The sequence below is a fragment of the Castor canadensis genome, chromosome 14 (genome assembly GCF_047511655.1).
Source record: "Castor canadensis chromosome 14, mCasCan1.hap1v2, whole genome shotgun sequence".
Classification (NCBI taxonomy): domain Eukaryota; kingdom Metazoa; phylum Chordata; class Mammalia; order Rodentia; family Castoridae; genus Castor; species Castor canadensis.
The window spans coordinates 93,361,238-93,505,416 of NC_133399.1; the positions used below are offsets into that span (position 1 = coordinate 93,361,238).

A 144,179-nucleotide genomic window follows, 5' to 3' on the forward strand; every position below is an offset into this window, starting at 1 on the left:
TGACTCTCATGGAATATAAAGGAAATTATTGGTTAACAGACTCCTGAATGGTCAAATATACAAGCATGTTATGTGAAAACCCACATATCTGGCTAGAAGTTGTTAAGATTCTAAACCCATCCACCCTATTACTGGTTGAGTCAGGCCCACTGGAGCATAACTGTTTAGAGATTATGGATGAAGTGTTCTCCTGCTGGCCAAACTTGACTGACCAGACTATCAGTCATTCGAATGTTGAGTACCTTACAGATGGCAGCTGCTTTGTCTAAGAAGGCACACATTTTGCCGGCTATGCAGTAGTGATTCTGGATGGTGTCCTTGAAGCGTGACCACTGCCAGTTAGGACTTCTGCACAAAAGGCTGAGCTTGTTGCTCTCATGCATGCACTCCAGCTTGCTGCAGGAATGTGAGTAAATATCTACACAGACTCCAAATATACCTTCACTACTATTCATTTCCACGGACCCCTATATAAGGAAAGGGGCTTATTAACTTGGGAGGAAAAAGTGGTAAGTATGGACAGGAAATTATGGAACTACCAGAAGCTTTATGGGCCCCTAAGCGAGTACTAGTCTTGCACTGCTGAGGGCACAAGAAGGGGTAGATGACAGCTGTTTGGGGAAACCAAAAGGCTGACAGGGAAGCCAAGCAAGCAGCCCTCACAGTAGGACAAATCTCAGCCTCACTGATAGCTGCCTTGTTCCTGTGCCCATTATCTGAATCAGACCTACAGTATACTGCACAAAAACAGGCTTGGTTTGAGAGTGAAAGAGGAAATTTTCTACTGGACTGATGGTGGAAGTTTACTGATGGCTGCACTGCCATACTTGAGTCACTGGCTCCTACATTTGTCAAGCAGTACCATGAAGGGACTCACTCAGGGTGAACAGCTCTTGAGCGCACTGTGGCCCAGAATTCTTATGTCACAGTTTTCCAACATAAGTAAGACCATACGTGAGAGATGCAATATATGTGCCAGAAACAATCCCTGACAAGGGCCAAGAGCACCACCAAAGGTGCAAAGAGTTAGAGGACGCCTTTTGGAAACCTGATTATGGACTTCACTGAGATGCCATGGGACAGAGGATATAAATATTTGCTGGTGTTCGTCTGCACCTTCTCAGGATAGGTGGAAAACTTCCCCACTTGGACTGAGGAAGACTGGGAAGTGGCCAGATGCCTGTTAAAAGAAATCATCCCTTGATTCGGAATACCTGTGACTATTGGGTCAGACCAGGGGCTGGCCTTTGTGGCTGAGGTGGTAGAATTGATGGCTAAGGGGTTAGGAATAACTTGTAAGCTTTATACAGCCTACCATCCCCAGAGTTCAGGGAAAGTAGAAGGTATCAACAGGATGCTAAAATTACAATTGGGAAAATTATTCCAGGAGACCCACCTACAATGGGATCAACTGCTGCCCATAGCCTTGCTCAGGATTAGGTCAAGCCGCTCCAAATGGACTGGTCTCTTCCCTTTTGAAATTCCTTTTGGGTGTCCACTCCCTTTAGTCAAGGGCTTATAAGGGTCCTCAAGGAAATAGGTGAGCTCACCCTAAGACAGCATATACAGGACCTTGGGTTGACTCTCAACAACCAATGATTGGGTAAGAGAGAGACTCCCTGTTAGCTTGACAACTCCCATGCACCTTTGTAAACCAGGGGATGCCGTTTGGATAAAGGAATGGAATGTTCAATTGCTAAAGCCCTACTGAAGGGCCCTTTCGTTGTTGTCTTGTTCACTTCCACTGCAGTGAAAGTGGCAGAGATCATCCCCTGGATCCACCACAGCTGAGTGAAGCCAGCATCCCTAGAATGGGAGTGCATCCATGACCCAGCCTCACCATGCAAGAGTGCCCTCCTCAGACAGAACCCTGCTTCCCAGGAGGCAACAGGAGACCACAGACGATGAGACGTCATCCCTGCTCTAGTCATTCCGGAAGCTGACTAGTATGTGCATAGCAAAAGCTTGTGGAATCCGCCTATCTCACTTTTGAGGATGAGTTCATTCCATGTATTCTTCTTGCAAATCTTGGTCAGCTCTTTATTTGGGGACCTCCAGGCTTTGGACTGTGACTTATGTATGCACCACCTGAGGGGAGAGTACTGCTACCAAAACTCTGATTTGCCATACTTACTATTCCTGTGCAGGCTTCATTGATGGGGCATGTACCCACAACCATACTTCCAACTCAGTGTGCTTTCATGATGGTCAGTGTATCTGTTTTAGCCCCATCTATCACCCTTAGGAGCAATGGGTAGAGGTCCAAAGCTTCACCAGCACCAGGAAACTCATTAACTGCACCTGGGTTAATAACCCTAACAAAACTGTGTCCATATACTTTGATGTGTGTGCCGCAATAGCTGAAAACACCAGGCCTTGGGGCAACTGTGGGGGGTTAGCCTGGGAAAGAACCTATAAGTTAGATGATGAGTACATATGCCCAGAAGATGATCATGGGACATCTGGTGTGTGAACTATGAACAGCTCTACTGCTTTTATTGGGGTTATGAAAGGTGGGCAACTTGACTTAAAGGGGAGGTCCATATCTCACATGGAACTGCTGCTCTTTTACAAAAAGGGGAAGCCATCCCCATCTGTACTCTTGGTATCTGGAACCCTGTAAATTTCACTATTTTCAACCTCAATGAAACAGGCTGGGACATTGGGAAAAAGTTTGGCATTTTAATCAGTGGAGAGGGAACAAATCCCAGTACTTTGCTGCATTTTCAACTCATTACAATCACTTATGAGAGCTCCTCATACCAGGCCTTTCACTCTTCTTATGAGGAGATGCAAAGTGAGTTTCCCATCTTAGTTAAAACCAAAAACCTGTTCCTCTCACTAGTTGAGTCTGTAGCACAACTTTGAATGTGACTTCCTGTTATGTTTGTGGGGGAACAAATATGGGAGACCATTGGCCATGGGAGGCAAAAGAGCTAAACCCCCAAGAGTCCTTTGATGAAACCACTCTCCCTAGCCTCGGGAGATCGTCTGTCTCCTAAAAACCTCTATTATTGGGAATTACTGTATCTCCCTCTGAAGGGCCAATTCTCCACCCCAGTAGGGGACTTGGTCTGTTTGGGACAAAAGTTTGACAATGACGCTACTCAGGAGACTTAGTGGTTGGGGGCTCCCAATCACATGGAGCCCAACCTCATCCTCTGGCTAAATTCCCTAAGCTTGCCATAGCCTGGGCTAATCTAACTGTGGGCATAGAGTAGCAGGCACCTAAGGGCTATAATGGATCTGTGGGGAATGAGCTTACACAATCCTTCCCAATGACTGGTTCAGATCCAGTGTGATGGGCACCATGTGGCCTTGCTTCCTCTTGCTCCCCTTCAGACAAGGGGAAAAAGGAATCTCCATATATGAGGAAAGGATAAGCAGAAAAAACAGAGCTACCCTACAAATAGGGGACTGGAAGGATGATGAATGGCCTCCAGAGCAGATCATTCTGCTACATCACACCCCAGTCTATATGTTCAACTGCATCATTTGGCTTCAGTCAGTGGTTGAGATTATACTAATGAAATAGCTAAATCTCTGAACATGTTAGTCAAACAACAAACTAAAATATGTAATGCCATCGACCAAAACCATTTGGCTTTGAATTATTTGCTAGCCTTGAAGGGTGGAGTATGTGGAAAGTTCAATCTGAGTGACTGCTGTATACAGATTGATGATGAAGAAAAGGTAATTGAAGAGATTACTGATAAGATGAAGACACATGCCCATGTCCCTGTACAGACCTGGAAGGGATGGAATCCCAATAACCTATTTAGGGGCTGGTTCTCAACCCTCAGAGGATTCAAGACCTTAATAGGGGCAATGTTCCTTGTCTTAGGAGCAACCTTGTTATTATACTGCCTAATCCCCTTGGTACTGCAGACTTTCAGAACCATTGTGGAAGCGACTATAGAAAGAAAGACAGCTGCTCATGTTATGCTGGTATGGAAACATAAACACTTACATCAAGATGATGCTCTTTTATCCAAAAGTGGGTCCAAGAATCAACGGGGGAATGTGGTAGAAAGGAAGGTGGGGGAAGGGAGTTGATGAATGCTACAGTGAAACAAAAGACAAACTAGAGTTAGGGAAAGTTACCTAGAGAAAAGAGAAAGGTCACTTTATTCCAGAGGTTAGAGCAATCAATGTGATGACATGTGATTTATGTATGGGACAAGCTGTACCTCCCCCTTCCATTCTGTAACCTGCACTAAATGGTATATAAGGAAAGCCCCCTTTGTTCTCAGGGCTCAGCCTTTGGACAGGAGTCTGCTGAGTTGCTGCTGGCTTGCTCAATAAACTTGCTTCCTGAAAGCTTTGGTGCTCTCTCAGTCTTTCAGTCTGTCTGAGCCCTCCTGCAACAAAGAGATTGAATATATCAATGAAGAATATCCAAAACTGTGGCAAAATTTAAAGTAGAATCAATAACTAAGAACTAGAATGATAGGGAAGAATTGCCAGATGATAGTTGACAGCAACTGGCTGGATGTATTGTATGACTGATTAGCTTACAGTACCAGGTTTCTTCTTGGTCTTTTGGTTTTTGGTTTATTTCCACAAATGCTGAATGTTCTGAGTAGGAAGGGTGAGTTAGAAAGATGCAAAGCCTGTCTTTTCTTCCTGTGTTCAAGGGCATGAGAGATTCAGTGTCAGGAAAGCTCTGACTGAGAAGTTGTGATCTGAAGAAAGAAATGAATTTCATGTAAATGAGGAGGTAGAAGGAGAAGGCTGGTGTTAGAAAACCAAGTTCTTCTATTTCCTTAGAAATATGTGAATTGAGATTTGAAGTTCTGAAAAGTTCAGATACCTTTACATTAGCAAAAATAAGATTGCCTTAAAAGCATTCCCAGATCACCATCTTAAACATTAATGCACTTAACCTGAAGCTTTAGTTCTGGAAATCCATTTCCAGTATAAAGTAACTGATATGCATAGATCAATTATGTTTACTTTGTTAAAATGACTTATGACAGTCACTTCCAACCTCCAATAAAATGTGATGAATAATCAAATAAACACCTTAGGGGAGACCATACACTTTCTTTTTGAAATATTTATGAAAGCTCTTTTGTCTAATAAAGATTAAGAAACACTTCACCAGGACTATTCCTTGCTCCTCATTTCCTGTGTGAGCATGCATACACATATAGACATATGGGGTTGGGGGATGAGAGGGAAAGAAGGAAAGAGAGAGAGACAGAGAAAAAGAAGAGCTCACCTAACAGAAAATCTTGAAAACAGTGCTCATTAAATTATGGAATAGCTTCATAAATTATATCAGTCATTTCCTTTCCTAACACATTCCAATTTGAATTGTAACACTATTTGTGGGTATTATCTTCTCCAAGACACGTCTTGAATTTTAAATAAACTTTTTGTATATTTATTTACTTAAGATACTGTTTATCACTGAAAATTTTTTGTCATATTTTCTGATTTTTATAAATTTCTTCTACAGGATGAAAATAAATACACATTGATTCTAAGATGGGCTATTGCCTCCTCTAGCTTTTTTTTTTGTTTTTATAATCCAGTGAGTTTCATTATAGCTAGAGTGATGGCTAAGATAATATATTTTAGAGCTACATGAACTCTCAGGGCTGACATTTACTATCAAAGGAATTTGCTCAATTTTTGTGACCACATGGAAGTTCAGTTTCCTTATCTGTAAAATGAAGATTATAATACATACCACCTTTTTGAGGATTAATTGTAATGACCATAAAAACAGCCTAGAACTGTAGGTGAAATATACAATACACTCAATAAGAGCTCTTACAAGCTATATTTTTTCACGTAATTTTATAATGGGAATTATTCTTCTTTTAGTTGAATGAATGTTTTAATTTTCTTAAATATGGTTTCATCTCAATAATTGCTTCCTAATTGTTCAAGTCAAAATATTCATTACAATATGTAGTTATTTATATCTACATTGGATCCAGTTGCTGGCATGGTTTCCAGAAGTTTTATAGAAAAAACTCTATGACAGCTATCAGAATTAATCAGTTCAATCTTAATCCAGAGTCATAACAGTGCTATATAACAAATATAAAAGAGAAAGTGTATTCAATATTTAACATTTCATTGGGTAACATTTAATATTTTAACCATGAAAAGACAGTTGTCTGAGATATAAGCATATATTCTGGTAACAAAATTTGTAAACGATAATTTCAAATAATGAAAAACAGCCTAAATTAAAAAAAATACAAACCTTTGGATTTGCCTTTTCTAGTGTCCTTTGGAGCTGATGCCTTTCACTTCAAGTTCAGATGTCAGTGAAATTTTTCTGACTGCTGGTTTATCCCAATTAGTAGTCCACATAGAGAAAAACTGGATATTCTTAACTATTGGAGAAAATATTTTATAGTAAAATGTTCATATCTTTGAATGATGATGGCAGATTTAGATTTTAAAAATAGAATAGTAAGAATGCTTGCTATTGTCATAAATAATTCAGTCTGCATATGAATACTTTAAAATAAATAAATCTGAAATTCAAAATAAAATACATCCAAAAATTTTACAATCCAAAACTTTGATACTTTGGTCTATAAACAATATGCCTTTTTTGCATATCAGTATATGCTAAATAAAATGGAACCACTTGAATTTTGTATTCAACATTTACTTTTCCTTTGAATTTTGCTATATCAATATTTTGTTAATTTGGTTTATGATTGATAAAGATGAAGTTAAAATACTAACTTCTACCTTTTAAATTATCGAGGTTAAAATACAATAGTTTATTTAAAATAAACTATCATAAAATATATAAAATAAAGATTGTTATATATAGGTTTTGCTATCAGTATATTTTCTTCACTTGTTGCCATAAATTTAATTTTTACATTATTAATGACCAAATTGACAATTATTTTGATTTAGCAATTTTTAAATGGTAACTGTTTTTAACTTGAAAATTCTCTGGAAACACTTATATACCATTATTTGTCCACTCAGAACTTCCGAGCTGCCAATCATGGTAGTACATATCTGTAATCCCAGTAGGAGGACGTTAGTTAGAGAACAGCCCAGAACAAAAACATGACACCTGTTCTGAAAAATGAATAAAGTAAAAAAGGGTCAGGGTGGGGCTCAAGTGGTGGAATGTCTACCTAGAGAGCTCAAAGCCCTGAGTTCAAATCCCTTTACTGCCAACATAAAAAATAAAGACAAAAACTGTGCACTTATAAAATAACATATGATATTCAAAAATTATTTAATGAAATAAGTAGCAGAATTAACACCATGGTTTAATGTTATCTTGTGTTGGATGGTCTGCTCTTACATTGGCTTCTGTTTTCAGAACCCCTTTTATCACTTCATAAGGACACTCAGCATTTCCAAACCCAACCTTCTTACACCATGTTACAAGTTCTTTCATATAAATTTCCTTCTTTTTAAAAATTCTTTTCATTACCATTGTTGTGCTGGGTGGGGGGTACATTGTGGCATTTACAAAAGTTCTTATAACATGTCAAATCTATCATATTTGATCTCAATCCCTTCTCCATTCTCATTTACATTCCCTCCTCCCATTTTTGGAACAGTTACAACAGGTCTCATTTTTCCATTTATATACATGTGTCCACAGTATTTGCACTACATTCACCCTCCCATGTGCTGTCCCCACCTACTCCCTCTCCCATTGATACCAACCTCCCCAGTCAAGACCTGTTCTGACCTCCTATTCTCCAATTTTATAAAAGAAAGGAAAAAATGACATTTTTGCTTGTTTAATATAACTACACAGGGAGTTACCTTGTGACATTTCCATGTATATATGTATTATAACCCAAATTGGCTCATCTCCTCTATTTTTCTTCTTTCTACCTTAGTATCCTTCTTATGGTGGTTTCAACAGGTTTAAAAATTCTATATTCATTCTTGTATAGAGACTACATCAACCATATTCACCTTAAATTCCTTCTTCTAACCTCCGCCTCTCCTGTGTGACCTCCTCTTAGCATGACCTGTTTTTCATAATATTGCTGTATTTGCATTAGATCTATATTCCACATTTGAGAGAAAATATGCAACTTTTGGCCTTCTGAACCTGGCTAACTTCACTTAAGTTGATGTTCTCCAGTTCTATCCATTTACATGCAATGACAACATTTCATTCTTTGTGGTTGAATAAAATTCCATTTTGTATAAATATCACATTTTCTAGATCCATTCATCAGTAGTTGGGCATCTTGGCTGTTTCCATAGCTTAGCTATTGTGAATAATGCTGCAAGAAATATAGGTGTGCAGGTGCTTTTATTGTGACCTGACTTACATTCCTTTGGGTATAACCCTAGGATTGGAGTTGCTGAATCATATGGCAGGCCTACTATTAGTTTTTTGAGGAGCCTCCATACTGCTTTCCATAGTGGTTACTAATTTACATTCCCACCAAAGATTGTTTTTTCCTGCATCCTTGCCAGCATTTGTTGTTGTTTGTGTTCTTAATGGTAGCTATTATTTCTTAAATACTGTCTAAATGACTTGCTATTTCCAAACCCAACTTGACCACAAGCAGGCTGTGCTACTCATATCACCACCTCACTCAGCAATAACAAACTTACACACATCCATTGTTGCCCATGATTTTTCCAGGAATTTAGGTACGGATAATTTGAATATGGAAATGTGATATGGTTGAGAAGAAACAAGAGAGATAGTGCTTGGCCTCAAAGTAATCTTTAGGATGTGAAGGACCTTTAACAAATGTTTCTGTGCTTTCCCTTATTATGCAGAAAATTAATCAAATATGCATTACAAAATTTATAAGTCAGTTTAACTGTATGTGACTTAATGATCAGTATTTAGAATAGTGAAACAGTGCAACTTATGAACTCATGTATTCCACATTCTGTGACGTTCTTTTCTACAAAGAATGAAACTCAGCTCTTTTGTTCAAGTTCAGGAACCATATCTTTCTCTTGTTAATCTGCAATGTGTCCTTCCCAGCTAATTTCATATCTCTCAGTACAGAACAAGGCAGCAATGCAGTTATTATTCATAATGCCATAGCATCGTATTATACTGAAACAAAATAGATTTTCTTGATTTTAGTTCCTTAATACCATAAATTTGATGCTGGTTCTGTAATTATAAACAGCACTGCATCATCAGTCACTCCAGGAAAGAAAACTGGCTCTGAATGACTTTCTCAGAGGTTGTTATTTACTTGGTTGATGATCACCAATGCAAATATCACCCAGTATTTGAAGAAAACTTTGAAAAACTATTGATTTTCTTATTAAATTTACCATTCAGGATTGAATAGTATAATTGTACAGTGACATTTCTTCCAATTAAGTTATCATCTGGTCTTTTTAAGCCACAATCAATGCTAAACTAATGTAGTGATTATTCTAATTCAAATAACTATTACTGGAAATGTTTTCTTTTTTCACAATAAATTTTTTTTCTACTTAGGTTAAAGAAATGGACTGAAGAGACATGTTTTTCTAAGAGACAGTATCTTCGATGACTTTTGATAGTCTTAGAGATTCCTTTATGACAAATACAAGGGAGATAACTTAGTCAGGATGGGCCAGGAAATTGTTAGAGATCATTTCCTTCTTTCATTTCCTTGATTTTGTGCCAAGGTTTGGAAAGAGAATTGTATAAAAATATTGACATTTTTCAGATTCTGAGTCACTAGTCTTAAGTTAGGACCATTGGATTCCACTTTAATTTTCTCAAAGAACACATTTCCTGAGTTCTGGGCAAATTTACTCCGCAAATGTTACATAATTTCCACTAATTTTCTAAATAAAGTTACATTTATAATTTATGTTCTTTCTGAAGTGTTCACAACCTTACCAGTACTCAGCTGTGGATCATTCTTAAATACTATGCACGTCACAGGAATTCAATAAATATTCTTACTATCAAAGAATAATAGGGAAAACTTAAAGTTCAATAGAACATTGATTCTGTCTATTTTTATATTAGTATATCCTTATTTGAAGGACTAACACATAGTAAGCAGCACTTAATAAAACTTGTGGAAGGAACGGAAGAAGGAAGACATGGAGTGAATAAAGGAATGGAAGAATTGACTAGGACTCTATTGAAACTTTTGTGTAATTATAATGAACTTTCTATGAGGTTCATTGTTATGGTGTGTTTCTCTGTGGATTTGATTATGCTTCCTGTGCCTATCTGTATGGAGTATGTGTAAGAAGGGTCACATATAGGTTTTATAAAGGATGATTTGTAGATAATGACTTTGGCTGTAATAATGAGAGGTAATGTGCAATATACCCCTTGTGAAGTCTGGTGACAGGAATTAAATTAACTCATGTCACTATTGTGAAGCAAGGTTAACTTGAACTGAGCTGTATCACATTCCTGCATCCACTTAATAATGGCCCTGCCACTGGATGGTTAGGAGATAAATTAACTGAACTGTGATATAAGAAAGCTTGTAATCAAGCCAAAAGCTGAGACAACCCATATGATATTAATATTCCAATAAACCCATTTTGGATCTAGGTAAGAAATAATCTTGAATTATGCTTTGTAAAAATGATCATTGTATAAGCAGTTTGATGATTAAAGCTTATCAGTGGAAATTACCTCATTCAGGCTTAAAATGCTTTATGCTGATCCCAACCAGTCAGGGTATACTTTTTTAGGAAGAATAAAGTTTGGGAAAATATGTAATTCAGGTTAGATGAATTTTTGCTTGTTTTGGCTGGGTTTTCACCTATAAAATACTTAATATCACTCTTTTAAATTTATTGGTGACATTTTAAGAAACAATGCTTCTTTTTTTAGGCATGGTTAGGTCAAAAGGAAACTCTTTTCCAGAACATAAATAAAACTCAGGAAAATGTGCTGCAGTTGTTAATTTTTTTCCTGACAAACTGTGTAGCAGTTTGATTGAATTTCTTACCCTTTTACATGATTACATTTTAAAATTCAGTGGAAGAATTTGAGCCTCCTTTCCAAACAAAGATTACTAAGGTAACTGGATTCAGAGAGGAAGGGGATGGGGCAGATACATGCACACAGGGATTGCTGATGAGGAGGAAAAGCAGAGTATCATAATCCAAAGTAATGTTAATGACATAGGCCAATGTCAAACATTTACTAATGATTTATTAATTCCACGAATGTTAATTCAAGTTCTAATTACCATATGTCATGCTAGTCATTAAAAACTGAAAACATGGACAATACAGTCCCTTTTTTTGAGGAAGCCTACTGTCTTATAGGAAAGAAAGCATGTAAACAAAATAAAGAACAAAAGTATTGCTATAAATATCAAAAAAGGGATAGTTTCAAAAAGAGCACAGAGAAGACGATACTTACTCTCGCTGGTAGAGGATAGAGAAGACTTCTAAGAGGAAAGGATTCTGAGCTCAATGTAATATTGAAGAGAAAATGAGCAGAAGTACAAGATGGATGAATGTCATTATAAGCAAAGAAAAACAAACTTTATGAAAATGTGGACATGTGGATGAAGTGAAAAATGCAATTATTAATATTCAAGCTATCTAAGTAAGAGGTCCAGATGGGAGAAAAAAATCAAAAAGATATCCAGGACCATGACAGGCCATGCTAAGATGCTTAGAATGGTCTCCTGAAGAAACAAGAGCCACCAAAGGGGTTCTAAAACGGTTCATGAAATGAAAGTCACTTTTAGCACAGCGTGGAAGTTGAATTGGGAAGGAGACTGGAATGAACTCAGAGGTGAGTTAGAACTTAAGAGTCTACACAGTAAAGTCCTAGGGTGCAGAATATTTAAGAAAAGTTTGTCATCTCAAGTTCACTAACAAGTACATAATTCCAAATGATCCCTCGAGAGAAAAATCTTTTCTACTGATTAAGATTTATAAAATATTTTGATCAAATATCAAAATAATCACAAATTAAATGTAAAATTTCACATATCACTCAAATTTCCTTCATCCATATTCCAGAAATTCTGTCTGAAATTCATTTGCCTCGGAAGAGGCATTTTTTTCTCCATAGCCTCTGTTTACTACTGTGTTGTTCAGGATCTTCCTACTTACTAGAATTTTCAATTCCCCATTTGTGACAGGCAGTGTGGAAAACTAGTATTACATAATATTTACTATGTTATTCAATCTTTATTGTAGTCATTAAAAACATAAAGAGTCCAAAGTTACATTGGCTAGAAAATACCAGTAACTAAGACAGGAAGTGCTTACACTGAAATTTCAGGCAAGCTTACCTTCTTCCTCTGTCAAGAATCAGGGCACAAACCTACTTGTATATTCTTTTACAATTATATTATGATGTTCAAAGCAAAACTTCATATAATTTAAATTAGTCCAAATGTTCACTAGTAAAAAGAACATGGCGGGATCTAGCTTCTGCTCCTTGACTTCAAAATACAACTCAACATCATCTGTAGAGTAGATGTCTGGTAGATCTTGAATACATGTAGCAAATTCATAACAATTCATACACTGATGATCTTAGAAGATCACTGTCCTTACTGATATATTATTCACTACTATCAGCAATTGTTTGCTCAAACAGATTCTTTGGTTGTTAGTCTATTATAGTTAGACAAGCATAAAGATTTAATAATGTGTTTTGATATCTAAGTACAACAAAGTTCATAAAATTGCTAATTTTTGTTGTCTTAGTGTTTTAATAAAATGTCTTGCATTTATGACCTTTCCCATGTGAACTCTTTCCCAAATGGTCCTTTGAAAAATCAGTAGCTCTTCCGTATGGGGGATTGGAAATCTGCCACAAAGTCTGAATATATTATTTACCTAGTTTTATTATAACCATCTTTTTCTTGGTTTGTTCTCTGTACTACGATGTGAACATTCAAAGTGAGTACTATGGATACTTTTTCTTTGCCAACAACACCTTGTTGAGTATTTCCCATAGAAAGCATCAAGAAATATTTCCTGAATGAACATATGAATACACTGTATTCATACTTCCAAAAATTATTGGATTGTCACTTGCCTATATATCAAGAAACAAATAGTCTAAAAAGTTACTAATTCTCTGAATCACAAAATAAAATTATTGTAATGTGTTTCACGTGGAAATGCTCAAGTTTTCTGCACAGGGAAATATTTACTAAAAGACATCTATCTCATATATTACATATGATATGAATTAAAAAATAATAGACTACAATGTCATATCATGACTCAAGAATGAGACTTGTGAATAATTGGTTCCTTAAAAAAGAACAGCTGTTATAGCCTAAAGAGAAAACAGACAAGAAACTCATCTTACTATCAGAATGCCTTGGTTTAGTATTCATCACACTAATTGTTGACCCCAGCATGGTTGGAGAGGCTTCAGTAAACAAGAGATGAATACTGAAGTTAAGTCAAAAGATTAAATTGTTTTCTTTGAATTCTGAAATTTTGTTTGTTTTCTTGTTGTGGAGGAAATTGAACCAAGGGCCTTGTACATCCTAGGTAAGTGTTCTACCACTGATCTACATGTCTAGCCTAGAATTCTCATTTTTAAAACTTAAACCTATTGGATAAGATAATAATTGGAAAGTTATATAATCAAATAATAAAGGTACTAGATTGTACCTGTACTTACTTCTTAATCATAAACTGGGATAATGGAACATACCTGAAGCTTTAAAAGATGTGGCTTTTACTCTACATTGAAAAGGGTTTATAATTAGATTGAGAAAAGCTCATAGAGCCAACAAAATTCTGGATTATAGACCAAAAATAAGTCTTTGCCAGATGTTTGTGGATTATTGTGTCAGCCTCTGAAATAAGTAAAGTTATATTTATATAATGATACATTTTTAATGTTTTGAGGAAGAGCGTTTCGCTCAGCCTGTTTCCATAGCATCATTTTGTGACACTGTATGAGTTGGAACAAGACAGCATAAGACAGTCCCGGGTTTTATCAGTATAGAACACCTTATATTTTTTATGGCAGTGTCCTGGAAAAAATAGCTCATAAGTTATGGTTCATTTGAACTTTGGATGCACTAGAGGTGAACAATCATGCTCTTTGTTCAGCACTCTGCAAAGAAAACGCCACTTTCAATTTCTGAGATGTGTGCATCCACAAACACAATGTCACCACACTCATCTTGCCATTCAAAGTAATTTTTCATCTTTTGCAGAGTAATGAAAGGTGACAGGTTAAGAAGATCACAAGACTGACAACATACAGCTGGTGCTCATTTCAACAATGATTCTCTTCTTTGGATTAATGTTGGTGTACAAGGTGGCTGTGACTACTCTAAATTCTACACGAGAAGTGTTCATTACTCCTATAAACCTTGTGACTCATAATATCCAATCTAAGTTAGAAAAACATTTCCATTATTACAAAAGTTGAAATGTGGACAAATAAGGAGAAAAAGCATTTTAGAAAAAACAAAACCCACTACTAATTGCATTGCTTCCTAGAAATGTGAACACAAATAAAGAAGTCAAAATCACACAAACAGCAGAATACACAAAAAAGGGACAATGCAAATATAATATAAAATCATCAGGTTTCCATAAAACTAAAGACAAGGAAACTGGAAGCTTTGGTTGACACTATGGTTTTTATAAGAAGAATAACTCAAGAATGGTATAGAGATGCAAAAAACAAATCTTTTTTTTTTTTTGTTTTATTTTATTGTGCTGGGTAGGGATACATTGTGGCATTTACAAAGGTTCTTATAATATATTAAATATATCATACTTGATTTCACCACCTTCATCATTCTTTTATGCCCCCTTCTTTCCACTTGAGAAATAGTTTCAATAGGTATCTTTTTTTCCATTTACATTCATGTGTACACAGTATTTGCACTGCATTCACCTTCTTGCATTTCTTGATTAAAGGAAAAATGGCTTTTGGACTGAGAAACTACCATCCTCCAAAATCAGTCCTTTCTATGCATTGTTGTACAGTCATAGCATAATCTGTTAGATATACCTTGACAGTGATTACTTTTCTGCATAGATTTAAGAAGAGATTCCAAAATATCAAGGACCCTAAGATGGCTATGTACTGACTTGAGTAAGGCAATGCTGCTTTTGCAAAGCATACTGTACAAGAATGAGGCTGGTAAAAAAGTACCATTTTGGTTGAGTTATTTGCATATTCACGTGAAGAAAATATTGACCTGTGAGTCTGGGTGAATTCTTCCTCCAGATAAGCTTATGTAGTAATCTATCTCTGTTTGGTTCTCACAGTGCTCTGTGCATTTTTTAATATACCATTTATCACAATATTTTATTATTATTCTTTTAAAACTAAATTCACATAAAATATTAATCAACAAAAAGCACACATATATGGAATAACCACTATATTCATGTATTTAAATTATTTCTCTCATGTTAAGGTAGTGAGAATTATGTTGCATTTATCTTTCTAGCACTTAGCATAATTATTGGTGAATGGTTATTGACAATTAATAAGTAATAATTGAATAAATTCAAGAATATCTTGGATCTACAGTAATTCTTAAATCTCAGTAAAGTTTTAGAAATTGTCATGCTTTGGAATTAGAATGACTTAAATGGGCTCTATAAACTTTTAGATGACCGCACTCTGATTAGTTTGAACTTTCAAAAATAGCATGATATCTTAGAGGTATGCATGAATTTAATGTGTTTCTAAATTTGAGAGTGAAAAACAGGAGAAAAATCAGAGAAAAGATGAAGATAATTTAGTGGAGATAGAAATAAAAACTAATTAAGAGCAATGAAAACCAGTAATTGATCAGGGCATGCCATGATTATAGATAGAGAAAATGGTTACTCTATATATTAATATATACATTCATTCATTCATTGTATGTTCAGTAACTTTCTTGTCCATAATGGGTTGTGTGCTCTGGAGTTGGGAAACATGGAAGCAAGACAGAGTCTGCCTTAGGACTTATGGATTGAATGAATAGAAGGAAAATCCAGTAGGCATGTGTCAAAGCTTGAGTTTGATGGTCATAGGAGACTCTCCTAGGCAAGGAGTGCAGGCAGCACTAATAAAAACACTGGCAAGATCCAGAGGCAAGAGACAATATGAAGGTTGAAAGAATTAAAGTGAATTTATGTTCTCTTTTGCATGGAATGTAAAAAACTCCTTCAGAAAAAAAATACTTTTCAGAAATTTGTGGATATATATATCAAATTACATAAATTAATTTTTACTTCTCTTAGTAAATTCTACCACTTTTTTCTTTCTTCCCCTACCTGTCTCTCTCCATTCATCCCTACCTGCTTCTTCTCTCCTCTCTCCATCCTCCCCCATTCCTTCTCTCTCCCTTCCTTCCATCTTTCCTCTTTCTTGATTGTATTTCACTTTTTCAAACAGTACATGAGTTTTCTTGCATGTGAAGTGATGAGGGTTCATCAGAATTTTAAACCTAAGTCTTAATGACCTGAATGCATGACCTGTTTTATTACATACATATTTTTAACTCAAATGGGAATACATATTCTCGTCTTGAATCTTGTTCTGTATGTTCTGAATAATCTAATCTCTCTCTTAAGCATGTGGCAAAAATGATAAAAACTTTTCTTAATGTAGTAAGACAAAAGGCTAATGTGACAATCCTTGCTTGAGTTGTGGAGACAGTGATGAACCAAATTAGACTGTGTTATCACAGCTCTTGGAGGTATTAAAACAATTCAGCCTGGTTCTCTGGAGTACATAGGTCAAAGTCAGCTGAGATGACCTACAAATTTTTCTGATGGTCTATCTCCAAATGTGCGATGGAATGTGAGTGACTTAGTGCTAGTGTACCTTTAGTCCACCCCACCAATAACTTTGATTCCTTACACCTTTGCTTTCAACATCTGATTTTATGACATATGATAAATAAATAAAAATATTTAGAGACATGAGACCTACTTGCCTTAAAAAATCTTTACTATACTAGCATCTACATTAATAAATACTAATTTATTTTTTGCAGATAATTTTAGAATGATTTAAATATCATAATGATTAGGTGAAAATAATTGATTTCAAAGGTTTGCATTAAGAGGCATGTATTCTAATTTACCAAGTATTAAATCCAGTTCACAGGGTAATTTTCAAAAGCATAAGAGCGTCTTTATGAAATAATTTAATTTTGAAAGGAGCCCAGATACCTCAACATGTTTTCCAATGGAAAGAAGTATAACTGTTCAAGATTTATGCTTGTTCCAGAATGTATAACCTAATAATCATCCTTCTAGAAACATCCTCTAAAGGAAGGTATATAAGATAGGCAGTCCATTAAGGCATTGGAATATCATGCAAACATCTATTTAATTGTGACATGTACACTTTTCACAAATGTCTGAAGTCTTCATCACATTTTTTCAGGGGCACATGAATGCCTAAATGTTTAATAATATTTTTAAGAGTTGAAATTATCTCAAAATCAAAGTGAAACCTCAAGTTGTCTAATGTCAGACACCAGGGCCATGCTTGACAAAAAGTCAGCAAATGTAACATTATTATATTTTTGGTAGGACTAGACTTTGAACTCAGGACTTTACACTTGCTTTGCTACTGCTTGAGCCACACCTATAGTCCATTTTTTCTCTGGTTATTTTGGAGATAGAATCTCATGAACTGTTTTCCCAGGTTTGCCTCAACAGCAATCCTTCCTATCTCAGCCTCTCAACTAGCTAGGATTACAAGTGTGAGGCACTGGTGCCAGGCATTAGAAAGCAATGCTTGCTTTGGCTAACAAGAGTTGTTTGGAGGAAATTGTCTTCTATTTGGTATGTATCATCCTTATCTTCTATTGTGTCATGTAAAGGATCAAAATAAAGTGCCCAGCTTGCTTCCTTCCTTTTCGGGCATTGAGATTTTATCTGAAAGCCTTATACCAGAATCAAGGGTAGCAGTACTAGTGACTTCCTCAGCAGTACTCCTCAGGAATAGATTTGCTTTGAAAGTTTGTATTCATGCTTGGATGCTGCTTCTGCAATGTGAAATAATAGTCCATCAGTTTTTAAAAGTCTTGAGCTTCCAAGAGAATAGCAATTAAAAATGCCCCTTTGTGACTAAAGGATTTTCTGGTGAACTGAAATAGCTGATATCAAACTCCACAAATGACTAATTTCCTACAAAGGGAAGTGAGATTTAAAGAATAGCATTTCTGGGCTGGGGGTATAGCTCAGTGACAGAGCACATAATCAGCATGCATGAAGCCCTGGTTTGAATTATTAGCAATGCAAACAAAAAGTACCCCCAAACAAAACGTCAAATGACCAATGAATGTGTATGTTTCTTATATCATTTTAGCTCAAATTTTGCCTTTATTAGGAACAAATAAAATAGTGAATATAGATTTTTAATTTTAATTTATAAAACTGTTTCTTCAAAATGAATGAATTCCTTATCTAGACAACAGTAGTTTGATAGATGACTCTTGTAAATAATTGAATTATGCCTCTCCTAAAAGATATAATGAAATGCTAACTCAGAATATATGTATTGAGTGCAAATTTCAGAATGTCATTTTATTTGGAACTAGAGTGTTTGCAGCTATAATTAGTTAAAAAAAGACTATCTTAGAATATGGTGGAAATGAAATCCTATGTGCCTGGTATATTTATAAGAAGAGAAGGAAAGACAGAGAGACACCCATACATGGTAGGAGAAGACCCCAGAAAGATGGAGGCAGAGATTAAAGTGTACAGTTGCAACTCAAAGAACTTCATTAAGATATCATGGCAGAAAATCTTGAAATTTATGACTAAAATATGACAAAAGTATGCATGGAGATAGTAGCCAACATAAAAATAACCAGTAAGTAAAAGTTTCAGCATCCAGTATGAATTTCAGCTTGGATGTGAAAATGTGAACATGAAATCGTTGTGTTTTTTATCATATTAATTATGACTTCTAATTACAAATACTTGCAGGAAATTTAAAAAGTAGCATAAAAATATTAAGTCATAAAATCTGCAAAGATGAATCATAAGTATTGTAGAAAGTGTTAAGAAACTAAAAATCTAAGCTACAGTTAACATAACTCTCAGCTTTTTAAAGGATTTGAATGAAGTTCAAAAATTTTCATTAACTACACATCTTAAAACTTATAATTTTCTGCATATGAAACGCACACCTTCCTTTCAGCTATTTCTGACAGGGAGACCAAAAGAACACCACAAACTGAGAGTAGTTTTAGAAAAAGTGCTCTTTATTGTGCCTGACTTTGAAGGAGAGGAAGTAAATTGGGTCATAATCTGTCATCCATCCAGGTGGTTCATCACTGAATAGGTCCTGGAACTTGTAAACCTTTTTTTCTTTCTCTTTTCTCCTTTAAGTATTAAAGATCAAGGTGATTACCACCAGTAAAAACCACTCTCCTACTACAAATATATTATCGATTCACAGTTTCCCCCAAAGTTTTAAGGAGAAGGCAGTAGTGAGACGAAGGTGCCTTTGCTGGTTTGAGTGCCTACCCTGGGACAATTATATGTGTGAGAGGGTATTGACAAAGAGCTCTGAGGCCATGGATGAAATACAGCAGTCAGGGTGAAGAAGCCATTTTTCATTTAATAAACACTTCTGAAAGGCTTGTCGCTGCACACTAAATTTATTGGCATAGCTCAGATAGTTCTATTTTTTTCTAGTTGTGCCTCTATAAAACTTCCTTAATCAGCTGGAATAAGATATGTGACACTAATGCCATAAATCTTATAAAGAGGTCAGTTAAATGATCCTCATTTCAGGGGCACCTGCAGTATTTCTTATAGATATTTTAATGAGTGACACTAGAGGGCTTTATTTGCTTTCCAAATGAAAGGTATAAAATTATTCATTAGCTGAGACTTATTGGTTTTATTTTGTAAAGATTCTAAAATATTAAAAGTAAGATGTTTTAATTTTAAGTACCTCATCTGATATTACATATTGAATGTTGTTTTCAATCCCATATTCCTGTGGCATCTTATTCCTGTGGTTTATTTCCAAGAGAACTGCTCCTGAGAAAGTACTCCTGGAGACTGAAAGGCATTTTATAGGTGGGGTAGACTCTGAGATTAGAGCATTGAGCATTTCTCACCCTTCCAGCTTTATTTACACTGACATCCAATTTCTCTACTTTCAGAAGCATATAAATAATAGGTTGTAGAAATTTTTTCTTTTACCAGTAACAAATAGTTTTGTAATATGTTCCCTCAAGACTCACATTTTTTATTTGCTATTATCTTTTTACTTTAATAAATAGATTATTATAGAGGAGAAATGGGTCCACAGAAATTTATTCCTGACCCAACTGCATGAGATCAGTTTCTTGTAGGTTGGGTTGGTCAACACGGCAGCCTGTGGTCTGTTGTCAGAGAATAATGCTTTAAGGAAGGAAGAAATGTGGGCATGTCATTGAGCAATTTTGATTCTCTTTATTCCACTGTACAAAATGGGGATTGTGTGTTTTTCATCAGGGCAACAGAAAGGAAATATTATATATTATTATATATGTAGTTATATATGTCAGCTTCTGAGGATACAAACATTTAGTTCATCATATAGAATGTTACATTTTTTGCAGTTAAAAATTTTATACAAAATACTACTAATACTATTATTACTAATTCATAATATTAACAATCATACTATAAACTATTACTAATGCACAGTATTGATATTCATAGCAGCAACATTTGCTAAAGCAAATTTTCCTGTGACTTCTAAGGATAATTCAGATTTATTACCAATAACAGGCCTTTGTGAAAGCAGAAAAATATTATAATAGTTTAATTCTCCTCTCTCTAATTCATGTGGCAAAACAACTATACCTTGAACCAGGTTTAAGAGCTGTTTTCTTCTGTAATATAAGGGAGATATTTATTTTTGTGTTTTGTCATTGCAATAAAGCAGAAAGTTCTAGTGATTTTCATAGCTCATCCAACAACCCATCATACATGCATGGATTTTCCACATAAACATGAAAACTTTAAATATATTTAAATATACTTTGTGTATTTTAAGCTCTAAATATGTTTAAAACTTGCAAATGAAAATGATTGTCTCTATCAGAAAATTAAAACTTTCTTTTTAATTACAGTCTTTAAATTATGGTTCTGGATATATAAAGACATCATTGTCCCTGTTTTTAATGAAGATTTTTAGGTAGATCTTAATTATTCAGACCCTAGCTTGTATTGTTTATATTCCCTCAATGCAGAAATTTTGCAAGGTTTTTTTTTTCAAATTATAGTTACAATATTAATTTTCTCCCAAAAGTTTGCTAGTTTGTTGCTCCATTTTTCCTCAAAATAACTATCCTTACGAATAGTTTAAACATTCCTTTAGTAAGTGTTATCATCATTCAACATGGTAATCATACACACTTAAGTAAATTTTAAGAAAATCTTAAATGATTTCTAATGACATGTTTTTAAGAAGGAACACAAAACTTTGAGGGTCAATTTTTAAGTTTTCTTTTGCTCCAAAGGCTCTGTGTGTTTACTAGACAGATGACAATCAAGAAATCTCTATGGAAAAACAGTCATAATTCTTCTAAAATTGGTATAATATTGTTTGTGAAACTGAGATTATTCTAAGATTCTAACCCTAGAGAATAAAATAGTTACAGAATCCATTTATAACTTTCCCTGTTTCCATATTTGAAAATGGAGAAAGGGGGTGTGATTGATGTTAGCCTGCAAGGTGATTTCTAGGGCCACATTTCTCACCATCAGTTCTGTAACAAATGTTACCCACAGAGTCAAGAAATGCCCATTGACCATGACCATTTGGGAAATTTCCTATAACTTTAAGTTTCTGCTGGTTTTATAAAAGGTGGAATTTTCCTGTTTCTGTTCCCAGCAGAGAGCTGACCCTCGTCTCTTTTAGATGTGACTTGTTCACAAGGCACTTGCATTTGGACACCACATTTGTCTCCGTTATTATGGGCATGAAGAATTGTTTCCTCTGGTGGCAGTAAATTGTTTAGGGAAGCTGTAGCTCAGGAGGAGATTTGGTTCTGCACAGCTTCTATCTTGACAAACGATTCCTTTTACCTGGTTTGAGGTGAAGGCAGCCTAGGTTTGCCTGGGGAGTGTTTTTAGTGAGGAGTCACAGGAAAACCAACAGAAGAAGAAAGAGGACAATACTATAAAGAACTGGATTGAAACATTTGTTAGCTAGGACTCTTCCAGTTTTAATGTGCTCACTAATTTTGTCAAAAGCATCAGTGGTGTTCAAAGAGGACATAAGCAGTCAAAAAGCAAGTCTCTCAAGTTGTTGCACAGAGCGAGCACATTTTTGTGAACTGCCAGTTATTTATCCTGAATATATTTATAAGTCTACCTGTCATCTATCTATCATCTATCTATTTATCTATTTATCATCATCATCATAATTTGTATATCATCTATCATCTGTGGATCCATATATAGATAGATTTATAAATCTATACAAAACTGATGAACAATTTTCTTGTTTAAACACTCATAGTCTCTTCTGTCTTTGGTCGATAAGTTTGTCAGGAAACAAGAGAGATTTTTAAGATAATTTAATAAAGGGTCTATTAATAGGAGTGTGACTAAGGCTACTGGAACTGCAAAGGAATATTGAAGTACCCATGAACAATAGCTGGGGCATTCGTTAGCCCTTGGTCTGAACAGACAAGAGGGAACATGCATTACTAGAACACAATGAGAGTCAGAACCCTGACCAAGAATCATTTAAGAAGATCTTTAATCACAGGCGTATAGTCACTGCTGAAACTGCAGGTAAATTTGGGGACTGGGAGCAGAGGAAAAACTACTCTACAGCTCCTCAGTGCTGCACCCCCTTGGCACAAATAAGACAGACACACCGATGAAGAAGCTTGGTGAGGTCAGCTGCAGTGAACCTTCCCTGGCACTGAGCAAGGTAGGGATGTGTGGAAAATGGATCTGAGAGCAACAAGAGAGGGACTGAAAATATCAAGTTCCTGAGTGTAGAGTCTGCATTTTAGATGCACTTGTGACCCATCTCCACCTACATCTCAGAGAAAGATTTAATGTGGTTTGGTAAACAAGTTTTCCTTATCATAAAATTGTATTTGCTGGCAGTCAATAAAGAAATCCAAAGTGACAAAGGAGTTATTCTTCTACTTCTAAAGAAATTTAGAAACGTTTGTTTTCTCTAAATTAAAGTGAACAACTGGAGTCACTGAATGAATTGATTGCCTTGAAGCATTATTTTGCTTTTTTGTGGGATCTTTGATGCTTCAAACGACAGTGAACTTTGGAGGAAATTCTTGGTGAGTGAATTTCTTGTGAATGATTAGGGAATTTCTTGATATTTGAAACACACTTGCCATACCATCCAGCTATCTAGGTATTAAAGACTGTAAGCCCTAGATCTAAATAAGATAACTTTTGAATAACATGATATCTTCATGATAAAATAGTTTATGAGGAATATTTTCCCAAACCCATGCTCTACCCTTAAAAGATGTTTTCCTGAATGCTCAAATATGAGTTATGGTTTTTAAAAAATTAGTATTCCCCTTTGTTGTTCTTAAATTATGGTCTTAATTTGATATATTTATGATATTGTTAATATATGCCCATATTATCAGTAATAGAATAGAAACATATATAATAGGTACCAGATTACATATTAAATAAACTAAAGAAACTTTGAAAAATAAAATGTGTCCTGACTTCAGAAAGTAGCAAGCCCTAAAAACAAACTTTAGAAAGTGATTTTAGCTATCAATAGACAAATTGTGATTTTTCTGTGATATAACATTCCTCTTATTGTCAGTTGTTATAACTGTAGTGAAAGGAACCCAAGTAGAAAGCTTATAATTGAAATCATATGAAACAATGAGAACTAATGCATTTTATTTGTTTTGTTCAAAATGTACTATAGTTAGTTTGGACATTATTGCCCTTTCCTTATGCAGCATAAAATATGGAATGAGATCTTTTCTCTGCATTGGTAAATTGTAAGGTCCTTTTGATTGTAGATCAGTACTTTATACTGCCAGTGCCATGAAATATAGCCAAGAGTTCTTTTAAGGTTACTGCTTTGGCTGGCATCTCTTCCTCTGGCACATCTTCATTCCTTTTTAGTCACACCATTTTCCTTGTCCAACTTTACTGCTTATGTAGCTGAGTATCTCAAATGGCAACTGTGTTATTATTACAGTCAGCTCTTTCTTCTATGAGCCCATTTTTTTTCCTTTTTTTGTGTGAATTTCACTTCCAGGATTATCAATTTTATTTGTTGACATTTCATATTTGTTGCCCAAATTTCCTCTTTAATCTAAATGTCAAAAAAGAATGAATGGTTAAAGAGAATGTGGCATATATACAGAATGGAATACTGTTCAGCCTTTAAAATTCTGTCATTTGTGACAAAATGGATAGAGTTGTAGGACATTATGCCAAGTGACATAACCCAAACACAAAAACAAAAATACTTTAATGCTTTCATTTGTATATGAGAACAAAAACAATCAAATTCACAAAATGGAGTAGAATGGTGGTTACTAAATGATGAGAGGTAAAGAAAATGGAGAGATGATAGTCAATGAATATAAAGCCTCATTTAGAAAGATTGAGGTTTCTAAAATTCAGACAAATTTCAATTATCCATCTTTGAAAATTGTCACATGAGTCAATCACAGGGAGATGAAGAAATTGGACAACTCTGTGAGTCGCTGTCTGAGCATGAACTCAATAACAGGTACAGTGAACAGTCACCTACAGATTTCTATGGAAATGATGCAGTTGGTTGCTGATGAGAATGTGCCTCTGTTATTTATGTAGCAGCTATGGATTGAGTATTTTATGTACTTATAGTTAATACAACATTGGAATTGAAATTTGATCCACATTGCTGGGGAATTCTTTTTATTTAATTGAAGCATATTAATTGAAATTTATGCATATTTGAAATGTTCAAAGTGAGAACTTCCTGTATCAAAGGCTCATGTATTATTTTGCTACCTAGAAAAACTATTGTTAAATTATGTTGTATTCTTTCAACACTTTTGGTGTCTAAATTTCTTTTATGTAGGTTCAATTATCCTGCTTATACAAATTTGAAAGTTTTATTTTCTTTTATTAAAATATTATGGTATAATAGGGAGGTTCTAATTTTTTTAGTGATGGTAATTTTGAAACTCACATATAAAAGTCAGTCATTTCACATTAAATGAAAAGTTTTTAATATAGGGATTTTTTATTTTATTGCTTTTAAATTTATTCATGTGTATATACATTTTTGGGGATACATAAGAGATAGTAATAAAGATATAGCATTTCTGCTAGTTTGAGATAAAGATAACTATACAGAAAGATTCTTAGTGTTGTTTCCATACACAAGTGTATTACAGCCCACATTGGTTCATCTCTACCAGACCTCTTCACTACCTCCTGGTTCCCTTTCCATAGTGGTGTCTGCCAGTTTAAGATTACTATATTTGCTCCTATATAGTGAGGACATTAATCACATTCAAGTTTTAGATTTACTTCCTTTTGCCTATTTCTCCCATGCACATCCTCCCCTTAGTGTTTGACCCATGTCCAATAATATTACTGCATTTGTTTTAGGTATATTCTGTGTATCAGGGACAGCATGCAATTTTTGGCCTTCTGAGCCTGGCTAACTTCACTTAAGATGATGTTCGCCATTTCCATCCATTTACTTGTAAATGACAAAATTTCATTCTTCTTTGTGGATGAATAAAATTCCATTGTGTATAAATACCACATTTTCTTACTCCATTTGTTGGTAGCGGGGCATCTTGGCTGTGGGGCATCTTGGCTGTTTCCATAGCTTGCTTATGGAAACAGAACATGGGTAACACAGAGATCTTCCAGTTATAAGAGAGCCTATTAAATGGAAGAGGAAGGAAAGAGAATAAGAAGGGAGATGAACCAAAAAAAATGAAGATGGAGAGAAAAAAATGATCAGTCACAACGAACTAACCTTTATCTTTTTTCCATTCCAGTTTGAGCAGAAGAAAGTAAAAGAGAAAGGGGAATATTTTAGCATGCGATGCTCCTAGTAAACAAATTTGAACTGCACAGTGCTCTTTTGGCATAGAGTGACCTGATTTCATCTTTAAACCTCATGAAAAAAGCTTGGAAGAAGGGGAAGAAATAAATATTGAAGTCCCCCATAGAAATGACCACATTCCTTCACTTTAAAATCCTTTCTTTAACTCAGTTAGTTTCACTCCCAAATCAGTAGCTAAGCAGAAGTGAAATTATGTCTTTAAAGAAAGAACATTCCTTGTTCTTTAAAAGTTCCCTCATTTCCCATCAGGTAAAGCTTGAATTCATAATATGACAAATGGTGTGCCTGTTTAATGTCCATAGTCTCATTTATTATTCTGCATATCTGGGACTTAGTGTTGCAGACCTTGTGACAAAGTCGCATTTCCCTTATGTGTCATAACATCTTTCATTTCCTGGCTTTTGAAACTATACTCCTTTATTTTTTCTTACTCTTTTGCCTTACTCCTAAATATTCGTCTAGACTCCATTCTTCAGTGAGACGAGTCTGTTTTTGGCTTTAACACTCTCCTCCACACACAGACACAGACACAGTCACACACACACACACACACACACAGAAATGCACACATGCATAGGCACAATTTTATGCATTGACTGATCTGTTATTTCATGTATAAACTTGGATGGGTGATTAACTGCTTATTTTCTTGTTCCTACTAATACATTGTGCATAATTTGGCCTATTGCTTGACCCATGGATACTTTATTTTTCTGAATGAGAGAATCTTTTCATTATTTACATATTTATCAGAAACCTTCCTAAACCTATGTATACTTTTTAGCTTTTCTCAGCATTAAAAATAAACTTTTATTTGCTACCTATGACAAAGTATTTTACACATTTTTTGGTGACGTGAAACTACTCTCAGCACATTTTTGTAGTATACTCTTTTTCCTCCTTTTTAGAATCTGGAACCCATACCATCTTCACTTTATTCAGATTTTTTGGGACTTCATAACATTTAAATATTTTATCAGATAGAAATAGTCTAATTAGTTTATAATATTCAGGATTTTCTCCTAAGTTATAGTGGAAAGCTCAGATTTTTTTTGTGTTAAATTTAGTTTAGGTTATCTAAAAAATATTTCTTATCTACATTGAAATTCACCTGCCACTTTCCATCCCACAGTAAATGTTAAAAGATTCCCCTGTAGTTATCATTATCTGTTTGGCATTTTACTACCTAGAGGAACATATTGCTTTAAAATTTGCTATTTCACTTTTACTCCCATGTCTCTAAATTAATATCTTGAGCTCAAAAATAGAACTACACAACCATCAATTCCATGGAGCTGGTGCCGGTGGCTCAGGTCTTTAATTCTAGGTATTTAGGAGGCAGAGATCGGGAAGATTGCAATTTGAAGCCAGCCTGAGCAAATAGTTTGCAAGACCCTATGTTGAAAAAACTCATCATAAAAAAGGGCTGGCAAAGTGGCTCAAGGTGTAAGCCGTGATTTCTAACCCAAGTATTGCAAAACAACAACAACAAAAAAAACTTATGGAATACATTGCTGAAAGTTAGGTACGGGTGATACAAGATATGTTCTATGGATAACAGTGGTTATCTTAACTAATCAGTAACTAAACACAGATAAAAGTATTTTGATCTAGAATTTTAATAAATATTTTGTATCTGCCTTATATTCTAGCTTATTATATACTTTTGAGTATAGTGATGTCACTGCAAGAGTTTTGATGAGTGCCTGGGAATGTGATACATTTGGTTCTCTTCAAAATTAAATTTATTTAAATTAATGTTCAAAACCAATAAAATATTTATGAGATACTATGTGATATTTTGATACATGTATACATTGCATAAGGTTTAAATCAGGTTACACATATCTGTCTTCTCAAGCATTTAACATTTATTTTGGTTAAAACATTTCAAATCTTTTCTTACAGCTTTTTTGGTGACAGAACATTATTTATATTTTCCCTTCTGTGCAGTGTAATACCATCATTTTCTATCTATAACTAAGTATTCACTGATTAACCTCTCACTATCCCTCCCTTTCCCCAAAAAACCCAATAGCAAAACCCTAAAACTAACCAATTAAAAAATGAATTTTGGAATAAACAGACAATTTTCAAAAGAGGACATCCAAATGGCCATATACAGAAAAATCAAGACCCCAATGAAATGTCACCTCATCCTGGTAAGAATGGCTATCATTAAAAATACTTAAGCTAGAGCCACAATTGAAGGCTCATGCCTGTAATTCCAACACTTAGGATGCTGAGGCAGAGGCATCTTGAGTGAGACCAGCTGGGCTACCACAAAACTCACACTACTTGTGGAATGTAAATTAGTACAGATGTTTTAGAAAACAGTATAAAGGTTTTTCAAAAATTAAAAATAGAGCTACTATAAGATCCTGCAATTTCACTGCTGGGTATAACAGCAAAGGAAACGAAATCTGAATGTTGAAGAGTCTTTGGTACTCCCATATTCATTGTATTATTATTTACAGTAGCCAAGAAATGGAAACAAAGTAAATCATCCATCAACTGACAAATGAACAGATAAAGGAAATGTAGTGAGTATACACAATGAAATACTATTCAGTCATAGAAAAGAATGAAGTTATGTCATTTGTGACAACATGGAGCTAGAGATACTTCATTTTGTTAATTGAAATAAGCCAGGCACAGAAAGACAAGTGCTACATGGTCTCACTCATACTTGAAATCTAAAAATGTTACTGCCATTGAAGTCGAGAGTAGCAGGGATAAAAGCATGTTTGGTTCTGAGTTTAAACTATAGCTTTAATTCTTTTGTTATCACAGACCCAGTTAAATACAAACCTTTCTAGGTTGAGCAACAAACAAGTACAAATGAGTGTGGGATTGTGTGGTGATTTGTTCAGGAAAATATGGAGCAGTTGAAGGCTGGCTCTGTCTCCCCAAGAGTATCAGCTGACATGTTCAGTGATATTCTTAGTGTGTTTCCTTTCTCAGGCCAAAGAAACAATTGCCTTAGTAATTCTCTCACTACAATTTTTTGTTATTATGATATCTAATCTGTTCTCAGAAGTATTATTTGCTAAATGCATCAATTACTCCTTAGTTCTTTTGACAAGGTAAAAGATTAGGATTAACAAATTATATTGTCACAGTTCTACTTTCAAAGAACTAAATGAAAACTGGCATCCTATTTCACAACTTTGCTATAAACAACCTTTTGATATTACTTGAGTAAACTAATTTTAGGTTAATATTTGATATTTTTTTTCTTTCATTCTTTTTTATTTTCTGTTTACCTAGAATCACATTAAGAAATAAAACTCAAAATTGAGATCTTTTTAGCAGCTCCGATTTTCTTTTATTTTCTGGGCTTTAGCATCAATAAAATCAACTTATAGGAAAGTATTTGAATAAAGTAAGTGACTTTTCCTTTGGTTTGAATGCCACATAACTTTCAAATCTGCAGTAACTGCAAAGTTGGTGTGGCTATCTAATTACTCTGATGAAGTGAATCCTACATATTGATTTACCTTGAATCTTTTGAAGTACAAGGTGCTATATAAAATAAATATTGATTTTGTATGAAACTAGTAAATAGAAAATCAGGCTATAGCCCCTCAGTACATAAAACAGAACTGAAAGAGATAGAGAGGACCTAGCTGAGACAACAGCACTGAAATTCATGGCTCCACAGCTTGTCTTAGAAAGACGGATTGTCCTTGAATAGGTTATGCCAACTTATCCATCTGCAAGATGAGAGGTTAACATGTTTCTCCTCTCTTCTATTAAGATTTATTATATTTGAAAAATCATTGTGATCTCTTTGAGGAAAGGAAATAGGTCTAAGTAAGCAGTATTTAAGAATGATAAATAAGTGGGTGAAACTATTTTTATTTCTCTTTTCATCATCATGTAAACTAAGAAAACTTTATCAGGTTTCTAACTTGTGAATCATGGGAAGCAAGGATCATGAGTGAGGTTAGCCTGGCCCAAAAGACCAAAAATAGTATGCTCTCCCTCATATGTGGACATTAGATCAAGGGTAAACACAACAAGGGGAACGGACTTTGATCACATGATAAAGTGAGAGCACACAAGGAAGGTATGAGGATATGTAAAACACCCAAGAAGCTAGACAGTATTTGTTGCCCTCAATGCAGAGAAACTAATGCAGATACTTTAAGGTGACAGAGGCCAATAGGAGAAGGGGACCAGGAACTAGAGAAAAGGTTAGTTTGAGAAGAATTAATTTAGAAGGTAACACACATGTACAGGAAAGCAATGCAAGTCAACTCCTTGTACAGCTATCCTTATCTCAACTAGCAAAACCCCTTGGTCCTTCCTATTATTGCTTATACTCTCTCTTCAACAAAATTAGAGATAAGGACAAAATAGTTTCCACCTGGTAGCGAGGGGGTGGGGGGCAAAGAGAAGGGGTGGGGAGGGTAAAGAAGGGGACAGGAGAAAGGGGGGAGAAATGACCCAAACATTGTATGTGCATATGAATAAAAGAATAAATAAATAAATAAATAAAAAGAGAAAAAAAGGATAATTTAATATGATATAAAAGGCTGAAAGGAATCCTGACATTGACATTTATGATCGCATAAATGGCTTTTCTTTTCAATATGATTTCCCTCAATAGTAAAAATAAGAATAAAATTTCCTCCAATCCTAGCTATTTGGGAAGCTGAGGTTGAGAGGAAGCTGGGCTGGGTTCAAGACCAGTCCAGCCCAAGAAAAAAGTTCTGGAGATTCAGTCTCCAAAATAACCATAGCACAATTGATCAGAGATGTGGTTCACACAGTAGAGTGCCTGCTTTGCAAGTGTGAAGCCCTGAGTTCAAGCCCACTAGTCTCACCCCCCCAAAAAAAATAAAAACTCCTCTGTCTACAATACAAAATTATCAAAATTAAATGAGATGGTCTATGTGAAAGGTGTTTGAGAAATGGTGTCAGTTTTCAATATCAAAATACTGAATCTGATAAAAATTAATGTAGCATATAAAATATATTTTTTTCAAATTTAGACTTTTATGGGTACTTCAAAATGCTTTAGCTAGAAATTTATAATTTGTGGAATAAAACCTCTCTGACTTATAACAATTATCTTGTTATTTTTCTCTGGGTTGGTTTTCTTTCTCTTTGGCAAAAATAAAGTGTGGTTTACACCTTACTATATGTATGTATAACAGCATGGACAAAAATGGTATTTCCTTAAACCCTAAACCGTTGTATCACTATCCCTTGGAGAGTAGTGGCATACGATGTATAAATAGTTTTTAAATGAATAAATAATACATTAAGGGAATAAATGAAGAGATCTCATAACATTAGATGTGGTCATCAAACAGAATATATATGGAACCTCCCCCCACACACTTTTTTCATTCCTGATGTGGCGGTGAAGATGTTTACAATGAAGAGCATTATTTGTGCTGTAATCAAAGGAATTATTCTCTGGTTTACTCTGGACTGTGAATACCCTATGCATCTTAGGTACAGCATGGGAAAGTAGGGTTGATTTTTCTGACTACTTTTGCCTCCCAGGCAAAAGCGCTAATATGAGGGCTAATATACAGTTTTTACATTAAATACATATGAAACTTTACTATCAATATCTGTCACTATTATTTATTTTTCTTTCTTAGTGAGATTAAAATATTATACCTAAAAATTAATGATATCCTTGATTTAATAAAACATAACTATAGTAATTATCTGATAAGGCTTCATATCTTTATCTTTGATTTCTTGATGCCAGGGGTTTTGATACATCTGTTTCAGTCATTAACTTATTTGTCTGTTTATCTGACAAATCATAACTGAGATCTCATGTGGAATACATTTATTATGCAAAGGGTAGAATAGTGTATATGATGTTGAAAGAAACATGGATCATCCAGGATTTCATTGAGAGTTTGATTCGGTTTATCCCTGAATGGAGTTGGAGTAACAAAAGGAAGCCTGAGAGTAAAAACATGACTCATGCAGTTAAGGCTGTGTCAAAAGAGGGAAATGGAAAATAGTTACAAGTAATCTGACCTGGTGAAATTTATAGATGATGTATAATTTTGAATCAAAACCATCATAAACTCTAATTGTTAAGGCTGATTCCTGCTTTAATCACACACTTCTCTTGCTCTCACATTAGTGTGGTCATTGCAAAAGCATGTGATATGTGAATAACATGCTACAAATAACACTAGCCTCAGCTACCCAATTGTGCTTTGAATTTCACAAACTAGAACTTAAATTCAGTAATGGAATGAAAATATTGCTGATCATTACTGCTAATGGTCTGAATACTTTTCAGGTATTTTTATTTATATTATTGCTTGTTCTGGATAAATTCTATTCTAAATTGGAAATGTCTAACAATGGCTTGTTTCATTTCATTGTATGCCAGGACTATACTTCCAATCTATAATTTGCTGAGAGTTATTTTGTCATTAGCTGCACACTATACTCCAAACTGGGATTTCCTTGCAAGAGAGGGACATTCTGTAAATACTTTCTGAGTGCTTGTTTGGACAATGTCCTGTATCTGAACCTTGCTAATTACAATGTCAACACATTTGCATCTATATGGAAGAATAATTTGACTTGTCAGCTACTGAAACTTGTTCACGTCATCCATAAAATGCTAATTGACACAGGACTACTTGGTGAGTATTTTGAGAATTCCTGTATGTGAGTTGATGCCTTTGTAACCTGAATACTATTATTAAGTAGAGGAATGGCCTCTATGAGTTTTCAAATCAAACAAAATCTGCCTTATGGTATTGTAAATGTAAAAGGGGATGTTTTGAAGCTTTTTGTTGTTTAGGAATATAAATTTTCCTAAAGGATTTTAGATAACCTTTATGATTTAAAGCAATTGGTTACAGCAGTTGTATCTAATTGTTTTTATAGATTCTCTACTTTTCAAAAATATTTCCTTCAGAAACAAGCTGGAGACTCCACTAAACACATTTATCCAAATCAAAGATACAATTAGTATTCTGAAAAGCACGGTCTCAGCAAGGGTCTTTGTTACACTATGTGCTACTTAAACCTGAGATATTTTTAACTATTCCCACTGAAAGATGTTAACATTTCAGTTCTCACATTTTATTATATCTTCAACACATAAAATATACTGCAAAAATAGCTATATTTATGCAAAGTGTAACAGTTTTAAATTGTTTTCATTTTACTCCCATACATATTTACTGATTTTTTTCATTAATTTGTTCATGGTTTGAAATGTGGAAAAACAGTGATACAGGAGACAGACCATTTTTCAGAATTTGTGGAGGGATGTTCTGGTTGGGGATAGAGAAACTAAATATATTAGATAAATAATAAGAAAGTTATCTGATGGTAACAAATTATATGTAGGGCAACACAAGGGTATGATGTATTAGAGTGACTTGATGCACACCTTAAATTCAGAGATCAGGGACAATCTTCCTCTTGTTTTAGTAGGCAGCATTGAAATGGCAATCTGCATTGTAAGACAGACTAGGTGTGCTAAGATAAGACGATAGAACATTCAAGGAAGAGGAAATCACTGCACTGAATGTTCTTAGGCAGGGGCAAGCATGATACACTTGAAAAATAGCCTGAAAAGATGAAGTGGCTAATATGTAATTGGTAAGCAAGAGAGAAGGTGCAAGATGAAATTTCCAAAATTAGCAAGGAGCAGCTCACTTAAACCATTTCAATCTCAGGAAAAACAGTTGTATTCAAGTCTATGTGTGACAGAAAACCAATAGAGACTTTGAAAAAGTGACATTAGATGTTCTGTCTGAAGAAGAGAAGAATGGAGAGCAGATGATTAAGTGAGGATAACTGTTGTGATGCTATTGTCTTAGCAGGAATTTGTAGCCCTTTCTAGAGTGGTATTGTGGCCAAAGGGAAAAATACGTGGACAGATGTCCAATGTACTTGGAGTATGTCATAAATCATGTAAGGAAAATCTGAGTACAAAAGGTATATGATCCAATCTAACAATCTGCATTAAATCTAAGAAGGAAATTCTTTAACTTTTGTTTATGAAGTAATGTCATCATGAAGTCTTATTATCTAATTTCAACATGGCCATTTCATTGCTGCACAGAAATTATTATATACACACACACTGGGATCAATAATCTTGGCCTGAGTTCCCCTTAAAAACAGACCATAAAACAGTATTCTAATTCAAAAAAAATTATCTGGGAAGTACAATAAGGAAGTTAAGAAAATCATAAAAGGGTGTCACCAAGCCATTAACTTCCAAGAGCAACTGTAGCTCAAGCTTCCTGGAAAATCTGGGTGACACATGGAGCCTGCTTCAAAATTATTCTCACCTATCCCTCATGGGCACCAACAGAAAGCCTTCAGCTGGACAATAACAGGTGCTTCAGGAGGATGCTATCACTTTTAATAAGAGGAAATTTAACTTTCACTTTTTCTTTATTGTTCAGGATTCACAATTTAGTAAAAAATCATCCAAAAATTGTGCCATGGATTTTAACATCTAGAATATAAAACTGGCTTTTGGTCTTTGTATCTATAAGAAAAGGGATGCATCACAATATGGATACCTTACCATATATGAGAAGAAATAATGCTTAGTGTGTATAAATGAAATAACGTGATGAATGCTTACTAAGATGTTGAAAAAGGAACAAATGTAACCTTCATTTTGAAGCATTTCATGCCTTTGGTATAGATTATATTACAAAACCTGATTATTTAATGAAACACTTTTCTAATGTCTCTATTTCTAGGTATCATTTTATACTCAAAAAATATTCTGAATTGAGAAATGGTGACTCTTTTTTTGTCTAGAATATGAAAAATGAATTCACTCAATGACTATAGCTACCACTTGTTGGGTGCCTTCACTGTGGAAAGCATTTTAAAAATGTTTTATATATTGCATAATCTGAAAGTGAATATTAGGTCCATTTACCTGAGGAAATTAAGAAAATAATTTCTTTCTTATCATCAGCATTCAAATTATATTCTAACATCTGCTTAACAAAATTACAATATCCAGTTAATAATTAACAATTTGAAATTAAATCCATTGTAAATAGATTTCTATTTTTCAGTTGAGAACAAGTTATTTTGAAATTATGGAATCAAAAGAAATAAAGGTCAAGGTATCTGGAAAATAAGAATAGTTAAACAAATGATAATTAAGAAAGAATGACACTTAACAATAGAAAAATACAAAGGAGGAGATATGATACTAAAATTTATATAGACTATCACTTATGAATTTATTCTACAGAAAATGCAGTATTGAGTGACTATTATATGCAAAGAATTTGCTTAATTTGGCAATAGGAATGGTGAAATTTATTTGCATTGTTTTATTTATCAAGTTTGTGAATATTAGATTGTTCTCAAGAACTTCAGAGGGAACTATTGAACCTAGGGTTCAAAGAAAGCATGATGGGTTTTATCATAGAAAGAAAAACAAAACCCTGTGAAAGTTCAATAAAAAATGTGAAATAGGTACAAATTTACCTATTTTTAAATTTTTACAATAGGTAAAAATACCTATTGGTATTTTCACTTTAAGAAATTCAGAAACAAATGGAAATATGACAGATAAAATACAATAGGGTAAATAGTGTAAGAGCACAGAGAGACATAATAAGTAAATATTAATGCAGAATAGTTATAGAAACATACTGGAAATTGGGAATATTTGTGTGTTTTCAGGAACTTGATATGAGAGTGTGAAAAACACAATCAATTGAAACAGAGCACAGAACAAAATTACAGAAGGAACATAATTAGAAAAGGTCTATGAGTCCAGAAAGCATAATAGGGATGCTTATGGGTACATTTTCAAATACATTGAGGAAAAGGGCTGAGTTTATTTCTACCTGAGATATTTCAATTATACAATTAAATGTTGCCTAAAAGGCAAAACTCAGTGTCTTAGATTTTTTCATCTAGAAAAATTAATTATAACTTTAGGTGCACAGGATGGAATGTGATTATACTTTGATTTTTGAAATGAAGCTACGAAAAGTTAAGAGGTAGGAGAATCTTGAAAATTACAACTTCTACTTTTAAAGATGAACTTCAAACTGATAACTTGACTAAAACAATGGAGATAGCCATCTGTTACCCAATTAATCTTACCGTGATTTTTCCAATATAATATTTCCTCAACCAGTTTATTCATAAAGATTAAGATTATTAAGGGGGTGGTTAAGGAGATTAAGGTGAGAGAATATGGTTGATGCACTTCATATACTTAAACAAAATAGAACAATGAAACCTCTTGCAATTGCTTTAAGTAGGAAAAGAGGGTATTGAAGTGGGGGAGAGAGTGGGAGTTATCTAACCAATGTACAATGTAAGCTTATTCAGAGTTGTCACAATGAATCCACCCTGTACAACAAATATATCCTAACATAAAAAAAAAGTAAAGAACTTGTTGAATGTCATTTACAAACATCTCAGGTGAACAATATGATCCACTAAGTTGGATAAATTACTTACATGCCATTTGTATCTAACATGGAAGCATTTTTTCTTTGGCTTCTCCATCCTTAAGATTTTGTTTTCATAATTTTTATTACTGTTGTACTGGGAGTACATTGTGGCATTTACAAAAGTTCTTACAATATATCATAGTTGAATTCACCCCTTCCATTATTCTCCTTTATCCACTCTCTCCCCCATTGATGCAATAGTTTCAATAGTTTCTCATTTTTCCATTTACATGCATGTATACATAATATTTTCACCATATTCAACTTCCTACACCCTTTCTTTAGGGAGGATAAGACAACTTGGGTCACTTTCCTATAGGAACAATTCTCACATTAGAACTTTCTGCCTAGAGTTCAAGTTACAAAGCATGCCTCCCATGAAACAACATCAAGATGTTTTCTATGTAAGATTTCTTCTGTCAACTTTTCTTTAGATCCTGTCATTTCCAATACTTTACCAATACAGAGTTCTAAGTTTTGCTACAAGGATACAAATGAAATACAAATATTATCACTGCAGTTCAAGCATCTCAGGACCTTGTTTTTGATAACACATCAAAGCCTCTTCATAAAGGTTCCATATATTATAAACTGATGAATTGCTGTAAACTATTTGAACTTTCTTATTTGTAGTTCCATCTGCAATGCCAAAAACATTGCCTGCAGTAGAGGATAATGTTTGCTAAGTATATAAACAAATGAATGATACATATTTGTTCCGCACAAAGGCAATCATATGAACACCAAGCAGCATGTCCATCAGCAAATTGAATAGTCCTAGTTTTATGGAACATTAGATTAATGGAGTCAAAGAAATGTATGTGTGTATTGGGAGTGGGTGGGTGTACGGGAATAGTTTGAGAGAGGTTATCTGTAATTTGCAGAGATATTTCAAGGCCTCATAAAGAAAAGGGATGCTTTGATGACAGTAGACAGTGATTCGGGCAAACAAAGCATGCCTGAGAAAAATGAATTGTTTTTATTGTTGTATTGAGTGTGGGTACATTGTAGCATTTACAAAGGTTCTTATAGTGTATTAAATATACAATACTTGAATACACCCCTTCCACTTCTCTCTTTCATCTCCCTTCCACTGATTCAACAGGTATTATTTTGCATTTACATACATGTGTATACATTATTTGCACCATATTCATCCTCCTACCCCTTTCCTCACCACCTCTGCCCTCCCACCAATGCCAAACCCTCCACTTCCTTACCCTCATCCCTGGGAAGAACCTGTTGCACCTTCCTGTCCTACGATTTTGTAAAAGAAAAAACATAAAAGATAAGAAAAGAAACATGACATATTTGCTACTTTAAGGTAAAGATAGCTACACTGAGAGTTTCCTTGTGCAGTTAACATGCATATATGTATTACAACCCCAACTGGTTCATCTCTTTCAGCTCTCTTCACTACTCATTAGTCCATTTTTCCATGGTGGCTCAGGGCAGTTTAAGATTTTTGTATTCATTCCTGTACAGTGACCACATCAACCACATTCAAGTTTTTGGTTTCTTTCCCTTGCCCTATTCCTCCCTTGCACAGTCTCCCCTTAGTGTGACCTATGTGCCATAATATTGCTGCATTTGTTTTAGGTCTATAATCCGCATTTGAGAATATGTGGCTTTTGGCCTTCTGAGCCTAACTTCACTTAAGATGATATTCTCTAGTTCCATCCATTTACCTGCAAATGACAAAATTTCATTCTTCATTGTGGCTGAGTAAAATTCCATTGTGTAAAAAATATCACACTTTCTTAATCCAATTGTCAGTAGTGGGGCATCTTGGCTGTTTCCATAGCTTGGCTATTGTGAATAATGTTGCAATAAACATGGGTGTGCAGGTGCCTTTGTAGTAACCTGACTCACATCCCTTTTGGTATATCCCTAGGAGTGGAATTGCTGAGATCATACAGCAGATCTATTTCTAGTTTTTTAAAGGAGTCTCCATATTGTTTTCCATAGTGGTTACACTAGCTTACATTCCAACCAACAATGTATTAGGGTTCCATTTTCCCCACATCCTCACCAACATTTGATGTTATTCTAACACAAGTAAAGTGGAATCTTAGTGCAGTTTTGATATTAATTTCCTTTATGGCCAGGGATGGTGAGCATTTTTTTCATGTGTTTTTTGGCCATTTGGACTTCTTCCTTTGAAAAAGTTCTATTTAGTTCAGTTGCCTACTTCTTTATTGGGTCATTGATTTTTGGGAAGTTCAGCTTTTTGAGCTCCATGTATATTCTGGTTATCAGTCCCTTGTCTGATGTATAGCTAGCAAAGATTTTCTCCAAAATATTTAAGGAAAAATTTAAAAGTTATATACGTAAATGTTTAAAGAGGAAGATATGCTTGAGTGAACAATGACAAAGAACTCTTAAAATACTGATAAAATATAAAATCATGTGCCAGATACATTGACTTAGAAAAATGCAAGTCTGACCCTCATGAGTTTTTTCCTATATATGATGTAAATAGTCATTTGATTTTGACACAGGCATTGCTGTCATCAATAGCAATGCCCCCACCCATTGGACCTTGTAATTGTGACTGGTACTTATGATTCTATCCTTTCAGTCATCCTTTCTCACAGATAAGGACTTATTTTCTTTTACTTGAGAAATAGGCCTGAATAACAAGCTCATTAGTACAAATGAATAATAACTTAATTGCTTCCTTATTTGCATCTCATCATACAAAGTTCTTTAGCACACCCAATAATTTGAGACTGGCATGTCTGGGGGTTTAAGTTCTTGTGAATAATTCAACATAATTTCTTAGTATTTTAGGAGTTTGTGGATAGAATAGAAAATAAAACTTATATTCATCAGTAATAAAAAGGGCTAATAGCACTTATATGAGAAAACATATATATTAAAATGTATTTACTTATTTCCTCAAAGCAATAAGATGGGTATTGTTACCAAGTAAACTTTTCTGGAAACCATAAAACCTTAGCTAATATTTTATAAATTGATAATCTTTTTTAAGTTACACAGAAACTGCAATTAACATGAATAAACAAAACTCTAAATGTATGGATAATTTATGTAAATGAAGTCCATGCGTGCATATATTAATATAATGGAATAGTGCAGCAGCAGGTTTGCCTCTATGTACAATTCTACTGGGAGATTCATGAGTCTTTCTCTCAGGTTCTCGTCCCGCATTTTCTCAGTTTCATCCGGAAAGGCTATTCTTCTTGTAGCGATAGTACAGGGCTTATTGCATCCTCTTCCAGAAAAGTGAACATGTGTTCTAAATTTATTGTACCATACAGAGAAAAAAATTTAAATAAATGTCCCAGGCAAATATATGCTGCATGTCTCTTGTGTGAGCTGCATCCGGTTGCCACATTTCCATCAGGTAGTTTAGGCCATGGCGTTAAGTAAGAGAGGTTGGTGTGGAGTGAAATATTCTGAATGTATTGAACACTTCAGTGTCAATTCCAAGTTGATAATGGAATCCCATCCTACCCAAAAATGCATGGCTGGGAATGGGAGAGGAAGGAATTTCTCAAGAAACACATAGTTGATATTAACAGGAAAAAGACAAGTAGTAGATACAGAGGGAACAAATGCCCACCAGAAAATTGCATAAACAGCTTAAAAGCTATTTCTTTTATGGTGAAATTCCTGGGTGTCTCTAACAAGTTTTCTCAGTAGTGCTAAACACACAGCCTTTCACAAGAGTTCTGAAGCTAAGTATATTTTCTGTTGTATATGTAGGAAATGCTGTTATTTTAATAAAATTGGGCAACCTAAAGAGGTCCCAACAGGGGAGTTTTAAAAATAGATTCTTTTATTGACTAAGTAGAAATTTAACAATGGATATCCAAGTACTCAGAAGTTATTATTAGAAAAGCTTGTTGCCAGCTGTTCTCAGTATCTATAGACAATACAACCGGGGGACCTGTGTTTGGGTTGGAGCATGAAGGGTTCATGCCTAATCTAAGTAAATCTTTTCTGTGAGTGGATAATCTAAGTAAAATTTTTCTGTAAGTAGGATTATAAAATCCTTGGATGTGCTGTGTACAGAGGTTCTGAAATTCATTGGAGGCTTATATAAAACAATTTTTATTCTTACTAACGTGGTTCAGAGAAATTCTGTTTAAAGAAAAAAACTAGGCAAGCCTTTTAACAAATATTTTAAGGGTATTCTGTTTTTAAAAGTTGGTATTTTAAGACAGAAATCATCAGCCATGAATATATTAAAATAAGACAAATGCTTTGCTAAATAGAATTTAGCAAATTCATCATTTCGAACATTAAATCAGCAAAATGTGAATGATTAGATCTTAGAGATACCACAAATGTGTTTGAAAATATCAGCTTAAAACCTTACATTGAAATAGTTACCTCTTAAGCAAAATCTGTTCCAACTATAAGCACCTTAGGTATATGATTTTTAGAATGTGGGGATAATTCATCCAGTGAAATTAAGACCAATCATTTTCTAGTGGCATAAAACCAATCATTTTCAGTTCTCTGCAATTTAAATCATATTAGCATACATTAGTCATATCAGAAACCAAAAATTCAATTCTGTTAGTCAGGGAGCTGGTGTCAAGCAGTTACTGGATATAGCATTGCTCTTGGTGCTCACAGTTACTCATGTGTCCTATTGAGAAAGTAGCACTTATATTAGAAGGAAAATGTAAAGCAAGAATACTGCAAATGGCAATCCAAAATCCATTAGAAGCAATTTTTTTCTTTTTTATCTTTGTAATAGTTCCACATTTCTCCCTTTACAGTCTGGTTTTGCATAAAAGATACACCACAGCCAAAACTTTTATTTTTACTTTGTGGTAAAGTCTCCCAGTGGCAGTGAGTAAATTATGGTCTTTTTTTTTTTTACCATTTGACATTAGAGTATGGAAGTAAAATTCTTCAATTTTCATGATTTATTCACTAAAAACAGTATTAAAAATATGTTTTTGAATGTGGAAATTTAGGAATGGGCTCTTACATTTTTTAACGACTAAGAAATATTGCTCATAAATGAAAAATGAATTTGGTACCAGTAAAACTCATCTTTATGATAAAATGAATTTTATTTTAAGCAATAAAAAGGAAATACCTAGTTTTGGACATTGATCAGAGGAAAGGGACAGTGGTGTTATAGCAAAATTGAGTGAAAAAGGTTGACAGGTTACTCTCTTGTTAAAAGATGTCAAGCAGAACAGAAATTTAATGTAAATACATGGAAATATATTAAAGTTGTTTTGCTCCATGAATCATTCAAGTAACTACTGTTACATCTGTTAAATTTCTAATGCAGGATAAGTTATTTTAAATTTCAAAAGATTCAGAATATTGAAAATTCTGAACTATGACAGCAGTTATGTCTACTCAGCAAAAATGAGAACATACATGATAACATAATTACTAAATTATTCTCATCTGTGATTTACAAATGTGTAATTTTAAAAGACTTTGATAAAAATGATCTTAAGAGCAAAAGCAGGAATATCTCTTTCAGACTCTGTGGATGATTTTTTAAAAATTCAATTTATACAAACAAATCCTATATTCTGTGTTTTTTATTACCACATCTTCTTAAGTTTTATACCTTCAATGCTTTATTCACATAATAAATAAAAATTTAAAAATCATCCAATGTCATGTTTGGCTCTTAAGAATATATAAGTCAAAAGTTAGAATCTGATGGGTGGAAAGTTATGGATATATTTTTATTAATTCATCAAAAGTATCCCTCAAACACTGCTTTTCTTTATTTCAATGTAGTTATCTTGTACCATAATTAAGAACATTTGCTTTTAAACCACTGGACTAGACCAGTTTGTGTGGGAATTTCCACGTTCTTACAGAACTAGTTTTATCATGTCCTGCTGCATCAGGATTGCTTAACCACGCCATCTGGTCTGTTTTCCTCCATTGGCTTTTCTTACCTGTTCCTGTAGTGTGCGTCTGTGCAGAAGTCTTTTTCTTGATTGTTCTACTTGACAAATATCAGGCTGCAACAACCCTGAGGAACAACATGATTAATCCTGAGAAACCTTAAAGATACATGGAACTTATTTTCTGGCCTCCTAAGAAAACCTAAATATGGCAGCAGGATTTTGAGTTTTTACCCTGAGAAATGACCTACATGCAAGAAGCAGGCACATGCTTTGCCTCCTTTATGCAACACTTTTTGGAGTACTGCATCTCAGATAATATGCAAATGAAAAATAAGAAAAATCTATGGCAAACAAATAAAGAAACCCTACTATTCTCACAGGTCTCTTCACACTGCTGCTATTTTTCCTTAATTGTCCTACTGTGTTTAACTCTGAAATCTGCTTTACTTTAACTAACCATCTTAATTGCTCTGCCAAATGTGTATTGAATTGTTACATTCTCAACTTATATTTATGGAAAATGGCATTAAGCAAATTTAAAGTGTCTCATTTAAGTTAGGCAAAGTTTGATGAAACAAAGTCAGAATGATGATTTTTCTAAGGTTTCATTGGCTCCTCCCATTATCACATTTTCATATTTAAGTAATATCTTATTAAAATTCTTTAAAATATAATTATTAAATTAAATTGGACCTTTTACTATGATATTATAAACATTATATATTTGACCTATACTTTGTCAACAGACAACACACCTTCCTGTGAGTAAAGAAACAGCACGTGCAGCAAGGAGAGGTATGAGACAGTGTGCATTAGATGATTCTAAGAAATATACATATAACTTTACAGCTATAAAGGGAGCATGCAATGCTTGCATAATTTCTATGAAGAATCATAGACCGTGAATACTGTGCCATTCTATTGCTGAATCCTCAATCTTGCTAACTCAAGAGCAATGTTGCACCTGCTTATCTAACAGGCTGCCAGTGAGGTAATGAGCCATAATGGTACTTTTGTTTATAGTGAGGTTATAAAAAAGCTACACACCTCCTATAGAAATTTGTATTTCAGTTGTGAAAAATACATATTTTTATCACACTTAAAAAATTTACATTTGAGGATGGGGTATCCACAGTCTTGACTTTATGAAAAGGAACTCTTAAAAGGCAAAGCTAGACTCAGTGCTGTGGAATGTGAATATTTGGTAGTGTTTTCCAGAGAAAGGGATAAATAGGCAGGAGTAGAGCATTTTTGTTTTAACTGCATTCATGGCTTATAGCAAAACAAAAACAAAAACAAGGAATCTCTAGATCTGTCTGATTTTGCAGAAACTTATTTTGTAAGTTAAATAGGATTTACCCAACTCCACATGCAGCTATTATTTTAATCCAGGTTTTCTCAAAGCACTTAGTATTGCTAACATTCCATTTGGACCTACCAGAGATTTATAGGGTTCAGTGCCTTCTGACATTTTTTGATTATGAACCTCTTAGAACTTTTCTTATACCACCCTGGAAGAGGACTGATAAATGCTATACCCTAACTTTAGAACACTTTATCAAGCTGTCACATGGACCTCTTTGATTTGGCTTTCTTTAAAGGCCCCTCACCTTCAAGAAGTAAAAACGAAATGCATTTTGCTTCTCTCAAGATCTATATTCTTTATACTCTCATTGGCATTGACTTTTAGTTTGGTTGCCCAAACAAGAAACATGGAAGTGACTCTAAGATAGTCCCTCCCTTTAGTCATTTATATATAGTTAATTAACTGCTATAGACTAAGTAAAATGAATACAGTCCCAGAAGAAAATGTCTAATAAATGAAATGAAAAAGAATAGATTTTTTTCCTAAGGTCTGAATGTTTGTATCCTCCCCAAACTCATATGTTAAAGCCTAATCATCAATGTGATAATGTAAAGAGATGGGGTATTTGAGAAGTGATTAGATTGTGAATGTGGAGCCCGCATGAATGGGAAAAATGCCCTTATCAAGTAGATCACAGCCAGCCAGCATATCTCTTCCATTGTGTGAAGACAGAGCAAAAAGGCATCATTTCATGAGCCAGGAGTGGTCTCTCACCAGGCACCAGATCTACTAGTGCCCTGATCTTGGACTTCCCAGTCTAAATAACTGTGCAAAATATTATTGTGGTTTATAATGTACCCAAATTGTGATAATTTTGTTATAGCAGCCCAAATGAACGGACAGGTTTCATTATGATATTTAAAAGGGTATGGATACAAGCCAGGCAGTGATGGCTCATACCTGTAATCCTATTATTTGGGATTCTGAGATCAAGAGCCAGACTCTACAAAAAATTCACAAGGCTCCATCTCATTGCAAAAAAGCTGGGTGTGATGGTACATGCCTGTCCTTCCAGCTACAGTAGGAGGATGGTGCTCCAAGCTGGCCTGGGCAAACAGCAAGACCTTATCTCCAAAATAACCAGAGCAAAAATGGTTGAAAGCCTGGCTCAAGCAGAACACCTGACTAACAAGTGTAAAACCCTGAGTTCAAGCCACAGTGCCACAAAAAAGGGGGAGGAGGGATGCAGAAACAAGGAAACAATGAGCTTTGTAAATTTAAAACTTTTCTCTCTTCACATGAATTATTAATTATGTCTATTTAATGTACTTTGAACTTATTTCTACTTAATTATTTTAAGAGGTCCTTAGTAACGTTGTATAAATAGCATTGAAAAAATGAGTAGGCATTTCTGAAGCTGTACTTGTTTATTGACTTTTTGTAAATTGTATAATTACTAAAATGTCTTTTTTGTCATTGCTAAACATAAAAATAACTTTTAATTTTCTTCTGTACCAATTTGTACATTGTCTTTAAGGGGATAAGATATTATAATCCTTTCATTTTTATTTTCATTATTTTATTTTTGGAATTAATGATATTTACTATATACTGTTTCAAATAAATGGCAGACATTATTTCATTTAGTCCTTACACAACTCTCTTTCTTTTCTCTCTCTCTCTCTCTCTCTCTCCCCATACTGGAGTTTGAACTCAGGGCCTTGTGCTTTCATTCTGCCACTTTGACCATAATCCCCATTCCTTTAGCTTTTAGTGCTTTTTGAGATAAGGTCTTGTATTTTTGCAGTAGATGACATTTGTCCTACTTTTGCCTCCAACATAACTGGGATTATAGAGGTAAACTACCATGCCCAGCCCTTTCATATCTCTTTATATGGCTTACTTTACAGGTAGGGAAAATGAATAAGAATAGGATAGATCCATTGCCTATGCTGTTGAAGCTCTGGGAATTAAGCTTAGCAATTCTCTCCACAACTTGTGCTGTCAGTCACTTTACATATCATTAATTTGTTGTAGTTTTATCAACTACAAATCAAATAAGATTCAAATGCTTCCAAAATATAAAAACAATCATACATTCTTTAGGGAACAATAGTTCACTAGCTGGTAAATCTTACCACTTTCAAGTGTTCCTAAAACAACAGGAAGTTGCTTGTATTTGGTATCTTGTCATCACTATCTTGGTTTTTTAGTTTTACTTTGGTCTCAGCTGGTACTTGACTTAATTGGGGAGGCCACTGTTTGCTATTAGTGTGTGAAAGTAAAGAACCCAGTATCAGAAAACTTAAGTTCTTCTAAATCAACATCTGGAAAAATTGACATGTCTGAATATTCTCAATTTTTTGAGTATTTATGTGGTATTAAAACATTCTGTTTAAAATATTAACTACAAAAATTTGGACAAATTTTAGCCACATATAAAAGATTGCATCACAGATCCTGAAGAAAAGGTGTAATTCCAGTTTTAATTCTGAGATATTTGAATACTATATTTGTGTGTTCACTAAACATGCAAAGTACATTGCATGAAGTCTAGAGTGTTTCACCTTTTATCAAATTCTCCATTTAGCAAATCCAGAGGTACATTTAAAATTACATTTGTCTCATAAGTATTGCAATTAGCTAATGATATTCATAATATGGACTATTGTACTATGACATTTTTTTGGTAAAGTATGGAAAGATATGTGGCACCTTGGTTGAGGTTACAGTGGAAACAAATGACTTATTTGGAAGTAAACATGAAAGGAAAAGAAGAGAAGTTAAAAGGAAAGGAAAGAAAGCCAGTGGAGTTTGTTTGCCAATTCTGATATATGTGGACAGTGGGTGCTTAAGCCCTCAGAAAAACTTCTGTAAACAGTGAGGAAAATGACACAAAGTCATCCCAATAGAGATGTGGAAATACTGATACATCTGTCCATGAAATCCTTGTCCATCATTGGATCAGGGCAACTTCTAGGCACATTGACTACCTGCTTTTCTTGTGTATCGTTCAGATATTCACCTATGGCTAGGAAAAGAGGAAGAAAGGAGGAAGAGAAGGAACAAGGAGAGAGGGAAGAAAGCAAGAAAAGAAGGAGAGAAGAAAAGAAGGGGAAAGAAGGGAAGAAGGAGAGAGTGAATGAAGGAAGAAAAGAAGGAAAATGGAATGGAGGAAGGAAAGGAGGGAAGGAAGGAGGGTCTCAGCTGAAGCCTCAGATATTTACCAGAACATCTTCAGTGCAGTGGCAAAGTCAAGAAAATATCACTAAGCCATTGACATTGTGGCAGGAAGTTAGGGAGGGGGAAGAGAGATTAATGAGTGCTACAGTAAAGCATAGGAAAACCAGAGTTGGGGAATGTTACCTGGAGACCAGAGGAGGGTCACTTAGCCATAGAGGTTAAAACACCCAATGAAATAACATGTGATTATGTATGGGAAATGCCTCAATCCCCCCCTCCCCCTTTTCTGTAACCTGCTCTAAAATGGTATATAAGGAAAGCCCCTTTTATTCCAGGTGCTCCGCCTTTGGACATGAGACTGCTGAGTTGCAGCTGGCTTGCTCAATAAACTTGCTTCCCAAAAGCTTTGGTGCCTTCTCAGTTTCTGTCTGAGCCCTCCTGCAACAACATTGGCTGAACGGGAAACAAAACCCAATAGTAGATGCAGAAAAAAGAAAATATGATACGTATGCACAACGGAGTACTATTCAGTAGTAAAGAATAATGGAATTGCATCCTTTGTAGGAAAATGGATAAGCTAAACATCCCCACAAAAGAAATATAATGTTTTCTCTCATATGAGGAATCTAGACCTAAAAAAAAAACCTAGATCTAAAAAATAATTGACATGAATGTAAAAAAGGTAAAGTGTTTGAGGGGGGAACAGCAGGAAGAGGAAAAGGGGAGGAGGAAAGGAGAGGATGATAAGGGTGCATATGATCAAAGTACATATGAAAGGAAGAAAGTATACACAGGAAAGAAGGAAGGAAGGAAGGGAAGGAAGGAAGATAAATTTTCCCTGAACTCTTGAACTTACCTTATCTATTTTTTGTTTGTTTATTCATTTATTCAAATATGCATACATTGTTTGGGCCACAATGTATGCACTTGCTCAAAATACACAGTATTCATAGATGGAATTTTCACATGAAAGCCCCTTGTATATGGAAATTTTAAAGCATTGACACTGTGTCATGGTATGTTAGTCATAATATCCCTTTTAGTAATTAGAAGTGCTGACACAGAACATTTTGAAAACATTCTATGCCTGAAGGTGTGACACTTGGTAATCTCAGTAAGCTTGGAGCTGCCTAGAATGTGGAGTGCAAGGCCTGAGAACCTGCATTTAAAGATGATCTCAGCAGGAGAAATTCTCCAAGCTTATTTTTTATTTTGTATAAAGAAGTCATAAATCCTTCTTCACTTTTAATATTTGTATTAGAGATTAGAGGAACATAATCCAAATGAGTAAAAGGAAGCCATAACCTTCTTGTAGGGAAGCAGAGATCATTGCATTGAGGAAGGTTGATCTAAGCAGACTAGTTTTTATTCCACCTTTCTTAAGACATGGTAGTTTCCATGTAGACTCTTTATCTAAAAATATTAAGCAGAAAGATAATTGTGCTCAAGTAATTTATCAGTTGAAAGTAAAAGTGACTTTGATGATGTAGTTTTAAACTTTTTGTTATAAAATGTCTCTTAAAATCCCTAATCTTTAGAAGAACATCTTGTAAAAAAAAAAAAAGAAAAGTAATTAAGACATGGCCAGGTAAAAGTAAGGTTCCCTATATTATTGACCATGAGTTCTCCTTTAGTGTCAGTGTGTGTGTGTCCTTTTAATAGGTGAAGAAGGTAGGGGTTGGGGATTTAGCTCAGTGGAAGAGCGCTTGCCTGGCAAGTGTAAGGCCCAGAGTTCTTCAGAATTCTACTGGAGAAATATTACTCATGGGCATCATCAGATGAAGAAGTGGGTTAGCATTCCTATGTATGCAAGTGATAGAATTTATAAGAGAATCATTAAATAATCTCATGTAAAGTAAATACGGGAGAAAATTTGAGCATGTCAGTCCCAAAGGGAGCCTAAAACACACCCATTAACTTAGAAAACTTACCTTTTACCTGAAGACACTAATAACCATAAAACACCAGAATGATTAGGGTATTACTGTATGTCCATTTACTTCAGTTTGACATTCTTTTTTTGAACCCCTACTATGTATGACTAGACTCTAAATTTCTAGTGAAGACTACATATCAGACATTGAGTAAACTTTGGGAATTCAAACCTAGAACAATTTCATGCATGTGTGTGTGTGTAGGTGTATATACATGAAATATCGAGTGTTTGTCGGCTGTCTCAGTGAATATAACTGAAAGCTGTTGAAATTTGGGTCTGGAGTGTAGCCTAGGAGGTAAAAGAGTGAAAGTCATTAATGCAGAGAAGTATGTGAATTCATTATTTTGAAAGAAATGGAATAATCAGAATAGAAAATAATGAGGGAGGAGGAAGTCTAGTTGTGAAATCATAGCGAGCAACAATTAAGGGAAGACAGAAAATGCATCTGAAGAGAGGACTGCAAAGTAATTAGGCCGTAGCACAGTCTTCTGGAATGTGAGCACAGATGCTAAGGAAAGAGGGGCAGTTATCAGACTCAGATGCTGTGGTGGGAGGGTCAAAAAGAAGATAAATATCCCTGGGATCCGGCAGTCAAGGCTACTATGGTAGTCTTGGAGTTCTGGGGGCCAAGACTGGATTGCAGCAATTTGAGGAGTTATTACTGCAATTGAGATTAATGACAGGGAATATGGAATGCTTTTGCATTTTGGTCTCTTATCTGTCGTAAGGAATTTTTGTGTATTGTGGGAGAGGAGTGTTCTTATTTTGTTCCTTTTGTGTTCTCAGTTTTTCAAGAAACACTTATTAAAAAAGACTTTAATGCTCTTCTGAATTGCCTTGGTGACTGTTGAAATTCTATTGACCATATATGTATGGGTTTATTTCTTATCTCTTTATTCTGTTTTATTGATCTGTTTGTTTACCTTTCATCAATACTACATTGTCTTAACTGCTGTACATTTACAGTAAGCCTTTAAATCAGGTAGTGGAAGGACTCCAATATCATTCTTCTTTCCCAAGACTATGACCATTCTAGGCACTTTGCATTTCTATTATCAATTTCATAAGTGTTCTGTCACTTTTTCTGAACAATTCTGCTGAGATTTTGAATTAAATTTTTAATTACATTAAATCTTTAGCTATCTAAAATTAACAAGTTGACAATATTTGATTTTCTAGTCCACAACCACCACTCATCCCTCACTTATTTGGGTTTCCTTTATTTCTCCTAATAATATGTTATGGTTTTCCATGTAGAGGTCTTGCACACATTTAGTTAAAGGTATCATTAACTATTTCATGGCTTTCATGTTATAATAAGTAGTACTAATATAAATTTCATTTTATAATTTTGTTGACATTAAATAAAATCAGTTTACTTTATATTGACTTTATATCTAACTGCCTTGCAAAAATTAAATGTTAGAGAAGCCTATAGATATTTTTATTTTTTATGTAAATATAATTATTGCCTTAGAATAAAAAGAATCTTACTTGCTTTTTTACAGATTTTAAGATTTTAAGTTTTTTCCAAAAGTAATTATATGGAAAGGTTTTGTGTGATAAAACTATAGATTTCTTTTTATCTTTGTCTTTTTTATTTTTGCTTTTTTTTTTAAGTTACATTTCTCAGTTCAGTGTCACAACCACTCATATTGAACTCTTCCTCCCTGAGGTAAAGAAAAGAAATTTTGGCCTGAAGTTATCACATTCATTATGTGATCGTTATGTGATTCTGGGCTATTTGGCATAATCTATTCTGATGGGTTCACAAACCCTATCAAAAATTATAATTTTGATTTTGGCTTTATTCATTATTATTTGAGTGGATAACAAATCTCTCCAGCATTTTATACGCTAAGTATAAAATGCTAGAAGCATTGTCTTCTAAATTTTTTGAAATAATTTATTTTGACTGAACTAATAAAATGAATTCTTTTTAACAAAATACAAGTTTGTGATACAATTTGTAGTTTGTACTGCTGTATGTGTGTGTTCCCTTTTTAAATTAAAAGTGTTTGTAATTATTAATGTTACTAGAAGGCATATTAAATACATCTGAAGACTTAAGGACTAATGTAAGTTTGCAGCATCAGTGCAATTCAGATATTGAAAATTCTGGTCCATTGTTTATGAGTTCATATTTTAGGGGCTATTCCATTTTTCCATATGACCATTTGTTGAAGGAGACTAAACCCAGATACTCACCTGTGAAAGTGTCATAGGAACTTTCCCCACAGGGACTTGCTGTACTTTGATCATTGGTGATCAGTAAATGATCTGGGATCTGAAAAAATGGATGGGAACTCATCGATCTCCACTGTGGTGACTCATGCTTCCTACACTGCAGTGTTTGCTCATACAGGTCAGGAACATTTTAGTATTTGGCTCATGAATTTCATTGCAGTGTTCAATTAGCTAATGGTACAGATACCTATACACCAAAACACCCATCATCACTTTTTTCTGGTATTCATTTGTAATATAATATATCTGTATAATGTATATACAATAATATCTATTAATGTAGGACAAAAGACATTTGAGGGCTGGATTAAGACTATAGGACTTAATAAAACTGGCAAAACTAGAAATAAGATTGGCATACACCAAAATATGAAAAAATGATTTCTGAAGCATTTCCTGATTTGGGAAATTCTAATATTAGAAAAAAATTATAAAGATACTTCAGTTCATGTAAGGAAGCAATACATTTAAGTTAGTTTTTTTTAAAATATAACTATAGACAATGATTTATTTTTTTTTGCTTAAATTCAGTCTGAAGAATCCATTGTTCTTTTCCCCTGACCTTGGAAAATAAGATTTTCTTTTACAAAACTTATCAACTGTAGAGGGAATGGAGAAAATAATCAGAAAGGGCAAAGTTAGGTAAAAACCCAATTTCAGTATGTTAATGAAAAAACAAACACAGGATAAAAATCCAAAAATTCTGAGAGGAAATAATGAAGAAGTCACTTAAGACTTGGAAATAAAATGTTCTTGTAATTTTGCAATAGATAACTAATAGATAACTTATTATTTTTTTCAATGTATTATTTCCATGGTAACCTCATGCTACATGTGGTCCAAAATATCCCTTGTATAAAAATGTAAACTATCATGCACAGGAAATTAATGTGAGTCAACTCCCTGTATAGCTATCCTTATCTCAACTAGCAAAACCCCTTGGTCCTTCCTATTATTGCTTATACTCTCTCTACAACAAAATTAGAGATAAGGGCAAAATAGTTTCTGCAGGGTATCGAGGGGGTGGGGGTGAGAGGGAGGGGGTGGAGTGGGTGGTAAGAGAGGGGGTGGGGACAGGGGGGAGAAATGACCCCAGCATTGTATGCACATATGAATAATAAAAAAAAATGTAAACTATCTTATTTTAAAATCTCAGAGGGTAAAAATGTGTTATAGCAAACTATCATAGTTTAAAATTAAACTTAGCTTTATGTTTATAAATATTTAGCATTTATTAAAAATACATTTTCTTTAGAAAATATGAAAGCATTTATATTTGGCAGTTGCTTTTCATCTTTGCATCTTTTATGGTGCTATGCTTACTACAAAATATAAGCAATCATTTAATTATATTACCTAAATAGATAGGTGCATTATACAATCTTACTTTTTTCAGAAAACCAGCTGGTAGAAATACCAACTGGGATTCAGGCTAGTTATGTATACTCTTTGGATATGTTTGCAGCAATTTGTCTTTAATTTTTTTTAGCAGTTCCCTTCCTATCACTCTAGGTAAATCATCAAATTCATGGTAATTGGTTGCATCATATATAAAATGAAGGAACAAAATGAGCAAACACTCCAGTAACATTTTGTGAATTCTGTTGTTTTTTTCAGACAGCATTATCTCTACTCAGATGAGCCATAACACTATTCTTCTTTCCAACAAAATTAAAGTAAAAGAGATGCTGGTACTTAAAAATTCAATCGGAATGAACAAATGTCTGTCTCTATAGGAGGTGCTGAAATTATGTTTGTAGACCTTTTTTATTCTTTACTCACTGTAATACATTAGCTATTGTTCAGGTACTATGCTCAAACTCTAAAATAGGAACCTAAACTGAAGCACACACTATATATAAAATTCTGAAGTTATAGTGATAGATATTCTACAGGATGAGAGTAAATGGGGAAATTGGGCAGTCATGTTACTTTTAGGGTTACAGAGACTAGGGAAGCCACTTAGTGTCATATTACATAGTGAGTGGTTAAAATATTATTGTCCACATATATGACAAAATGCCACATCACCAGAGTAAATAGTTAAAAGAAGTGTACCCCTTTAGCTGGTTTTACCCAGTTTTCAATTCCTCAAAAACAAAGTTCACCCTGTGAATGCCAAATAAATATGAACTCACTTGCCTGTCAAAGCTATACACATCTGTTTAAAAGGAACATCATATTTGAGTAAAATAAGACATGAAATTTCAGATTAGGCCAAAAGGTAATTTCTCCACATTGGGTTATGACATCTTTCTCTACAATTTTTTTTTATTCACACTTCTATTAATGTGGTTAAACCATGCAGAATTACTTTCTAAGTCTTATTTGCTTACTAAATTATTTTTATTTTTCAATTAAAAACTAAAACCTTTACAAGATAGTGGTTGCTGTGATTTCAAAGTTATACCAAGTTGATAATGGATCTTGGAATCCTTTTTCATGAGTGTTCCTTTAATTTAGGAAAGCCTGTTCTATTGTTTCAGTATTTATTCTGTCTGTCCTTTATTTTTAAAGCAAGTGTAGTGTTTTCTTTTAAGTAAGCATTTTAAAAATATACTAATGGGAGGAGTAGGAAATGGGAAAATGGTGTGGAAGGGTGAATATAGTGCAAATACTGTGTACACATGTCTGTAAATGGAAAATTGAAACCTATTAAAACTATATTAGGAATGGGGGGGGGTAAAGGAGAATGATGGAGGGGGTGAATTCAATATGATATATTTGATATAGTATAAAAACTTTCATAAATGCCACAATGTACCCTCACCAGCACAGAAATAAAAAAAGTAATTTTTTCAACTTATAGAAAATGCACAGATAATATAGAGTCTAGTACAACTCTCAACCAGTTTCCTGTTGTCAACATCTAACACTATAGAGATGCATTTATCATAACTAGGTAACCAGAAATGGTCCATTATTGTTAACCAAACTCCATACTTTATTTAGATTTTACAACTTCTTGGTAGTGCTTTTTTCTTTTTAAATTCCAGAATTTCAACCGTACTACATCTAGGGATTTTATCTCCTTTGACTCTTCTGGTCCTTTGTAGTTTCTCAGACTTTCATTATTGTGATGACCTTAACATTGTTGAGGAGTACATGTTAGCTATGTGGTAGAATGCCCTTTGGTATAGGCTTGTCTGATATTTTCCTCATGGTTCTCATGGTTAGATTGATGATAGATTTGGGGGAAAGACTACAACAAATGGAAGTCCATTCTCCTCATAAGCTAAAAATAGGTTCCCCCATTGATGGTGCTGCCTCGATTTCCTGGCCCAGGCACTGTTTTTTAGGATTCTGTATTTTAGAATTACTTATTTCTCCTTTTTCATGCCCTGGTCTTTGGAGAAAGTCACTAAATATAGAGTGGAGAGTTCAACACCACCTTTACTGCAAGGAGCATTTATATAAATTACCTAGAGTTCTTCAGTGTGGGAGATGTCTCTTTTCTCCATTTATGAATGTTTTTGCAGTACTTGGGCTTAAACTCACCACTCTACCAGCCCTTTTTTGTGATAAGTTGTTTGAGATATGGTCTGGAGAACTTATTTGCCCAACTGGCTTCAAACCATTGTCTTCCTGATCTCTGCCTCTTGAGTAGCTAGGGTTACAGGCGTGGATATTGGCACCTGGCTCTTCATTTATTAATTTAATCATTTGTTTGTATGTAATCAGGGTATTTATAATTTGGGGGACAATCCAATATTATCTAAAAATGTTTGATGATAATATTTCACCTTGGGCTTTTGTTAACTCTTTCAGGTTGTCTCTTGTTTACCTTTGACATGCTCCATTATTTTGTCTTTTGAGCTCTTATGCTCTGGCACTATAACTAGATTCTGAGAATGTGGCAACCTAAATGATTTCCCTTGATACTCTCCCTAAAACCTCTTCAAACATCACAGACAAAACATCCATAGAAGAAAATGATTTTGTCCTCCTTTGGACTTGGAAAAGTCAGGAAACCAGCAACCTCTATAACTTTCAAAGGTATCCTAATTCTGAGACATTAGTAAATACTTTTGGTAAAGCAAATCATCTGGTTATAGTAGGTTGCTTTTGTTTTACTAATATCAGAGGAACTACATGGACATGTGGAAATGCTCAAAGTGCTCCCAAACCTGAGGCTACAACAGGGTTATCACTTTATAGCTGAGAACACAGAACTTTCCTACTACATTAGGCTGGGAATTTTCAAGTCTATCTATCCCAAGTGGGGGGCTTCCTCCCACCAGCTGTGTAACATTTGTCACCTAAGCATGAGGATCAACACTGCCACAATACAAGAATAGCAAGAACAATGTACCTGTGAAACTGGACACCAGAATGACAGGATGGAATAAAAGAGATAAATCTCTTAGTGAAATAGGACTATTTGAAGAGACAGTAAACAGAAAATAAATACATAAATAAATAAGCACATAATCAGAATCACCAGAGTAATAACACTGAAATAGGAACTTGGAAACCAAGACATAAATAGTATAAAATTCAAAAGAAAGATTAGTGTATGCATAACTGAGAGGCAAACATTAAAGAATTGGTGGTTCTTAACTTTTGACTCCTCAGGCAGGTCAAGGATATTAAAAGAGGTGTCTGAATAGAACAGATAGGATTTGTGAAAGATGCTTGGAGAAAATATTTTCTGTGCTCTGAGTCCTTACCCCATCCTCTCATGGAGAAAAGGTAAATGGTATAAATTCTTCCTTCTCAAATGATTAAGAAACACTACCATGGAGCCATTTGAGAAGCTTGTAACATGTAGCCTGAACATGGAAGGCACAAGAAGGAAACCTCACTCATGTTGAAGGAAGGGGAAGAGAGAGAGGTGTGGCTATATGACAAATAAAGCTGATCTGTGAACATTTCCCAGACTTCACCTGGAAGAGGTATACAAGAAATGTGACAAATTTAGAATATTAATTTTTGAAAGTTTTATTAAAAAATGAACTAGTGAAGATAAAACAGGTCCTGTATGGAAGATGGTACCAGTGGGATGGGGGATGATGTAGGGAAAGGGTGTAGGAGTTTAATGTGGTGGAAATATTATGTATTCATGTATGAAAATAGAAAAATGTGACCTGCTAAAATGATTGCAGGAATGGGGAGAGGAGGGATAAAGAAAACTGCTGGAGGAAGTAAATTCAACTATGATATGCTGTAAGAACTTTTGTAAATATCACAGTGTACCACCAGTTCAATAATAATATGATAATAAAAAATCAACTAGTAACTTGTAAGTACCACACAGTAAGAATCTGTGATTTGATTTTGGATTTGTGGAAACAGGTGAATCACAGAAGCCATGCATATTAGAGACACATTGCTATGGGTCAAACACTGCATAAAGGAAGAAAGATGTAAAACAAAACTCTCCAACATGTAGAAATGAGAGAGAGAGAGAGAGAGAGAGAGAGAGAGAGAGAGAGAGAGAGAGAGAGAGAAAGTCTTAACTAACTTCTAATACAGAAAATATTAATCTGCTCAGGAAAAAACAAGAACTACCTGGAACCTCAAATGAGAAAACTGTAGTACAACACAAGTGGTAGAAATAGGGAGAGAAAGGAGTAGAAATGGAGACTACATACAGAAGATCAAACTTGTAGCTCATATGAACTCAATTGAAAGAGGAAATAGAACAAAAATAAGAAAGACAATAATGTAGAAAAATAGATTCTTTCCAATATGAAAAAGCTCAGTAATAAAAACCATACTAAACAAAATGTACAACTTTTCACTTAAAATTAGAAAACAAAATATAATGATAAAATTATAAGAGTTCCTATACAGAAATATAAATGATTTACAAAGAATGAAAAGTATTATGCTTTCCATCTGCAATGTACATTATGACTGGTAAGTCCTTTCATTTTTCATTTCACAAGTTTTCAAATGCTCACCTATGGAAAATATCTGCAGGTCCTTCTGAGGATCTGTGGTATTTCTACAAAACAAATTTTGAGCCATCCCCTTGTGAACATCAAGAATACCTCAATCTCTAAGAAGGGTCCTAAGTAACTAAGTGCAAAATTCAGAATGAAATTTATTAGCCATTTACTAATGGTGGTGTCACATGCTATGCTCTGTATTCCTAGGCAGATAGCTTTCTGGCCCTTGCCAAACTTTCATTTTGTTGTTTGGAACCCACCAATGAGCCAAGACTTAAGAGTCACATTAGAGTCAGGAATAGGCATGCCTCCGCCCTCACATACATAAAGCTGACCAATCAGGACTGAGCACAATTGCATTCTTCATTTACATAAATGGGACCCTGCCTGGGAACTTTCTCTTCTCTGTTCCTTCAGAGTGCACTTACCTTTTGTGCAGAAGGTTGCAGTCTCCCTGTATTGCAAATTGCTTTTTTCCTCCTTTTTTTTTGAAGCAAAGTCATCAGGCCACCTCTTTTTCTTGAATTCTTTTCTAGTGTATTTTATTGACATCAGCAATGAATGCAGATGTTTCCCCAGGTTTACACTGTGCTCTTTGTTACTACTGGAACCCCTCTTCCCAGAAGGCTAGTTTTAAAATGGCTCAAATACGTTTGGCCCTTTTGAGTCTATGTACCCCTTGAGAATTTTACACATTTATAACATGCCAAACCGTACTGGCATAGGCTGCAACATTATTACTTTTATCTCCCTCCATCCAGTTTGTTCTGACTAACAATCTGCCTTCATAATTCTCAAGGTAAGGCCCAGACATCATTCTCTATAGTGACATAGTCCCCCAAGAAATTTAAAATGTCCAAGAACCATTCATTCTCATCCCATTTCATTCACTGGTCACACCAGAACAGGCATACATGGTTGTCAAACAGCAAAAATTTGGCTGTCAGAGGGAAGCTGTTCTCTCCTTCTAGAAGCACCACTGAGTTGAATGATTGCTCTTATTTGTCTTATTTAGAAGAATAGTGTCATGAAGGATAGACTGGAGAAGAAAAAGTCACAGTAGTCCCCACCCCTCCCAGGATTTCTCCAAACACAAGTGTTTAGCTTTCTCCTCATTGTAACTATTTTAAGGGGCCAAGAATGTAGCCCTGAAGTTTTCATAATTTTTTTTATGAAATAGCTTGCTGTTTAGCCCAAGCAGGCATCTAACTCAAGATTCTCTTGCCTCAGCCTCTGGAGTGCTGGGATTACAGTCACACAGCACCAAGCCAGGTTCTTTGATATGTTTTGACAAGACTGATGGGATATACAGGATTTTCTACATGTTCTCTAAAACATGTAAGGGAACTTCTCAACAATGATTTTTCAGGTTTGGAATCTAAGTTAAAAAAGAAAAGCATGAATGAAAAACCTACCTCAATACTTATATATTGAATAATATAGACCTATTAATATACAGATCATTAATATAATATAATATAAAAATAATGTAGACCTAGGTCTGTGGAGAGTGGAATATGAGAAGCCTATGAGAACTTGACATGAGCACAGCTATGTCAAATAATCTGCAGGCTGGGATTGGCACAGCCTGCAGCTGCAGAAGGGAGTGACAGCAAAATGTGTCACAGCTGCTTTGCATAAGAATAAGGATGTTTACGCCATGACCTCCAGACAGGAACGGTACCAGTATGTGCAGAAAGTAGCCATTGCAGGTTCCTCCTCTTCCCTATAACTGCAAGGTCACACCTCCCCAAGAACTGTTGCTCTGCTGACTTCACTATCCCACTTCCTTGTTTGCTGCTGTGTATAATAAACTCACTGGAGGTCATTGAGGTTGTTGTGTGTCTCCACCAGAGCACCCAGCCCACCTAATCCTAGCTTTTTGCATATTTATCTTTTGTCTTGTCTCAATCTCCCATTGCTCCCAATTAGGTTCCTAGGATGACCACGTGTTGGTTGTGAGCTAGGTCTGTGGTCCAAAAGGGAATTCTACAATATACTTGAAATAACAGTAAAAGATATAAAAATATTTAGTATGGTCTATTTTTAAAACAATGAAAAACATTAAGGGAATCCCCTATATATTGAATATAAATATGTGATCATGGAGAAGAGTGTGGAATGACACACTGCAGGCATTTAACTGTGGGAAGTGGATTATGAGAAGCCTATGAGAACTTTACATAAGCACAGTTGTGCTCAATGGTCCACAGGCTGAGTTTGGCACAGCCCCAGCTGCAGAAGGGGGTGAAGGCAAAATGCCGCACAGCTGCTTTTCCTAAGTTGTTTATGCTCAGGGAAAGAAGTAGAATGTAGGTTTCTCTTGTTACAATGTCACACTCCTCCCACAGAACTGCTGCTCCACCTCCTTGTTTACCACTGTATATAAAAGACTTGCTGAAGGAGGATGGGAGTTTTAATGATTGATGGGTTTTGATTGGCTGCCTTCAGGCTGCTTGTGAGGCTGTGGCTGCTGCTGGCTCTTATGTGTCTCTACCAAAGCAGCTTTCTGCACTGAGAACTTTATACATAGGCATTAAAAAAGCTAAGCTAAAGAAAGGCTAAAGAGAACATGGTACAGTGTGAGTCTAAGACAAGAGACTTTAAAGAATAGAAAAGAAGACTTTAGAAGTAAGGTTTTAAAGACAGAGAAAAGAAGCAAAGTAAAAGAAAATTAAAGAAGTAACAAGGCAGAGTGAGTCTAAGGAAAGAGACTTTAAAGAATAGAAAAGAAGAAAGACTTTAGAAGTAAGGTCTTAAAGAATAAGAGAAAAGAAGCAAATTAAAAGAAGAATTATTAGAGAAAAGAAGAAACAAAGCTGTTGTGCATCTCCATCCAAGCACCCAGCACACCTGGCCCCAACTTTATGCATGTTTGTCTATTGTTCGTCCTTTCTTCATCTCCAGTCACTCCCTGTTAGGTCAGGGAAACCAGAAGTGTGAGAAAGCTCTCTACACTTAACCTATTTTGTTGTGGTAAAGTGTTACATCATAGAGAATACTAATTTTAAAAAGAGAATAAATAAAATATGTATGGTATATGTTAACAGAAAATAGATTTAAGTCTCTATCTATGATACTATAAATGTACCAGCATTGAATAGACATAAATACAAAGATTAGAAGGCAAAAAGAATAGCTGAAAACATAATTTGATTTAAATTTGAGATTATGACCAAGTTTAGCTTGGAGTTTTGTAAATTTTAACATAGCTTCTTCAGTAAAGTAATTGAAAAAATATGCCTTGGGTTTGCTTTGCATAAATAGTTCTTCTTAGGTTTTCTTTTAGTTATAATCTCTCCACAAAATTTTCCTTTAGTACTTTAAATTGAAGTACTTTGTTACCCTTCTAAACTACTGTAGTGACTATGTCCTGCACAGTTAATATAACAATTAAAACAATTAATCATCCATTGGCTCATGACATAAATTTCTTGTTCTTCATGACCTATAGACATTTTAAATTGTTATTGAAAATTAAATCTTTGTCATATTACACAATTAAATTTTGAATTTCTTGTGATTAGAGAAGCTCTCTAATAAATCTTGGTACTCTGAGAGTATTGTCTGTTTTGCTTTGTATCTACAGATGTCCTCAATAACAGTTAGGAAATTAATTAAAGAGTAAGGTTTGTTGACTTAAGGAGGGCAATGATATAATTTGCCAACCTATTCCTTCACCTAGTAAGTATTTATTGAATGTCTACTTTTGTGTTCACTATGGCTTTTAAATACAAAAATTACCATTTATCTCTGATATTGAATAGGAAAACAATATAGTAGCAAATACTTACATAAGCAGTGAAGGACAATTAAGGCAGAGTAAGGAGGAGAAAAGTGAGAGAGGATTTTATTAGGGTAAGGAAAGATCATTTGATAAGATGTCACTTGAGAGAGATCTGAATATCTGGAAGAAAGAAACCATGTGGTAAACTAAGAGATTATTTCAGGCAGAATAATAACTGTGGCTATGTTCTAGGAAAGCAAGGAAGTCCCTGTACTTAGAGGACATAGGAGTGGAAGAAGAGTAGTAGGGAAGGAGATTAAGCAGGCAGCAAAGGCTTGACCCTGCAAGTTCCTTTGTGATTTAGAAACAACCTAAAAGGGTTAAGAAACTTCTGAATGTTCTGTTTGTGGAGGTGACATGATTGTGTGTGTGTGTGTGTATGTGTAATTCTGCAGGTTGTCATTGAGAATACACGGTAAATGCAAGATAAGAGAAATAGAGAAAGAAGAGTGTCTCCATTTTGTGCTGCTAAAACAGAATACCTGAGTTAGAAATCTCTTTCTGTAAAGAACGGAGATTTATTTCTTATAATTTTGAAGGCTCAGAAAGCCAAAGTCAAAGGGCTTGCATCTGGTGAGGGTCTTCTTTCGGTGATATCCCATAGTAGAAGGTGGAAGGACAAGAAAGTGATGCATGGATGTGTGTGTGTGTGTGTGTGTGTGTGTGTGTGTGTATGTGTGTGTGTTAGAGAGAGAGACAGAGAGAGAGAAAGAGATGAAGGCAAGACAGAGAAACAGAGAATAGAGGCTAGAAGCTAGAGTTCATCTTTTATAAGGATGCCACCCTGGAGATAATTAAGTTACTTTCATGACAATGGCTTTAATGTATTCATGAGGGAAGAGCCCTTATGATCTCATCGCCTCTTAAAGCTTCCACCTCTCAACACAGTTTTATTTGGGATTAAACTTCTAGAATTTGGGGGCTGGGAGTGTGGTTCAAGTGGTAGAGCACCTGCCTTCAAGCATGAAGCTTTGAGTTCAAACCCCAGTCCCACCAAAAAAGAAAAGAAAAAAAAAAGATCACCACTGTAAGATACACACAGTGCTTGTGTTCAAATATTCCTTATTCTGGTGGAGTGGCTCAAGTGATAAGAGTGCCTGCTTAGCAAGAATTAATGCCCTGAGTTCAGACCCCTGTGCCACCAAGAAACAAGAAACAAAAATCAATCAAACAAAAAAAGCTTCCAGTACATGAAATTGGGGAGACACATTCAAAACGATACCAAAGAGTGAGGTGGCTACTATGGTAATAGATAAGAAGTAGTGGTACAATGAACTGCCTGGAGAAATTGCGAGAAATAATCCAAACTGAAATATTTTGGGAAAAGATTTGTTCAAACCCTTCATGTAACATACGAGTAATAGAAAAAATAAAAAGTATTTAAGGCTTAGAAAACTGAATAATTGATGCTATCATTCAATAAGATAGGAAACATTCAGAAAGATTAAGTCTGACATACAGAAATGAGAAATTCTGTTTAGAACATGCTATGTTTTCGATGAGTTCTATTAGCAAAGTTAATTACATTAGTACACATCTTTAACTCTTAGTGACTTAGCTAACATTTATATTGTATTCCTATTATAGTCTAATCCAGATTGATAATGGGGGAAGTACAATAAAGTCATTCAACAACTGAGTCTCCTCTGCTATTTCCCTCTTTGTTATTCAAAATAAGATTAACTTTTTCTTTTCTGTCATTGTTTAAATTTTTCCATGTTTAAAGTCAACTGTGGGGCTTATCCATGCTAGTCAAGCGCTCTATCATGGAGCTATCTCCCTATTCCCAAGCCCTCAAGAATAGCTTTGATTCCAGATGAGAGGACTTGTTACCACTCCTATCAGAGCTGAAGAAGAATGATGAGAGTGCCTTCTCAGAAAGACAGCCAGCACGGGACATCAGAATCCAAGTGGAGTAAGGAGGGTATCCTCAAAGTTGAGTCATCTTGCATGGGCTATGGGAGCCAAAGCAGGTGAGGAGGACATCCACATAACAGGGGAGAATTCCATATGTCATACACTGCACAGCCATACAAAGTGTGGATATGAGGACAACAGGTTAGCAATTTGGTGTGAGTATTGGAACACAGGGAGAGTGAGAAAAGCCCACATGAATCTGGAGAGTCAGCAGACTGGTTCAGGGTGTGAGATCATGAGTTAGATAAGGAGAACATATTTACAACCAAAGATTTGAGCATAAGGCAAGCTAATTTGGTTTAGATGTTGCAGCTACAAGGTTATATAGTATTTTTATTATATTGATTGGACTAAGCATGGTAATGCCTACAATCTGAGTACTTGGGTGGTTGAAGCAGGGAATCTTGAGAGTTGGAGGTCAGTCTGAACTACCCAGTAAAATATGGTCTCACAAAAGAAAAGATACAGATCTCAGGTGCATCAATATTCAAAGTGAGGGGATCACAAATGAACATGAACACCAGCAGGAAGGGATCATGAGAGTTACTTGAAATGTCAATCTGGTACAGTAAACAGTCTCTCATCTTAACCATTCTTTGACCATAACTGTGAACTAAATAAACCTTTTTTTCTATGTATTTACTCAGTACGGAATATGGGCTAAAGCAGAAGGTAATGTATTGATATCAATTTCCAGGTTTTGATGGTTACGTTGTAGTCATATGGAAAAGTGGTCATGTTCATTCACTATCATTCATTCATTTACTATCACACTATAATGGAATGATGAGGTAACAAGTAAGAAACTAAAATCCTTCAAGTGAAGCAATTATATTTGCAAAATAAGTGGGGGGATACAGATTGAGTATACCATGTTCAAAATCTTGGGACTAAAAGTGTTTCAGAATTTGAATGTTTTGGATTTTGGAATATTTTCATATACATGAAATAATATCATGGAGGTAAGACCCAAATCTAAACATGAAATTAATGTTTTATGGTAACTTTGTACACCATTTTAATATGCCTATATTTCAATTGTGACCAGTTACAAGAAGTCAGGTGTGAAATTTTCATCTTGTTGTTATGACTGGGCTGAGAACACTTCATATTTCATACTTCCAGATTAAGAGTTCAACCTGCATTTACCAATTATTTTATAGATTTAAGATTGCTTCTAAATTCTAAAAATAGTCTTTAGCTATTTAACTCTGTTTAAGTAGCATGCATATATTTTAACTTTTAAAAAAATTATTTGTTTCCTCCTTTGTAATCTTTCATAGTCAATTAGTTCAATTAATATACAGCTTACTTTCTGCCTTATTGAGAAGATAGTTTCATCAAATGTGTGTCGTCATCAGATAGCACTAGTAACAAATTTTTCCATCTTTAATATTCTTTGACTCTAAGTGAAGTAGTCATATTTCGGGAGCAACTCCTCTGCCAACATACCTTCCAAGTATCCTTTTTGTTTTAGCTAAAATTCTTTGAATAAAAGTGAGCATGCATGCTTAGAGGCATTCCTTTGGCCATCTTTATGACACAAACTGAGTGTGCCCAGTAGTGTCCTTGTATGTCATCTTAACCTTTTGAAAATGTGTTCCATGACCTTTGAGTTAAGTGTACCCATAAACATGTATGTCATCTTTCCTATTTGAAGTATGTCCTTAAACTGATTATGGTCAGGAATGTGCCTGCCCCTAAATTATTTCCCGATTTGAACATGTAGAGGCTTCCCAAATAAAATCTCCATATTTCCTTTGTTCAGGGAGGGCATCACGGTGGAAATAACTGCCATGTCCTCTATACCTAGTGCAGGTAATAAATCTTTCTCCACTCTTATTACTTGATCATGCTTGTTTTTTGCTCACCAAGATGTGAACCCATTGTATTTGGTACTATATCAATGCCCTTGTCACTTTCCACTCAAACTCTAAGTCAGTGGTAAACGTTGTAGGTTTTATTAAAACAAGGTACTGCTTTGGTATCAGTTTCTATAATTACATAAATACACCCCAAAATTTTTCCCCTGATATCATAATCTAATGTTGATTGGCCACTTTGTCATTAGGAGAAAAGCTACTTACTTCTGCTTGGCAAGTTGCTTAGTCATGGATTCTTGGCCATCTGTCAGAATATTCTCCAAATCTACTGAAAGATGATATAAGGATATGTGTAGATGTAAATATGGACCCAACTGTGAGCTATGTTTTTCACTTGCTTCCCAAAGCTATCCATAGACAACTAAAATTTACTTAGAAATGCAGAATCTTAGTCCCCATCCTAAACCAAATACATCAGAGATTACATTTTAAGAAGATCCCCATGTAATACATATGAAAATTAAAATTTGAGAAACATTAGTTCACTTATTTCCATCTTCTGTTACTTAGAACACAGCTGAATGGCTCGTGATAAATAAAGGGAAATCTTGATATGTAACTACATCTGTATCTAGGTGGAAAAGAGGTTCTGTGAAGTCATGGCCTTTTTTCCTTCACTCTAGATATTAGGTATACAGTTGACTAGAAATCTGATTTTCAGAATATATGTTAAAGCTGAGTACACATTTCGAGATCAGCAACATTGAGATGGTTTACAAAGCTACACTCTTAGTAAAATTAAGCTCCTGGTGATGCTGGTGCCAATAATAGATGGGGGATATTTCTGTAGTAAGGCTCCAACCAAGTGTTTCAAAAAGTGGTCTCAGAATAGTCCTACATTAGAATTGCTTGTGGTAGTCATTAAAAGTCAGATTCCAGGGTCTAAGACTTACTGAGTTATAGAAGAATCTGCATTTTAAACAAGCGCCCATGTGATTCTTATAGATCAATATTTAAGAACCAGGGCATATCTAAATAACTTAGTTTTTCAGAGCTCTGTAAATTAGTGTCCCCAGACTCTACTGGATTGTTTTTTTAAAACTTTTCTTTCAAGTTGTATATAAAACTACCACTTTGAAATAACTATAAAAATAAGATATTATTAAAAAGTCACTAAGTTTTAAAAGCCATAAAATCACATAGAATGTGGGTTTAAACTATGTTTATATATTATTTGATTTATGATGCTATTTAATTTTTCTGTCATTTTATGAATTTTAAATGCAAAGAGAAGGAATATTTGCTATTGCTGCTAGCAACAGTTTGATTTTCAAGCCTGATATCAAAACTCTAGTGACAACTATTGTGTCTCTTTATTAGGGTTTATCAATTATTTTAGGAAATTATTTTAGGAAATTATATGAAAAGCAAGCTCTTTAGCAATAATATCCCACTTACTAGAATCTGTACTCCCAGGCAAATATCTTTCAAAACACAGTGACAAAGCCTAAAAGTCAGCAATAGTAGGATCTAGAAGAATAGTGGTCTTAAGATGCTTGAACACCCCCCCCATACACACACACAAAACACAGACTTGTATTTGTTTTACCTCTAGAGTCTAGTTCCCTAATTCATTCAAATCCATAGTTCATTGTAGAAGTTTCATAGAAATTTGAGGTGGGGGGAAAACTATAAAACCTCAGGAATCATTAGCAGGATGGAATCAAATGAAAGATTCCAAGAAAAAGAAACGTTTTTAAGGTTTTAGGAATCTATAAAAATTAAATGCAGTTTCATGTTTAAGAATGAAGGAATAGTCATATTTGGGTCATTTTTAAAAAATCATTTTCAATAACACATTGCCTGGTAAGGTGTGCTTTTTTCTTCGAAATGGTATTCTAATATAACTTCATCCCATTCTCATAACACCAAATAAAGTATTTTTTGTATACTACTTGAAAAATATTACAATGAATAAGCAGCCTTAAATATGCTTATTTACACATTTTACAAATAGTGACTTCCAAATTTGGTCAAAGGTAGGATCTATCTCATATTCCATTGGCTGTCTTTGATTCTGGAGCTAGAGAATGAAATGCAAGTGAAGCCCAAGGTTTTCATATCACTGAAACTGCATGTGACTACATAAATAGACTGAATATAGCTTGAAACATCACATACCTAACATGGATCTAGTTAATCAAACGTGGCTGGCCAAAAAAAAAATCATAGCACTCAGCAGAGTAAGGCAGACCATTTAAAATGGTAATACACTGGATTGTCATCTTACTTTGCTACTGACATCCCCTGGCATTTGCTCATATCATTCATTTGGTACGGTTTGTCAGCCAAATATCAAAACAATCATGACAAGCAAATAAATATGAAATCCTGAAAAAATGTATGCTGACAAGAACCACAGCTAAGCATGAATGGCAAGCATCAACTGATACTGATGTTTGAATTGGGCTTTATGTGAGAAGACCGAGAATCCTTCCTCTAAACTCCCTGTGTTTAGACATATTGTGGATTTTTCTCTTATTAAACACACACACACACACACAAATGCACAAACAAACACACACCCACTAAGCAGTTAGTAAACATCTCACTTTACACTGGTTGACTCACCTAGCCTACTTTCAAGGTCAAGTTTATAGACAATCATACCTGGGTTAATGTTCATAATGAGTTAGGCAGGTCTAAAACATCACACAACACAAGGCCTTGGGTGAACCTCCTGATAAGCAGCCTTCATTGTTCATGTATTATTTAAATATATTTCATCATTATTGGGAAAAGAAAATTCCATTCTGTAAAAAAAGTAAAAGTCATGTCCTATCAAATTGGTGTCATTTCAAGGATCAACAAATTATGGGAACAGACATTAACTTTCAAACAGCTTGTCATGCATTCATTAATTCAAACAGATGATACTCAGATGTGTAGCATCTAAGGATCCCTATGCTCTCTTTGAAGATGCTTAATAATGAAAGACTAATATTTCTAATTTGAAAAAGTAAGCTCTTGAAATGTTGACTACTCCTCCTTAACACACACACTCTTAGAGCCTGCCTTGTGCACAATCCATAAGTTAACGTAGGTTTTTTCGTATGGGCCAATAAGAAGAAACACTCAATCACTAGATGGAAAAAAACCTTTCCTTTTCCCAGTGCTGGAGAATTAAATCTGCCATTCCAAGTGTGCCTTGTAGGATTATTCCTTCAGTGCTTCATCTATACTCCACAGGGTTTTGTGTATAGCCACTAAGGAACAAATACTCCTACCTTGCTTTCTCTGATTTTCACCTTTGTAGATTCATGCCCAATTTAAGCAGAAAATCACTCAAAATATCGCACAGCAGCCAGGTTTCTAAGAAGCTCTAAATTCTCTTAGACATTTGAAAAATCAAACTAGAGCAGCTAATACACTCAAGTTTGAGCATTAGTGACTGACACAAAGAGCTGTAAAAATACAGGTGTATTCTATCAAATGGTCTCTCCTAGTTTTTCTTGGCAGTTGGAGGGTGGGAAGTAGGAAGAAGTCACACTTTTCCATGAAAAAACAGTCAGAACTCATTTCCTAGAATTTATAGAAATACTAAGAAATACTCAACCAAAGGGTCAAATGATTAGGCACACAATAGATAGAGATAATACCTTTTACTAGAATGAAACTTAATTCAATGCTTATTTTTAAGATTATAAAGTCTTTATGACTCCTATGAAAATATATCAAAGAATGGTTAGAATTTTACTTTCAGTTCATTTGTATTGTCTTTATCTAAAGTAATAGTAAGTATTTGAAGGAATTATTGCTTAGGAGAAAAGGATTTACTCTTAATATGAGCAAAATCTAAGTAAATGTTCTAAACTAAATATAATTTCAAGTCTTTATTGTCACTAAAAGCCGTTTTCCATATTGTAGCTTATATACTTCCTACTATAGTTATGTGTATTTAGATTTTAATATATTTTCTTATTTCTGTCTTTCATTTTTTCTCTGCTTAAAATAATTTCAATTGTTAAACAATATTACTTTGAAATACTTTCTTTTCATTGCATTAAAAACAAATATTAACAAGGGAAACAATTTTTAGTGGGACTGAAAAATTTTATTTATATTTTAAAAGGTGAAACATACCTCAGGATTTGTCTAATGTTCTCCGAAGGATATAGTTTTGCTGAGTTAAATAGTATGTTTTATAATTTTTATGATAGCACATTAAAAAGAAAATGAATATTTACCTAATAAAGTCATGAAAATAAAAATGTCCCTTGCTTATTTTAAAAATCTGAAATAAATAATTGCTTGAAGGAAAGGTCTAATTTTGTGACTGAGAAATGGGATCTACTAGTGTTATGTGAAGATATATTTCCAGGTATGGAAATTTTGGAAAGTGATCATAAAAAGAATGTTTAATGAAACTCATACAAGCTAACACATTAGCTTTCCTTTAGGACCACCATTTGAAGAAAAGATTTTTATGATTTGGTAGACTATTTTTGAATCAAAGAAAAGATTGCCAAAAGGGACATGACTAAAGTGAGTATTTTAGAAGTTGTTTTATGCTGCATTTAAAGTAAAAGGGAAGATAAGTGTTAAATATCTATAAAGGGAATTTTGCAAAGGGGAAACTCTATGAGATAGGAGAGAAATGTACTTTAAGTAGAAGAATCTACTGCTAAAACCTCAAGAATGCAACTAGCCTGGTATATTCAAAACCCAGCAAATGAGTCAGTATGACTGGAAATGTCAATTCTGACAATGAAGCAGGACTTTTAGGTGGGAATATGAACATACAGGGCCTTGCAGAACAGGTAAACAGTTTAATTTTACTTTCAAAGCAATGGGAAGCCATTGGAATGTTTGAGACTAGGAAGTGTTACATCTAATTTGTACTTTTTCATGGTAAAACTCACTGCTGCAAGGAGAATGTATCGTCAAGAGACAAGAATATTCAACCCCCACACCTCCCTCCTCCCTCTTGTACAACTCCACCCCCTTCCTGCCCCTACAGGACCTGTTCCACCCTCCTATAGTCTGATTTTGTAGAAGAAAAAATGACATTTTTGCTTGTTTAAGGTAACTACACCTAGAGTTTCCTTATAACATTCTCACATATATATATATGTATATAACCTGAATTGGTTCATTTCTTCTATTTTTCTTCATTCTACCTTAGTCTCTTTCTTATGGTGGTTTCAAGCAGTTTAAAAATTCTATATTCATTTTTGTATAGAGAATACATTGACCATATTCACCTTCTGGTTTCCTTCTTTTATCTTCCTTCTCTCTTATGTGACCTCCCCTTAGTGTGATCTGTTTTTCATAATATTACTGTATAGGTGTGGGAGGGTGAATATGGTACAAATTCTGTGTACACATGTATGTAAATGAAAAATGATACCTGTTGAAACTATTCCAGGAATGAGGGGAGGAGGGGATAAAGGAGAACGAGAACAGTAAATTGATACATTTGCAAAAACTTTTGTAAATGCCATAATGTATTCCCATCCAGCACAACAATTAATAAAAAAAAGAGAGAGACAAGAATACAGCAGGAAGACAATGTAAGAAGATACTGTAGTATCAAACATTACATGACACCCTATTAATATGTGCAACTTTTATGTTTTCCATGTCAGCCTAAATAAAAAATATGTAGACATGTAAATTATGTAAATAAACATTTAGAAACAGAAGAGCAGCCAGGCATGGTGGTACAAGCAGGGTTATAAATTCCAGCACTCAGGAAGCTGAGGCAAGAGAATGGCAAGTTTGAGACCATCCTGAGCTACCTAATAAGTTTTTTGGCAAGTTTAGGCTACAATGGGAGAATCTGACTCAAAAAATTAAAAGACAGAATAGATATTGCTATACTCTAAGTGAAAAAAGATTATGAGAATTCAATGAGGAATTCATTGTGACAATGGGGAAACATCTAGGTTCCAAAACACATTTATAGGCATTTTCAGAGTATTTGCTGATAGATTAGGTATGTGATGTGAAGGAAAAGATTTGGTTCCAAAATGAATCCTGTGTTAATGGCCTAAGCAACTGGGTAGTTAATGGTGCCATAAATTGAAATAAAAAAAAAACCTAAAGTACAGTAATTAGAGGGTGGTAGAGGAATCATTAAGTCTACTTTGAATCTCTTAAGTCTGAGAAGTATTCTAGATAGAATTGTCACATCCACAGTTGAATAGGACACTGGAATTCAAGGAAGAGGTCAGGAGTGAACATTAAGTTAACATTATGAAAGAAATGAGTCAGGATTGGGGGACTTTGAGAATAAGTGTATGAGAAAGGAATAAACACCTAGCAGAGAGATTAGGCAGCAGCAGGAAGTGTGTGGTATCTTAGAAGCATAAAGAAAGAAAGAATTTCTAAGAGCATAAGATGTTGATTTTGGCATGATCCCCAGAAGAAAAAAGTAAGAGAGAAAGGAACATTAAATTTTGCAAGATTAGTGATGGTGCTGGCCTTAATAAAAATAGTTTTATAGGAAAGGGTAGGGGGTAACCCTGATAGGAATAAATTGTGAAGTTAGTCAGAGTGGAGAGAAAAGAGACTATAAGTATATACATAGATTTTAAAGGACATTTGCTATGGGGTAAGAAGGTATTGAGTGATAAAGGAGAGATGGAAAGTATTTTAGACTAGTAATTGTAAAGTAGCTGATTAGCATATCATCCAAAGAATTAGATAGAATTTGATGGTGTTACTCTCAAGAAAATGAGAAAGAGAGGGGCAAAAATTTGCAAAAGAAATGTCTGTTTATGAGAGAAGGCATGAGATCTAGAGAACTGATGTATTTGTTACTAACCAGGACAGAAGCAAGTGTTTATCTTCTATTGACATAGAAGGGAGAGGAAGGAAAATTATAATATGGAATATATTACTGGAATTGTTTAAAAGTTTCCAAGTTTCAGTTGGGAAGATGCAAAGAGTTCTGGAGAAAGTTAATTGTGATGGCTGCTTGATAATGGGGAGGCATTAATGTCATTATGTCATGCACTTAAAATGTGATATTTATGTTTATTTTTTACCATGATTGCAATAAAAAATGATTATAGGTTTATTGGCAGGAACATTGTTACTGTCCTAGTCTCATAGATTCAATTTCCTTTGGGAATTAAAATGCAGCCATCTTTTAGGATGCATTTTAGGAGGAAGTATTTGGGTCTGATGTGTGAAAATCAGAGAAGCCTCCATGTATTAATTTTTAGCCATTTGTATAAAAATATAATTGTGAATATTTCCTTTGCAAAATCTACAGGTTCTTCCATTACACTAATGTGTATTTTAGCTACAATCTTTTCAAATTTGTACTTAAAAACTTAATTAGGGGAAAAACAGCTAAGTAACAGTTATTTCTTGCCTTATAATTCGGCCAATTAGGAATATTTGCACAGTTTCAACATCTTCACATCAAATTAGCCAACTGTTGGTGAGCCTTACATTGTTTCCTGATGACCATCAATCCAGACCCTAACAATTACCCCGGGCAACAATTCTTCATTCGAAAACCTCTCCTGGTAATTCCAAAAGTTGAGAGCCTGAAACTTTTATCAAGTTTTGGCTATAGGAAAATCTAGTTTCATCATCAGCTACCATGTGCTCTGGACAGTAATCTCCATGCCATATTACAGTCAACAAAAGGCGTGGTCCCTGAACTCAAAGCTGCTGAAATTCCAAGTGAGGATTTTTATCCTCAACCACTTAGGATTTAAACTCCTTAAATCATACACAGATAACATGAGATGAGTCTATTTTGTGCTTCTGTGAATCAATTCTACTTAAAATGTAGGAGGTAGCTTTTCCCAGTAACAATTACCGGGTGAGTTTTGCTTCCAGGACTCAGGAGTCTTAAAGTGGTTTGAGTATGTTTTGCACATGCTAGGTGTTGTTCACTAGTGTGCAGTCTGTATGCTCATTAGTGTGTACAATAAGAAGGTTTGGTGACTGATTAGATTGTTATCATGACCTTTCCTTGACTCACAGAGTAGGTCATGGGCCCCTGTGTAGAATGTCACTTACAGAGTAGTCCTTCCTCTTCCACAGATAGAAAACCAAGTCCTGTTGTGGGGCAAACTCCATCTACCTAAACCCTGAAGCTGTGTATATTGTTCTTTCTTCAGTCAGTGTGATTGCTGGGAAATGAGCTATAAAAATAATGTATGTGCTTAAAGAAACCTAAACAACACTTAAGCCAAGCTAGATTTTTGTCAATATCTAGACATATTTCCTTATAAATAATTTTGTAAAAAGGTGCATGCTTACATACACATTTATATTTCAGTTAGCAGTCAGTTATTCCCAAACATAATATTTCTACTATTTTCTGAAGTCTAAAAGTTTGGGTAAGAATATAGAATTTTCTTAGTGGCTAATTGGTGGTACACCCAATGGGAATTTTTTTGGCAATATTAGTGTTTGAAATCAGGACTTTATGCTTCCTAGGCAAGCTCTGTACCACTTGAGCCATACCTGCAGCCATTTTTGCTTTAGGTTATTTTTGAGCTAGGGTTTTTCCTGCTGATTACCTATTCCTTTCATGTAGCTGGGATCACAGTCATACTCCACAATACCCAGCTTATTTGCTGAGATGCAGACATATTAACTTATTGCCTCTGCTGTCTTCCCAATCTCTACATCCTGAGTAGTCAGGATGACAGGTGTGAGCTACTGTGACCTGCCCTCCAGGAAGAATTAACTTTTCTCTCAATTTTAAAATAAAGATTTTAAATATTTTATACTAGATGTCTGCATCACATGAGTCAGAATGCTTTTATTACCTTCCCTGTTACCATATATTTGATTGTAATTGTCGTTTCCTGGAATCTGAAGTAGTGACTGATGACACCTTCCCATTTCTCATGTGCACTCTATTTCTTCTGCAGTAAAATTTGAACTATGATAGCTGGTTTTCACATTTTATTAATGGAATCTTTTCCTGTGTGTGTCTGCAATTCATGGTGGTGTGAGACACTTCTGTCATTATTATAGGTGTTTCAAAAAAAGAGAGTTGTTGTCTAGCTATTCACTTGCCAAGGGAAATTTCAGTCAAATAAGCTCACCTTCATTACCAGTACCATCTCCACTCCTGGGCAGGTGATGAAAGGGTCCTGCGCAGTGGCAGATGGGGTTTCAGATTCTGAGTCCACTCTGCAGACCTGTCTCCCTTGCTAAACTAAGTAGAGTCTGGGTTCTGACAATGATAGCATCTTCAACCCTGAATTTTCTCTTCTGCAAATGCAGTGATGTTAATTCAGACAGACCCTGGATCTCAGACACTCTCTTCAGTCTCTGATGTTAATTCAGACAGACCCTGGATCTCAGACACTCTCTTCAGACTGAGTGAGTGTCTGAGATCCAGGGTCTGTCTGAATTAACATCACTGCAGCTCCTTCTCACCAGAGGGTGGCCAAGGTTGACATCCTGGCCTCAGCGTCTCAGTATCCCATCTTGGTCAGGATCCTAGACTCACTCTTGGCAAGAGAATTTGCAGTAATTGTTTCACTGCAGAAATATCACTAGTGAAATTCTTCAGACAAATTCAGGCTGTGCCTGAACAAACACAAAACACAACTAAATAGGAAGAAAGAAGAACTACATCACATTGGAGTGGATCATGAAAGCAGGTGAAATAGACTCAGACAAAAAAAAAAGTTATGAAGAGCTTCATAGAATCACCTGAGTCAGCATTACAAGTAGGTGCTTACGAGATTGGAAATAGATCAAGTCCTTGCCTTCTGGAAATGCCAAAATGCCTACTTTAGAAAAGTAGCAAGCGATATTGCAGAGGTCATCAGGCAAAGTAAACACACACTCAAAAACATTATCAGAGAGTAGACATCAGAAGAAGGTAAACTCAATAAGTGAAATTATTTGGGAGGTTTGGGCTACACATATAAGCTTTAATATTTGAGATATTTAAATGCTTTGGAAAAACTTAAAAAGGAAAATCCTATTTATTGATATGTTTTTAGTTAACAAGCTATAGTTGTTTATATTTATGGGGTACAATGTGATGTTTTGATGTATGTACATGATGTACAAAGACTAAGTAAAGCTAGTTAATACATCCATCACTTACTTTTTGTAAGGATACATGTTATAAATTTACTCTAGAAAGAGGCAAATCTTATAACTCTACAATCTAATAAGAAAACTAAAAGTTATTATGAGCATCTACTGTTTAGAATTGACAAATATATGGTCCACAATTTGCTAAGCGTACATATTTATGTTTCTGACATTGTTGCATACTTTACATAATAGCTTAGCTCATTAAATCTTCACCTTATTCTGGAGAAAAACTGAGCTCTGAAATGCTAAGGAATGAGTCCAATTCCAGCTAATAAGTGAAAGAATAAAGTCAGGCATGGTGGCACACACCTGTAATCCAGCATTAGAATCTGAGGGAGAGGGATCACAAGTTTGAGGCCAGTTTGGACTTCATACCAAGATTCTGTCTCAAGAAACAAAACAAAAAAAGTGAAAATCAATTTCAAATTCAGATCAAATTCTCATCTTGTTCACTTTAAAAGTTTATTTTTGTATTCTTTTATTTTCAACTTTTAGGGGGGAATGGAGTTACGTAGTTTTGGAAGTGGTATATAACAGTATAATTGGAATTAATAGTTGTTGATACCCACACATTCTCAAATGTGTTATTTTTGCATTTTCCAAAAGTTTATCTGAGGTTTAGAAGAGAGAAAAAAAAGTCTGGCAGAGTGACTCAAGTGTGAAAGTACCTGAGTAGCTAGCTTAAGGCCCTGAGTTCAAATCTCAGTGCCTTGCTAGAAGAGAGAAAAAGATAGATGATATGGAAACACTGGACAGAAGAGAAACAGACTCATATGGCAGAAAGTGATGCTAAAATAGTCCTAATGACTATGGGATAAAATATGGCAAATAAGGACTCTGGAAGGCTATCTGAAAAGACACAAATGGAAATATCTGAGTTTGGTTATATTTGGATCATGACATTTGTTTACAAGTACCTTAATCTAAGTAAACAGCCTAAGTTAAATGAGAGACTTATTGATGGAAACCTATACTAGTTAACAACACAGAGTAGAAATAAGAGACCAAGTCTAAGGAAGACAGAAATACAAACAATTGCATCTGTGTACTTTTGTCTGTCTTCCTGACCTCTCTGTCTCTCTCTCTTCCTCCTCTCTCTCTCACTTAATTTTGAGCATTTATTATGACTTTTCAGATCATCTGTCTCTGAGAGATTGGATTAACTCAGCTTTTCATTCTGCCAGCATGTTTGAAAAATGGTGGAAAAATCAGCATAGATGGACTCTAATTGTCTTCGCTTGGTCTTATGCCAAACATTGATATTAGGAATTGGAACTTCAGGGTGAGTTTCTTAGCATGATTTTCCTGGGAAACAAAATCAGAAAGCAAACATGGCAGAGGAATTACCAGAAAAGCAAGACTGAAACAAGACAAGAGAAAGAGAATCAAATGACCAAGTTAGCCAGAGGTCCATTTGATAGCAGAAAGCACAGCTGATTTCTTATCTTGTAGCATGCCTCTGCCTCAAGAGACCATATGGAAACAGGATGCCAGAAAAGCTACTGGAAGTAGAAGAGAATTTGCCCACAAGCCGCTTTCCATCTTCTATGTTTTCTTAGTCAAGACAGTCCCTGATGGGCACTAACATCCCTGCTTTTCTGTAGGTAGCTCATGGAGAAGCTGAATCAGCAGAAGAGTGGTATCAGCTTTCACTCACATGATACAGTGTCAGTGAGGAGAAACTAGCTAGTGACACCGTGTGTCTGTTACCAGGAAGCCTAAAAATCTTCCATGACTACCAGGTGTTTTGAGCCTCAGTAGTCAGAGAGAAGTTCTGGGATGTGTGGTGTCAGTGAGGTGTGCAGAGAAAGGCATGGGACTCTCAGATTGAACACTGACCAATATGGGAGACCTGTTGCTCTTTTAGACACATAATAGTGTACACCTTACCACTTTTTAGTACTTTGTCTTTTTCTCCATCTCAGGTCTCCCAGTTTCTCCAGTGAAGATCTACAGCCTTCATTCTATGTCATATAAGATGGAGAACAGTGAAGGAGGTCTTCCTGGTATGTCAATCAGTTACACTGAGCAGATATCTATATCAAAGTAAGTGTACACATGTATACAGACTAGGATATGTACATTGACACATCACAATTATTTAAAGTTGGCTCAGATGTTCGCTTCTTTATTAATTAATATAGATTAAGATATTATATTAGTTATGTAGAAAGTGAAGAATATAGACAGAGGTTGAATATGTGAGAGATGGCAGCTGGGGAAAAGAAGGGTGAGAAATAGAGGAATAAATCATAGTATAAAATGGCTATAATAAAAAACACAGTGACTTCAAGTACTAAAGAGACAGGGTGGTAAAGAAGAGAAATATAGAAATAGAAAGCAGAGCCAAAAAGTCACACATATATGTATACATACACATACAATGAGGCAGAGAAAGGAACAGAGAGGTATAGAGAGGAACAGTTAGTAAAATGAACAGGAAAGAGTCAGAGGGAGATAGTGAGATGAAAAAGAATAATAAGAAGAACAGATATGAGTCAGTACAGTGATCACTGCTCAGATTGTTATGTATTCATCTAGCTGATTTAATGGAAATATTCTTGCATTGCTGGAAAATCAGCAAGGAATTAATGATGTTCTATATTTGTGAATTGGATCCTGCTGTGAATTTTAAAAATGCTGCACCTCATATTTTCTATTTTCCTTCAAATAATAAATAAAACTCTTTAATCTATCTTCATTATGAACACAAAGAGCAAACTTCTTTATTTGAATAATATATTAAATGTATTTGGAAAATCAAGTAAAGCAATCATTTTAACACTGAAGGAGTTGCAAAGAGCCACAGCACAAGCAGTATCAGGTTTTAGGATCCAAAGAGCTAGGAAGACTCATCTAAGACTCATATTGTAAACAGCAAAACATACATTTATGACTATGTAATATGCATAATTAAGTGTATCATATTTTATCTCCACATTTATATTTTGTGGAATAAATATTGTCAATTTTACTTCACAAGTATTTCTCATAGCAGTTTCATGTCTACATCTCTATCACTCAAGTTCTGGATTAGTAATGCCTTGTCTCTTCCTGATTATGTGGTATTTTCTTGTTTGCTGCCTTATTATTCAACATTTCTCCTTGCGAATGTGAGCTCCAGGAAAATAGGGCTCTCTCTATCTTGTTCACTGCTACTGCGTCACCTAGAACACAAAGATCTTTTCTTTGCTGACACTTTCTCCAAACACATCCTTTTTAGCTCACTGTAACCATAAATCTATCCCACATTACTTCTTTTCTATTTCATATTTTAGCAAATGAAATTATGTAACTCTGGGTACTTTTTATGTGAATTGTAGATTTTCTTTTATGTTCTCAGTACTTTCAAGTTTTAAAGACACAGTAGTCAAAATGGATAAAAATATATCCTGCAGTCATTTCTCTTGTTCATAAATTATTGGTAAGCAGTAGTTTTCAATCTTTCCTATTCCATAACAACTCACATTCTAAACACTGCCCCTGAGTTTTATCTTAGCACTCAGAGTTAAATTGTCTGCTATATTTTGCATTGATTTTTTTATCTACTTTGTTGGTTCTCTAATTATTTTAAAGCCAATCATGTATCTTACCTCTCTATGTGTCTCTTAGACAGATCCTAATTAGAATATTAGAGCAGTGGGCTAAACAGTAAAAGAGACAGTGAATTTTGCCTTAGATGCAGTAGTGTAAGATTCATACGTAGTCATGACGGGAGCTGTGACATGGTATATTCACCTCCCACCACCCCTTGAACAATGTGATGCCCGTACACTCAGGGTCTGATAGATAACCTAGATCTAGATTTACTTTTTATATGGAACATTTGACTGTTTCATTATTTTCACTATTTCTTGAGAAAACAGGAAAATTTTCTTCTTATACTGTTAAAATATGGAGTGAAATTTGAAAAGTGATATACATAAGCATGGCTTATTGTTCTTGGATTTTATGACATGTATGTCATTTGACTTCTCAGAACATAGCTAATATTTTGTCATGTTAATAACAAACTATGGTTAATTCAGGAGATGGATAAGGGTTTGCATATAATTTAAACTGAAGGAACTAAAACAAGGCCCTAAGAACTCGAGTTTTTTTATTTTTTTTCCTTTCTAAATGTCAGATTCACTGAACAGCAGGTATTTGTCATTTGTTTGGTAAATCCTGGACATGAAAGACAGTTTGCTATTGATAATAAGGCAAAAACTTTAAACATATGTCAACTTAGAGGTTTCTTTCCTTTTTGTAGGAAAACTGAAGTTTTCTCATATTAAATGTGATATAGAAGAATACTTATTTTTCTATTTTTTGTACTCTAGCATTGAATATGAAATTATCAGAAATTGCTGCATATGACTAAATTCAAATCTTAGCACAATGTTTTTAGTCTGATAACACAGTAACTGTCATACATCAATGCAAATCAATGGTTTAGATACATGACAAATCCATTAAAAATGGAAAGTTATAAAATGGTTTCTGTGTGTCATTTCCATGCATATTTGTTTTATAATGCAAGTTGGTTCTTCTCCTCTATTTTTCTCCTTTCTACCTTAATCCCTGTCTTATGGTGATTTTAACAGGTTTAAAAATTTTATGTTCATTCTTGTATAGGAAGTATAGCAACCATATTCACCTTCTTAATGTATATTTGTTTTAAACAAAAATGTCAGTGTTTTTTTTTTTTACAAAAATAGAGAACAGAAGGATGAAACAGTTCCTGTCAGGTCCTGTTGGGAGTGGAGAGGATGTAGGATAAGGGTGTAGGATGATGAATATAGTGCAAATATTTTGTAAATGGAAAAATTAGGACTGTAGAAACTATTCCAGGAATAGGGGGAGGGGTGATAAAGGAGAATAATGGATGGGGTGAAGTCAACTCTCATTGTAAGAACTTTTGTAAATGATGTAATGTACCCCTGGCACAACAACAGTAAAAATTAGGAAGTTAATCAACTTATATATGCCTGCTAAAAAGCATGTTGGTACAACCTTAATACTTTGACTTTTGAAAAGCTGTATGTAGGACCTTTTGTGAAATCAATGATTTAAATAATGTAATGAAAGATTAAGAATACATACACACACATATATACATATATATATATATACATATACACATATTTCTTGTTAGCTTCCTCTGACTAAATCAAAATTTATATCCAATTTGGAAGAATTACTAACATGAACTAGAATATATTTCATAAATATAAATATAATTCCTATATTATATTCATACCAATGGGGAAATAGTTGAAATCTGAAAGTAATCTGCAAATTGTTCCATGTTCTCTTCATTTTTCAAAATGTAAATATTAAAACTATCTGGGTTGTTTGAGTTCTTCCTTTTCAGTACATTTTGTTGAGGGAAATATTTGTTACACAAAGGAACCAAAAAACGGAATAGCTAAATTAGTATATGTTAGCAGAAGCAAAAATTTTTCAAGGGGTAGACTCAAAAAAAATCAGTGAAAGGGCTGGAGCCATAGCTCGAGTGTTAGAACACTTGCCTAGCAAGCATGAGGCTCTGAGTTCAAACCACAGTACTTCCAAAAAATCAGTGAATAAGTTTGCATTGAGACTACTCATAGTTATTATTAATAACACAATAACAAATGTCCAGCAATATCAATGTTAGAAAGAACAAAATAATACAGAATGTCAAACTTTGCTATGAGGGTGAAAATTGCTATGCAATTTTTAAATCTAATTGGATTACTTGCTAAAGGTACACATACATAAACCTATGTATTTTAAGATAGTATCCAACTTTCTGAGTAGGTTTCCACAAAACATCTGCATAAAAGTGTTCATATCAAGCAGTCACTGGAGGTTTACATCTGTAATCCTAGCTACTTGGGTGGTTGAGATCAAGAGGATCACAGTTTGAGACTAGCCTGGACAAAAAAAAAAGTTTGTATTTCAAGGGAAAGTTCCATACCGAGGGAACAAAGCTGGGCTTGGTGAGGTGAGCCTGTCATTTCAGCAACAGCAGGAACTGTAAAATAGGAGAATCTCAATTCAAGCCAGTCTGGGCAAAAAACAAGAACCTATTTCTAAGATAACCAGAGTGAAAGGGCTGGGGGTGTGGCTCAAGCCATGAAGTACCTGCCCAGCAAGTGTGAAGCCTTGAGGTCTAACTTCATTACAGCCAAAAAAAAAAAAAAAAAAAAGATCATAGCAGGTTTGTTTTTAACAGCTCCAAATTGCATAGATTTTAAATATCCATCATTTTAAAATGTGTAAATAAGTTCTTGAATATTCATACAGAAGACTCATACTAACAATAATAAAGAAGGGACTTCTATATAAAGTAACATAGATAAACTTCACAAACATAATTGTTATAGTTTGGATGTGGTTTGGCCCCCAAGGGCCTCATATGTTGGAGTCTTGGTCCCCAGTGTGGTGATGTTAAGATACAGTTGGTCTTTTAAGAGGTAGATCCCAGTGAGAAATTTTTACATCATTCAGAATCTGCCCTAGAAACAATAAACACAGTTCTTATGGGATGGGGTAATGGGATGGTATCTAGTAGAACTATAAAGCTTAAACAAGGTCTCCGGAAACGTAGTGCTACCAGCTACATGCAACACTTGCTGAGAAAACTTCAGGCAGAGTGTAAGCCAAGCTAAGAGAGTAATCAGGTGTCCCATAACCAGTAAAGCCACAGCTGGTGTGGCCCACATATGTGGGAGGATTCACAGGGTACATAGGATGCTAGACTTGGAGCTTTAAGATTTGATATCTGCTCTGCTAAGTTTTGATCTTGCTTTAAGTAGACTACTCCTTTCTACTTGCATATTTCTCTCTTTAGCCTATGTCTGTTTTGCCATTTTATGTTAGAAGTATGTAACGTTTTTAAATTTTGCATTTTACAGGCTTATTACAGAAAGTGTTTCTCTTCAGTCTCAGATGAGACTTTAAATCTGGACTTTTGAGAAATGCTGGAATGAGTTAAGACTTTGGGGCTATTAGGAATGAAACAGATGCATTTTGCACTGTGAGAAGGACATAAATCTTTGGATCAGGAGCAGAATGCTTTGGTTTGGATGTGGTTTGTCCCTCAAGGGAACTTGTGTTGTAGGCTTGTACTCCAATGAGACAGTTTTGACAGATGGTGGGATTTTTAAGAGGAGCCTAATAGGAGGGAAGTGTTTAGGTCATTGGAGCATACCTTCAGAAGGGATTAATGTAGTTCTCAAGGGATCTAAATCTTCCTTTAGCTTCCTATCCATGTGATCGCTTCTTCACATATTTACTTCTGCCATTATTATGCCACCTTTCATAAGGATATAGTCAGAGGTTCCACACCACAGTTGGTGTAATATGCTTTGGGCTTTCAGCCTCCAAAACTGTGATTTGAATAAATCTCTTTTTTGTACTAGTTTTTTTTTTCAGGTATTTCATTATAGTAACAGAAAATGGACTAATACAATAATCTTGAGCAAAAGAATAGGTACTACACCAGGAAATGAAAAGCTAAAAAAAAGTGAAGTTCCCAATATAATGATGAGAAAAATCTGGATTTAGTACAAAATAAATCACTCATCAAAGAGCTTGGTTTTCAGAGTTTCCCAGGGAGCTTGAATGCTTAAGAAGGAAAAGCATGTTCAAGGAGAGATGACACATACAGATTGATTCATCTGTGGCAGAGGACAGAAGAGGAGGCACAGGTTATCACACAAGTATGTAAGAAAAATTGAGCTAAAATTAAAAATAACATATATGCTAAATGCCATATGGGCCACAATGACAGCACTGTGACAATATAGAATCTCTAGGAGCCCGTTGAGAAATAAATCTTCCCTAGATTTCTCAGTTAGCCTGTAAAATAGCCCTTCCTCCTTAGACAGTGAAATGCATACAGTATGAATATAAAGAATATTTGCTTCCACTTCCTCTAGGAGCATTTTACTCTTTACATTAGACCAGTGACCATTGGTCTAGTTTATTACTCTGATCCAGGGAATAAAACAAGACAAAGCAAAGCAAAAACAGTCTTTTACTTTCAGAGAAAGCCAGATTATTACAACCTAAACCATTTCCCTAGGTTAAGAACCCAAGATACCAGGAAGCTTGGACTTCTCACTCCCTATTATTTTCATTTTAAGTACTATATGACATCTGTAGATTGTAAAAGTCAGAGATGCCTAGAGTTTAGCTATCCCATGGAAATACGCACTTACATTGTAAAAGATAAGGGTAAAAATCCAGGATGGTTTCCATTCATCTTGATGGAAGGAAAGTTTCATTTTGTGTTACTCTGTCCTTCAGGGAATGAAAGGGAATTGCTGTCTCTTATTGAATACAAACAGGCAATCCTGTGTTGTCCACTCCTTGGCTATGAAGTCATTGTGCAAATACTGTTCTAGTTTCTGGGAATCCAGCAAAAGAGAAAAAAATACCTCATCATGATAGAGTATACATTCTAGACAGGTAATCAAAAAATGAAATAAATAGTCTTACTTCAGGTAGTGTTAATTATGATTATGAAGATAAAAATAAGTTTATAGAGAGTGATAGCAATATCTCACTAAAAATAGGTTACATGAGCAAAGATGAGAGGTGAGAGGAACCAAGGATTATCTCATTGATTGGTTTTTTAAATGGAAGTTGGTTAAACTACATTCACCTAAACAGCACAAACTTTTCTAAAGAAAAGTTCCTTACTTTATCCTACAAATTTGTTTCAATCTCTATCCCTCCAAGCTTACCAATGTCTTGTCACAATTTATGGCATCGTTACACTGCTATTCATATAATTCATGTTTTTAACCCGATAGCTATTGGGTCTAAATAATATCATGGGTACAAAATGGAATAACATAAGCATCAGATGATTCTAGGATAATTTTACATAAAATAAAAGTCAAATTCATCAGTAATTATTTAGGAAGGCCACATATTCATTTTTCTAATATTTGTTACATGTCACCATTTCACATTTGTGCAGGACAAAATGATGACACAGGAGACATGTTAGGAGTAAGTTTAGAATTGCAATTGCTGTGCTCTTCTTCATCTTTAGAATGTATATGACCATGCTCTCTAAAAATACCATGTGCTTTAAATCTAGCTGTGGAAATTTAAAAGGCACTGTAAAAAGAACAACTTTTAAAAAGTCATCTTACATTTACTCTAGAACTAAAGTTTTGATTTTAATGTATGACAACTTTATTGCAGATGTACAATTTAATAAAATAACTATTACTTTGATAAAAATAGTTAATTTTGAAAAGTATATTGGTTGCTTTAATATTTACTTAATTAAAATTAAAGCATCATCAACAAAAAGTATTGTATGCTCATTTTAAGAACTGTAGCATAATTACTTTGGCCATTATCCTTTTAGAAATCCAATTGTGTATTTTGATGTGTTCAGTTTAAAACATCCATTTACCTTAAAACTAGAATACAGATGGATTCCAAGATGGCGACTAGAGGGAGGAAGCAGAAAGCGAGCCTCCTATAGTGAAATCTTGGAGAGACACTGAAGACACACTTTGCAGGCATAATCACTGAGAAGAGGCATAACTTTGACCCCTCCACACCTCCAGCCGGAGCAGAGAATCTCCACTTCATGTTAAACGGAGAAACCAGGAAGGCCCTTGGGCTGCCAGTCACTGGTGCCCAGATGGCTTGGGAAGACACGGACCAGGTGAGCTTCACGGTATGTGGTACTCCCACAGACAAGCCAGGGCCAGAGCAGCATAGTCCCCTGGACAGACCAACCTCCACTTGGGGAAAAAAGAGAAACTGAGTAATAAGAAATAAGAACAATAAAGACACGCGGGAAAGAGGGTGGGATGCATGGAACACTGAAGATTGGGGGAAGGGAATCCTTCCTGGGACTGTAAATAAACAAGCCAGCCTGGCCAGAGAGCCTCTGGAGGGAGCGGGGGGCGTGCGCCCAGTGACCAGGAGTGGGAAAGCTTGTGAGAGAGGCAGAGGGAGGAAAACTCCACAGGAGAGGAGGGAAGACCCACCTCCCACATGAACTGTAAATAAACATGCAGGCCTGACAATGCGGGTGCAGTGTCACCTTTCTCAGTGTGCTTGGAAAGGGGAAAGCTTGTAGGAGAGGCTCACACACAGGAAAACTCTGAGTAAACAAAGTCTGCAGGGCCAGGTGAGTGCTAAGCTCACCCCAGAGATCTGCATAAATAATGCAACAGCAGGCTGACAGCAGTGGGCAGGCAAGCCACAACTGCAGATACCATTCTCAGAACTGTCTCAAGACTCTTTTTTTTTTCTTTGTCTCCCTACCTTTGATGAGAGAATGACCGAATTACACCTACAAGCTGAAAAACTTAGTGAAACTGTATTGCATTTGAACTTGGGACAGTTGGTGGGGTTTTTTTGTGCGTGTGTGTGTAGTTTTGTTCTACTTTATGCATCCCCTTTGGTGGGACAACTACAGAACAACATCTGAGGCACCATCTCCAGGATTGGAGAGTGAGACTGACACCCAAATTATTAAGACTGAAACTTCATTGCATTTGAACTTAGAGGTTTTTTGTTTTTTTGGTTTTTTTAAATTTTCTATTTTTTCATTTTATTTTAATACATTTTTATATATAGATTTTTCTTTGATTTACTTATTTTTTATTTTTATTCTTATCTTTTTTTTATTTTTGATTTTCAATCCTCTCTCTGTATCTCTAATGTCTGATCAGCTTACTGTCGATTAGTAAACTAAACCTCCCTGTTTATACCTTTGAAATCTTCTTGTCTGATACCTTGTTCTGTTTTCTCCTTCCAGTATGTGTATTTGTTTTTTCCATTTCTTTACCTTCTTGCTTTCCATCTCAGCTCACCCTTCCATTCTAAATATTACCATTGTTATTATTACAAGCTAGAAAATACTTAATTGCACACAGTACAGGGACAGTAACAACACCAAAGACAATGACGGGAAGACAGAAAAAACAGGGAAACCAGCTTCTCCACAGCAAAAAATTAGTACAAGAACCAGAGGGGAATGAAGAAAACAGGTACTCAGATCCAGACTCCAACAAAATGAAGATAAACTATGCCAAAGGACCCAATGAAGCCCACAAGAATGATTTAAAAGAAGACATACTACAGGTACTCAATGAGAACTTTATAGAGATGATACTGGATAGGGTCAACCAAAATATATAGGAGACACTCAAGAAATTCCAAGACAACAAAAATAGAGAATTTGAAAAAGTAAAAGAGGAAATAAAGGAAACCATAGAAGCACTGTATTAACACCAAAGTGAAAGAGAAAACACAATGAATAAACAGATAAATGAACTCAAGACAAAAATAGACAACATTAAAGAGGAAAACAGCCAGGATATGTAAAACCTCAGAAAAAAGAAAGAAACAGAACTGCAAAACAAAACAGAAGGCCAATCCAGCAGAATAGAACAAACAGAAGACAGAATCTTAGAACTTGAAGATGAAATGGTAATTAAAGGAAAAACCGAAGAACTATTAATTAAACAACTCAAGAACTGTGAAAAGAAAATGCAAGAACTCACTGACTCCATCAAAAGACCAAACTTGAGAATCAAGGGCATCGAAGAAGGAGAAGAGGTGCAAGTGAAGGGAATGCATAATATATTCAACAAAATGATAATGGAAAATTTCCCAAATCTAGAGAAAGATATTCCCATACAGATGCAAGAGGCCTCCAGGACACCAAACAGACCAGATCAAAATAGAACTACCCCACAACATACTATCATTAAAACAACAAGTTCAGAAACTAAGGAAAGAATATTGAAGGCTGAGAGAGAAACAAGAAGTAACATACAAAGGTAAACCCATCAAAATCACAGCAGACTTCTCAACAGAAACATTAAAAGCAAGAAGAGCATGGGGTGAGATCTTCCGGGCACTGAATGAAAATAACTTCAACCTCAGGATACTCTACCCAGCAAAACTATCATTCAAAATAGATGGAGCAATAAAAGTCTTCCATGATAAGCAGAAACTAAAACAATATGTGACCACAAAGCCACCACTACAAAAGATTCTGCAAGGGATTCTGCACACAGAAAGTGAAACCCAACTTAACCATGAAAAGACAGGCAGCACCAAACCACAGGAAAAGAAAAAGCAAGAAAGTAGAGAGTAACCTCAACTTAGGTACACACTATCAAACCTTCAAACAACTAAGACAACTAAATGACAGGAATCACCACATAACTATCAGTACTAACGCTTAATGTTAACGGACTTAATTCACCCATCAAAGGCACCGCTTGATGAAATGGATTAAAAAGGAAGATCCAACAATTTGTTGCTTACAGGAGACCCATCTCACTGACAGAAATAAGAATAGGCTAAGGATGAAAGGCTGGAAGAAGATTTACCAAGCCAATAGCTCCCGAAAACAGGCAGGAGTAGCAATACTTATCTCTGACAAAGTAGACTTCAAACCTACATTGATCAAACGAGATAAAAAGAAGGACATTCCATACTAATAAAAGGGGAAATAGACCAAAAGGAAATAATAATCATCAACCTGTATGCACCCAATGTCAATGCACCCAATTTCATCAAACATACCCTGAAAGACCTAAAAGCATATATAACCTCCAACACAGTGGTTGTGAGAGACTTTAACACCCCATTATCATCAATAGATAGGTCATCCAAACAAAAAATCAATAAACAAATCCAAGTTCTAAAATATGCAAAAGATCAAATGGACCTACTTGATGTCTACAGAACATTTCATCCAACCTCTACACAATATACATTCTTCTCAGCAGCCCATGGAACCTTCTCCAAAATAGATCATATCCTAGGGCACAAAGCAAGTCTCAGCAAATATAAGAAAATAGAAATAATACCGTGCATACTATCTGATCACAATGCAGTAAAAGTAGAACTCAACAACAAAAGTAAAGACAAAAAACATGTAAACAGCTGGAAACTAAATAACTCATTACTTAATGAAGAATGGATCATCGATGAAATAAAAGAGGAAATTAAAAAGTTCCTGGAAGTCAATGAAAATGAAAACACAACCTCCCGGAACCTATGGGACACAGCAAAGGCAGTCCTGAGAAGAGAGTTTATAGCATGAGTGCATCTATTAAAAAGACTGAATACCCAAAAGACTGTGACACAGGTGACTCCAGAGGCACCTGCACACCCATGTTTATTGCGGCACTATTCACAATAGCCAAGTTATGGAGACAGCCAAGATGCCCCGCCACTGATGAATGGATTAAGAAAATGTGGTATCTATACACAATGGAATTTTATGCAGCCATGAAGAAGAATGAAATGTTATCATTCACTGGTAAATGGATGGAATTGGAGAACATCATTCTGAGTGAAGTTAGCCTGGCCCAAAAGACCAAAAATCGTATGTTCTCCCTCATATGTGGACATTAGATCAAGGGCAAACACAACTATGGGATTGGACTTTGAGCACATGATAAAAGCTTTAGCACACAAGGGAGGGGTGAGGATAGGTAAGACACCTAAAAAATTAGCTAGCACTTGTTGCCCTTAACGCAGAGAAACTAAAGCAGATACCTTAAAAGCAACTGAGGCCAATAGGAAAAGGGGACCAGGAACTAGAGAAAAGGTTAAATCAAAAAGAATTAACCTAGAAGGTAACACACACGCACAGGAAATTAATGTGAGTCAACTCCCTGTATAGCTATCCTTATCTCAACTAGCAAAAACACTTGTTCCTTCCTATTATGCCTTATACTCTCTCTACAAAATTAGAAATAAGGGCAAAATAGTTTCTGCTGGGTATTGAGGGGGTAGGGGGAAGAGGGAGGGGGTGGAGTGGGTGGTAAGGGAGGGGTTGGGGGCAGGGGGGAGAAATGACCCAAGCCTGGTATACACATATGAATAAAAAAAAAAACTAGAATACATTTTTCAACTATTTCACTAAGGCTACTCTTCTTCCAAAGTGCTATCAGCAAAATGCAGTACGATTAGCTTTTTGCCTTATATTCTAGAATTCCAATAAATAATTGCATCCCTATTTATATATTTGAAGTTTTAAGTTGCTCAGGACACACAGATACTCAGACAATTGGACCTTGAGTCACCTATATAAATCTGTCTCTATATACCTGAGGAAGCTTTGGTGTTTTACAATCTGTTGTAATGAAAACAAGTTAAATGTTAGCATAATTACTGATGCATATTTTGGTTGGGTGGCTTTAATCAAGCATTGTAAAAATGGCTCATGATGTTTTAAGAAACAGTCATTCTCTCTGAGATTAAAAAAAAAATCAAGCCACAGAAACCAAAACCCTGTTTTCTGGGGAAAGTATGAGTTAAGTCCGACTAATATTTCACATAGATTTTGCTGAAAATGATTAATAATGCATTATTTTCTAGCTGGCATGACTGTATGTCCTTCTGAGAGTGTCAATGAATATAATTGCCATAAAAATGAATTCTGCTTGCAAAGTGTTTCAAAGTCACCAACACGCTTCTATACATGGGCAGCATCTTCTTGGACTTTTCTGGATTTAATATAATAAAGAAATGTGCATGACATGGAATCAATGTTCAGCTTGAGATTCTCTTTAGGGGTCAACTAATTTTGACCTCATGTTTCATACTTCAGTCATGTCCAAATTCTTCAGGGCATCTAAATTTCAGGCTATCATTTTCATCATGTGAATTATCACAGGTCTATCAAAAAATGACTTAGATCATGTACATAATTGACAAACTAAGATCAAGGCATCAGAGGGAATTAAGTACATGGGTTTTTCGTGGTCTTAAGATTACTCATGGATAGCAACTAGAAACTTAGAAAAACAATACTCCAAGAATTACTTGTGCTCATACATTACAGAGAAGTATTAAAAGATTAGATTGGAAGATAAACATGAAGCTGTTTTCCATTTAAGACTGGATGTCACTGATCCAAGCACAGATTAAGTGAAGGCAGAGGAAGAGATTTAAACAAATGAATAATCTTACAAAACCTGGAGCATACCTATCTTGGAATAGGAAAATTATAAAATTTTTCAGGCTGACATTCGTAATGCCTCTGGAACTTCAGAGTTATGCAAAAATGGCAAAGAACATCTTTTCCACTCTTGGTTGGAAAATGGAGGTTTTGCCAACATAGGGTTTATTGTAAATCTCCCAGTACTTCCACAAAATGTGATCATGAAACATGGTAGTCACAACCCAAACTCTGAAGAAAACTCTAAGGTTAAGAATATGACAATTTGTCTGGGGAAGATTCCACCATATCAGAGAGAAAATTAGAACAAAAGAAGCTAATACACTTATAGGTATGTGCCTCAAATACTAGATTGAATATAGTCTGTGTGTTTAGGAAGATGGAGCAAGAATAGAAATTACACAAAAGTTGAAAAAACCTTTAAATTTGTGTTGGGAATAAAGGAGTTTATTTTCCATATTTACTTTCATTTCTTTTTATAATCCTAGAATCACATACTTACAACTTTAGTGGAAATATGATTTTGACAAAGTAGCCTCTGAGTACATATGCCTGTGTATTCTTACACTAAAGGCATTGATTCAGTGGTATCAAAGGAAGAAATGTTTGAGTTCCTGAAAATCTATAATTTTAATGATGATATATTAGCATTTTTCATTTCACTGTGATCTGAACTTTACTGTATTAATATGCTCTCAAAAGCTATCAATGAATTGAAGTAGTCCAAGTTAGTTTTACTAAATGATGTAACACAAACAATATCTAATTTTTAGTATATGGTAACAATTTATTTCTCAAACTCAAGGATTAAGACTAAGTTAATAGAGCTAATATTTTATTGGAGAACATGAGTCACTTATTAATCTCTTATATCTGATCACTGCTTCCTGAAAGATTTACAGGAACTCATTAAGATAATTATTCTTGAAATTTTATTATTTGAATATAGTTTTGGTGCTAGAGATAGAGAGGCAAAATTCTCTTTGGTCAGTTTAACACCAAGCATAGATCTTCATGGTCAGATTGCAGATAATGTGCACGATGGAAAACGAGTTGGGCCACGGGAGTCTGGTAACCTGGATTTAGAATGTGAATTCAAAGAGCACCTGTGTGTGTTTCAAAGTAGGGATAGCTCTATCAGATAGTAATAAATACTAAAAAATTTAGTAACTAATTCATTTTATTGTCTGATAAATAGAAATATAGACTAACTGAAGAGAAGTATAACTCCAAAATAATAAAATGTTATATCTCAAATTCATTGTCAAAAGAAATATGAAAAGAACACAATTAAGCCTGCCACTACTGTTACATCAGTCCTCAAGCAGAGGCTTTAATGAAGCATAGACATTTCCATGAGCTCCCATAGTGGCCTCGCCTTTGTGACTGGACATGATTAACTTATGGCATTATTAGTTTGCAAACCCAGGCTAGTCCACCTTTGTGAATACTTCAGGTGGCTTTCTGATTCCTTCACTTTTTCAGCCCCAGTCACCATTATGTAAGGTTTATTCCTTTAATATTACCATTTATTTTAACACTCATAGTTGTACTGCTTCCTGGACTAATACAGAAGGTGAAGCTTAGAAATCAGGTGCTGTCAAAATTAAAAAAAAATTACACAACAGGTTATGTTGATTTTGGGGATGAGAATTCTATATGAGGCAGGTAAAGTGTCTGATAAATCATCAGCTGAGTTTTAAAAATTAAAAAATAAAACCACCTATAAATAAATGGTTTAGTATTTTGAGAAAATGGTGACCTGTGTTTGTAGTCGCTCCTGTCCTCCACAGTAACATGGAAGGTAGAAAATTGGCAAATAAACTTAGCCATTTTGGAAAAATGATTTCAAGGCAGGATATAATATGTCATTTGATGTAATTTAGCTGTCTATGAAAAAGTATAGAAAAAATGAGTTAAAGAATGGACAATTCAGTTTGTAAGCAGAATTTAGAGGGACGAGAGAAACAGCAAACTAGATAAATGAAGCTACTCACTATCTCCAGAATCTTTAGTCAGCAAAAACCTCCTCAGGGAAAAAGGTCTGAGGATAAAGAACAAACTCCTCTGTAGGGCTGCTAGATCTTTTCAGAGACCATTACTAGATTTAAGGTGGTGCCTAACAGACCCTTTGAACTAGAGGAAGGGGTGTCTCAGAATTTTCAGTGTGTTATACAACTGAAAAGAGAACTTTCTTTAAAAGATTATCAGTTTGAAGTCATGAAATGCACTTGAATCAAATTTGTATAAAGCTGATAAAGTTTTTAAGAGAATTTTACTAACGAAAGTATCATAAACTTGGTCTCTAAGTCTAAAACTCCTTAAAAAGAAAAGCGACTTCTGGGATTCAGCTTTTGGTAAGAAGGAGGCAAGGTGAGAATGCTATTATATTTGATTACCTATTTCTCTCTAGTGAATGAGTAAACTTTTTTAACTGACTCATGTTTTTGAGAGTTAAGAATTAGGATAGGGTTTAGCTGGGTGTTTCTTCTGCTTTACATTGTGTTTACCATGGTGAGTCATTTGATTACATTCATCAGATGGGTGTGATTGTCGAAAAGTTCCAGAGGAGTTTCTTCATGTGCCCTCCCCTCCATATGGTTAACTTAGACTTCTTCATAGATTGTCTCAGAGTAGGTGGACTTATTACATGACAGCTGATTTCTAAACAGGTATTGTTCTAAATCAGCAACAACAGAAGCTATATTTCATTAGGCCCTGGCTTGATAGTTAAGTGACATCTCTTCTACTACATTCTTAAATCAAGTCCAATCCCAAGGCCATCAGAAATTCAAAAACTTAAATAGGACCTGCTTCTTGGTGGAAGGAATGACAAAACAATTTACTACAATTTTAATTTACTGCAGTTACCAACATGGTTACTATGATATAAAGTAGGAAGAATACTGCAAAGGACAGACCACAGAATGTCAAAGGCCAAACCATGTGCAATGGTTAGCACTGAAACAGAAAGAAACTCCCAGGGGGCAGAATAACACAAAGGACTTGAGAGTGATCTGAAGGAAATATAGAGGTTAGTGTCCTATGAAGGCATTTCTTGGGATTGGATCTGGGCCATACTCATGGAATACTATACATAAATATATTTCCTGCATTTCGTAAAGAGAGTAAGATTTCAGAATTCATTTGCCCATGACCAGTGGCTGCTTTTCTTTTCTATCTGTGTAGAAATGCCTATCAGATGACCCTAGGTGTTATTGAATTGAAGGGGATTGTAGACTCCAGTCTCTGTGTCTCTTTCTGCTGCCTTGATTGAGATATAAACACTTTTTTCTCCTTATGCTTCTGTCATGATGCTTTGCCCTTTGCCAGAGGTGCAAAGAATAGCTTTCCTCCAGACCTGTGAACAAGAAAATGTGTTCTCTATATAAGTACCCCATCTCAAATATTTTGTTATACTGATAGAATACTGACTAATACACATGACAATCCTTAAAATTTCTTCCAATTTTACATTGTAATATAGATACTCCAACTCCAATGGGGTTTAAGTCCCAATAAATCCACTAGAAGTTGTAAACAGTTAGTTGAAAGTATATTTAATACATCTGGCCTGCAAACCATCATAATATATCAACTATCCATTGTAAGTATCTGTTGTTTACCTTTGTGACCACATACTGACTGAGAGCTGTGACTCCCTGCCGGTGCTCAATATCAAAAAAAAAAAAAAAAGTATTGTAGATTTCACTAAAGCAAGGAAAGTTAAAAATTCAACAAAGTACACTTTCTTCTGAATGTGTATGCTTTTGCACTAAAGTTGAAAAATAATATGTTGAGTTATCATAAAAGGAGAGTGCCTGTATTATAAGATATTACCTTCATAGCATTCAATTTATAGTGCTATGCTATTTACATTTCACTAGACAAAGTTGATTCATAGAAACACTTAATTTGGAATAGTTAAAATCTCTATACAAATTTATTTTTATAACATTTACCTCAATATACTCTCTTTGATATATTTGTGGAAATACAATATCCAATTATTGTGGCTTAAGAAATAGCCCCAAATTTACTGGTGTTAAAGAACTAGTATAATGTTCTTATAGTCTAGGGGTCAGAAAATTTGACAAGGGACATATGCATGACTTATCCTTTTACAGGATCTAAGGCCATAGTTAGAATACAAAGTGTTGAAATCAACCTTGAGGCTCGTGGTTGGGGGTGACCATCGGCTGTCACTTACCAGGGGCTGTTGGGAAGAATCCCAGAAGAGTCAAAACCAAAATAGGCATGCTGATAAGTGACAAATAGTACCTCAATGCAATTTTAATTTGTTTTATTTAAATTATATGCAGTGGTGATGATCATTTTTATGTTTGAGGATAATTTTTCCTTTGAATTATGTGTCTACATACAATATATGCATGTATATGTGTTGCTTTTTTTCTCTCTTACAGCTTGCTAGTCTTTCCCTTTTCTACTTTTAGAATCTATTTATTGTGATAGCAACCCTTTATCAGTTTTCTTATACATTATGTTTTACATACATACATACATCTTTCTTATTCATGTTTTTTAATGAAAATATTTTAATATTATGTTGTTAAAATTACCATTCACATCTCTTATAGTTTCTGCAATTTTAACCATACTTTTTGCATTTCTAGAAAAAATTTATCATTTTCTGCTCATTATTCATATTATTCAATTTTGGTATGCAAAACGCTCAAAATTGAATGAGTTGACAGTGGTAACTTTTTTAAAGGCCAGATTATCAATATTTAGGCTTCATGGGTTATGTGGTCCCTATTAGGATTACTCAGTTCTGTAAAAGTTGCTAACTCCTGCCCAATTTCAACTCATTGGTCTTCAATAGGGAATCTGTCATTGTACATAGCTCATCATGGTCATTTGCTTTTTAGATTAAAGGGCACAGAAGGTTGAGTCGTGAACCATGGAGATCCTTGGAAAGGAGAATGGCATCCATGGGGCAGAAAACTAAAGAACTTTCCCTCAGAGATAAAGAGGCCAAGGAACTGGGGAAGAGGGATCAATCAATAATTTAAAAACAAGATTTGGATCCCTCTGTATGGAAGGAAGAAGTACCCTTCAATAATGTATAAAGTAGATGAAAGACATAGGAGAATCAATGATAAAATTGTGGAGTTTACATCGGATATTTTAAATAACTTCACAATTTAGAAATTCGCATTTCATAAATATATATAAAAGTTTACTTTTATTATTGAAACCCAATAATGCAGTTACGATGATTCTAAAGAGGTTATATTAAAGTTGAAATGACTGTTGAATACAATGTTGAGCATTTGTTTCATAAAATAAAGTTATACCATATATACATAAATTAACAGAAAAGTAAAATAGTTATACATAGGTTTTTAAGTGAATTATAAATACATACAAAATCAGAAAGTTTGTATTTATATTATTTAATATAATGCTTAATATATTAATGCATTGAAGAAATGAGAAACATGTTGCCACATATAAGAATAAATAGTTTTAGAATTATAGCAAAAATGTGGATTTAAGAAAGTATTTTCTGATATATTGTATAAGTTAATCTAATATTTTTTGGAAAAAAACTACACTATAAGTCATATACATATGGCATAATTTCAGATTACATTTCATATAGAAAATCACAAAAAGTTCTACCTCCATCATTCTCCTTTATCCCTTTCTCCTCCCAGTAGTGGAATAGTTTCAATATGTCTCATTTTTCCATTTTCATTCATGGATACATAATATGTCCACTACATTCAGTCCCCTCCACACTTTCCATGTATCTTCTCCCCTCCCACTGGTCTCAAACCCCAGAAAGGACCTGTTTTGCATTCTAGTTCTCCATTTTTGGAATAAGATGAAAGGCATTTTTGTTTGTTTAAGATAGCTCTATGTGAAGTTTCCTGTGACATTTCCATGTATATATATGTAAAACTCATATTGATTCATGCTCTCTATATTTGTCCTTTCTAACTTAGTTCCCTTATGGTGATTTCAACAGGTTTAAAAATTCTATGTTAATTCTTGTATAGAAAGTACATCACCCATATTCAACTTCTTAACTTCCTTCTTTCACTCTTTCTTTCCCATCAGTGACCTCTCCTTAGCATAATCTGTTTTTCATAGTATTGCTTATATTTGCATTGTGTCTATCTCCCACACATATGAGAAAACATGTGGCCTTTGTCTTTCTGAGCATGCTGACTTCACTAAATATGATGTCCATTTACCTTCAAACTACCCAATTTCATTTTTCCTTATGGCTGAATAAAACTCCATTACATATATATAATGTTTTCTTATTCCATTCATCAGATGCAGGGTATCTGGGTTGTTTCCATAGCTTTGCTATTGTGAACAGAACTTCAATAAACATTATTGTACAACTGTCTTGGTGGGTCATACAGCAGTTTTATTTTTAATTTCTTGAAGAGTCTCCATACTGTTTTCCATAGCAGTTGTACTAATTTACAATCACTTCAGCAGTGTATGACGGTTCCTATTTTCCCAAAATACTCACCAACATTTGTTATTTGCATTCTTGATGATAGCCACTCTAACAGGAGTGAGATGAAATCTTAACATGGCTTTGATTTGCATTTCCTCTATGACCAGGGATGTTGAGCATTTCTTCATGTGTTTCTTAGCCATTTGGACTTCCTTTGAAAAAGCTCTGTTTAGTTCATTTGGCCATTTCTTTGATGGGTCATTGATTTTTGGGGAGTTTAGTTTTTTGAGCTTCCTGTATATTCTGGTTATCAATCTCTTGTCAGATGTATAGCTGCCAAATATTTTCTCTCAATCTGTGGGCTGACTCTTCTGGTGACATTTCTTTGTTGTGCAGAAGCTTTTTAGTTTCATGTAGTCCCATTTGTCAATCCTTTCTCTTAGTTGCTGAGCCATTTATGTTCTATTAAGGAATTCATTTCCTATACCTACTTGTTCCAATGTATCCCCTGCTCTTTTCTTCACTAACTTGAAAGTTTCAGTCTTATATTAAGGTCCTTGATCCACTTTGAGATGATACTTGTACAGGGTAAAAAACTGGATTTAGTTTCAGTTTTCTGCATGTAGATAATCTGGTTTTCCCTGCAACATTTGTTGAAGAAGCTGTCTTTTCTCTATCATATATTTTGGGCATTCGTGGTCTTTTGTGTTTCCAAATGAACTTTTTAGGGTTGATTTTTCAATCTCTGTGATGAATGTCATTGGGATTTTGCAGGGAATTGTGTTGAACATGTAGAATGTTTTTGGTAGTATAGTCATGTTCACAATATTGATTCTGCAAATCCATGAGCATAGGAGATCTTTCCATATTCTGTAATCTCTGATTTCTTTTTTCAATGGTTCATAATTTTCACTGTAGAGGTCTTTCACTTCCTATGTTAGGTTTATTCCTAGGTATTTTTTTGTTGTTACTGTAAATAACATTGTTTTCCCATATTCTTTCTCAGACTGTTCATTGCTGGTATGTAGAAAGTCCACTGATTTTTATAACTTGATTTTGTATCCTGGTACTTTTCTGAAGCTGTTTATAATATTCAGGAGTTTTTTGGTAGAGTTTTCTGGGTTTTTAAAGTATAAGAGCATGTCATCTGCAAATTGGGATACCTTGACTTCCTCTTCTTCTATTTGAATTCCTTTTATTTCTTCTTCCTGTCTTATTGCGATGTGGAAAAGAGTGTAGAGACTGGACACCCTTGTCTCATTCCTGACTTCAGGGAAAACCTTTTCACTTTTTCCCCATTTAGTATGATGTTGGCTATGGGTATGTCATATAAAACCTTTATTACGCTGAGGTACATTCCTTCTATTTCGAGTTTCATAAAAACTTTTATCATGATTGTTGAGTGTTGTCAAAGCTTTTTCTGCATCTATTGAGATGATCATTTGGTTTTGGTTTTTGCTTCTGTTAATTTGCTGTATTATTTTTAATGATTTGCATATGTTGAACTATCCCTACATCCCTACGATGAAATCAACTTGATCATGGTATATGATCTTTTTGATACATTGTTGAATTCAGTTTGCCAGTATGTTTTTCTTTTTTTGTTCTTCTGGGTGGGAATACACTGTGGCATTTACACAGGTTCTTACAATGTATCAAATATACCATACTTGAATTCATCCCCTCCACTGCTCTCCTTACTCCCTCCCCCTGATTCCTGGAAGAGTTTCAACAGGTATCATTTTTGCATTTACATACATGCATACACATTAACTTGCCCTGTATTCATCTTCCAGCACCCTTTCCCCACCACGTCCCTCCCACCCTCCCACTGTTGCCAACAGCCCCCCCACAGAACCTGTTCAGCTTTCTCCTAAATTCATTAACTCTTATCATCCATTTTAATCTTATTTAATAAGATAAGTAATCTTATTATCCATTTTTACTAGATTGATTCTGCCAATCCATAAGCATGGACAATGCTTTCACCTTCTGTAGTCTGCTTTGATCTCTTTCTTCAGTGGTTTATACTTTTCCTTGTAGAGGTCATTTATATCCTTTGTTAAGTTTATTCCTAAGTATTTGATTTTTTTTTGAGGCTATTGTAAATGGAATTGTTTTCCTATGTTCTTTCTCAATTTGTTCATTATTGTTGTATAGAAAGGCTACTGATTTTTGTAAGTTTATTTTGTATCCTGCTACATTGCTAAAGCTGTTTATGTCGTCTAAGAGTTTTTGGGTCTTTGAGGTCTAGCATCATGTTGTCTGCAAATAGGTCTACCTTGACTATTTTGTTACCTATTTGCATTCCTTTTATTTCTTCTTCTTGCTTAATTGCTCTGGCTAGGAATTCCAGGACTATGTTGAATATGAGTGGGAATAGTGGGCATTTTTCCTAACTTTAGAGGAAATGGTTTCAGTTTCTGCCCATTAAGTATGATACTGGCTATAGGTTTGTCATACATAGCATTTATAATGTTGAGGTACATTCCTTCTATTCCTAGTTTTCTTAGACCTTTTATCATGAAGTGGTGTTGAATCTTACCAAAGGCTTTTTCTACATCTATTGAGATGATCAAGTGGTTTTTGTCTTTCTTCTAATCATCCTGCTGCATCCCTAGGATGAAGCCAACTTGGTCATGGTGAATGATCGTTCTGATATTTCATTGGATTTGGTTTGCCATTATTTCATTGAGGATTTTGGCATCAGTGTTCATTAAGGAGATCAGCCTGTAGTTCTCCTTTTTGGATGTGTCCTTGTCAGTTTTTTTTTTTTTTTTTTTTTTTGATACTGGGGATTAGACTGGGGGACTTGGTCTTGCTAGGCAAGCATTCTACCACTTGTGCCATGAGTTTCTTTTTCAGATAAGGTATTATAATAACTTTACCTGGGCTGATATCAGAGTGTGATCCTCTTGCCTCTGCCCCCTGAGTAGCTGGGATTACAGTTGTTTACTACCACATCTGGTTTATTTTGTTCTTTTCATAATGGCCATTTTAATAAGTATGAGTTATTAGTCCATTATGGCTTTAATTGATGTTTCCCTGATTACTATTGATGTTGAGCATTTTTCACATACTTATTGACTATCTTCTTTTGAAAAAATCCTATTCAGATTCTTTGTCCATTTTTAATTTTGGTGTATTTGTCTTGCTAATGAGTTTTTGGAGCTCTTCATATATTTTAGATATTATTCCTTGATCATATGTGTGCTTTGAAAGCATTTTCTCATGTTTCATGGCTATCTCTTCACTGTATTGATTATTTACTTTGCCATGCAGAACCTTTTTAGTTTGATTCAATCCCACTTGTCCCTTTTTGCCTTTGTTCCCTATGTTTTCTTCTGGTAGTTTTAAAGTTTCTGACCTTACATTTAAGTCTTTAATGAATTTATAGTTGAATTTTGCATTTACTGTAAGACACTGACTCAATTTCTTCTTTATGCATGTGTATATCTGGTTTTCCTACAACACTTACTAAAACGATTGCTCTTCTCTACTGTGTGTTCTTGGCACTTGTTGAACATCCACAGGAAGAAAAAAAAATATCTGTACTGAACATTTACAGACTTTTCCTTGTCATTATTCCCTAAATAATAATACATAGTAACTACTTAGATAACATGACATTGATTAGATATTATAAGTAATATAGAGATAAATAAAAGAATATGGGATGGTATTTGTAGATTATAGGCAAATATTACACCATTTAAATTTTTTTCTTTTTCTTTTATTTTACTGTCGTGCTGGGTAGGGGTACATTGTGGCATTTACAAAGGTTCTTATAATCTATCAAATGTACCGTACTTGTAAGAGTTTTTAGCTTATATGCATTTTGGTATCCAATGCAGTTCTGAATCCAATTCATAAATTATATAGAGGCATGACTGTTTATATAGTATCTTAAAATTTTTGGAAAAGTATTGTTTTTATTATTTAATTCTAACTCACCTATTTAGAGTAAATTCAGCAATTAATATTATTTACAATATGTATAATTTTTCTTATGCTTACTATTTAAATACCTTTGAGAACTTATTTTTCAAAACGGTGCAGTAAAATATGAAAATGTCTGCAGTACCATTTTGGTAGTCTTTCCTATTTCTCCTGTACCTATTTATATTAGAATTGAATAATTCAGTAACCATAGCAATAGTGAAGTCATTAAATTGACAGTATGTCATGATTGTGTTATTATTATGAAAACTATCAGTTATTTCCTTATACCAAATTGTTATAGTTCTCGTAGTTTTGGTGTGTTATATGCTGATGAGCTGTTCTCTCACAGTCAGAAAGGTGTTTGTGATATTTTGTTATTTAAATGTCTTTCATCATAACATTTCATGAACTTATATCAACCTATAATACCAGCAGTTGTAAATGCATTTGACATGCTAATTTATCTAAAATGCTTTGGTTAAATTACCTTCTCTAAAAGTCAAGATGTTTATATTCAGTACTCCTAAGATTACTTGAATTGCAATTTTTTGAGAAAGAAGTATTCTTATAAAGGCTATGTCTTATTCTGTTCTTGTTTTCTTTCATGTACATGGATCCATTCTACAGTTTTGGATAAGGGATAGCTTACTAAGTGTATGAAATCATTAAAATCTGAGAAAAAATCCGGTGGAGAATTGTGAGAGTTCAACTCATAATAGCATCAACAAAATAGTTATGTGATTAATATGACAGTAATAGAGAAAAGAGAGCCAAGAGGAATAGTTAAAAGGTTTAAACAAGATTATTTAAATGTTGATGCAGATATTTAAATGGCCTTGTCAAACATTTTTGTTTTACTAGTAAAAAATATGGTGCTGGACACAGCTTATGACAGTCACTGGTCCCTTAGAAAATTATTTTTCTATGCTGTTTTGGTTATTGGATTTGCTAGTCCTTCTCATTTCTCTTTTATCTTGACAAAGCCTATTGTGGACAACAACAAAAATGTTTGCAAGAAAGAATTAACCAGGCCAAAGAAGACTACTTGAAAGAAACAAGATGCTTCATATACCCTCTAACATCTGTTCATAGATGAGAGCTGATACAGGAAAATGGATTAGAATTAAGATACAGAAACCCACATAAAAGGATGGATTTGAGATGTGGTCTTGAGGTAGATTTGCTGATACAATTGCATGACACTGAATTAAGGAAAAGAAGGAATTGTAGATGATGGTAGGCTTCTAGTATCTGGATGAACAACTGACAGGAATTGAGAAAGTACCTTTCACAGTAATTGAACACTTTGGTAAGGAGAGAAGTTCAATTTTCATGATGGTAATTTCAGAGCATGTGCAGTGTTGTTCTAAAATGCAGGGATCACTTAGGTAATTGGATACATTAGTCTTTAGTTCAGAGGAATGTTCTTATCTAGAACCCTGCCGTTAGTGTGATCATCCTGAAGAATTGATTAAAAGATAGACATGGGTAAATATAACCAATCAAGGTGAAAACATAGAGATTGCTTCCCAATGACAGTTACTATTGGTGATAATTATTGTAGTACTATTTTAATAATTATATCAATAGATTATATTGATATTCATACAAAATTATCTCAAGTTATACCCTTACAAAATTATGGCAATATATTAATGTTAAATGATGTATTAGTGTTAAATGTACATTAGTCTTTTAAATAGCCCAATATCTGATATAGATTTCTGGATAGTTAGGGCTGCAAGTAAAAAGAAAATTCTTGGCAGGAACCTTAAAATGAAATATATGCAATCACAAAAGCCTGAAAATTTCTCATAATCTTATAACCAACAATGCATATTCAAAAGGATATGCAGAATTAGGCAAAAATGGATATGCAGATAAGCTACAGCAAAATAAGATTTAAATTAAAGAAAGAATAAAATTTCAGTCCTCAAAAATGTCAGGCATATTAATAGGAATACAATGAATACAAAAGATTTTGTAATAGGGATGCACTGAAGATTTTATATAATGTTGATAAAGTGTTAATCTAGGAAAGAAGCTAGTAGTCATGACTGTAGCTTCTCTCATAGCAAAAAATTATTTTTCCAAAAATATAAAACAATTAGAATTTAAGTAGAAAGGGATAATGTCAAGAGTATAATATCATAGAAGATTGACCTCATTTCTCTGCCATTACAAGTTATGTTTGAACCATATGAGTTTGCTCATATTTAATTGCTCTGATCTACAAAACAATGACAAATGCATATATTTAAACTAATTAACTAAAAATGAATGTTATAAGGAACTTGAAAAATATTTTAAAATCTATTTATTTTTGCATGTAACTAGGACAAAAATCTGCTTTCATCAAATTTATATTCCCGACAAAGGATAGTCAATAAACTTGATTCAATCAATATTAAAACAGGTTAGAGAAAGAGGGAGAATAAAACTTCTCAGATTTTGTAAGGCTTCTGCAAAAGGTCCTGGGCCTCCTGAGACTTATGAATGTTTATGACAGAAAGATAGAGAATGATTGGTTTCCTTTCCCCAGAACTGCATTATTCTTAACATAGCATTAGAATAAGATGGGTAGTTAGTTTCTAGTTATTGTTCTGATCCAAAGCAATACAAAAAAATCCCTTCTTTTCCAGAAAAGAGCCAACTTGTTCAGCCAGGTTTAGGTTACTAAGGTAGATTCTGAAATGACAGGAAGACCGGAACATTCCCATTCTTATCATTTATATATCAATAAGCAAAAAGACCTAAAAAATGGAAATATCTCTAAGTAGTGAAAGCTAAGGCACATGGCCTTATCTGGCTTCCATAAAGATTTTATTAAACCAAAGAGTTGTAGTCAGGATTCAGATCCCTTTTATTTCCAAGGAGACCATTTTAGGAATGGAGGGAAACAGCTGCTTCCTTCCCTTTCCTGAGCAGAGAAAAATCATTATTTTTCATCCTTCTCCTATGGAGTATCCAATGACTCATGTAGAATAATTAATCTGACCTTATTATGTTGCCAAAGCAGATATTTTACAGTTCTTTTTCCTTTACCAGAGTGCAATATGGAAAATCAATAGGAGGCTGGTTGACTGGAGCACAAACACTTTTTAAAAATTTCTGAACATTTTATTATGAACATTATGAACATTTTATTAATATCTTTTGATATTATAGAAAGAATTCTGTAGACAAGAAAATCATAGCAAGACCTCATGTACCTATCATTCAATGCAAAGAGACTATTAATTTATGTCTAATCCTACTCCACCTACAACCAATCTATTATTTATCATGTTAGGGACAATAGGACTTCCCTAAGAGACATTCTATATGATAAAAGTCTGAGGTTACTGTGGCTCACACTGCCTCTACCCCACAGAATGATTTCCAGATACCACCTTCTCCTGGTTTTTTGGCAGTCTCAGAACTGAAAAATATTTCAGAGGAGAAGCTATTACCACCATGGCACCATAAGGATGCTTCCTTCTAGAAAAAGCTGCTCTTGCCTGGGACAAGTAGTAAAGAAGAGACCTGGAGACTTGTTTTCATTTCAGTTGACTACTTTTAATCCATGCACCCAACACTAGGAGTTTTCTTCTCTCTTTAAGTTCCTGGTATTAAAGAAAAGGTTATGAATTCTTGGAGTTTACCCATGGAAGTCACTCTGCAGGAGTACAGGGCCTTTACATATTTCTGCTCAAGAACATCAGTCTGGGAAGTCCAAAGAAGGTAAAAAATAACATTTCCACTTGGTGTAAATCCCCACAATACAATAATTTTACTGTCAACTTTTAAACATAGGTGATTTATACAGGGCATAAAACTCATAATAAATAGCATTTGTGATTTCCTGCACATAATAAAAATTGTCCTGTATTTTCATTAATATTAAAATAAAATGTGTAAAAAGGGCTATGTAATGATTCTTCTGCAGACAAGTTTTAGAATTTGTTTACCTCCTTAAATAAATATAATTATTTAAACTTATCAGACTTATATGAGGGTGATTCATTCTATTTATGATGACATTGAAAATTCATGAAAGAATAAATTACATGATGTTATTAAAGTCATAAGATAATGTAGATTTAATATCACTTACAATAATCAAAGACTGAGAAATTGACTCAAATATTCTGAAAGAAAACAAATGTCAACCACAGCAACAAAGGAATGAGGTAAATAATCTATGACCTGGCTTTTGCAGCAAGATTAAGTTTGTCACAACTCTAAATTAAGGGTAATTTATTCTCGTGAAAAACAAAGCTGCATTATACAAGCCAGTAATAAGTTTTTGCAACGTTCATAGCATCAATCTTAAGAATTAAAATCCCCAGTGACAAGACCCAGCACATTCGTTTAAGTGAATTGGTCTCCATGCCTCATGAACTTTCTAACCAAGAGCAATCAATTGAGCAAAGGAGTATAATCAATGGATTTTGAGAATTAAAAAGGAGTTGGTCATAGTAGCTAATAATTTTCCATGATTTTATATTTTAAATGTTCTTACCTATAATAACTTTGATGTTAATAATAATTTATACAGAAACATTTATTTAAAATTTCACTCAGTTATGATTATCGAATGTGTCTTTATTCAAAACAGTGAGCAAAGTGCTTTGTAAGCCACCCTTTTTTTCAATCTACACCTCCTTTACCCTGCTGCATTCCCTAGTGCAATAAAAAAACACACCCTTTTTTCTCATTGTCTCTACAAAACACCCTTGTCTTCCTAACCCAGTGCTTTATTTAAGCTCTTCTCTCTTTGAATTGACTACCTTCTGGACTATCTTTGAACCTTTTGATATTGGAAAGGAAGCTTCTAGAGATCATTGTTAGATTTACAAACTGATAGCATGCCTATTTTAGAGTTATAAACGGGTACAGTAATTAGAGGCAAGTGTTGTCTTGACCTCCTTGGTTAAGTTTAACAATGGTAAGTATAAACTCTGATAAGTGAAAAGGTTGACCATCTGAAGGATTTCAGAGTGTGTGAATAGAATGCATTTTCTTCCCTCATACTTTTTTGTGGTAACGAACAGGAAATCTTTAGATTTCCAAGAAAATAAAGTACAAACATCTAGTGAAAGGGATGGCTGATATTTTGATTTCCATATGGGCATTTGCTTAAACAGAGGCTTATTATTAATGGCTTCTAAGTAATAGATGCTAGATCAAAAGGACTGTGAAGGATAGCCTTTCAGGTAATAGCAGGACTTTTTTTCCCTTGAGTTAGCGTTTTCTGGGAGGACTGGAAGAAAAACTTAGTTGCATGTCCAAGAATTAAGAATTAAAATATTGTTCAGCCCTGTTGGAGCCTGAGGGGTAAAAAATAATGTGTATCAAAGAAATGAGGTAAATTGATCTAATAGGGATTAGGAAAAAAACAGCCAAAGTTCACAAGAACTTGACAATACCTAGGGAGGCTGCTGGAAATGAACCCTCATCAACATTTTTAATATTCAATTGTTTATTTATAAACAAGTTAAACTGTATTCCTAGAAAAATATAGTGTACTTTAAAATTTTTAATTTGAGACATCTTTTATAATTTATGATCTGTATAGGAGGAACTGAAGGAACTTTCATTGAATTCATATCAAGTTGCAGATACTCTGAATAAATATTTCCTTTTTTTATTGTTGTGCTTGGTATCAGTACATTGCAGCAATTACAAAGTTCTTACAATGTATCAAATATATCATACTTGAATTCTTCCCCTCCACTGCTCTCCCCCATCTCGTCTCCCCTGATTCCTGAACAGTTTCAACAGGTACCATTTTTTCATTTACATACATGTGTACACATTGTTTGCACCAGATTCACTCTCCTACTCCTTTCCCTGCCACCTCTGTGCTTTCATCTGTGCATCTGCCCAACATGATATTTCTTAATTTTCAACTGACCAAGTAAAACAGAAAATTTCTTAAAATTAGAAACAACACATATTGTCCTCTGATCTTGGGTGATTTTTACACATGTAGATGACTATATGTTATCTAATAGCTCCAGTCATTTACCACTGAACATACTGTCCCCAATACTGGCAATCTTGTCACTCTTTCTAAATTTATAGCAAGTTGGTTTTCATTTCCAAAGACTTTTTTCTCAGTATTCTTTCACTAGTGGCATGCATAGAGTGGACAGTAAAGAAAGGTTGCTCTCTGGGTTAGTTTTCCGCTGCTGCTACGACATATTACCATAGACTTAGCAGCTTAAAACAACTGAAATTTACTGTCTTGCAGTGCTGGAGAACTGAAGGGTCTGTTCAGGGCATGGCTGCTTCTTTCTGAGTGCTCTAGGGGAGGATCTGTTTCTTTTTCACTCGGGATGTTGGCAGAATTCAATTCCTCCTAGGACTGATAAATTATGTTTTGTTGACCATCAGCTAGGAGCCCTCCCAGATTCTGGAGGCAGCCACATTCTTTGCAGCTGTGTTTCACCATCTTCTGAGCCAGGAGGCTGCTGTTCCTTCCAGGCTTTGAATGCTTCCTCCCTCTTCTTTAGTTTCATCCTTCTTACTGTAGCTGAGCAAGGCTTTATCCTTTTAAGGGCTCCTGTGATTAAATTTGGCAGAACCAGATAATCCAGGATAAACTTCTCCTCTGCAATGTTCCTTTTGCTATGTAACAACATATTCACAGGTTCTGAGGATTAAAGCCCAGACATCTTTGGGATGCCATTAAGCCACCTACCAAACTTCTCTTAAATGTTTACTCTAGAAGAAGATAATTTATAATAACATGTAACTCTTAACACTGCAATGAAAATGCATTTGGGGACAACCATTAAAGCAAGTCACATTATCTAGTGCAGGTTCCTGAGTTCAAACCCCAGTATCACCTAATAAATAAACAAATAAAAATTTTAAAAAGGGAAGAAAAAAACAATCAAGGAATATGCTAACCAGAAGTCAGACCAGGAGACACACAGAACTGAATAGGACTCTTTCCTTCAACATTCTTTATGATATATTTCTTTCTTCTCTCCTTCCTTCATTCCTTCCTTTGTTCCTTCCTTTGGTCCTTCCTTCCTTTCTTTCTTCCTTGTTTTCCTTCTTTATTTCTTGTGCCAATTTTATCTTTTTATGTCCTAAATATTTTTCCATTTCAAGTATTCTGTGGCAACCAGAGGCAAGAGAAAATTTTTGAGAATTTTAATACAATCAGAAGTTGCCTGAGATCCTAGGCAAATAACCTCTGTGAGAAGACCATCTTCTATAAGAATTCACTGAAGTTAATTTTTATGGCTAGCATGTTCACAGAAGAATGCACACTGTAGGTTCCACCTGTGCTTTGAGATGTGAGAACATCCAGACATTGCAACATCACAAGATATTCCCCAGGTGAGAAATGATGGTATATATCTAGAAGTCTCTAAAATATGATTAATAGAATAGGATCAGTATGTGTAAAATAATAAGCCATTAATCCACTAGTACTTAGGATGATGGAACTGAAAAGCAGGGTGTGGAGCAAAGTTGGGAAGAGAACCAAAGGAAAAATAGGAATGTACAAAAGCTACCCTTATTTCAAGGGCCAGGTAGATTTGGCCAGATTATTTTGCATTTGTTATAATTATCTAGTGCTGAAGTTTTTATTGGTTTAGGTGCTGGTGCTTTTCAGAATTTTAAATTTAATAAAGAGTTGAGATAAACCAAGTACACATAAATTTATAAATTCCTAATTCAAAAGAATAAGTTTTAAAAGTGCAAAAAAGGGTTTAAATTATACTAATAAGACCCTATTTGTATCCTACATCTAAAACCACTTCAGTTTCATTCTTTTGCACTTTCTACATATAGATCATTTCACTTGCCTACAAATGACAATACTTGGAAAAGGAAAATGTTATTTTATTTATGGTTAATTCTTATTATATCTAATTTTGTAAGCTAGTCTGTTTTCTAGTTCTCTTACAAATAAAATGATAGACCATAGTGGCTATGCTACCCACCTCATAAATCAATAACAAAATGAAATGCGAAGGTTCAATACTGTTCAAATAAATGCAACATAAATAGTAATATTTATATTAAGCAACAATAACATGACCTTTCCATAATTGAAAAATTTTACAATGAGAAAACTCGTCAACTAATACTACTATAAAATTCCATTCTCTTTCCCTTTAAAAATGTGTCCAAGTTTGAAGTCCATCTTACCACCTACAGCATCACTATCATTCACTGATCCACTGCCATCTCTTTCCTAGATAATTGGCAAAATCCTCCTGATTATTCACTTCACTTTAATTTCCACACAGAAATCAAAATGTAATGATAACACATAAACCAAATACATCCATTCATTCCAATAGCTTCTCATTATATTCAAAGGTTAAAACCATACTTCTTACTACTGGCTACAATGTGACTAAGACACCATCACCTCTCTGACTGCCTCTTTGTGAGCCCCCTTACCACTCACTACAACATATTCTTCCTTGCTGATCCTTAAACCCAGCCTTTGAGCTTGCTGTTCTCTAAGCCTGTACTTAGTTTCAGAAAACATCTTCCAGGCTGATGATTTTACTTCCTTCAGAGCATTACTTATCTCACTTTCTTTTTTATTGTTTATTCATTTATTCAGATGTGTATACATTGTTTGGGCCATCTCTTCCCCCTGCCTCCCACCCCCTCCTTCTTCCCCCCTACTCCCATCTCTTCCAGGCAGAATCTGTTCTGCTCTTTTCTCCAAAGAGAAGACATAAGTGATAATAAGAAAGACATAGCATTTTTGCTAGCTTGAGATAAAGATAGCTATACAGAGAGATTCCTAGCATCATTTCCATGCACATGTGTATTACAACCCAACTTAGTTGGTTCATCTCTACCAGACCTCTTCACTACTTCATGATCACCTTCCCATAGTGGCCTCTGTCAGTGTAAGTTTACTTTATTAGCTCCTCTGCAGTGGGCACATCAAACACTTTCAAGTTTTAGGTTTCCTTCCCTTTCCCTATTCCTTATGTATGCATTCTTGCCTTAGCATGTAACCTATGTCCAATAATATTACTGCAATTTTTTTAGATCTAAAGGCCACATACGAGGAAGAATATACAATTGTTGGCCTTCTGAGTCTGGCTAACTGAGCTTAAGATGATGTTCTCCAATTCCACTCACTTACTTGTGAGTGACAAAATTTCATTCTTCTTTGTGGCTGAGTCAAATTCCATAGTGTACAAATACCACGTTGTCTTAATCCATTCATTGGTAGTGGAGCATCTTGGCTACTTCCATAACTTGGCTATTGTGAATAGTGCTGCAATAAACATGGGTGTACAGGTACCTTTGGAGTAACCTGAGTATATCCCTTATAGTAGGAGTGCTGGATCATATGGCAGATCTATGTTTAGTTTTTTAAGAAGCTTCCATATTGTTTTCCAAAGTACATGTACTAACTTACATTCCCACCAGCAGTGTATGAGGGTTCATTTTCCCCCACATCCTCTCCAACATTTGTTGTTCATGGTGTTTTTGATGATAGATATTCTAATAAGAGTGAGGTAGAATCTTAGTGTGGTTTTAATTTGCATTTCCATTATGGCTAGAGATGGTGAGCATTTTTTCATGTGTTTTTTGGCCATTTGGAGTTCTTCCTTTGAAAAAGTTCTGTTTAGATCAGATGCCCACTTCTTTATTGGTTCATTAATTTGGGGGCACTTTAGTTTTTGAGCTCCCTGTATATTCTGGTTATCAGTACTTTGTCTGATGTATAACCAGGAAATATTTTCTATCACTCTGTGCGTGGTATCTTCAGTTTAGAGACCATTTCTTTAGTCGTGCAGAAGCTTTTTAATTTCATGCAGTCCCATTTGTCCACATTTCTCTTAGTTGTTGGGCTGCTGGAGTTCTATCGAGGAAGTCCTTGCCTATACCTATTTGTTCCAAAGTATTCCCTGCTCTTTTCTGTACTAACTTCAGATTTCTGGGTTTGATATTAAGGTCTTTAATCCACTTTGAGTTGATATTAGTACAGGGTGATAGACATGGATCTAGTTTCAGTTTTCTGCAGAAAGATAACCACTTTTCCTAGCAACACTTGTTGAAAAGACTGTCTATACTACATCATATGTATTTGGTACACTTATCAAAAATAAGGTGGGCATAACTGTATGGATTCATATCCGGGTCCTCTGTTCTGTTCCACTGGTCTTCATGTCTGTCTTTGTGCCAGTACCATGCTGTTTTTATTGCTATAGGTCTGTAACATAGTTTGAAGTTGGGTATTGTGATACCTCCAGCATTGCTCTTTTCACTGAGTATTGCCTTGGCTATTTGTGGTCTCTTGTGTTTCCAAATGAACTTTAGGGTAGATTTTTCAATCTCTGGGATGAATGTCATTGGGATTTTGATGGGAATTGTGCTGAATATTTAGTCAATCTCACTTCCTTAGTAATATTTCTATAAGCTAAATTCCAGCAACTCCCCTTTCTACCTGGCATTCCTGTTTTTCTGCTAGATTTTAACCTTAGCATCTATTAAATTTAAAATAATGTATTTCTCTTATTTGTCTTTTTGAAATTAATATTATTCTTCCACTTAAGTGTTAACTATGTGAGAAAAAGATCTATATCTTTCTCATCTGTAGCTACATCCCCAGGATTTGGAACAATGTTTAGTGCAAAGTAGATACTTAATGAATATTTTTGAATGCTGCTGAGGAAGTAAAATAAACAGAGTTGCATTAGTATACCCATTTAGTAACAGAGTTCATACTATAAAATGAGATGAAAGAAGGTAATCCATTTAGACTCTAACTATCTTATAAAAAGTACAAACCTCTTAAAAACATGTACATATGTATTTGATGTATTGTAAGAGCTTTTGTAAATATCATAATGTACCCCCAATACAATAATAAAAGAAAAAAATATATACGTTATTGCCTGTCATATCATTCTGCTTATTTCTTAATCAACCCTACCACACATGAAATAGTTGCTTGTGTTTATCATAAGGGATCATTCAAGACAAGGACCTTACTCAGTGAGTTCAACTTACAAGTCCATATATTTATCAGATCATGACTACATAGAGCTCATCAAATGTTAGTGACACAGAGAAGTGGATGAATGAATTAACTCCATATTATATGAGTGCCTTCCTTCTCTTCAATGGTAGATGACAAAAGGAGAAAATCATAAAGTAAAATAAGAAGTGAAGAGAAACAATTTGAGAATACAAAATAAAAATTCACTTTTAACTTCATGATGAGGAAATCATAAGAAATTGTGATCTTTAAGATGGTGACTAGGGCACAGAAACTGACAGCATGAGGTTTGTGATTCCAAAACCTTGCTGAGACACTGGAGCCCCACTTGGCAGAAATAAAGCAGCAAGGAGAACCAAAACTTCAACATCCTAAACCGCCTAGCCTGTGGAAAGTTTCTCCATCCCACATTACAATGAGAAAACAGAAGGGCAGGCTAGCTCCAAACCTGCAGGGGAGACATTTGGCAATCCAACAAGTGAGCACCAAGTGTCACAAGATTTTCCCACAGCCACCCCTAGGATAAACCAACATAACCCCCTGGGCACACTGACCCCCCCCCAAAAAAAAACCTGAACAATAAACAAGGAAGTGAAAACTAACACACAACAGAGGGACGGATTTGCTGAAAGCACACCAGAGAAGGGGGGAGGAGCAAGGAGCTGAAATCTGTGAGAACTTTCAGTAAACAAAGGCTGGAAAGGCAGAAAGGCTGACAGCAGGTGGGTGATAGGCTGCTGCCTGAGATAGGACAGGTAGTGGTCCACAAAGCTCATCTCCTGAGCCAATAAGAAACATCCAAAATCAAATGACACTGCAAAATTGAAAAATAATCAACAAGTCAGCACAACACGTTGATAACAGGGGGCTGACTCATGGTTCACTTACCTTGCCCCCAAAGAAAAGGGGTGAAGCAAAGAAACAAGTCCCCAGTAATCAAGCACAGTGAAAACCCAACTCCAAAGCAGGACAGCTGGTGGGCTACAAAGCTGATTCTGGAACCTGAGGACAACATAAAACTGAAACTGCCACACACCGCTGAGGGAGAAGCTGACCAAGCAGCTGCCTCTGAAAGACAGAAGAAAAAAAATCAACACTACCCAACCATCTGGCAAGACTACTCAGAGTTTCTGCTTAAATACAAACACTGGGATTTGTTGCTGGAGGAGTAACACCAGAACTCAAACTAGGTCTGAAATTCTATTGTTCCTGAACCTGGAATTTATTGTTTGTATGTCTGTTTGTTCTGTGTCTTGTTTATTTGTGTTTGTTTGTTCATCTCTCCACATTGATTTCTTTGGGGTTTTTTGTTGTTAGTTTTACTATTGTTAATTAGCAAATGTTAAATTACACCCAGACCAGGGACAGAAATAACACACACACACACACACACACACACACACACACTTAGCTACAAACCCAATACAGCCACAAAACAAAATTAAATCAAGGGAAAGAAAACAGGTGACTGAAACCACCAATTAGCCTATCAAGAACATAGATGCACAGTAACAAGAGGATCAATGGGAAGATGAAAAAGGGATAGAAACCATTCTCCTCCCAAAAATAATTTAATACAGGCTTCAAAGGGAAATGAAGAAAATGAATTCCCAGTTCTGGACTCCAACAAAACAAAGATAAATGACACCAAGGAACTCAATGATGACCACAAAGACATACTCAAAGAAGAAATCTTGCAAGTAATCACTGAGAATTTCATGGAGATGATAGTAGACATGGTTAACCAAAACATGCAAGAAGCACTCAAGAAATTTCAAGACACGTAAAATAAAGAATATGAGAAGACACAGAAACAAATAAATGAACTCATTGGAGCTCTAAATAAATAAAAAAGTGAAACAGAGAACACTATAAATAGAGAGATAAATGAATTAAAGATGAAAATTGATAATATTAAAGAGGAAGTGACCCATGATACAGAAAATCTCAGAAAAAAGAGTGAAACAGAAATAGAAAACACAATGGAAGGCCACCCCAGCAGATTAGAACAAGCAGAAGACAGCATCTCAGAACTTGAATATAAAATGGAATTTAAAGGAAAAACTGAAGAGCTATTAGTCAAACACCTTAAGACCTTTAAAAGGAATATGCAAGAACTCACAGACTCCATCAAAAGACCAAACTTGAGAATCATGGGCTTTGAATAAGAAGAAGAGGTGCAAGCAAAAGGGATTTGTAATATATTCAATAAAATAATAATAACAGAAAATGTCCCAAATCTAGAGAAAGTTATGCCCATTCAGGTACAGGAAGCCTCCTGGACACAAAACAGACTTGATCAAAATAGAACTACCCCATGACATATTATCATTAAAACAACAAGCACAGAGAATATAGAAAGAATATTTAAGGCTGTAAGAGAGAAAAAACAGTAACATACAAAGGTAAACCAATCAAAATCACAGCAGATTTCTCAACGGAAAACTTAAAAGCAAGAAGAGCACAGAGTGAGGTATTCCAGGCACTAAATGAAAGCAACTTCAACCCTAGGATACTCTACACAGCAAAACTTCATTCAAACTAGATGGAGCAATAAAAGTCTTCTACAATAAGCAGAAACTAAAACAATATATGACCACCAAGCCACCTCTATGAAAGCTTCTTCAAGGAATTCTGCACACAGAAAATGAAGCCAAACAAAACCATGAGAAGACAGGCAACACCAAACCACACAAGAAAAGACAAGGAATCAGAGAGTAACATTAATTCAGCTGCACACAATCAAACCCTCAAACAACAAAAACAACTAAATGACAGGAATCACCATAGACTTATCAGTATTAACACTGAATGTTAACAGATTTAACTTCCCCATCAAAAGATACTGTCTGAAATATTTAAAAGAAAGATCCAACAATCTGTTGTTTACAGGAGACCCATCTTATTGACAGAAAGAAGCACTGATTTAGGGTGAAAGGCTGGAAGAAGATTTACCAAGCCAATGGTCCCTGAAAACAGACAGGGACAATGTAGACTTCAAACTTACATTGATCAAACAAGATAAAGAAGCCCACTCTATATTAATAAAAGGGGAAATACACCAAAAGGAAATAACAATTATCAACCTATATGCACCCAACCTCAGTGCACACAATTTCAAGAAACACACTCTGAAGGATCTAAAAGCATATACAGATTCCAACACAGTAGAGTAGTGGGAAATGATAATACTCCCCCCATCACCAATAGATAGGTCATCCAAACAAAAATTTCAACAAAGAAATTCTAGAACTAAATCACACCATAGATCAAATGGACCTAGTTGATGTATACAGAAAATTTCATCCAACTTCCACACAATGTACATTCTTCTCAGCAGCCCATGGAACTTTCCCCCAAATTGATCATATCTTAGGGCACAAGGGAGGCCTCAGAAAATATAAGAAAATATAAATAATCCCATGAACTCTATCTGATCATAATGCATTAAAACTAGAATTCAACAACAAAAAAAACCAGTAGAAATCATGCAAACAATTAGAAGCTGAACAACACATTGCTCAATGATCTGTGAGCAAAAATTGTCAACAAAATAAGGACAAACTGAATCCAAAAAAAATGTGAAAAATCATTCATCACAACCAAGTTGGCTTCATCCCAGGGATGCAGGGGTGATTCAACATATGCAAATGTATAAATGTAATACAGCACATTAGTAGAAGCAAAGACAAAAACCACTTGATCATCTCAATAGATGCAGAAAAAGCCTTCAATAAGATCCAACACCACTTCATGATAAAAGCTCTAAGAAAACTAGGAATAGAACGAATGTACCTCAACATTGTAAAGAGTATATATGACAAACCTACAGCCAACATCATATTTAACATTGAAAAACTGAAACCATTTCCCCTAAAATCAGGAATGAGACAAGGGTGCCCACTATCCCCACTCCTATTCAACATAGTCCTAGAATTCCCAGCCAGAGCAATTAGGCAAGAAGAAGAATTAAAAGGAATACAAATAGGTAAAAAAAACTGTCAAAATATCCCTATTTGCAGATGACATGATCCTACATCTTAAAGACCCAAAAAACTCTACCCTATAACTCCTAGACACCATAAACAGCTACAGCAAGATGTCAGGATAGAAAATCAACTTACAAAAATCATTAGCTTTTCTATACACCAACAATGCACAAACTGAGAAAGAACACATGGAAACAATTCCATTTATAATAGTCTCAAAAAAAAAAAATTAAATACCTAGGAGTAAACTTAGTTTGTAGTTCTCCTTGTAGAACTACAAACCCCTGAAGAAAGAGATCAAGGAAGACTACAGAAGGTGGAAAGATCGCCTGTGCTCATGGATTGGTGAAATCAACTTAGTAAAAATTGCTATACTACCAAAAGCAATCTACATGTTCAACACAATTCCCATCAAAATCCCAATGACATTCATCCCAGAGACTGAAAAATCTACCTTAAAATTTATTTGGAAACACAAGAGACAGCGAATAGCCAAGGCAATACTCAGCAAAAAGAGCAATGCTGGAGGTATCACCATCCTGACTTCAAACTATATTACAAAGCATTAGCAATAAAAACAGCATGGTACTGCCACAAAAACAGACATGAAGACAAGTGGAACAGAATAGAAGACCCGGAGATGAACACACACAGCTATGCCCACCTTATTTTTGACAAAGGCACCAAAGACATATGATGGAGAAAAGACAGCTTCTTCATCAAATGTTGCTGGGAAAAGTGGTTATCTGCCTGCAAAAAACTGAAACTAGATCCATATTTATCACCCTTTATTAGTATGAACTCAAAATGGATCAAAGACCTTAATATCAGATCCGAAACTCTGAAGTTAGTACGGGAAAGAGCAGGGAATACTCTAGAAGCAATAGGGGTAGGAAAGGACTTCCTCAGTAGAACCCCAGCAGCTCAGCAACTAAGAGAAATAATGGACAAATGGGACCACATAAAATTAAAAAGCTTCTGTACAACAAAAGAAATGGTTCTAAACTGAATAGAAAATATTTGCCAGCTATACATCAGACAATGGACTGATAACGAGAATATACAGTGAGCTAAAAAAACTAAACTCTCCTAAAATCAATGGACCAACTGAACTAAAAAGAAATTTCTCAAAAGAAGAACTTCAAATGGCTAAAAAACACACAGAAATATGCACACTGTTTCTGGTCATAAAGGAAATACAAATCAAAACCACACTAAGACTCCACCTCACCCCTGTTAGAATAGCTATCATCAAAAACTGGTGTTGGTGAGGATGTGGGGAAAAAAGAACCCTAGTCCACTGCTGGTGGGAATGCAAGTTTGTGGAACTGCTCTGGAAAACAATATGGAAGCTTCTTAAAAAACTAAACATAAATATGTCATATGTTCCAGCAATCCCACTCCTAGGGATATACCCAAAGGAATGTGACTCAGATTACTCCAGAGGCACCTGCACACCCATGTTTATTGCAGTGCTATTCACAATAGCCAAGCTATGGAAACAGCCAAGATGCCCCACTATTGATGAATGGATTAAGAAAATGTGGTATTTATACACAAAGGAATTTTACTCAGCCATGAAGAAGAATGAAATCTTATCATTCGCAAGTAAATGATGGAACTTGTGAATATCATCTTGAGCGAGGTTAGCCAGCTCAGAAGACCAAAAATAGTATGTCTCCCCCCATATTTGGACTTTAGATCTGGCAAAGGCAGTAATGTGGTTGGACTTGGGTCACACACTAAGGGGAGAGCACATACGGGAGGAATGGGGATAGGTAGGAAACCCAAAACTTGAAAGTGTTTGATGTTCCTGCAGCAGATGAGCTAACACAGTAACAGCAATAGAGGTCAATAAGGGAAGTTGACCTGGAAGTAGTGAAGAGGTCAGGTAGAGATGAATCAATTCAGGTTGTTATACACTTGTGTGTGGAAGCAATGCTAGGAATTTCTCTGTATAGCTATCCTTATCTCAACTAGCAAAAACACTTTGTCATTCTTATTATTGCTTATGTCTTCTCTGCAAAGTTGGAGAAAAGGGTAGAGCAAGTTCTGCCTGGAAATGAGGAGTGGGAAAGAGGGCATGTGCAGGGGACAGAAGAAAGAAATGACCCAAACAATATATGTACATATGTGTGTATGAACAAAGAGAAAAAAATAAAAATAAATTTAAAAAAAGAAATTGTGATTCTTTACAATAGACTTAATTTTACTTCATAAATTTGCAGTAATCAATTAGGTCTTACTCTTATTTAAAAATAAGATTTATGCAGAAAATGGGCCTCATTGTTTTATTATCCCTGACCAGTACTATAATTATATGCTCCTATTGGAAAAAATACAGGTGTATATTTGAAAGGCTGGTCTACAATATCATCATTGTTCAAAATTCTATCTTTTTATATACTTATCTATCACTGCCAAGTTCTGGAATAATGTGATTGCAGTAATAGAAGGAAATGGCTGTGCTGAACAGTAGGTGACTTTGCCTAGTGCTGATGACTTACTGCCAGGAAATACATTGGTCATGCACAAAGCAACTGGACTTTGCTTCCCATGATTTAGCTAAACTGCACTAAGAATCAATGTTGCTCAACACTGGTCAAAAATCCCATCAAGTAGCAAATACAGCAGCAATACCAATACAGGTTTAACTCATCTTGAAATCTGCAAACTGAAATTAAAAGGCTCTTTTCAAAATAGGATTGTATTAAGAATCCCTTTTCCTAGAAAAAAAATCTATAAAATAGTTTTAATTCTTTTAATGTTTTATACTTAATTCCATAGGAATAAATTGTTTCCTATTCCATTATTAGTATGTAAATTGAGGAATATTTATTTACTTAAAGTATAGCAAATGTTAAGCTGGCACTAGGCAATTTTGTACTCACTGAGAACATAGCTGTGAATATGGCAGTGTCCTTGTTCCCAAGAGGTTATCTTTTGTTGCAGAAATAGACAGTACACAAACCATTACTGCAAATATGCTATTTCAGTTGGAATAAAGCACTATGGAAACAAAAAAGTAGCTAAGAGTTAATAGAGGTAGAGGAGGACTCTGAGGAACTGACATTTGTGCAGACGCAGAACCAAACAAGGGGTGGAAGCATGGAGAGGTGAGGGGAGAGAGTGAACCTGTGCCAAATGCAGAATCTTGCTGCCAGATGAGCTTGTCTTTTTTCAAGGGTTGACAAGGAAAATACTATGGTGCATGGTGAGTGGGGAACAGAGTCAAAAAATGAGATTCTTAGGAACCATCTATGATTAGTATTGTAGGCTCCACAGTTCGTCATAGTCTACTGTAGGATTTTTAAAGTGAATGGAATAATATCACTTGACATTTCAAAGAGTGGAAAATAATAAAAGCAATTAAGAGATTTTCTCAGAAACTTAGAAAGGAGATAATAGTGAGGAAGAATAAATGGACAACACTGTAGCTGGTGAGAAATGTTTGAACTTGGATTTATTTTGAAGGTAGTTTCAAAAGATTTGTTAAATATGGAATATTCAAGAGAGGAATAAATGATGATATTTGGATTTGAGGCTCTGATATTTGATGAAATCTTTTGTTGTCATCATATTATTGTTATACTGGGGGTATATTGTAACATTTACAGAAATTCTTACATTGTAGTCAAATTCACCTCCTCCATTATTCTCCTTTATTCTCACAGCTTGCATGAGTAGGTCAGTTGACTTGACTGGGAGTGGCTGGGGATTAAGAAAAAGACACAAATACAGACATAGAGAAAATCTGGGATCAGGTTGGTCCAACACTCCTGATGAGAGACACTGGTGACCCCCTCTGCCTCCAAGTGGGGTAAAATGCAGGTTGAGTTCTCATGGGTCTAGTCGCGTAGGCAGCAGGAACAGAAACGCTGTGGTATGTTGTTATTTAGTATAGACTATCTTCATCAGGTCAGTGTGTCCTGTTTTTCTTGCTAAGCAGCCTTGCTGAACCTTGCCTCTCCTTGATTGGGTCTGTGCCTATCAGCCAAGAGGCCCTTGACATAGCTGTGCTCATGTCAAGGCCTTCTTCCACTGCCTCAGTCTCCCACACTTTATTCCCCATTCCTGGAAAAGGTTCAACAGGTCTTATATTTCCATTTTCATACAGGAATACATAATATTTTCCACATCATTCACCCTCATACTGAGTGAAATCCTTTTAAGATAGAAAGATACTAAGAAAAGAGCTAGTGTGAGATGGGGAAATGTATCATGTCCACACTGCATAGTGAATCAATGAGAACAGTGAAATATGAAAGTGACATAGCCAAGAGTTTTAGAAAAGGTACAGAAGAAGCCTCTATGTATTTCAATGATTTGATACATTGATTATCTTCTGACAAGACACTTAAGTGAGAAGTGAAGTGTTAAAAACTAGCAATAACTCCCTCAAAAATGCTAGCTGTATTCAAGAGGAAACATGTAACTATTAATGTTTATATTAAGTAGAAAAGAAAAATAAATAAATTAAGCAAACAAATTAAGGAAGCATTATGATTTTTGTTGTTGTCATTTTTCTCTCATTTTTTCTGGAGACAGTGTCTTGCTTTGTAGCTCAGGCTGGCCTCAAACTCACAATCTTTCTTTCTCAGCTTCCTGAATGCTGGATGGGAGATGTGTGCCACCAAACTTGGAGCATTATGCTTCTTAATTTATAAAAATTTTTGGCAACAGATTTTTAAGGAAAAATGGTACAGTGTCTTAGTATTATAATTGTTGCTGCCTTGATTATTGCTATATTTGAATATTTGTTAGTTTAAGTGACATTTGTGTGTCCTTCTAGGAGCTCTGGCTATCCTGATAGGAAATTGTCCTTTTCTTATGGATTTTTAAAAACTCTTTATATAGTGTAGATACTAATCTTTTATCAGTGATTTTTTTCATATAATTAATCTCTATGGCTTATCTCTTCATTTCTTCATGTTATTGTCTTTTGATATACAGACTTTTTATTTTTTGATTGTTCTGGAGATTCAACTCAGAGTCCTGTACTTACTAGACAGGCATAGGCATACAGACTTTTAAAAATTATTTATTTAGTATAATTAACCATATTTCTCCTTTAAAATGATTAATGCTGCATTTTATTCCTACATAATATATTATTTCCCCATGGTTTCTTATAAATATTTATATTTTTATATTTAGTTAATTTATATATAGCCAATATTTGGTATATGGTGAGAAACAAAGTTTGATTTTCTTATTGTTAAGTCACCTTGACACTATGTATAAGCTCATCCATAAAATAATGTACTCTCAACATATGATACAAATGTATCTTCCAAATATGTAACAGACTCTTAGGCTCACTGTTTTATTTTCATGTTAGTCATCTACTGTCTAAAATATCATCTTTTTATAATCATCTTAGTTTCTTATAGCTAGGTATTCATTTATTCCTTTCCTTAAAAATCACTTGTTATGTTGTTCTTTTATTTCTATATGGATATTGAAGTCAACTTATTAAATCTGTGAAAAGGTGGTTTGGAATTCATACAAAGTTGCATCTCCTTAAGCTATAAAATTAAATTGGAAAGAACTAATATCCTAATGACATTTAATACAATATATGCCTGCTTTGATTAAAATATTTGTTACTCATCTTTACTGACTCTCAATATTATCACAATTTCTAAATATTAAACAAATATTAAAATATTTGTTATTCATCTTTACTGACTCTCAATGTTATCACAATTTCTAAATAAAAATCACTATGCCTTGTCAAATTTATCTTCAAATATAACAAAAAAATCTAATTGTTCTGGTATTAGAACTGCTGTTTATCTTTTATACTGATTATCTTTCCAAAAATCTTATTGAATACTAACTAATTCAACATTTTCAGTACATATTTTAGGTTTCTGGTGGCTACCACTGGCATTGTTGTTATTGGCCACAAATAAGGTATATTCAGGTTTTTCTTCTCTGCTATTCTTATTGAATGGCCTAACACCTATTCTACTTAAAATCATGTACCCTTTTTCCATACTGTTTACTACTTTTTGATTAACAAAAGTTTAATACAAGCTTATGATTAATTTTACGACTTTTTAATTTATATTTACTTGAAAAAATTCTACATTCTCTTCTTTAGCAAGCATATATAAATATATATTTATGTAAGTCCAACCAATTACAAAAGAAAATGAATTTCAGAAGCTAGTCAAACAATAAATATGAAAGGGTTCAAAATTTGTCATACATCAAATCACTATATAGCCATTCTTTGGTTCAAATATGATTTTAGTTGCCAGTATTTAGTTGACTCAAAGCAATTATATGAGATTTTTCTTTTAGTTTACTAATATTTTATTTCTAACTAATTTGAGTGGTAAGTTATGTTTAGTAGACAATGTGAAATGTATGATTTCATATAACAGAAATAAATTCAGTTAATGAAGTTGTGATAACTTATCTTAAAGGATGAAATTGCTTTAGAAGGTTAAATGCTCACTTTCCTATAAATGAACTTTGTTTTATGTGGCACTAAAATTTGAACTCAGGTCCCTGCACTTGGTAAGCAGGTGCTCTACCACCTCTAGCTAGATGAACGTTTTTAAAACTAGAAAAGGTAGAATTCGTAATTTGTAAGTAACATAAACATTGGTATTTTGTATCAATGTTCCTTCAAGCTGGCATTTACCAGTCTCAGCATTTCTGACACTTTGGACTGGATGATTCTCTATGGTAGTGAGTGGAGTTGGCCAGGGCTCTCCTGATCCTTGTCCTCATCACTGGCCCCTGTTTAATAAATGCCTGTAGCATTTGTACTCCAGCCAACAAATATCTCCAGACAATGTCAAATGTACCTGGGGATCAAAATTACCCCTTTTCAAAACCACTGTTCTAGACCAGTTCATTAGAATTATACTATTAAATATTGAGGAAAAATGTAATTCAAAAGCTCTTGATATCAGTGTGGTGTCACCTTGGCTAGGCCATAGTTCCCAGTTATTCAACCAAGTATGGATCTAGATGCTGCTGTGATGGTAGTTTGTAGATGTGATTCAAGTCCATGAACAGTTTTCTATAAGTAAGAGACTATCCTAAATCATCTTGGTGGCCTAATTTAATCAGCTGAAGGGCCATAAGGGCACAGCTGAGTTATCCTGAGGAAGAGAAAATTCTCGATTGCAGTTTCAGAGCCTGAAAGGTCTAGTCTGCTTTGCCTGACAGCATCTACTGTGAGTTGCAGACTGACCTAGGTAGCTCTCATAAGTTCCTAAAGCAAAATTTAAAGAAATAAATCTCTTAATACGTATAGCCAATTCTTGTTATTCATAGTATTTATGTTCCATACAGTTATCATGAACACTGAATTAGCAATTACTGAATTATTGCTCCTTTGGGAATTACAATGTTTAGTTCTTTCGAGCCTCTGGCACATTTTCATTAAGTAATCAATACATAACATTGTTTTATGTGTGCTTCTTTGAAAGGACACCTTATTTAATAAACATGTTTGATCCATTAACATTGAACTTCTGACCAGTATCATGATAACCTATGCCTGAATGAAGTTTATCTACCATGTGTTTTCCTAGTAAAACCCATCACAACCTTCTGTACTGGAGAATACTGCAGCAGGAGACATGGAGACCTTTTCAAAAGACCACCAACAGAAAGCCTAAGAATGAAGACAGGAACATAGGGTATTACCTTGTTCCTCTTCAATTTGCTATGTGAACATCAGGTGAGTCAAGGTTTTTGCTATTGTGTTTACACATATGTTGGTAAATGACTGGGAAAACTTGGTACATATTGACTTTGGTATACAAATAATTTTTAATGGGTTAGAAAATTCACAAATAGAGGATCCACAAGCAATGAGGATTGACTGTATATCCCATTGTTCTGATTTTGAGGTGAAGTCCTGGTAGATAAAATATTTTTATACATTTATATTATAAACAATTGATTTTTCTAATATAAACATCATTCAAAAGTATACTGATGAGATGCTGATGTTTAATGTCTAAAGTGAGACAACAGTTACAGCCTATTGTCATTTTCCTTTGGAAAAAATAATGTATTCTTCTGTCAATTTACACGTAACAATACCTTTGTGGGTGGTGGTATAGATAATACTCATAAATCTGGTTAATTTGTAAAGATGTTCGTGCCATGTTTTTAAGTGATGTTAATTCAGACAATAATTTGCCTACATTGTTGAATGTTCGTTTTCAATCTCGTTAATTTTATCTTCCATTAAAAGTGACATTTTGTTGTTATTGAAGTCAGAATTAAATAAAAATATGGAACAAAGTAGTAACTGAAAAGAAAGGAAAATTTTGTAGTATAATTGTGTGTCACTCCAAAATAATTCTACTCACAAGATCTCATTTCATCCCTAAGGAAGAAGAGTTCCCATATGAAGGAAACCTCCTGCAAATAGCAATCTGTAATTAGAAGTTCAAATGAGAAACTGAGAGAGATGAAACGGTGGAGAAGGAGAAAAAGATGAGACAAATCCATTCCAAGTGTTCTAGTCTAAAACTAAGAAGCAAGTCAAGAGAGATCTTGGCTATGAAGAATACAAAACTACCTAGTATCTGTGCTGCAGCGGTACTGGGCTCAGGTTCCTTTGAGTTTTGTGGTTTGCTAATCCCACCTCCACCAACAGGGTACATGTTGAGGCTCATTCTGTGGTCAAGTGCTTCTCAACAGTTACAATTTACAAGTAAATACCAAGTAAGGCAATGAACTTTCCTGGATGTACACTCAGCATGTTGGAGCTGTAATATACAATACATTGCAAGAGCAATTTCACTGTCATTCACCTTAGATCTGGTAAATTCCTATGAATTTCTTGACCTGGTTTTAAAAGAAATAGTACTGTTAAATCATTGGATATCTATCTCCAAAGTGAAAGCAAAATATTACTGTTGATGGTAATATTTTCCTTGTACTATCACACATTCTTTTCATGTACATATCCAAATATTGTGGCATGCACTTATAATATGAAATAAATATGGATGGTTTTGGAAATAATAGTTATTTATTCATGAGTGGTTTAATTGATGACCCCAGTCTCTAGGTTAAAAATATTATAGGTAAAAATATTAAGTTGTCAAGTAATCTAGTTTCACAATTTCAAATATATTGAAATTTGGTATTAAAACAATTGGAAATTAAATTTTAAAATGACGAAATATTCTTTTAAAATTGACTGGAAATCATATACAGTATTTTAAAAGATGCCCTAGTCAGTCTTAATATTCACAATGTAAGGATGAAAACTGACTGAATTCACTCCCACAGTAGATGGTTAATGTGACAATTTAGTTCTCATTGCTACTGAGAATATCATTTTCAAATTTAAAGTTAATAAAGTCAAGTTTTTTTGCATATGTGTGCCTGTGTGTGTGGTTAAAAGTTTAATTACAAATTACATATATACACACCTATATATGCTTAACATATATGTATAGACACATATACATGTATATGCAGTTTGTGATTAAACTTTTGCTAAAGTAGAAAAATATCTTTTAAAAAAGTAATAAAAACTCACATGATAGGTAATTTTATTGCCGTTTTAATTCAACTCACAAAAAGCTAATATCTTAACCTTCCAAGTACACTTTATTCAGGATACAAACATGTTTCTTTAAATCCAAAATTATGATAATTAATAGCTTTTTATTATTATTTCACCATATTAATAATTTTAGAATATCCTGGGAAATCCCAGTTGGTGAAAAAAAGCTAAATTCTTTATTACCTGATTCAGTAATTTAAATTATTTCATTGATATGTCATGAGCAATTGTAAAAGACTATTTTGATATTTCTCATTCATGGTCAAATGCTTTCTTCAAATATATACATTATATTTCAAAGAGAATACTTAAATTTTCAAGCACTTGACAGTTATATAACATTGATAAATTATTTAAAAACATACTCAGATACCTTTTACGTCGCTAAATACCAAGTTATTACAGAATCATCAGCCCTTTTAACAAGCTGTGGACAGTCTTGTTGAGTTAGATAATTATTACAGATGACTGAAGATAATATAAACAAATTGCTTTTAGAACAGTTACATACTGAAGACTATGTTAGCATTAAGAAGCTATTATTATAGGTTTGTGAAGTTTATGTGTGTCTTCTAATGTTGCTCAATTACTTGGATCACAATGGCATTCCAGCTGTCTCATATGCTAATATCATGTCTAGATCAGAAAATTAAATTAGAGGGTTTATAATCACACGTGTAAACACAGAAATCATTAGTTTTGTAGTCTCCAACACAATAGTCCCAAATTCTTAATATTGCTTCAATCTGTTGACTAGCAGAAAACAAAGACTGAATAGTCACAGTTTATGAAACAATATAATAAATGTTGTAAATGAATTAAATGCTTATCATCTGGTAATCTTGTGCTAAGAATTTTATAGATTCTCTCTCTCTCTCTTTTCCCCCTCTTTTCCTCTCATCTCTTCTCCTCTCATTTCCTCCCTTTCCATTCTTTCTTTTTGCTATGTTGCACAGGCTGGCATCAAACTGCAGCTCAAGAAATTTACTTGCTTAAGCCTTCTCAGTAGCTAGCATTACAGACATGCTATAATGTCAAATTATCTCATTTAACCCTAATTATGCTTTTCTAAGTTGTGATCTTTTATACCCTTATTTATAGTGAAAATATTGAGGCTCAAAATGTTCATAGTAACATAGCCTGACAGTGCTACCCAGGAAACATTTTGTTAGACCTTTTACCTGCTACAATTGCCCCTGAATTTTTCTAGTATTTGTCTGGGTGAGCTTTCCTTCTCAGTGGTTAAGATATATGTTCAACTTGAAACAATATTAGCTTATTATATAAATTATGTTTATGTCATATAAAATTGAGAAAATATTTTCAGGTAGTTGTTATTTTTAATTATACTTTAGACGACAATAATGCATTTTATGAAAGTTCAGCTATTGTACCAAAGCCAGTTTTCCACTGTATAATTGAGTATGGATGTGAAAACATAAATTACTGCTTTGCTGTTTTCCTCCAGTAAGGCATCTATATTCTGAGAACTTAGGGGAAGGATCAAATCTTAAATTATAATTAAATAAAAGCCAGATTTATGGCTTTTGTTCTGTTAGAAGTGAACCTTATCATTAATAATATTTTGGGGGTACAATTTTGACAAACTGACAAAAGAAGACTTTGATTTTTTATACATGTGGGAAAGACACCCTTTCTGAAAGGGTGTGTGTGAGTGGGGTGCTGTTGGAAATGAAGCTAAGCCAAATTATGATAAACCTTTCAAAAAACATTCAGTCTTCCTTAAGTTTTCATTAAAATCCATGGTTTGTATGGTAAACTGAAAAAATGCTGTGAAGATTTATATTTCTACAAAGAAAAATACAATCTAAATTTGCATAGCATTAGAAATGACCACCATCTGTACTTTTATACTCTTCATTGATTTTGAAGAACAAAAGTGAAATCAACTAGTATTTTACCATCTATAACTGAATGTCATTAATAAGAATAAAAACCTCCATGTTTTCCAGCCTAGTAATTTCTGCTTTACTAATTTACTGTGGTTATACAAAGGAATAACCCACTCTGAAAACTCCACAGCCTCCTCTTTCTTCCACAGTTATTTCTTTATTTGCAAAGGAAACTGTGGAATAAACCTGACAGATTGCAGAAATGGAGGTAATAAAAAGTCTTTGGGAAGAACTGAAGGCTCATCAGGTTAGCATGAGGGTTGCAGATGATAACTGAGCTTTGGGAAAAGGAAAAGAAAATATATGGAATAGGGTGGACTGTGTGAGTAGCAGGGAGGTTAGTTTCCACCAAGTACATCAACAATTATTGAACAAAGTGCATACACACACACGTGCTCTCATGAAAGCTGCATATTTATGTTGGTTTAAAATCATAGAGGAGTAATGCATCCACATTTCACTCAACCTGACTTTCAAAAACATTTCTTGCTCATATATTACGAGCAGGAAGCAGGACTTTCTCTAATTGTTGAAAAGATGGTGATACAATGAAAACACTATTATAAGCCATAGTAAATACCTTTCACATAGCACATATACAGATGTGACATATGCATGGATATGTGCATACATATATAACATATCCTTTATATGCAAATAAGTATTTTACATTTTGAATATATATTGGCAGATATATACATTTTCTTGGTCACCTGAGTCAAGTTTCTACATAAAGAATAATGCTAATTCTTGATAAGAACTGAACCCACTAAGAACTGAGCTAACACAAAGCAATATACCTTTCCCAAGTAACTGAAAGAGAGAATCATGCAGTATAAATAAAATATGTGATATTGTTATTGAATTTTTGAAAAATAAATTTTAGCAAAGAATAAATATACTGGTAGCTCTACTACTCATTTTGTTTAATTTTATCCACCATTCTATCTTCTTTGTCTGATTAGGTGTCCATTATATAAAAACAAAGCTTCCTGAGGTCTGTGGATTGTCATCTTGTTCTTCATTACACTCCATTTGCACAGTAAAAAGGATGTGAGTGTCTTGACAATGGAAGGGAATCATTCTTCTATCAGAGTATGCACTGGGACCAGATCTACTCAAAGTTAAATTTATTCCAATGTATCTCAATGGAGTTTCAATAAATATAATCATAATTCAAGTCAATTCTCCAACTTTAGCAGCAAAAATTTATAAAATCTTGGTAGACTTCACATAATTGAAGGGACTCATTCACTGTGTACTAAAACATTATAGCTTGTATTCACTAACTAGAAAAGCTATCTTGTGCTAAATTATAGGAAACATTGATCAGAATGTAATGACAAGATATGATACGAATCAGTCATGAAAAAAGAATAAAGACATTAACTCATTAAGCTTGCCCTAAGAAAAAGGTTGCATATAGTAGTGGCTTATTCCAACCTTGCAGTTGAAGGTAAGACACTTGAAGCTCTCCAGATAAACCCTGTATGAATCAATTCAATTACATGACTTCCTAGAGAGGTGGAAACTGAACAACCTCAATTGCAAAACCCCATCTGGTAATATCAACTCAATTTACCACTTAATGGCATTCACAGCTTAGCATTTAACTCAGAGCCATCAAATAGTCAGCCAAGGACTTGTCTGGCAATCATCCAAAGTAGTTAGGCAATAGCCTGTTAGAATGTTCAAAGCATAACCAAGAGGAATGGGCTAGTGTACAGTGTACTTTCTTTCTAAAGCAATTAAATACTCTGCAGGGTTTGTACACATAAATATATGTGTGTATCAGTGGTGTACTTATGATCATTTTAAAGTAATTCAACCTCAATATTGGAAAACTGTTTCCAGAAATATTCACAAAACAAAATGAATTTTCATGACAAGGAAAACAATGTAGATACTAAAACTTTATGAATGAACCCAAAATATGAGAACTTGCAGTTCCCTCCTTTTCATGACATTTTCTAAGCCTTTTAATGTCTTTTTGTCACAGCCTTCCTAAACATGACAGTAACAATTCAAGGCTCTAACCACACCCTTTGGTGCTTTTTAACTCATCTGGAACTCAGTTTACTTTGAAGATTGGGCTGATTACACAAGTAACAGTTTCAAAATTGTTACAAAATTTTGGTCCTTATTGAGATACTTCAATAGAACTAGAAACCTCTCTTCGAGTGTGCTTGCAGAATCATTTATAATACGCTTTTAGTGTTTCTGCCCACCTGTACTGCCAAGCCAAGCTCTTTTGTCACTGAACACAAACCATAGTGATCAATTTGCCAATGCACTAATCCATAGACCTGCTTGGTCATCCCCCAACTGACCTTTCTGCATTTACTAAGACACCACTATTAACTTCTTTATCCTTTCGCCTATAAGAAAGATACCAGAAACTCCACTAACTTGTCAAGGTCAAATATTAATTAGCCCTTTTTGTTCATGGTTCAACTTACCTAATCAAGTCCCCACCAGGGCTTTATTTTCCAGATGTGAAGGAATAAATTTCATCTTTCTTCTGCTTCTCAGTGTGCCTAGTCAATGTATCACATGCTACAATTTAAATAGCTAATAAATTGACATCGTAGTATAAAGAAAATATTTGCATATGAAAGTCCTGTTCATATTTGCTTGACTAGACAAATTTAACTAGTCACAGTTATTACTTGTGCAGAGTAAGCTATAAACCTATGCATAATTGTAAATTAGAAATATAGTACAGATTCAGCAAAATAGGCTACACACATATACACACATAGATGAATGAGGAAAGCAGGGTGGTATTGCTATTCTCTTATGGATGTATGTCTAACTGTGAAAAACAACTGACTTGTCTGAACTTTTAGTCCTCACAAGCAAAAATGAAGGATTTGGACAGGGTGCTACTTTAAACTCTTCCAACTCCAAGTTTCTATAATTCTTTACTTAAGATGCTTTCTGCATTTGAAGAGCTAATAATAAACTATCTTCAGATTGAAAGATCATTTATGCAGTGCAGTGACCTGTCACTACATTTTTACTCGAAGAAAAGGAACAATTATCAGTAATGCTCATTTAAAAATAGGTAAGTGTCATGTTTACTTTCTTTGGTGTAAACTATAACTCTCACTTTAGAAATGAGAGCTATGAGGTTTTCTATCTCAAATATTAGCAGTAAAACAATATCAAAATTTGACAACCTGACATTCATAAAATGCTTCCTGTACCTATATAGTAACCTTCATTTCTTACATGTTCAGCTTTGTATCCTCTTTGATCTGGGTTCCAAGGAAAAGTTTACATTTTCTAACAACTGAGAATAAAATTGTAATAATTCTTTTTTCAACTGTGTGCAGTATGATGGCAATTGTGTAGCACCAACCAATTGGTGGTAAGGGATGAATTCTAAATGTATCCTTTTATGTTAAGAGAGTAATTATGAAAATATAGTGGATTTTACCCTCTGCTCCAACTGTTTCTGCATGAGAGAGAAAATTTCTTTTTCACTCTCATTCAGGAGGAAAAAAAGAAGAAAAAACTAGGTGAAAACACTGCAGCTTCTCCATTGCCTGATTCCCTCCCCATGTCCTGGTCGAGTGTGATGCACTGGATTGTTGTGTTTGGGGGAAGAAACTGAGCATCATGGTTAGCCTCTTCTAATTTGCATTTTAGATGCGGACTGTCAATGCCACTTACATTGTTTTTACTCCATTATAGACTTTCAGAGGAGTGACTTCTGTGCAATATAAGTACAAATAATAGTGCTAAATCAGTTTATCTCCTTAATTTTTCTTCTATTTCTAAAATCCTGGGGTTTTATTTTATATATGAATTCATGTTTCAAATTATCTTATCCTAAATTTACTGATAAAGAAGGTACACACGAGCGGTGGTCTCAAGATCCGTAACTATTCAGGAACAGACCTTGTTTCTATGTCATCCACATTTTATGATGAATTTACACATTAAAACCAGAATTTCAGTTACCATGATGCATTTATTATACTATCAATAACTACTTGGGGAAATAATTTGTAATCTAAAGTTTCCATGTATCTATTAAGTCAAATAAATAAATTTAAAGGAAATGATGATTGGAAAAAGAAAATTAAAATGAAAATTAAAAATTCCATTAAAGTGCATAATAAAATTTAGGCTATATTTAAAATTTTTATTTCTTTGCATTTATTCAAGGTAGCTGAAATTATTTGTTCTCAATATAATCTTATTTAAGAAATAAAAACTTATGGAATTCATCATTAATATAAAAGTTGGAATATAGCTAGAAATTTTAAAGGATAAGGCAAAAAGTTAATCAGGAAATATGATTTTAGGGATGTGGATTATGTCAATAAATTCAAACATTAGAATTTTCTTTTGAGTCTTTAATCTGTTATTTCAACTAATCATTGTGTGACTCATTAACTGCATTCATTTAAATGCTTTCTTTACATTCTTTTGCTTTTACTCCAAGTTAGATTTCTCATTTTGAAACCAAAGGGAAACATTTTCACTCTTAGGAGATACTAATAAAAAGTATTAAAAATTTGGCACAATTATTGGTTTTAGGTTTAAGCAATATGTAACATACGTGATTTTAAAAGGAAATTGAATATTCTCTAAATTTATTGTGGGTCATAACTGACATGTATCTACATTTAAATGACCATTATAAAACATTCCATCATTTAAAGTATTGTTTTCCAATATTTTAACATAGTGAGAAATCTTAGCATATTTTTATTTAGGTTTTCCTCTCTGCAAATGAGCCACAAGCTGGAGAGAGGCTTAGGGGTAATGTGACATTCTGATCATCCTCAAGCTGGTTGCCAGGTACTGAAGAGTGGAAACGCGATTTAGGATTTTCCAGACTAGAACTAGTGGGAAGTTTTTCCTTTTATTTTCAGTACTGGGATTTGAACTCAGGGCTTTGTGCTTGCAGGCAGGTACTCTAACTCTTCACTGCCCTACCACCGCAGTCTGAAAACATGTTCTTGGGGAAAGTGTATATTATTTAATTTCAGCAAAGTCTTCTCCATAATGATATTTACTCATGGAAAGCAGGACATTCACTTACTGATTTTACCATGAAACTTTCTTGAAGTACCTTATATATAAGAAAAAGAATTATTATGTATATTTTTATATATAGTTTCAGAAAATAATAAACACCTATTAAATGTTTTCTACTTCAGTTCAGCTCCAACAAGGATCTTAATGTTGACTTATTGGTGCCTCTATTTGTGTGTGTATGTGAAGGAGAGAGTGAGACTGAAAAAGAAAAATATATCTGTATTATATTATTCTTACTGCATAAATAATTCCATAGGACTGATATTTTCTGATACATGGTAATTGACATAATCTCAAAGGTTTTGTGTTAATCTGTTAATCATGTAGGTAATCATTGACTGTTTAATCAACTTCCATCAAATCTGTACTGAATAGTAGAAAATAATGACTCCATGCTGTTTTTCCAAACAGTGAAAAGGTGATTTTACAAAAACATATATTCTAAATTAGTCTTTTTAGTATATAAAAATGTACTCTGCTTAAGTTGACATAATAGAATCCCCACATATGCAGATAATTCTTTAATAATAGACAGAAATCCCTAAAACATTTAAATGATTTTCTACATTCATTTAAACAGAGCATTCAATAATATCTATTAAAACTTATTCAGTATTTCTTCTCCTGATAGCAAGAATAAAGGTTATTGGATTTTAGAGTGATGTTAATGCAACATAGTTTCTATTTTTCTTCTTAAAATAATATTCACGGGTTGCTTCCAAGTATCATAACATCATAACTCCACATAGTTACTTCTTTATCACAAGACTGTTCCTACCTAATCTACACACTAGCAAGTGACCATGCTTACATTAACTATCCTTATAAAGTAATCTTTTTGTTCATTTTAGGGTCTGGTTGGAAATCATCCATCTTACAATCTGTCAGTTAAATATTTCCTTTGACACCAAAGTGTCAAAAGCCAAAACCAAAGAAAGACATTCAAAAGCAGCATGAAAGAAGTAAATCGTCACATACAAGTGATTCTGGACAAAATTAACAACTGGTCTCACATCAGTAAACATGAAGCCATTGAGATGATATGCAAGTTTAAGGAAAAATTAAGTCAACCAAGAATTCTAAATAGATGGACAAACATCTTCTACTGATGAATATGAACACAGCAGCCTATTTCTTATCTGTGGTTTTGTCTCCTGCAGTTGTAATTACCTGTGGTCAACTGAAGTCTGAAAATATTAAGTGAAAATGTTCATAAATAAACAACTCAAGAATTTTAAATTGTGAACCATTCAGAGTAGCATGATGAAATCTCACTATCCAGCTGCCCCATCAGGGATGTGAATCATTTCTTCTTCCAGTGTATCCATAATGTATATGTTACCCATCCATTGGCCACTTACTAGCCATCTGGGTTACAGTGTCAGTTATCATGACATCAGTGTGGCTGTGCTCAAGTACTGTTAGTTTATTTAATACTAGCCTCAAAGAGCAAGTCTAAAAAGACCAGAGTTGTCTATCCTATGTGAGCTCTTGAAATTGACCAACCAGGAATATTTTATTGCATTAATTTGTAAAATAAGAAGAAATTATTGGGATAAAATTTGATGTCAAGGACAATAGAATTAAAGGGATAGGAAAAATATAAGTGGAGAAGACAAAACAGAATCCTTAAAAGGCAAGCCATCAAATTTTAAACTCTAAACATAAACATCAGACATAAAATATCTATGAAACCATGTCACAAACACATGCACAATGATCTTTAATGTATTAAATCCATAGCTTATTCCTATATCAACTAAAAAATGGCACAGAATAAGAAAACTTATTTTAAAATTTTAGAAATAATTACAAATGAAAGATAGTTATTATAGGAATACAGACTAAATTAAGAGGACTATAAGAAGAAATAATGCAATAGTTAATTCCCTAAGATAAATAGAAGATAAAAGACATAATTAAAATAAACTAAATAGGCCATAACTTTAACAAAAATATCAATTGCTAAAGCTGAACACTGCTGGACATGAAGCTGCATGGATGTAATCCAAGCAGATGGGAGGTTGGGGCAAGATAGTGAGTTCAAGGTTAGCCTGGACTACAGAGTGAGAGCCTGTCTCAAAAAAAGAAAAAGAGAAAAAGAAAGATGTAAAATCAATAGTAAAAATCACTGAACAAAATATAAAAAACAAAGGAATAGATATAGATATTAAATAACATAATTAAAATAAATTATGGTATTTAACTTTCCTAACTAAAATTTTAAAATGATTCAAGGTTGCAAATTAAAAACATTAACACACTAAGTGTTCATCTAGAATGACCATCATGAAAACTAATTCTAAAATGTTATTGAACCCTTGACTTTATCTGAGGGGACTACAGTTTGTGGGAGAAGTAAAGAAAATATTAAAGAATGAAAAATATTGAAACAATCTATCTACATACGAATATAATACAATGCACTGTACAGTAAGTTATTGAATATTAGGGAAGCATGATAAAGAGTAAGTAATGGGAGGGTGAGTAATTTGATTTAAACATGATATATACAAGCCTGAAGTACCAAGGCAAAAAGTTCTTGAACTATTAATATTTACTTTAAAAAAATGAAGGGCAGGAGGGAAAAATAGGTGGATGAGCACAAGGAATGAGGGAATGAGGGTGTACATGATGGATGTATTTTGTAGTCATATATGAAAAGAGAAGAATGAAACCTGTTGAAATTTTCTAATAAGGAGAAGTGGGTAAAAGGGCGAACAATGGAAGGGTTAAATCTAAGATATATAGCCACTCTGCCAGCCCTTTGATGTGCTGCATATTCTCAAGATAGGGTCTCTCAAACTGTTTGCCAGGGATTGCCTTTAACAGTGATCCGAACTTCAGTAGCTAGGATTATAGGCATGAGCCACTAATGCCCAGCTAGAACTGGAACTTCCTAGGAAAATATGTATTACCTTGACTTATGAACAAACAAATAGAAGATCTAAATAGGGGAATTCCAAGATGGCGGCTAGAGGGAGGAAGCAGAAAGCGAGCCTCCTATAGTGAAATCTTGGAGAGACGCTGGAGACACACTTTGCAGGCATAATCACCGAGAAAAGGCATAACCTTGACCCCTCCACATCTCCAGCTGGTGCAGAGAATCTCCACTTCACGTTAAACGGAGAACCAAGGAGGGCCCCCGGGGCCGCCAGTGGCCGGCACCCATACGGCTTGGGAAGACGCGGACCAGGTGAGCTTCGTGGTACCGCGGTAGCCCCACAGACAAGCCTGGGCCAGAGCAGCATAGCCCCCCTGGACAGACTGACCTCCACCCGGGAAAATAAGAGAAACTGAGTACTAAGCAATAAGAACAGTTAAGACACGCTGGAAAGAGGGTGGGGCGCCCTGAGCGCTGAAGATTGGGGGAAGGGAATCCTTCCCGGGACTGTAAATAAACGCCAGGCGGGCCGGAGACGCTCTGGCGGGAGCGGGGCGTGCGCCCAGCAACCAGGAGCGGGGACGCTTGTGAGAGGAGGGAAGACCCACTTCCCACGTGAACTGTAAACAAACATGACGGCCAGCAGGAGCAGCAGCACCGCCCAGTAAGCAGGAGCAGGAAAGCTTCTGAAAGTGGTAGTGGGAGGAAAACTTCAGAGGAGAGGGGGGGAAGACCCACCTCCCACATGAACTGTAAATAAACATGCAGGCCTGACAACGCAGGGGCAGTGTCACCTTTCCCAGTGCTTGCAAAGGGGAAAGCCTGTAGCAGAGGCTCCCGTACAGGAGAACTCTGAGCAAACAAAGTTCAGGAGAACTCTGAGCTCACCTGTGGGACCAGGTGAGCGCTAGCTCACCCCAGAGATCTGCATAAATAACGCCACCAGCTACAGGCTGAGAGCAGCAGGCAGGCAAGCCAAAATTGCAGATACCACTCTCAGAACTGACTCCAGATGCTTTTTTTTCTTTTTCTCCCTACCTTTGATGAGAGAACAACCAAATTACACCTGCAAGCCGAAAAACTTACTGAAACTGTATTGCATTTGAACTGGGGACACTTGGTGGGGCTTTTTTTTTTTTCTTGTGTGTGTGTGTGTGTGTGTGTAGTTTTGTTCTACTTTATGCATCCCCTTTGATGAGACAACTACAGAACAACATCTGAGGCACCAACTCCAGGACTGGAGATTGAGACAGACATCCAAATTATTAAGACTGAATTGCATTGCATATAAACTTGGAAGTTTTTTGGTTTTTTTTTTTTTTTTAATTTTCTATTTTCCATTTTATTTTAATTCATTTTTATATATAGATATTACTTTCATTTTTTTATTTTTTATTTTTTTATCTTTGATTTTCAATCCTCTCTCTGTCTCTCTATTGTCTGTTCAGCTTACTGTCAATTAGTACACTAACACTCCCTGTTTATATCTTTGAAACTCTCTTGTCTGATACCTTGTTCTGCTTTCTCCCTCTTGTCTGTATATTTGTTTTCCCCTTTTCTTTAACTTCTTGCTTTCCATCTCAGCTCACTCTTCCATTCTCAATATTACCATTGTTATTATTACAAGCTAGAAAATGCTTAATTACACACAGTATAGGGACAGTAACAACACCAAGGACAATGACGGGAAGACAGAAAAAACAGGGAAACCAGTTTCCCCACAGCAAAAAATTAGTACAGGAACCAGAGGGGAATGAAGAGAACAGAAAGTCAGATCCAGACTCCAACAAAATGAAGATAAACTATGCCAAAGGACCCAATGAAGCCCACAAGAATAATTTAAAAGAAGACATACTACAAGTACTCAATGAGAATTTTATAGAGATGATACTGGATAGGGTCAACCAAAATGTACAGGAGACGTTCAAGAAATTCCAATACAATAAAAATAGAGAATTTGAAAAAGCAAAAGAAGAAATAAAGGAAACCATAGAAGCACTGTGTAAACACCAAAGTGAAAGAGAGAACACAATGAATAAATGGATAAATGAACTCAGGACAAAAATAGACAACAATAAAGAAGAAAACTGCCAGGATATGGAAAACCTCAGAAAAAAGAACGAAACAGAACTGCAAAACAAAACAGAAGGCCAATCCAGCAGAATAGAACAAACAGAAGACAGAATCTCAGAACTTGAAGATGAAATGGTAATTAAAGGAAAAACCGAAGAACTATTAATTAAACAACTCAAGAACTGAGAAAAGAAAATGCAAGAACTCACTGACTCCATCAAAAGACCAAACTTGAGAATCAAGGGCATCGAAGAAGGAGAAGAGGTGCAAGCGAAGGGAATGCGTAATATATTCAACAAAATAATAATGGAAAATTTCCCAAATCTAGAGAAAGATATTCCCATACAAATGCAAGAGGCCTCCAGGACACCAAACAGACCAGATCAAAATAGAACTATTCCACGACATATCATCATTAAAACAACAAGTTCAGAAACTAAGGAAAGAATATTGAAGGCTGTAAGAGAGAAAAAACAAGTAACATACAAAGGTAAACCCATCAAAATCACAGCAGACTTCTCAACAGAAACATTAAAAGCAAGAAGAGCGTGGGGTGAGATCTTCCGGGCACTGAATGAAAATAACTTCAACCCCAGGATACTCTACCCAGCAAAGCTATCATTCAAAATAGATGGAGCAATAAAAGTCTTCCATGATAAGCAGAAACTAAAACAATATGTGACCACAAAGCCACCATTACAAAAGATTCTGCAAGGGATCCTGCACACAGAAAGTGACACCTAACTTAACCATGAAAAGGCAGGCAGCACCAAACCACAGGATAAGAAAAAGCAAGACAGTAGAGAGTAACATCAAGTTAGGTACACACAATCAAACCTTCAAACAACTAAGATAACTAAATGGCAGGAATCACCACATACCTATCAGTACTAACGCTTAATGTTAATGGACTTAATTCACCCATCAGAAGACACCATTTGACAAAATGGATTAAAAAAGAAGATCCAACAATTTGTTGCTTACAGGAGACTCATCTCACCGACAGAAATAAGCATATGCTTAGGATGAAAGGCTGGAAGAAGATTTACTAAGCCAATGGCCCCCGAAAACAGGCAGGAGTAGCAATACTTATCTCTGACAAAGTAGACTTCAAACCTACATTGATCAAACGAGATAAAAAGAAGGACATTCCATACTAATAAAAGGGGAAATAGACCAAAAGGAAATAATAATCATCAACCTGTATGCACCCAATGTCAACGCACCCAATTTCATCAAACATACCCTGAAAGACATAAAAGCATATATAAACTCCAACACAGTGGTTGTGGGAGACTTTAACACTCCATTATCATCAATAGATAGGTCATCCAAACAAAAACTCAATAAAGAAATCCAAGATCTAAAATATGCAATAGATCAAGTGGACCTAGTAGATGTCTACAGAACATTTCATCCAACCTCTACACAATATACATTCTTCTCAGCAGCCCATGGAACCTTCTCCAAAATAGATCATATCCTAGGGCACAAAGCAAGCCTCAGCAAATATAAGAAAATAGAAATAATACCATGCATACTAGCTGACCACAATGCAGTAAAAGTAGAACTCAACAACAAAAGTAAAGACAAAAAACATGCAAACAGCTGGAAACTAAATAACTCATTACTTAATGAAGAATGGATCATTGATGCAATAAAAGAGGAAATTCAAAAGTTCCTTGAAGTCAATGAAAATGAAAACACAACCTACCGGAACCTATGGGACACAGCTAAGGCAGTCTTGAGAGGAAAGTTTATAGCCATGAGTGCATATATTAAAAAGATTGAAAGATCCCAAATCAATGACCTAATGATACATCTCAAAGTCCTAGAAAAACAAGAACAAGCAAATCCCAAAACAAATAGAGGGAGAGAAATAATAAAAATAAGAGCTGAAATCAACGAAATAGAAACCAAAGAAACCATACAAAGAATTAATGAAACAAAAAGTTGGTTCTTTGAAAAAATAAACAAGATCGATAGACCCCTGGCAAACCTGACTAAAATGAGGAGAGAAAAAACCCAAATTAGTAGAATTAGGAATGCAAAAGGGGAGATAACAACAAACACCATGGAAGTCCAGGAAATCATCAGAGACTACTTTGAGAACCTATATTCAAATAAATTTGAAAATCTAAAAGAAATGGACAGATTTCTAGATACATATGATCATCCAAAACTGAACCAAGAGGAAATTAATCACCTGAATAGACCCATAACACAAAATGAAATTGAAGCAGCAATCAAGAGTCTCCCCAAAAAGAAAAGTCCAGGACCTGATGGATTCTCTGCTGAATTCTATCAGACCTTTAAAGAAGAACTGATACCAACCCTCCTTAAACTGTTCCAGGAAATAGAAAGGGAAGGAAAACTGCCAAACACATTTTATGAAGCCAGTATTACACTTATCCCAAAACCAGGCAAAGACACCTCCAAAAAGGAGAACTATAGGCCAATCTCCTTAATGAACATTGATGCAAAAATCCTCAACAAAATACTGTCAAACCGAATTCAGCAACACATCACAAAGATTATTCACCACGACCAGGTAGGCTTCATCCAAGGGATGCAGGGGTGGTTCAACGTAAGAAAATCAATAAACGTAATAAACCACATTAACAGAAGCAAAGACAAAAACCACTTGATCATCTCAATAGATGCAGAAAAAGCCTTTGATAAGATCCAACATCATTTCATGATAAAAGCTCTAAGAAAACTAGGAATAGAAGGAAAGTTCCTCAACATTATAAAAGCTATATATGACAAACCTACAGCCAGCATTATACTTAATGGAGAAAAATTAAAACCGTTCCCTCTAAAATCAGGAACCAGACAAGGATGCCCACTATCTCCCCTCCTATTCAACATAGTACTGGAATTCCTAGCCAGAGCAATTAGGCAAGAAGAAGGAATAAAAGGAATACAAATAGGTAAAGAAACTGTCAAAATATCCCTATTTGCAGACGACATGATCCTATACCTTAAAGACCCAAAAAACTCTACTCAGAAGCTTCTAGACATCATTAATAGCTATAGCAAGGTAGCAGGATATAAAATCAACATAGAAAAATCATTAGCATTTCTATACACTAACAATGAGCAAACGGAAAAAGAATGTATGAAAACAATTCCATTTACAATAGCCTCAAACAAAATCAAATACCTAGGTGTAAACCTAACAAAAGATGTGAAAGACCTCTACAAGGAAAACTATACACTTCTGAAGAAAGAGATTGAGGAAGACTATAGAAAGTGGAGAGATCTCCCATGCTCATGGATTGGTAGAATCAACATAGTACAAATGTCAATACTCCCCAAAGTAATCTACATGTTTAATGCAATTCCCATCAAAATTCCAATGACATTCATTAAAGAGATTGAAAAATCTACTGTGAAATTTATATGGAAACACAAGAGGCCACGAATAGCCAAGGCAATACTCAGTCAAAAGAACAATGCAGGAGGTATCACAATACCTGACTTCAAACTATATTACAAAGCAATAACAATAAAAACAGCATGGTACTGGCACAAAAACAGACATGAAGACCAGTGGAACAGAATAGAGGATCCAGATATGAAGCCACACAACTATAAGCAACTTATCTTTGACAAAGGAGCTAAAAATATACGATGGAGAAATAGCAGCCTCTTCAACAAAAACTGCTGGGAAAACTGGTTAGCAGTCTGCAAAAAACTGAAACTAGATCCATGTATATCACCCTATACCAAGATTAACTCAAAATGGATCAAGGATCTTAATATCAGACCCCAAACTCTTAAGTTGATACAAGAAAGAGTAGGAAATACTCTGGAGTTAGTAGGTATAGGTAACAACTTTCTCAATGAAACCCCAGCAGCACAGCAACTAAGAGATAGCATAGATAAATGGGACCTCATAAAACTAAAAAGCTTCTGTTCATCAAAAGAAATGGTCTCTAAACTGAAGAGAACACCCACAGAGTGGGAGAAAATATTTGCCAACTATACATCAGACAAAGGACTGATAACCAGAATATACAGGGAACTTAAAAAACTAAATTCTCCCAAAACTAATGAACCAATAAAGAAATGGGCATGTGAACTAAACAGAACTTTCTCAAAAGAAGAAATTCAAATGGCCAGAAAACACATGAAAAAATGCTCACCATCTCTAGCAATAAAGGAAATGCAAATTAAAACCACACTGAGATTCCACCTCACCCCTGTTAGAATAGCCATCATCAGCAACACCACCAACAACAGGTGTTGGCGAGGATGCGGGGAAAAAGGAACCCTCTTACACTGTTGGTGGGAATGTAGACTAGTACAACCACTCTGGAAAAAAATTTGAAGGCTACTTAAAAAGCTGGACATCGATCTACCATTTGATCCAGCAATACCACTCTTGGGGATATACCCAAAAGACTCTTACTCCAGAGGCACCTGCACATCCATGCTTATTGCGGCACTATTCACAATAGCCAAGTTATGGAAACAGCCAAGATGCCCCAGCACTGACGAATGGATTAAGAAAATGTGGTATCTATACACAATGGAATTTTATGCAGCCATGAAGAAGAACGAAATGTTATCATTCGCTGGTAAATGGATGGAATTGGAGAACATCATTCTGAGTGAGGTTAGCCTGGCTCAAAACACCAAAAATCGTATGTTCTCCCTCATATGTGGATATTAGATCAAGGGCAAACACAACAAGGGGATTGGACTATGAGCACATGATAAAAGCGAGAGCACACAAGGGAGGGGTGAGGATAGGTAAGACACCTAAAAAACTAGCTAGCATTTGTTGCCCTTAACGCAGAGAAACTAAAGCAGATACCTTAAAGCAACTGAGGCCAATAGGAAAAGGGGAACAGGTACTAGAGAAAAGGTTAGAGCAAAAAGAATTAACCTAGAAGGTAACACCCACGCACAGGAAATCAATGTGAGTCAATGCCTGTATAGCTATCCTTATCTCAACCAGCAAAAACCCTTGTTCCTTCCTATTATTGCTTATACTCTCTCTACAACAAAATTAGAGATAAGGGCAAAATAGTTTCTGCTGGGTATTGAGGTGGGGGGGAAGAGGGATGGGGCGGAGTGGGTGGTAAGGGAGGGGGTGGGGGCAGGGGGGAGAAATGACCCAAGCCTTGTATGCACATATGAATAATAAAAGAAAAAAAAAAAGAAGATCTAAATAAATAAGACAAAGAAACAAGAAAAAAAATCTAAGATATATTGTAAGCACATATGTCAATGTCACAATGTATCCTCCTATACAACTATTATATGCTAATAAAATTTAAAAAAAATATATTACTGAACCTTAAAGGAAATTGTCGTTTGGCATCTGGGAAAAATAGATGGTGCCTCATAATAAAATTAAAACTATATTATCATAACACTTTTCAACAGAAATACTTATGTCAACAAAAAAAGTAGCACACTTAAGAAACTCAGTGAAAGAAAATATAATGTAAGGATTTTATACAAAAAAAAACCCGACTTTAAAGTATAAAGAACACAGGTGAAATGCTATGAAGATGAAAGAACTCAGAAACTTTTGTTCCTACGAATCTTCCCTGAGGAATATACCAGAGAGATTAGCGTGACGAATGATGACATAGTCACCTTCAGAACTAACACTGATAAGGGATAAGAGTGAGAGAACTCAGCGTAGACTATAGTATACACTGACTATACAGGTATAATTTAACTATTAAGAGAGATAATCAGGACAGAAAAATGTCAAAAGGTAGCAAGAGCTATGCACTGGTTACTCAAGCCTGTAATCCCAAGTGTGTGGGTGACTGGGATTGGGGGGATTGCAGTTCAAGGTCAGACCAGGCAAAAAGTCTGCAAGATCCCTTCTCAATGGTAAAAAACTGGGTGTGGTATAATGAATCTGTTACCCCAGCAATGGTGGATGACATAAAGCAGGAGGATGGTGGTCAGCCTGGGAAAAAGCATGACACTAACTCCAGAATATAGAGGAAATGGCTGGAGGCATGGCTCAAGAGGTAGAGGTACTTGCCTATCAAGTGAGAAGCCCTGAGTTCAAAACCCAGTACTATCAAAAAAGAAAAATGAAAGACAACAAAAAAGTGACTGGATGATTAGAACCCTTCAAGACTGCCCAGTCCCTTGGTAGCAGTCCTAAATATTAATTGAGGATTGTTATAATTGCTAAAATTGCTGAGCAACACTGAGGAAGGATATTTTGAAGATGGTGGTAGTAATTATTTTCAATTGATTCGTACTCAGAAAACATGTAGTGAGCACCAATATGACAGTGGTAACTGCTGTTTTTATAATAATAAGTATGATGATACCACAAATACAACTTCTAATGAAAAGACATTTAAACTCTGAGCTTGTCTTGAAACATCACTGTACAATCTGGTATTGGTTGTCAATAAGGTCACTTTTTTTGGCTAGCTAGTGTCCTACATCTCTTGAAGGGTAGGCAGAAGGCCACGAGTCTAATAAACAGGTTCTTATTAAGCCTATCAAGCTTTATTAATAACCAAATTAGCCTTTCCCAAGCTAAACTATCTACAGTGAATTATTTTCAGTTATTCAAATAATTTAGTCTATAAAACAGATTCCCAAGTAACAAAGTTCCTTTTTTGGGGAGATATTTTATCACTAACTTTCCATGTTATTATTTAATCTTCATTAAGAGTTAAGGTTAATAATATATAACACATCAGAATTTCATCAAAGATGATTTGTTCAATAAAACAGTATAACTTCTAAGGGACAGGGGAGTTGTATTGTGTCAGAGTGTCAGAGAAAATTCTCTGTGAAAGTACAGACTTGGAAATGGTGACTGATGGATGAGTAGGATTGTGAGTGACTAAAGCAGGCAATAAATTAATTAGATAAAGTTCTTCCTGAATAAAGGCTGTATTTATACTTTAATTATTGTACTTTCACTTTGATTTTTATTAATAAAAATAGAGCTATTTTGAATACATACAGTTTGGCAAAGGTATATTTTTCCAACCTTAATATATGATGAAGGCATTTCAATATCATTCCTCAGGTGAATGCAATTCTATTTACTGTCTCTTGGCTAGCATATTGTTGTCAGGGCATAGTTACTTATATTATAAAACCAATATTTTGTGATTTAGATATAAGGCTAATATTTAAATTATATCTTCTGAATTTTTGCTATTCCACAATGAAAATGACAAACAAAACAAGACAATAACCATGATCCTCATGGCCTTTAATCTGTTGTGAGGAAGCAGAAAGAATGAAGTAATAACTTTATCAGAACATTTTAAAGTTGCCCTGAAGTAGAATATAATGTTAAGTGAAATGTGTGCAATTGAGTAGTGACTCATGAAAGAGAAAAATAAAACAAGGGGTTGGTAAGAGGAATAGTGATTAGGTCACAAAAGTCAATAAGGAGGCCCCCGTGAGAAGGCAACAGAAAAAAAGATCAGCAACAGTGAGAGAAGAAACATCAAAAAGACAGAACATGCAGTGTAGAGACACAGAGGGAGGAATGCACCTGGCCATGTCCCAGGAATAATAAAAAGGCTCCTGTACTCAGAGAAGGGGGAGCGGGTGATAGGGGATAAGGACACTAAGGTAGCCAGTAATCAGCTATTCTGGAACCATGTGGTATTTACTTTGCCTTTTATGCTGACTGAGATTGTAAGCCACAATATGATACCAAGTACAAGGGTAAAATGATCCACCTTGAGTTTTGATGAGATAATTTTCTTGTGTATAGTAATAGATTGCAGAAAGACAAGGACGGAAGCATGAAGACCAGACAATAAGCTGTTTAGAGATAAGATGCTGCTGTGTGCTAGGCTAGCAGCAGGGAGAAGACGAGTCTGGATTTATTTAATGCATAGATACAAGTTTCCAGTGAAGCATAAAGAAAAATAAGATTTAGGGACTGAATCCTCAGC

General features: G+C 34.8%; 1 long non-coding RNA gene across 1 annotated transcript; it reads right to left on the bottom strand.

The window, feature by feature from the left end:
- Window positions 1–4,071: 4,071 nt before the first annotated feature.
- LOC141416458 (uncharacterized) lies at window positions 4,072–111,845 on the bottom strand. The gene is made up of 4 exons (XR_012441181.1): window positions 111,676–111,845; window positions 42,339–42,415; window positions 6,224–6,356; window positions 4,072–4,361 (listed from the first exon to the last, which is right to left on the bottom strand). It is a non-coding gene; the product is annotated as an uncharacterized lncRNA (long non-coding RNA).
- Window positions 111,846–144,179: the final 32,334 nt, after the last annotated feature.